The sequence below is a fragment of the Lethenteron reissneri genome, chromosome 53, assembly GCF_015708825.2.
Source record: "Lethenteron reissneri isolate LAM-NWPU_2019-01 chromosome 53, ASM1570882v1, whole genome shotgun sequence".
Taxonomy (NCBI): domain Eukaryota; kingdom Metazoa; phylum Chordata; class Hyperoartia; order Petromyzontiformes; family Petromyzontidae; genus Lethenteron; species Lethenteron reissneri.
In genome coordinates this window covers 5107972-5229420 of record NC_083831.1, presented here as the reverse complement: position 1 = coordinate 5229420, position 121449 = coordinate 5107972, and the positions used below count along the sequence as shown (strand labels likewise).

At 53.2% G+C, this 121449-nt stretch overlaps 1 protein-coding gene across 3 annotated transcripts; it reads left to right on the top strand.

The window, feature by feature from the left end:
• The first annotated feature begins 9821 nt into the window (after nucleotides 1–9821).
• LOC133356306 (coiled-coil domain-containing protein 85C-A-like) lies at nucleotides 9822–85530 on the top strand. 3 transcript variants are annotated; one of them, XM_061573755.1, is made up of 6 exons: nucleotides 9822–12446; nucleotides 58890–58966; nucleotides 65806–65919; nucleotides 75792–75914; nucleotides 79332–79427; nucleotides 82911–85530. In XM_061573755.1, the coding sequence occupies exons 1-6, from the start codon at nucleotides 11576–11578 to the stop codon at nucleotides 82992–82994; spliced, it is 1365 nt and encodes a 454-aa protein (XP_061429739.1). In that variant the 5' UTR covers nucleotides 9822–11575; the 3' UTR covers nucleotides 82995–85530. The 3 variants fall into 3 exon arrangements, with proteins under 3 accessions (XP_061429739.1, XP_061429740.1, XP_061429741.1); XM_061573756.1 differs by having other exon boundaries at nucleotides 75792–75927; XM_061573757.1 differs by lacking the exon at nucleotides 75792–75914.
• Nucleotides 85531–121449: the final 35919 nt, after the last annotated feature.

Genomic DNA, 121449 nt, shown 5'->3' with positions numbered 1-121449 from the left:
GTGTTCATGTCGAGTCCACCGAGGAGTGGACCACGCACCCACTCACCCACTCACTCACCCGCTCACTCACCCGCTCACTCGTCCATCAGCCCACTCACCTGCTCACTCACCTGCTCACTCACTCACCGACTCACTCATTCAACTACCCACTCACTCACCCACTCACTCACTCACTCACCTGCTCACTCACTCACTCACCGACTCACTCATTCAACTACCCACTCACTCACCCACCTCTGTCTGTGCGTGTGTCTGTGCGTGTGTCTGTGTGTCTGTCTATGCGTGTGTCTGTCTGTGCGTGTGTCTGTGCATGTGTCTGTACGTGTGTCTGTGCATGTGTCTGTGCGTGTGTCTGTGTGTCTGTGCGTGTGTCTGTGCGTGTATCTGTGCGTGTGTCTCTCTGTGTGCAGCCTGTGCGTGTGCCCCAGCGAGCTGCCCGCGTGCACGGACCTGCCCTACTCGGTGCGCTACAAGTTCATGGACATCGCGGGCGGGCGCCGCGTCCCGCAGACATCTTCTACCTGCAGTCGCGCGTCCACTACCAGGGCGCCTACAACTCCTTCCAGATCCGCGCCGGCAACGAGGCCAAGGAATTCGTGCTCAGGGTGAGAGGGGTCACCCCCAGCGGCAGGTCGCGGTTGTCAACCTGATGCCCGCCTGCCCGCTCGCCAGCCCACCTGCCCAAACGCCCACCCACACATCCACACGTCCTCTCGCTTACCCAGCCACCATCCACTCGCCCGCCCGCCCACCTGCTCGCCCACCCACTCGCTCGCCCACCCACCCGCTCGCCCGCCCACCCACTCACTCGAACCACCCGCCCACCCACCCACCCACTCGCCCACCCGCCCACTCACTCGCCCACCCACCCACCTACCCACCTACCCTCTCGCCCACCCACCCACCCTCTCGCCCACCCACCCACCCTCTCGCCCACCCACCCATCCCCTCGCCACCCACCCATCCTCTCGCCCCCCACCCCTCCGGCCAACGTTCCGCCCACCCTCCTCCCGCAGCAACTGAACGAGCACACGGCGATGCTGGCGCTGATCCGTGCGGTGCGAGGGCCTCGCGACATCCCCCTGGAGCTGGAGGTGGTCACGGTGCACCCGCTGCTGGGCCTGCACACATCCTCGCTGCTACGCCTGCACATCTTCGTGACGAGCCAGCCGTTCGGCAACCGCTGAGTCCCAGCGTCGTCATCGTGACCCCCCCACCCACTAACCCCCCCCCCACTAACCCCCCCACTAACCCCCCCCCTCACTAACCCCCACACACAGCGCAGAGCCGCCAGGGCGGACGTTCCGGATGGCCCCCGCCCCACCGCATGGAGTCGTCGCCACGCTCGAATCGTAGCGACGCAGGGGGTGCACGCAGTGACGTCGGCAGCCCGCCCGCTCTCCTAACCTCACCGAACCCCTCTCACCCCCCTCCCATCTCCACCCGGGCCCCCACCCTCCCTCCTCCCCCCAGCGTCTCCGCGGGCCGAAGTCGCTTCTCCGCGTGCTGCATCCGTGGGGGTTGCGCGGCGGCGGTGGCGGCAGCAGCAGGAGCGGCGCTGCACCGGCAGCACCCAGCCCCCTGCGGGCCGCCGCCTCCTCCTCCTCGCTCCGGCAGCCGCTCGCGTCGTTCTGCGTGCGCGGTGTGCCGCTCTCGTTCTGCGTGCGCGGTTTGCCGCTCTCGTTCTGCGTACGCGGCGTGCCGCTCTCGTTCTGCGTGCGCGGTTTGCCGCTCTCTTTCTGCGTGCGCGGCAGCCGCTCGCGTCGTTCTGCGTGCGCGGTGTGCCGCTCTCGTTCTGCGTGCGCGGTTTGCCGCCCGTCCAGACACTGAGCAGCCTCAACGCCTACTTAGCTTCCCAGATCTGCCTGGATCCGGACCGAGTGCATTCTGCGTGACCTGGCCGCATAGCCTGTGTATATATATAAACTCATTCGACGGAGACTTTCTATACTTTATATTTTAAGCTTGTCCCGCCCCCCCCGCTTTGCCCAAAATGTTTTATATTTGTATCGTTCTGACATCGGATGTGTGGGTTCGGCCACGGCAATGATCCCGGCCAAATCTGCGTTGTTGAGAACCCCTCCACCACCCGGCAGCAAACGGAATCGTCGAGCGAGCGAACGAGCGAGCGAACGAGCAACAGGCCAAGTTTGACAAGAAACCTCTCTCTCGTCTGAGCCGCCCGAATCTCATTCCATGCAATCGCAGCAATCGGTCTCGTTGCTAAACCCGGCCACGAGAAGTGGTTGCTCTCCGGCGAGTTTAATAACAATCGGCGCATTGTGAAACGGGTGTCACGGTGGCTAGGAGATGTTAACTACCTCGCCTGGTGTACAGGAGGTCGTGGGTTCGATCTCCACCCTGACGCTCGCTGCTGTATATGTGGAGTTTGCGTCTCTCTCCCCGTGGTCGCGTGGATGTTTCTCCAGCTCCCTCCGGGTTTTCCCTCCACGTCTAGAATCGACATCACGTGTCAAGAGAAGCCACTTCGTCCAGCTCGCGGTTGTGATGGGCAGGTCGCTTCTGAAAACAAAAATAGCGATGGAGCTCAGTGGGGCCTTACCTCCTAAAAAAATACCAAAATATTTTCGTAAAATAAGTTTTAGCACGACGACAACAACAACAACGACAACAACAACAACGGCGACGCGCGAGCGGTGACGCAGCTGGCGCGCGCGTCACAACTTCGGTGCGTTTGGGTCCCGTCGGGTGGCGGAGGGTTCTTACACGGCGACGATTTTGGCCGTCGTCGTCAGCTCGCTGAACCGCGATGTTTAAACTCTCGCCCTCCTCGCGTCGTCAAAACCCCGCTCTTCTGCGTTCGTGGCGGTGACGCTGCCCTTTTGCCTCTTGATTATTACGGATTTGTTGATGCATTCGTTGTTTTTTATATTCCTTCTAAGGTTATATCCCTGTGTTGACCGATGGCGCGCGCGTGTGTGCGTGCGTGCACGCGTGTGTGTGTGTGCGTGTGTGTGTGCGTGCCCCGCGCGTGTGTGTGTGCGTGCACGTGTGTGTGCGTGCACGTGTGTGTGGCGTGTGTGTGGTGTGTGCGCTGTGTGCGTGTGTGCGTGTGTGTGCGTGTGTGTGCGCGTGCACGCGTGTGTGTATGTGTGTGTGTGCGTGTGCGCGCGTGCGTGGTGTGTGCGTGTGCGTGTGTGTGCGTGTGTGTGCGTGCACGTGTGTGTGCGCGTGTGCGTGTTGTGCGTGCGTGTGTGCGTGTGTGTGTGTGTGCGCGTGTGCGCGTGTGCGTGCGTGTGCGTGTGTGTGTGTGCGTGTGTGTGCGCGTGCACGCGTGTGTGTATGTGTGTGTGCGTGTGCGCGCGCGTGCGTGTGTGTGCGTGTGCTCGCGGGAGCGAGCGGTGGCGCAACGGTCAGCGCGCTCCGTGCTCGCGTCGCCCGGCGGTCCCGAGTTCGATCGCCGCTCGCGATCGCCAGCGATCGTCGAACATCGGAACCGGACCTGGGGCCGTCGCCTAGATCGACTCGGCTTAAACTGGGATAACCCAGGCGCCGTGTGTAAACATGAGCACAGCGTGGTCTCTGGGCGCAGCACCGCGACTTGTTGTTCGTGCACGAGGGCTCCCTTCATGAGCGTGCGCTCACAGCACTTGTTGTGATTATTTTTTTTTTAAACCCATAGAATATATACATGAGTAGTGTTAACCCTCGCTCTAATTAACATCCTGTCGTCATGAAACGTGCCATCACACACACCGTGACAACCACACACCCCGTGACAACCACACACACCGTGACAACCACACACACACCGTGACAACCACACACACCGTGATAACCACACACACCGTGACAACCACCACACACCGTGACCACACACACACCGTGACAACCACACACACACCGTGACAACACCACCACACACCGTGACAACCACACACACGTGACAACCACACACCTCCAGACAACCACACACACACCGTGACAACCACACACACACCGTGACAACCACACACACACCGTGACAACCACACACACCGTGACAACCACACACACCGTGACAACCACACACACACCGTGACAACCACACACACACCGTGACAACCACACACACCGTGATAACCAACACACACACACCGTGATAACCACACACACACACCGTGACAACCACACACACACCGTGACAACCACACACACCGTGACAACCACACACACACCGTGACAACCACACACACCGTGACAACCACACACACCGTGACAACCACACCACACCGTGACAACCACACACACAGTGATAACCACACACACCGTGACAACCACACACACACCGTGACAACCACACACACACCGTGACAACCACACACACCGTGACAACCACACACACACCGTGACAACCACACACACACCGTGACAACCCACACACACCGTGACAACCACACACACACGTGACAACCACACACACACCGTGACAACCACACACACACCGTGACAACCACACACACACCGTGACAACCACACACACCGTGACAAACACACACACCGTGACAACCACACACACCGTGAAACCACACACACACCGTGACAACCACACACACACCGTGACAACCACACACACACCGTGACAACCACACACACCGTGACAACCACACACAACGTGATAACCACACACACACACCGTGACAACCACACACACACACCGTGACAACCACACACACACCGTGACAACCACACACACACACCGTGACAACCACACACACACCGTGACAACCACACACACCGTGACAACCACACACACCGTGACAACCACACACACCGTGATAACCACACACACACCGTGACAACCACACACACCGTGACAACCACAACACATCGTGACAACCACACACACCGTGACAACCACACACACACCGTGACAACCACACACACCGTGACAACCACACACACACCGTGACAACCACACACACACCGTGACAACCACACACACACCGTGACAACCACACACACCGTGATAACCACACACACACCGTGATAACCACACACACACCGTGACAACCACACACCACCGTGACAACCACCCCACACACTCGTGACAACCCACACACACACCGTGACAACCACAACACCACACCGTGAAATCCAACAACCGTTGACAACCACACACACACCGTGACAACCACAACACATCGGACAAACCACACACACCCCGTGACAACCACACACACCGTGACAACCACACACACACCGTGACAACCACACACACAACCGTGACAACCACACACACACCGTTGATAACCACACACACACCGTGACAACCACACACACACCGTGACAACCACACACACATCGTGACAACCACACACACACCGTGACAACCACACACACCGTGACAACCACACACATCGTGACAACCACACACACCCGTGACAACCACACACACACCGTGACAACCACACACACACCGTGACAACCACACACACACACGTGACAACCACACACCGTGACAACCCACACACACACCGTGACAACCACACACCACACCGTGACAACCACCACACACCGTGACAACCACACATAGAGATACAGAGAGATACCTATGAACCCAGGGAGACACATCGAGATACACAGTTTATTTTGTTAACCGGCTGTGAGAACTCAGGAGGTCGTGGGTTCGATCACGAGCCTGACGATGCCTGCTGCTGGAGTTTGAGTCTGCGTGTCTCTCCCCGTGGTCGCGTGGATTTTTCTCCGGCTCCTCTGGGTTTCCCTCCATACAGAGCACCGTTGGTGTTACCTGGTACAACAAAAACAAGTTTAAGTTTTAAATAGTTTAGTTTACAAGTTACAAGTCAGGCCACGTGATGTGAAGCCGTGCAAGTCGTGCCTTGCCCACAGGGCTGGATGTCGTCGGCCTTGCTCACTGCTCACGGTAAATTCACCTTCTCGTTACCGTCTCTAGTGGGCATACCACATTATTTTAAGGTTATAGTAAGTGTATATTTTTTAAACGTGATGTACCTTGATAATGTTCATAATTAATATATACCCAAGTCAAACACAATATCACGGTACAAGTTTTATAGAAGTGCCTGTAATTCTCTGCTGAGCTGGTAATTATTAAGTTCAATAAACATTAATTTCTTATCAGTGTTGACTGCAAGTCACTTGAAAGACGTATCCGTAGTGTAATCAAGATAAGCAAACAATATCATATTAACATAGTTTCAATTGGTAACACACTGCAAAATATCTGTTCTCTCTCTAAGAGAGAGGACGACTCAGAGAGAGAGAACGACTCAGAGAGAGAGAGAGAGAGGATGACTCAGAGAGAGAGAGGACGACTCAGAGAGAGAGAGGACGACTCTGAGAGAGAGGACGACTCAGAGAGAGAGAGGACGACTCAGAGAGAGAGGACGACTCCGAGGCGCCAGGAGGAAGCACCACAGACGAGGAGTGGGAAGGCAGCAGCAGCAGGAGCAGCAGCAGCAGGAGCAGCAGCTGCAGGAGTAGCAGCATGAGTAGCAGGAGGAGCAGCAGCAGCTGCAGGAGGAGCAGCAGCAGCCGCCGCAGCAGCAGCAGCAAGAGCAGCAGCAGCAGCCACGCGGTGAGGATCCGGCGCTACCAACAATCGCCCGAGCTCTGCTGTCCTCTACTCATGGAGGTGGCATCGGCCCAATTCATGTGTTTAGACACGTGGGGGGAACCCGGAGAAACCCCCACGCGTGCGAGCGAGGCAGCAGCACTCTGCCCCCCCTCCCCCCCGTACAGAAGGGAGCACACACACACAAGGCCCCCCTCGCTGAACCCCCCTTGGGCACACACACACAAGGCCCCCCCCCTCGCTGAACCCCAGTGGCTCGCCCCCTCGCTGTCGCCTCAAAAGTGCGGGGTCACAGGCGGCCACGTCCATCTGCCTCTCCACGGCAATGACATGAAGTCACATTTGTACACAATCCATCGGCCCACGACGTTCTTGGAATGCATCATTTCAGCGGCATTGATTCAGGACGAGGAAAGATACTCCGAGTAGCACGGTTGGCTACGTACGGTGCGAAAGAAGTTCAACATACGTACACATGTGCATACATACAGACCCATATCTTCACGAGAGGGTCCTTGCCTGTAACATCTGCAGTTCGCCAGCATTGTTTCAAGGGAGCCTGCTACTGCTGATGAGACAGACGGTGGTATTGATGATGGTGGTGGTGGAAATGGTGGTTATGGTGGTGATGGTGGTGGTGGTGATGATGTTGGTGATGGTGGTGATGGTGAAGGTGGTGGTGATGATGCTGTTGGTGATGGTAATGGTGGTGATGGTAATGGTGGTGATGGTGGTGGTAATGGTGGTGATGGTAATGGTGGTAATGGTGGTGGTGATGTTGGTGATGGTAATGGTGGTGATGGTGGAGGTGGTGGTGATGGTGGTGATGATGATGGTGGTGGTGATGTTGGTGATGGTAATGGTGATGATGATGATGTTGGTGATGGTGGAGGTGGTGGTGATGGTAATGGTGGTGATGTTGGTGATGGTAATGGTGGTGATGGTGGTGGTGATGTTGGTGATGGTAATGGTGGTGATGGTAATGGTGGTGATGGTGGTGGTAATGATGGTGATGGTAATGGTGGTGATGGTAATGGTGGTGATGGTAATGCTGATGATGGTAATGGTGGTGATGGTAATGGTGATGATGATGGTGGTGGTGATGGTAATGGTGATGGTGGAGGTGGTGATGATGGTAATGGTGGTGATGGTGGTGGTGATGTTGGTGATGGTAATGGTGGTGATGGTAATGGTGGTGATGGTGGTGGTAATGGTGGTGATGGTAATGGTGGTGATGGTAATGGTGGTGATGGTAATGCTGATGATGGTAATGGTGGTGATGGTAATGGTGATGATGATGGTGGTGGTGATGGTAATGGTGATGGTAATGGTGATGGTGGAGGTGGTGATGATGGTAATGGTGGTGATGGTGATGATGATGGTGGAGGTGGTGGTGATGGTGGTGATGATGGTGGTGATGTTGGTGATGGTGATGATGGTGATGGTGGAGGTGGTGGTGATGATGATGATGATGGTGGAGGTGGTGATGATGGTAATGGTGGTGATGGTGATGATGGTGGTGGTGGTGATGATGGTGGTGATGGTGATGATGGTGATGGTGGAGGTGGTGGTGATGATGATGGTGGAGGTGGTGGTGATGGTGGAGGTGGTGGTGTTGGTAATGATGATGGTGGAGGTGGTGGTGATTGTGGCGATGGTGGTGGTGGTGGTGATGATGATGGTGGTGGTGGTGGTGATGATGGTGGTGGTGATGGTGATGGTGGTGGTAATGGTGATGATGATGATGGTGGTGGTGATGTTGGTGATGGTGATGGTGGTGATGGTAATGGTGGTGATGGTAATGGTAGTGATGGTGGAGGTGGTGGTAATGGTGATGGTAATGGTGATGATGGTGGAGGTGATGGTAATGGTGATGGTGGAGGTGGTGGTGATGGTGATGAGGCTGTTGGTGATGGTGATGGTAATGATGATTATGATGGAGGTGGTGATGTTGGTGATGAGGCTGTTGGTGATGGTGATGGTAATGGTGGTTGATGGTGGAGGTGGTGGTGAATGTGATGATGGTGGTGATGTTGGTGATGAGGCTGTTGGTGATGTTGGTGATGATGATGGTGTAGGTGGTGGTGATGTTGGTGATGAGGCTGCGTGCTTGGTCCATGAAGGACGTGTTGGCTGCATTCGCTTCGGAGTCCGTCAGCACTGTCTCAGGGGCGACTTGCGTGTGAGCGGGTCGAGTCCACGTGTGTCACTGGCTCCACCTCTCTGGCATCTAAAAACTATCTCTTTTGTATCTTACCAGGTAAGGCCCCACGGATCTGTGTAGCTTCGGTGAGCGATCACAAATGATAGCTCAACGAAGTGTCTTATCATCATCATCACGGTGTAGAAATGTATCGCAGCCAAATACACTAAACGCGTGATGTCAATTATACATGTGGAGGGGAAACCCGGAGGACTCGGATGAAAACCCACGCGACCACAGAGAAAGAGAGAGAGACGCAAACTCAAAATAAACAACAGCGGCAGCAGCAGGCGTCAGGGTTGGGATCGAACTCACGACCTCCTGCGTACCAGGCGAGGTAGTTAACAGCTCCCAGACACCGTGGACCGAAACGTCGCCTATCATACGCCACTGGGGGGCGCTACCCCATTGGGGGGCTACCCCACTAGGGGGCGCTACGCCACCTCTTGCCGGCTGTCTGTGCAGTGAGTCAGACGCAGAGGGAGACGCGCACTCTGGGACCCTGGGGGATTGAGCCCAAGTCCCCTTGACCCCTGTGAAGACCCCTGTCACCTGTGTGGTGGACTGCCTCTGGGGGGCGCTACGAGTTGAATGGAACAATCGACGCACGTGGTCATGTCGAGGCTCAGTATTGTCGAGGGGATAAGTGGAGTGAATACGGGGGGGCGGTGATTGTGGGAGGGGCGTGGTTTATGGGGAAGAGGCGGGGCTTAGGTGCAAAGGGGGGAGGGGCTTATGTCGTGGAATGGCCCTTCTTTATATACTGCACTACACCATGAATAAGGGCCATTGTCCGAAACGTTTCTTACGAGGTATCGGTGCCACAGTGTTATCGAATCATTCGGCTTAGGGGTGGGACTGGAGCTCAGGGGCGGGGCTCGGGCTATGAGGGGCGGGGCTCGGGCTATGAGGGGCGGGGCTCGGGCTATGAGGGGCGGGGCTCGGGCTATGAGGGGCGGGGCTCGGGCTATGAGGGGCGGGGCTTGGCCTGTGCGACGGTTGGTGGGGGGGGGCCTCGCGCCGGAAGTGACGTAACGCGCGGGAAAGGCCGCGGGGCTCGCGCGCGCGGCGCCTCAGAGCGCGGACTCGGCTCGCCTCAGAGCCGCCAAACACCGCCGATCGCGGGATAATCGCTCTCGTCCGCTCAATAAACATCGCGGGTCAAACACAACACTATTTTTTTTATTCTAACAGTATTCTATATGTTTGTAATAATGATTTTTAAAAAATTATGAAGTACAATTTACCTCAGCGCTGCCTGCTTGCCACCATTGGAATGAATGGGATGGGAGGTGACTTGAGGGCGGATTGAGGAGTTTGTAGAGACGACGACGACGAGGAGAAGGGGAAGAGCAGGAGAAGAGGAGGAGAAGGGGAAGAGGAGGAGAAGGAGACGAGGAGGAGGTGGGGGGAGCACCGCCAGGAGAAAGACGCCGGCTGCTGTGGAGACGTCATTGGACCTCGCTTTGAGCAGAGACTTAAACCGGCCAACCTCACCCACCACCATTCCATCACAACACACACACGCAGTGGTTTCATTATTGTTGACGTCTTCATTTTACCATTCTGGGATTTAATCATTCGGGGTATATCTATCGACCAGCGTTTTGGTTTTCCTGTACAATACAGTATATGTATACTGTCGTGATTTACTGTATGCCGTACGCTGCGTTACAGTACACATTTACAACAATTAGTTTGTGTATCGTTTTAAGTAGTGAGTAATCAAACTACGTTATTCTAGGTTTCAACACAGTGTACAAATGCATTCCGTCTAATGTTGGTCTATAATATAGTGACGTGAAATTATACTGTAGCATTGCATATGCAATGCAGTAAAGACTACTGTACGCGCTTTGGACATACTGGAGGATTGTTAATTCATTATGGAGTGTAAACAGTTTTTGCTCACTTCTGTGTATATTGTAACACAACACTCTTAATAGTACTGTATGCAGTAATCAGACGAGTATATACTGTTACCAGCCGAGGCAGATACCTATATCTGCACATTGTATGCAGGAGAGAGAATGTGCAGTCTATATATCTTTACAATATACATAGACGGATTTATTTTAGTGGCCTCTACTGAATAAATCGCCCATTTGACACCGGGCTCTTGACAGGCAGTTCCTTCTCTTGTAACTGCGTGAATATTATCACGATTTAATGTTATCTGTTTACTAGGCTAGATAGAACGCGAAATGATAAAATACTTCGAAGGCTAATTCCGTGTATAGTGTATATTTTGTATTACTTTTGCTAATACAGAGCCCATTTGATGCAAGTCTTAGATCTATTAGTTTACTGTTCTTTACCTAAGTGGGATCTCATTGGTGGTGTGTAAGGGTTGTGTGTATATAATGTCTGAATATGTATTAGATTGGAGTAGCCGTTTCCAATAGAAATCCTATTGATACAAGACTTGCAAGAGCGTTCTCGTAACTAGTGTACATCTTTATTCGTTTACTATCCTTTACTTGTAGAGAGCCCATTCACATAAGTATTTTGAACGGGTGATAAGTGTATATATCTCATAGTTTATTCTCATTTACTAGGTGAGCGTAAATCGACACTAAGATATTGGAAGGGGGGAGACCTACCTACATATTTTACGAAGTAGAATACACCTCAGCATACACCCCCATCACAGTGCACGCATCATACTCATCACTTCAGCATCTCAGCAGCAGCCGCTGTCGCATCGAGCCACACCGAGAAGACATCCAGAGACACCGAGCCCGTCTTGCGAAGTGGCCGGGAGGACCATAGGCCCCGGCGCACCCCACCGATCGCACTCGACGGTGACCGTCATGGCGAAGAGCGGCGAGGACGCCAAGGAGAACCTGTCAAAGCTGCCCGACGAGGAGCTGCTGCGCTGGAGCAAGGAGGAGCTGGTGCGGCGCTTGCGCAAGTCCGAGGCCGACAAGATGTCGCTGATGATGGACCACGGCAACCTGATGAAGGAGGTGAACCGCCGCCTGCAGACTCACCTGCACGAGATCCGCGGCCTCAAGGACGTCAACCAGCGGCTGCAGGACGACGCGCAAGAGCTGCGCGACCTCTGCTGCTTTTTGGACGACGACCGGCAGAAGGCAAAGAAGCTGGCATGGGAGTGGCAGCGCTTCGGGCGCTACACAGCCGCCGTGCTGCGCAAGGAGGTGGCGGCGCAGCAGCGGCGCCTGCGCGAGCTGGAGGTGCGCCAGGACGCGCTCGTGCGCGAGAACTCCGACCTCAAGGAGCTCTGCCTCATGCTGGACGAGGAGCGTAACGGTGGCGCCGCAGGCAGCCGCGGCTCCGTGGGCAGCCAGACAAGCCTCACGGGCGCCACCGGCGCCGTCGCCCCCACGGGTGGCGTCGGTGCACCCGCCGGCGTAGTCGTCGCTGCGGCAGCGGCCGTGGCAGCGCCTTCGCCGGGCGCGGGGACCCCGGCTGGCGGGGCGATCGTGCGAGACGGAGGCGACGGCAGTAGCAGCAGCTCGTCCAGCAGCGGCAGCACCAGCAGCCCGGATCACCAGCACAAGGCGGCGGCGGCAGCGGCGGCGGTGGCGGCACAAGGAGGTGCCAACGCTGTTGCCCGGGAGGCTCAGCTGAGGGCGTCTGCAGAGGACCTTGTGGATGCTCAGCAGCAGCAGCAGCACCAGCAGCAGATCCGTGGGCTCGGCTACCCCAACGGAGTGAGCGGTACGAGAACCGCACCTCGTACGCGCCGGTAGCTTCGGAGCTTCCCAAACTCCAGCTCCCCTGCGTGCGGCCACGCGGTTGTCTCTCCCTCCAGAGTCTTACACGTGGAGGAAGATTTACCCCGTCCATAGGATGGGCTGCCATCTAGTCTACATTATAAAAAAAAAGATTTTCTCGTCTGTTGTGAGTCCGTCTGCCAGTCACAGCACTTGTAGGCGAGTGAAGGCTCATTCTGACCGGAAATAACCAGGGACCGATGGTATTGACACTGAGCTACGTGTGACCTAAGACCTTTCAACTTGATCAAAAAAGCTACGGATGAAAAATGTCATCCTATGGTAAACTTACATAGTTTTAGACATTTCCGAACTTTCTTCGTGTTCCTATGGGAATAGTTTCGTAAATTCTGAGTAATGTCACTCACTGACAATGTATGCAGCTTTGTTGGATCAACGGTTTTGAGGTCACTCGTGACCGGGTGGTCGAGGGAGGAGTGTAGTTTAGAAATATTTAAGGTTTCACCCCGTTCTGTGAGGGAGGGCTTATTCTTCATGATTTTGTAGATGACCCTTGCTATATGCGGTGCTGTGGCAGACTGCCTGACTCACAATCCAGAGTTCACAAGGTCAAAGTCAGGGGCCAATTGAGCCCATTGTTATCAAAATCGTCGTTGTCATCTCTCCAGGCTCAATAAGCAAGTGGGAGGTACCACTTTGTGGGAAGTCAACGGTGAGATTGGTCCCACCGTAGGGATGTGGATTCTTCATGGCTCGTTCAGGACTGTCAATGGCGATAAGTGTAAGCCGCCATTGCTCATTTGATCAGCAGGACGCTTCTATAGGAAACGACGAGTGTGTTGAGTGTGCACTGAGGTGCAGACTGGGATGTTGTAAAATATAAAGATAAATCTTAGCCCACATGTCACATCTCACTCATTGAACTCTCCACCCATGTTGAGGACTTGGTCTACCAGACTGACTCTCGTGCCTCATCGACACAGTGTTCAACCAACACACTGCAGGTCACGACAACTCACCTGCTCACCACACTGCAGGTCACAACAACACGCTCACCAAATTACCTACCACACTGCAGGTCACAACACTTCTCGCTCTGCTTCTTCCCTCGCACCGCTGCATTTGAGAATTTTCTCTCATTGTCTCTTATAACCTTGCTGAATTCAAGAAACGTGTTACTCTTATCTATCACATCTTTAATAGCGCGATCTGTCGCTGCCTGCTTGACATGTTGAGTATTTGGGCCTGAGCTAAGAAGCGGCATTCAAAAAAGTGGAGGTGTTGCTGCTGTCGACGTGGAGCAGTTCGAAGACGTGAGGGACTGGCATTTTGGAAGCTCCAGACATACATCAATCAACAGGTGGTCACTAGGGCCGGATTTTAATTCCTTGTCCCTCACACTAGAACAGACAAGACCACCCCTTCTCCTGACATGTAAATACACAAAACCCCAATCTATTGCGGTACACACTCCAATGAAGATAGTATTGTTTATATTGTTCATATTAAAAGGATAATATGAATAAACAGTCCTAATTTTGTTCAGAAAAAAATCTTTACTTTGTGGGACCTTATTCAGAGTTGTACCCTGGACAAATGTCATCTTCCCCCCTCCCCACCTCCCAAAAATCCGGCCCTGGTTTTCCCTTACACAAGAAGCTGTCACAACTGCACAAGCACCAGCACCTTCACCCTTCACTTTCGTTTCTCAACCAATTCTCTTACATGCAAGCGTGCGATGTGCGTGTGTGTAGTCTCACACTGAAAAATGCACAGGTGCGAGGTTTTTAAATCGATGGTACCCTATTTGAAAACTGCAGCCAATGTTGGTCGATAGATTTCTGTGAATACAAATGGGTGCTGCTGCCTTTGGCCCCCTGCACCAAAAACAAGATTGTTTTGCTTCCGTGTTTTTGTCTCTGGCAAGCGCTCTGCGTTGGGCGAGCAGCCTGCTGCATGAGTAGTGGTCTTTTTTGTTTGTTTTGTTTGTTGTTTTGGTATCAATAGCCAAGGCTGTTTGCCCTGACACCCATGTCTGTCTAGTGAAATAAGAGTAAATGCATTGCGTTGGGAGGAGGACGCCACCACCGCAGTGGTGTTGTAATGGTTAGTACTCTCGACTTGCAATCCAGAGGTTGCAGGTTTGATTCCATCTCCTGGCGCGGCAGTTTTGATCAAGTTCCTTAAAAATCCCCCCGGCTCCCACCTCTGTTCACCCGGCAGTATACATGGGAATGCCACAGTTAGATCACGTGTGGTCAGATAAAATGTGGGTGCTCCACCTTTTCCGAGATGTCTGGCCGGTGCGAAATAGTCGGACAAATACCCTCTAGATGGGAGCTCAGGACCTCCCTCGAGTGAAGGCCCTTTCACCAGCAGTGGTGGTGAGCAAGCAATCGCAGGGCTGCGCCTTTATCTGGTACGCGTTATATTTTTGCACCATAAGTGCACCGTAAGTGTCGTGGTATTTATCAATTCACACGTGATTATTTAAAATCGATTCTTTACGCTCGTGAAACATGCGTCGATATGCGCGTGCGAGAATCGATTATTAAGTATTTGTGTGTGATGTATGTAATCTGTTCCTGTAAACCCCTGTAATCACTGCAGACTCTGTTCACCATCGTGACAAAAAAATGATCGATTATTAAATTTAATTGGGACCCCTTCCACCCCCTCCAGATCTTTACTATTCATAGAATCAGAGTGTTTTTTTTTGTTTGAATTCTCACCACAAGCATTGTGGTTAATGCAGACATGATTCCTTGTAAAAGATTTCAGTTTGGTGTTACATCTTAACACCTGTTTTGTTGCCAGAAAAAAGGGGAAAACCCTATTATCAGATTCATAGAATTGCAAAGGTGGTGATGAGTCGCTGTCCACTGTTATGTTTGGGATGAATTCTTCTGTGGGCTGCTTTATGTTTTTGGCTTCAAGCTTCGATGTTCCATTATAATTGTTAAGAGTTCACTGTTAATTCCTGAGCCACACACAATGGTCAACTACCTAAGTCACCACTCGGATTCTTCACGTTTATTGTTAATACCCAACGTCGACAGAGTTTGACTCAGGTAGCATTGAAGATCGTTCAGGATGAATGTCATCACAGCGCCTGAGGTTTGCAGAGCCTGACTAAAGCATCTTAAGGCATCCCTTGGAAGATAAGTAGTCCATTAAAGTTGACACTTTCCTCTGTCATCGAGGCCACACCGAAGCACCCTTAGGAACATTGGGGTTCATTCTTCACCTCCGATTAGCACGGTTGGCTGCGTACGGTGCGAAATAACTTCACCATACACACATTCTGAATGCCCGAGGCTTGTAGAGCCAGATTAAGGTTATTGGAACTCAATGGTTAATGCCTGTTTCTCATTCAGCCAGACTAGAGCACCATTTCCTTTCTTGAGGGATCATTCCAAAGGCTCTGAGACCCCACACAGAGGCACTCCGCGTGATTCTTGAGGCGTTCCCAACGACTGCTGCTTGACAAGTCGAGACTTAAGGGTGCGTGGAGTTGGGTGCTAACGCTTGCATTTTCCGTGCCTTTGCTTTCTCCTTGCTCGTGACACCTCCGTGTTTTTTTTGCGCCGTCAACAATTAAGTTAAGTCGGTGCACGCGGCTGTATTCCAAAGTCTCCGCGGGTGGTGCAGTTATTATTATTCGCTTTCATCATTGGTCTTTCGTTTCATTGGAATTTGGAGAGCAGTCAATATTGTTGTGATCAGCTTTCTATTTCGCTTAGATTTGATTTATATTTGTGAGTGTAGTTTACGTGTATGCACAGCGCTTTGAGATGTACATCAATATGAAAGGCGCTTTTTCAAACGGAGGAGATGATTACTGTTATTACCACCTCGCCGTTAGGTTGCGGCGTGTGCTACCCACAGACGTCACACCCCCCTGTCTTGTCGTGCGGGCGTGAGCTTGTTTAGATGGGGGCCGAAACAAAAGTCTTGGGGGGAGGTGGCGGGGTGGCCACAACACAAGTCGGCGTTAGACAAACTTTAAACACATTTTCAACAAACGACAGAATGAGTATTGTACGGTCTGCTCCTGTCCAGCGTGTATCCTCCCGCTCGAGCTCTCACCGTCGCCATGTTTAGGATGGTCCAAATGTCTTGTGATCTCCCAATGAATCGAACCCGAACATTTTTTTGGGGGAAATTAATTACATTACACACACATTGGTATATAAAACAAATGTTAAGTTTTATAGAATTTAATGAGGTTTACAAGACATCTGAACCAACCTGTACAGGACGGAAGTCTGCTATGCCCAACGTGTATTGGCTTGATCACCGATACATTTTTTTTACCAGCCCCTGACACTGGGGTGGGGGGCTGTGTGTCGCACCCCTAGTGGGGCGAATGAGCCATTTCCCCCATGTCCATTACCTGAGTGCCGGCCCCTCGGAGCTCGGCATTAAATGAAGTGAGGCTGCTGTGTATGTATGTTGAACGTCTTTCGAACCGTATGTAGCAAACCGCGCTAATCGGAGGTGCCGGGGGGAGGTGACAAAAAACTAAACGCAAAAAGCAGCTCTAAGGAAATGAGTTTTCAACAAAGTCTCCGTTGAAGTAAACGGGGGCAAATGTTGGCCTTGAAGTAGGCATGTAACGAGAGGCGCATGCGGTTCTCACGCTTGGGGGCAGCTGAACAGATCGTACCCTGACGATCGATTGTTAAGTAACGATGCAAATTGAGGTGTGGCATCTGGAACTTCTGGAATTTCTTCTTCAGAGCAATGTTGTGGGTTCCTGGTTGGATATATATGGAGAGAGATCTGCATAATATTTCTCCTCTAGTTTGAAGATTCGATCTCTTATCACGTGTAATGGTTACATCCTTCTCTCCAAGGGCTTCAATTTGCTAATTATACCTTCGGGCTAATGGACAGACAATAAAACCGAGTCACGCAGAACATACGAAAGGGTACAAACCGTACTGAACGGGGATAGTGCAAGCCAGAACAAATGAAAGGGGCGGAACAAACCCCGATGGTATGAGACGGTACACTCCAGAGTGCAAACAAGATGCAAATTAAAGTGACGCGCGTGTGTATGTGTGTGTACGTGTGTGTGTGCTGGACAGGAATGCTGCCGCAGTGCAATGGTTAGCACACTGGGCTTGCAATGCAAAGGCCACCCCGTTCGATCTCCCGGCGTGGCGGTTGAGACAGTGACGCACGTATCTTGAATCTTCCCCCACCCACCTCTGTCTTCCAGCCAGAAGTATACATTGGTACTGTACACCACAGTCAATCGGTGGCTTGCATGTGGTGTGGTGAGGTAAAGTGTGGGGACTTCGACCTCTTTCAAGAATTTCGATTTAAAGCTTTCGTGACTGCAGGGATTCATCTTCTTGGTTCTTTCGGTAAAGTCACGTAGAAGGGAAGTAATAAAATAATACAAATAAAACGTAATAATTGTATTTTATTATGTTTTATTTTCATTATTTTATTACTTCCCTTTTACGTGACTTTACCGAAAGAACCAAGAAGACTCTTTCAAGAAGTTTAGTCAGTGTGGAAGAGTAGGCCAACAATGCTCTCTTAGGTGGTGGTTCCCCAACCTTTTTAGACATTCGGACCACTTTCAACCGTTATTTTTTTGACACACCACCACTCAGCAATGTTTTTATTTTAATAAGCCGACTAAATCGTCGTATCTGCCTCCATTCCACGGACCAATTCCAAAAGCCTTGCAGACCAGTGGTGAACCACAGGTTGGAAACTACATGATTGGTCTTCTGCCAGCAGTGGAGTGTAGCAAGATATTGCAGGGCTGCACTTGTACCTTGTTTTAATATACAAGACAGGAGACCAACATCAGAGGTTGGACGGCACAAATGAGGCAGTGGGAAAATGGCATTTTTAATATAAATATTTCATAAACTCAACTCTTGATGGACACGTGGTGTGCGCCCGTCCACTCCACTGTCAATCGTCGCCCTCTTTGCTCGGCAGCTCATGGCGACCTGCTGATGGTTTCCGCGCGCTCGGACAGCGAGATTCGAGCCACGCAGCTTTGGAGGTCAGCAGACCATCGGCCTGGAACTCGCTGCTTTGATATGGTTCGAGGCTCCTCACAGGCAGTTCACCAGTTCAGTAGAAAATGAAAGTCATAACTGTTCAATAGAGCTTACAGTGTATGAATATTGCACACACGTGATAACCTAGGTTTGTAAGGGTTGCGCGTTGATAAATATCATTACTCTTGAATCAATCCATGAGCACGAATTGTGACAATTCCTTGTGGCAATTCATCATTACATGCCTAGGATACAGTGTGTGCGAGTGTCGCGGAGCCACGCAGGAGAGCTACATCTTGCTCTGGGTGCTGCAGAGCAATCGTGCAAAATCACTCCTGCACTACTTTCCTTCCTCTCAACCTCCCCCTGGAATAACGCTGCACTGAACAAGGCGCTCTGTGGAAGACAGTGCAGTGCAAATGTCTGGCGTGCGTGAATTTGATTGTAATTTATTGAAAAGAAATTATCTACGCCAGACATGTTTTGCTGCATCTGTGATCATTTTTTTGCTTCATCTTGGTGTTGGTTATTGGAGTTCGGTGCGGGACAGTGGAGTAATTCTAAGTGTGAATTAATTGTCGGTTATGCGTAATGAAGCAGAGTGCGAACACAAACAAAAACTGTGAAGTCTCTTGTTAGAATTTTTTAGATATCTGGGAGAGCCTTTTTTTTGTTAGTCTAAGGAATATTTTTCAGAAGGGTCCAGCAATGTAATATTTGGTTAGTTCCATGTTGTATTGTCCGTAAAAATGGAAGGAACCGGAAACAGAGGAAGACCTGACAGAAAATGACTTGACGACATAAGAGATCGGTGCCAAAAAGATGTGGCACTACTTGAGCATATTGGCACAAGACAGTGGAAAGTGGAAACAGATGACGAAATGTGCAGTGGATACCGGTGGGATATCTGCCCATGGATCGTGAAGAGGATGACCTCAAGAGGTGTTTTGTATCATGTGTCATGAAAAACCAGATTAATAATAAATATAATTTACAGACATTTGTCAATTCACTTTGGCTACGCACACTGTGTTGGTGAGGCTGGGTTGTTTGACCATACTTCACCTCACTGGTTCGTGCGGCTTCGTGAAGGTAGTAGGGGAAGGCCCCAGGACCAGTTCATATATCACTTGCCACATGGTAGCCGTGGCTCGGGATGAAACTTTGGTTGCCGGGTTCATAGTTCCTGATGCCAACCACTGCACCACCGCTTGACCCCAGAATACCGAGAGAAAATTGGCCATAGATTCGAGGGTGGTTAATGTTCAAAGTTCCACACTTATGGGTTCATCGACCCTGTTGCTGTACTGTCATCTCCTGACGCCCTTTTGTGGCCCAGCAGTCAGGTTTGGGCAGGATTGGGAGTTTCACGCATATCTCTACCGCGTACTTGAGCCACCAATCACACCCGCCCATTCCCTTAACGGCAACCCACATCCTAGGTGTGGTCCTGAGCAGTGGCGTGCCCACTGTGTGAGTTGGCAGTGTCACTGCACTGGGGCCTATGGCCCGGAGGAGACCCAGGTGCTGGGCTATGATGAAGGGGGGGTAGGCGTGAAATTGGACAGGGGGTGCCCCAATTTTATTTCTGGTGCCAGGGCCCATGCCAAACGCATTACTCGACTGGTCCTATCATACATGATAGATGGAAAAATAAATCTAGATTGAAATCTCATTTCTTTAAAACTGGTTCTTGTGTTTAGTTTGTTGTCCTTCACCCGCACCCTCCGCTTAGCGTGGTTGGCTACGTACGGTGCGAAAGAAGTCCAACGTACATATATCCATACATTTCTGAGGTTTTTATTTGTTGCCATGTGACGGCTGAGGGGAAGCCAAGAGGGCCATGGCTGAATACGGTGCGCGTGTGTACGCACGCACACACACGTACATACGGTACTCGCTCAATGCCGTGCGCGTTCACTTGTAGACGTGGAAGCGTGTAAATATAGTAAAACAATGGGTTTTTCTAAACACTAAACTAACTTTCTATTTTACCACGTAAGACCCACTGAGCTGTATGTATAACTCTTTTCAGAAGCGACTTGGCCACAAATTATATCTCAATGAAGCGGCCTATCATGTGGAAATTTTAAAGCAGCCAAATACTCGTGTGATGTTGATTCTAAATGTGGAGGAAAAAAACTAAAACTGGAGGACCTGGAGAAAAATCCACACGACCACAGGGGGAGAGAACATACAAACTCCAAATATACAGGCGTCAGGGTCGGGATCGAACCCACGACCTCTATACCAGGCGAGGTAGTTCACATCTCTCCACCGTGGCGCCACCCTCTGCTGACAACGCAGACCCGCAGCAGCCTATAGCAACCTGTTTCACACACGGTGATCCCCCATCTGTCGAGATCGGGCACTCTCCTTGTGATTTGGTCAAAGGTGGTGTTCCAACGGCTACGCATGCATGCCTTAATGTACGAGGTGTGCGTGTGTTTATGTTGGACTTTGTCACTGGTGGACGTGCTTGAAATTCCTCACCTTGTTTTTACTGTGTACACTCCACGTAAATCACCGAGGCCATTCCTGCATGTGCTTTCAATGTAGCTTTGTGTTGAATATTAATACAAAAAAGTTTCATTTCGACGTCCCGTACACCTGCAGCATGAAAGTCGTTCATTCAGCCCTTAATAAGCATTCATTGTTTTCATTACGATTTGGCGGCGAGGTTAATCTTTCTCCCGGCGAGGAACGCGTGTTTTGCTGCTGCTGTGGCCACCATTATGCACTATTATCCAGTACACACAATACCACCATGTGTTTTGGTGGTTGGGCCTGGGTACGATTCCTGACTTGGCTACCTTACCATTGTGTAGTTTGTACGCTCTCCCCCTGTTCTGTCCTCCGGTTTTCATAGCTAAAAAAAAACATACGTTGTATGGGCCGCAACGGTGACGCGATATTAACTACCTCGCATGGTATGCAGGAGGTCATGGGTTCGATCCCGACCATGATACTTCAATATATGGAGTTTGTGTGTCTGTCCCCTTGGTTGCGTGGATTTGTCTCCGGGTCTTCTGGTTTTTCTTTCCACATGTAATCAGCATCATGTGTTAAGAATATTTGGCTGTTATACATTTACACATGATAAGCCACTTCGTTGAGCTATCATTTGTGGCCAGGGAACTTGAAAAAGAGCTACATATCTCAGTGGGCCTTACCTACTAAAATAAAAAAAATAGTTTTAATTGATTTTTTACTTACATTGACTAAATATCCCAATGCCGGAAAATGTCCTGCAAATTGTTCAGTTGCGATTACATATTGCAACATTGCCCCTGGCTGCAAAGACTCGGCAGGAACCTCTTGAAAGAACCTTAAGACTCAGCGAGGCTTTACTCGGTAAACGTGCGTAGCAGTAATTATGAAGCGCCACACAGTGTAATGCAACGGCCCCCTGCAGAGATATTTAATCATCTCGATCTTATATAATAAGACGCTTGTTTGTAACGCTGGCCGGGTGGGGATTGGGGGGGCTTTATGACGCCACGCTAGTGAGGTGGAGGGGAGGGGCTGATGACCTGATAGACACTGGGCTGTTGTGGAAGAGCAGTCTCGATGTCACGCAAGATTTGGGGTGATAGGAGGTGGGGGCTGTTCATGACATCACGGGACGTAGAAGGTTGTGAGGAGCCAGGAGGAGTGATGACGTCACGCGACACTGGTGAGTTGCAGCAGAGGGATGATGAGGTCACGCTAAATTGGGGTGCGTTGGTGAGAAGGTTGACGTCACGCGAGATGGGTGAGGTGGACGACAGAATTATGACGTCAAGGGAGTGGTGAGGGGGGGTTATAACATCATGCGACATTTGTGAGGTCCAGGAGAGGCAGTGGTGATAAAACGTACAAATTCGCCATCCTTTTACCACAAGTTCCGCGGGTTCCTGCTCGGGGCATCATGCTGGTGTTATGATTGCGTGTTCTAGCCTTAACCTCTGGGTAGATGACTCAACAGACCAATGTAGAAAAATATATGCTCCTATCAGTAAATGCGTTGGTGATTTTGGGGATATTTTTTTTTCCCAGCACTGCAGCAATTGTCGAGTTATTCATGGTCCCTGTCGGTATGAGCCAATTTCAAGTCACTGCTGGACGAAGGCCTCCCCAGGCACGCAGATTGGTCATGCCCCAATCCATCTCGCTTCTGCAGATGAACAGCGATCACCTCCGTTCATTAATTGACCAAATTAATTAAGAGAATTTCCCACACCGGAGCTCAAAAGGACCCACCTCTGTGTCCCAGCCCTGCCTGGCAAGGCACTCCCTGGTGGGCAGGGCCACTAGCCGAGTCCCTGCTATCTCACCGTGCCCTACGGACATGCTGCTTCCTGCACTCCGAGCGAGAGATGGCGACCGTTAGTTTCGCAAATTGGCGATAAACGCACCTCCGATTCACACGGTTGGCTACGTACGGTGAGAAACACGTTCAACATATTCTTTGGGTCTTTCGGTAAAGTCACGTAGATAGGTACAAATGTATACAAATAATAAACATTAAATAAACAAAAAACTACGACGTTCGATCACACCACAAGCGATCGTCAGGACGTAGTTTTTTGTTTATTTTATATTTATTATTTGTATACATTTGTATTTATCTACGTGACTTTACCGAAAGACCCAAAGAATAAGAATTGCTGCAGTCACGAAAGCTATAAGTCAAGTCCAACATGCATAATACTCCCCAGAACAAACGCATGTTGGAAAGCGTTACGGACACATGCGTGTGCGTGATTCTTCTTACTTGGTTCGTCTTGTTTGTACAGTTTTGTCCTTTCCATGAGCCTCCATGGAAAATCGGTTTCCCATCGTCACAAATCATAAATAATCGATTCGCATGCAATCCGTTTGTTGCACGTATTGTGAGCCTCGGTATAATGAATGCTAGTCGGTGAATCAATGCTGCCGTGGGTGTAACGTTCGCACGCTGGACTTGAAATCCGGAGGCCACTGGTTCGAATTGATATTCAGGCGCGGCAGTCAGTGACAGTGATCACGTTATTTATTCCCTCACCCAGCCGCGGTCCATCAAGTTGTATAAATGGGTACACCACAGTCGCATCGGCAGGTCATGTGGCGCGGTCTAAGTGTGATACTCCAAGAGCCAGTTTGGAAATGTAGGCCAACATATCCGCTGGAGGGGCTGACTCGCAGTGGCATGAGCAAGTAATTACAGGGCTGTACTTTTACTATACTAAACTATAAACTTTTTTATTTTACCAGCTAAGGCTCACTGAGCTGTGAAGCTCTTTTTCAGAAATGACCTGGCTATCACAAATGATGGCGCAACAAAGTGGCTTATCGTGTCAAAATTTATAGCAGCCAAAATACTCGAATAGCATGTTGATTCTAAATGTGGAGGGGAAAATCGGAGGACCCCGAGAAAAATCCACGCCACCACGGGGAGAACATGCAAGACTCCAAATATACAACAGGCGTCAGGGTCGTGATCAAACCCACGACCTGTATACCAGGCGAGGTAGTTAACATCTCGCCATCGTGGTGCTCCTTTACCATTCCAGCCTCCCGCTGGTGCAAGCGATTTCCACACGACCTTGTTCATTCCAAGCTGTCTGTTCGCACGCCCCCGTGATCGATGCCCAGAGACGTTGCGGTTGCTGTGCTGCACTTATAGACGAGTCGCGTGAGCACTGAAGCCCTCCTCCACCTCCCACTAAACACTCGGACTTTCTAAAGATTAAATACCACCCTTGCTTTCGTTTCCACACCCTCATCTGCCCCACCGTCACGGGGAAGTTCACGATAAAAAAACACACCGGGGGCATCCAAGAGGCAACTGTCCGTAGCCACGTGTTTGCGTGAGACTGTTGTGCTGCTATTATTATTATTAACGTTTCTGTATTTTTGTTGTTATTTTTATTAATTACTCAAGTCCTGCATTGGGATGTTTGGCCATTTTTTTGGCCAATTTAAAGAAAGCAGTGGTTTGATTCTTGTGGGAGATAACCGGGGTGCCCGGAGAAACCCCGCTATTTATTTCGCCCAGTGACCAAAGTAGAAGTAAGAAAAAGGTTGCACATAGAAGGCCTAATGCAGGCAGTGATGAGAAGGAAACTGACACTGTTTGGACACATGTAGGATGGACAACAACAGGAAAATAAAAAAATGTGTTGTTCGTAAAAATATGAGACCTAACAGAGAATGTTTTGACGACGCCGCCGCCAGAAGAGATTGGTGCCAGGAAGATGTTGCACTACTTGAGCATATTGGCGCAGGAGACAGAGGAATGTGGACACCTCGCTCTGCCCATGGAATCGTGGTGATGATGATGATGGAAAATTATCCCCCACTGCTGCTCGTGTACCCCTATCCAATGAACTCTTTTAATCTAAAAAATTAGCGGTTGTAAAAACCATCGCACGCTCGGCTTCACAGGTTCACGCCACCTCGTGCCTCGCGTAAGGGTGCCACCGTGGCGAGACGTGAACCACCTCACCTGGTATACAGAAGGTCTTCGATTCCGACCCTGACGCCTGTTGTATATTTAGACTTTGCATGTCTCTCTCCCCGTGGTCGTGTGAATTGTTACTCCAGATCCTTCTGTTTTCCCTCCATTTATAATCAATGTGCATTTAGAGTATTTGAATGCTCGTAATTTCCACATGACAAGCCACTTCGTTGAGCAATCGTTTGTGATAACCAGGTCACTTAATGGCGATGGTTTGGGAAGGCCTTTATCCAACAAAGAAAAATCACGGCTGATGATCATGATTTGAATGCAGTCAGCCAATCAGAATCCCTGCAGCTTCTGTGGATTTGAGGTTGAGTTTGTTTCCTGGCTATAACATCAGTGGCGAATAGTTTAGTTAAAATAGAATGCCTGCTCGTGTTGACCTATCCCTTAGAGGTAGCAGGCCTTGGTTCAGTGTTTAGACGCCCCACCTGATAAAACACGCCTTGTGATCTTGTCACACCATCCATCCCCCCCTCCCAGCTACAGCGATAAAGTTGCCTCCGTGGTTTTGGCACGCAGACCCCGACTTGGCCGTGCACGCCAGTATGAAAAAGATCCTGGCGTGGGCGGACAGGTCTGAATGTTATTTGAAATATGTTATCTCCCTCTTGTGCGCTCTGGTTAGAATGGGGCGGTGACATGCCCCAGCGGAGGCGCGTTTGCCGCTTTCCAATCAGGCCGCCCCGCCCCGCTTACTACTGCAGGTGTATTCACCAGGGAAACCTCTTGGCTTGAACTTCACTTTTCCAATCATTTTCCACTCCAGACCAATGAAAGCCATTTATGCACGGAAACATATATGACGGGGTTTTTGTTTTAACTATGACCATTGCCCACAACTAAATCGTCTGGAATGCACCCAGATCTCGTCGTATCTCAGATGCCAAGCCGGTTTGAGCCTGGCTAGTGCTTTCACGTGTACCCACAATTCCCACAAACAGGATGCTGCGGCACCCAATTGTGGGCAGCAGAGGGCAGTGCAGAACATTCCATTGTTGTACTGTGCTGTGTGCTTCTATGCTCCCGTGCTTCCACGTCTTACTCCCTGCATTCACCGACTCGCACTGACCAGCGTGGTGAAGTATTTTGTGGTCAAATAACCCCTGAAACGTGCACGGTATGAGAAAGCCTTTGTCTCGTAGTGCATTTCTTTAACAAAAAGGTTTGTTAATTATTTTTAAAACAAATTATATGTTTCAAAACATCACTCTGTGGGTGACTATGTAGTCCAACGATTTGGAGGCACGGGTTGACGGATCACGTGGAGATCTGTGAAACTCAAGAGAGATGGCCGGTAATGCAAGTAGGTTCGTGAGTCTATCTGTGCGGAGCATGTGCAGCTGTATCCACTGAGACCAACCTTTCTCATTGGTGCATTGGGTCACCGCCTGTTGAGTTACAGAAAAAATTGGACCTCTGATGGGAAAAAGAATCGCGCACAATACCAACAAAACGGGGGGGAACTTCATGTACATGCATTGTCTTGAGTGGTGGATTTTTACTCGGACTATAAAAACCGTGGCTTTTAATATCCCAGGAAGATTGCATATTTCCCAGGACGGCTTGCTTCCTCCCCAAGAGGATGGTTCCTGGGAAAACCAGATAATCATGTAGCGTCGTCGTGAAGGATATAAGTAATAAAATAAATAAGCAGATGATGCTCTGCCTTCACATGCTCCTCCATATAATAAATATGTGAGTGTTATTGTACAGATCCCATCAGCCGCACGGCCTTCTGGGAGCGCATAATTTCAGCAGCATTGGATCAACACCAGCAAACTCTGCGCCGGTTTCGACATTAAGTGACGCATCAGCATAGTCAGGCTTGTTTGAACCAAAGTTGGTGAACTGCCAGATGTTTATAGGCAAGGACACTCCCTGTTACATAGGGGTCTTTGTTCTATGGAAAACTATACCTGCAATACCCAACAAAAAAATAATCATTCGTGTCATTGAGAATATAACAAAATTGAAAAGCAGGCAACACTCCATGAATCTGTCCCACCACGTAAATAAATGTATAACCAGCTGAGAGGGCAACCAAACCTGTTGGCCAAAGTCGACCGCGGTGGTGAGGTGTTAAATCTCTCGCCGTGTATGCAGGATGTCTGGGTTCGATCCCGACCCTGACGCCTGCTGCTGTATATTTGGAGTTTGTATGTTCTCCCCCTGGTAACATGGACTTTTCTCTGGGTCCTCCGGTTTTCCCCTCCAGATTTAGAAACGTGTGTGAAGGGTATTTGGCTGCTAGAAATGTCCACCCGATGATAAGCAAGTTACTTCGTTGAGCTATCATTTGTGGCCAGGTCGCTTCTTAAAAAGACCCATATAACGACGCAGTGGGCCTTACCTGGTAAAAAAAATAAAAAAAAGTATATAGTTTAGTTTAGACCTGTAAGGTGTGTTCCAAACCAGCGCGCGGGGCCGCGCGGATTTGCGTTCGCGAAGTGAGAGGAATGCTTGGCCGCTCCACCGCCAGGCTCGCTCGGGCCAGGCGAGGCGGGTCGCAGCCTGCCCCCCCCGCCGCCGCCGAGCATTCCTATCACGGCGTGCCAAGGCACCACGCCCCCCCCCTGCGTGGGCGGTGGGGAGCGGTGGGGAGCGGTGACATGGCCCCGGTGGTGGCCACTTTCGCCGCTTTTGACTTCGAAGGCGGACAGGCCTCCCCTGGTGATTACAGTCTGTTCTGTAACATCACGTGTTTTCATAACACGAATTGGGCATAACGCGATGAATGTAGTAGGGAACACATTTTTTCATAACGCGGATGTGAATTGGATATGACGCGATCAAGCGACGGAACAATGGGCGGTCGTACGGCTGCCTCTGCGCGGGATAAGGACAACAAACTAAACACTAAACGCAGTTTTAAGCAAAGCAGTTGGAAATAAATCAGTTTTCAATCTAGATTATTTAAAAGTGCAAAGCTCCAATGGCTTCTTAATATCGGAAGGAACCGCATTCCAGACGGCCGCAGAAGCGCATCTGAACACGCCACGATGCATTGGCCACCTTTTTTCGATTGGCCATCGCTGCAAGTGCAGACTGGTGGTGGAGGATTGGGGGTGGCAGTGAGCTTGTGTGTGCACCTGTGTATATATGTGTGCGCGCACACGGAATGTAGCGGGGCCTGTTTGGTTGGACCTGGTCACCGCAACCTCTCACGCTTGCCTCGAAGACGGCGAAGATGAGGGGTGCCATGTGGGGGGGGGGGGGGCAGGCGTTTAGCCCTGAGGTGGTCGCGACAAAGTCTCGCGCAGAATGCGCTGGGTGCTCTGCTCCAACTCGACTCCAGTGCCCCGTGGGGGTGGGGGAGCGACGGCTGCCAAAACGCAGCGGTGCGTGCGTTGCGTTCAGAATGTCTCGTAACCGTGCGGCACGCATCCACGCATCCACGTGCACCATTGCTGCCCTGAAATTGTGCACCCCATCGTCGGACGAGACATCGGAAAAAAGCGGTGCTCGTTTTTTATCGGCCGCGGATGAGTGAAGATGATGGGCTGAGTTGACAACCCCCTCTCACCCCACACCGTCACTAACCTGGACTTGAACTCATACCGTCCGATTTTCAGTCAAGCCGTGTCTGACCACGTTGACAAGTGCACGTCCAGACTTTTTGTCAATCCACTGCTGGATGCGAGCCTCCTCCCACACCGGTGCAGGTTTGCGTCAGGAATCTCACCGTACTTTACCGCGTTGGTCAGTGCTCGTTGGTGAAGGTGGGAAACATGGACGTTGTAGCATAGATGTATAGCACAACCATGGATTTTGCCGCACTACCCTCTGCTGATAGTACCACAGCCGCCTAGAGCATCTGCTTGGTGCGTGACTGTAGTCCGGCCATGCACTATCCAGGCTCAAAGCTGACTTGGCTTTGGAAATCTGCCGAGATCGGGCACATTCCGGGTGATTTCGTGATAGATGAAATAACGTTGCCAAACATTTTGTATATGACGTGTATCTGATGTAGCAGAGAGACACAGATTCTCTCAGGGTAGGTGATGTTAGTGAATACCTGTTAAGGCCGGCACAGCGCAGAAATTGCTGGTTTGACCAGCACCCCACCGTTTGTCTCGCTGTTGTTGATGTTTACACACCGCACCGGGTTCTCATTTTAAACTGAGTCGACCTAGGAGAGTCGAACACAAGTTTGCTTACGTATGTATGTTGAACATCCTTTGCACCATACGTAACCAACCATACTAATCGGAGGTGTGGGGGAAGGACAACAAACAGAACACAAAAGGCAGTTCTAAGTACATGAGTTTTCATTCTAAATTTAAAAGTGCATAGTTCCAGTGGCTTCCTAATATCAGAAGAGCTTTCCAGAAGCTCATCTCATGGCGCGCGATGCAGTGACCGTCTGTGTTCGATGAGAAGCCAAATATTACCTCGCCTGGACGTGGTCCAAATCCTGTCGTGTGCCACCAGTGATCATTGTGACAGAGGCCCCCCCAACTGTTCCAGCATCGGATTTAACCAGCTGTTGTTCAAGGCCGTGACTGGAACAACAACCGACATTCGCCACTAACTGGCGGTTGACGTCACCACGACGCTTGTGACTGGAACAACAACAACAACAACAACCGACATTCGCCACTAAGTGGCGGTTGACGTCACCACGACGCTTGTGACTGGAACCCACACACACACACGGTTTCTTAATTGTTTTTGTAATTACAATCGATTCCTGCACTCCACGGTTCGTGATTTGAATCGTGCTCGTGAGAATTGATGATTTGATTCACGTGCGTTGAACCTGATCTGGTTTATTAAAATTATTCGGGCACAATGGATTGCACATCCTGCAACGTTGATGGTAAACAAATAATAACATTGATTGGTGATTGTGAACCGTGACCGTCGTAAACGCCGGCGGCACAATTTTAGCCGGTGGTGGAATTCTAGAAAAAAATGGCTAAAGTCAAAACCTTTGTGTTTTTATTTAAAGTCACAGAGTGGAAAGAAAATCCGCTTTCTTTGCCTCTGAGCTGAGAACCAGCACTCTGGTGGCCTGCCATCAGAACCCTGCCATCCCAACGCTGCCATCAGAACCCTGCCATCCCAACCCTGCCATCAGAACCCTGCCATCCCAACCCTGCCATCAGAACCCTGCCATCCCAACCCTGCCATCAGAACCCTGCCATCCCAACCCTGCCATCAGAACCCTGCCATCAGAACGCTGCCATCAGAACCCTGCCATCCCAACGCTGCCATCAGAACCCTGCCATCAGAACCCTGCCATCAGAACCCTGCCATCAGAACCCTGCCATCAGAACGCTGCCATCAGAACCCTGCCATCCCAACGCTGCCATCCCAACGCTGCCATCAGAACCCTGCCATCAGAACCCTGCCATCAGAACCCTGCCATCAGAACCCTGCCATCCCAACCCTGCCATCCCAACCCTGCCATCAGAACCCTGCCATCCCAATCCTGCCATCAGAACCCTGCCATCAGAACCCTGCCATCAGAACCCTGCCATCAGAACCCTGCCATCAGAACCCTGCCATCAGAACCCTGCCATCAGAACGCTGCCATCAGAACCCTGCCATCAGAACCCTGCCATCCCAACGCTGCCATCAGAACCCTGCCATCCAACGCTACCCTCGCCCTTTTGCCGTGCACTCGAGTGTGAGGCGACCTCGTCACGGGGTTCCGCGACCGTGTGTGGCGCCTCCTCGCCACTAACAACAGGAATCCAGGCGACCCTTTGCCATCGATCCACTGCTGGATGATGGCCACCCTCATGCCTTTTAAAGTTCTTATTGGTTTATTATTTGTGTTACTCTCGTTTTCCCAGGAAGCTGTCACTGAGTCTCAAGATTCTTTTCAGGAGGGTTCCGCCACATTTTCACAGTCGGGCGCGATGTTGCTTTTTCATCAGTGGGATGTTTGGCCAATAGCAGCTGCATTTCACGTGGGTTTTTTTTTTGCTATAGAAGGAAACCAGAGAACCGGGAAGAAACCTGTGCAGAACAGGGGGTAGAACATACCAACCGGACACAGAAAGGTACCTAATTTGGGAATAGAACCCAGGCTCATGTTGCTGTGAGGCGTGTTAGTGTTACCATTGTGCCACCCCACCGCAGCCCAGCCTTGTCGATAATCGCAATTGCTTGGCCATGCGGCCATGCATCAGGATCCTGGTCAGTGCGGGCAGGTGAAGGTCGGGGGCTGGTTATTGCCAAGACTCGTTTGGACCTATCATGCGCCACTGATGTCAGAGCCAGGAATCAGACTCAACCACAAGGCCACAGAAGCTGATTGGCTTATTTAATGCAAATAATTCCATCAGTCGTGGTTTCTCCCTGCTGGAAGATGAAGGCCTTCCAAAGTTATCACAATTTAAAGTGTATTTTTACCACTGAGCTATATAGCTCGTTTTAAGAAGTGACCTCGGTATTACAAATGACAGCTCAACGAAGTGCAGGCGTCAGGGTCGGGGTTGAACCCACGGCCTCCTGCATACCAGGCGAGGTAGTTAACGTCTCGCTAATGCTAATGTTCACAGTCCTCAGATGGCATGAGGAACGAAACGTAGTAAGGGAGTCGGAGAGTAGGCGGGCTTGACTAAATGGTGTCACTGGAAGGGATGGTGACGAGCGTTAGAAACGCTTGGATCAGAACTTCCGTCGGTTGTGGACAGTCGGTGGGTTTTACTAAATGGTGTCACTCGAAGGGATGGTGACGAGCGTTAGAATCTGATGACGGAGTGGCAGCCAAAGGGCGGAACATGCCAGCGAGGACCTCCACCGTGGAGACGGAGCGACAAGATCAGCTCGCGTGCAGCAGCGAGATGGACAGTGGCATCGCAAGACCACGAGCCCGTGGCGAGGGCTTGAGGAAGCCTTCATCCAGCAGTGGGACTGATCATGGCTGATTATGGTGATTGGTCAAACTGCTCAATGTAGGACCCTACTGAAAAAAAATGTCTGCTTTCATCTCACGAATAATAGATGCTTTTGGCAAATTTATCTCAACAATCCGTCTCGCGCTTGCACGTGAGCCGATTTCGTTGCTCCATTTCCGCCTTTGAGGCCCTCTCGGCCGCGTTCCCTCCTTTGACTGCCACTCGGTTGTTTTCCCGCCCACCGGCCGTCTCGTCACGACGCGTCCTGCCCCAGCCCATTCACTTTTCTTAAAGAGTTTGAATGTTGACTTTTAACCTTCCTGTGTCTAAACCGCGTGTTCCTCTGTGCCTGACAGTGTAATTTCGAGCACGCACCTCCCCCACGCTTTTTTGCCATGGTGGCGAGATGTTAACTACCTCGTCTGTTATACAGGAGGCCGTGGGTTCGATCCCGACCCTGATGCCTATATATTGCAGTTTGCATTTCTCTCTCTCTCCCCTTGGTCGCGTGCATTTTGCTCTGGTTTTTCCCTCAACATTTTCAAACTTGCATTTAGAGTATTTGACTGCTATACATTTCCACACGATAAGCCACCTCCTTGAGCTATCATTTGTGGCCAGGGCGCTTCTGAAAAAGACCCATATAGCTCAGTTGGCCCTACCTGGTAAAATAAAAAAATATTTTAATAGTTTAACTTATGGATATGAATTAAAAACATGGACATTTTTATTGCAGTAAGTTGCTGCAGATGCTTAATCAGTTAACGAATTCGCCGCTTGGTGCGTAGTCTCACAGCTGCAATCTACTGGGGGTGTATTCACCACGATTTGCAAGGCCGTCGTGTGTCGTGGCATAAAACTTGCCAACATGCCACTATAATGAGCCAAGAATGTGTCCTGCACGTGACGTCACTCCACATGAGCCCCCCCCACCCCGTGTGACGTAACTCCACGTGAGGCCCCCCGCCCTCATTAATATTCATGAGTGGGTGGATTTTTACACCAACGCAGAGGAAGGTCGAGCTGAATTAAATAATTTATTACGCAAAGTCGCTTCAAACATGACTTTTCTTTACAGAAAGTGACGGTAAAAAATTAATCTAAGCGGCACAGTGCTACATCCGTGCGTGACTTCACTGAAAAAGAGCCCCCCCCCCCCTTCATTAATATTCATGCGCGCGTGGAAATTTACACGAACGCACAAGGCCGCGGAATCCACATTCCGCATCCCTGCCCTCATTAATAATCATGAGCGGGTGACGTCACTCCACATGCCGCACCCCTCCACAATAACCATTAACGGGTGACGTCACTCCACATGGGGAACCCCCCCCCCCTCCCTCCCCTCATTAATAATCATGAGCTGAACAATTTTTCTATTGAATATTTCAGATTTACTGCAATCTACACCCGTCCCTGGACGGGCAAAAAAGCGAGTAAAACAATTACCCAGCAAATATCTCCGTTGGTTTAACACGTGATGGTAGGCTTTCGTGACCAATATTATCAATAATCGATTTTTTGGGGTTAGATCGCTTAATTCAAAATGTGTCGTTAAACCCGCCACCACCCGACACAGCTAATTAGTAAGGTTTGTCACGTAAACAGAACATACCATTTAGTTACTAGTTAAGAACGCCAGTGTGTTGGAGAGTAAACCCACAACGTTTACAATTCGAGTACCAACCATGACGTTTATCCAGTGGTTACAATTTAGTTTACACCCAGCGACATTGCCCCCTCCTGTAAAATGATTGTCTGTGAGACGCAGCAGCAGCAGCGCCTTCCTTCACGACAGCAGGCCGTGCGCTACGTGAGAACGGCAGCGCGAATACCAAACAGCGCTCCGCTGTTATTTGTAGGAAACTCCAGGCTGCGCGAGCGTGGCTGATTACACGGAGTGCGCCGGGGCATTATCTCCCGTGTAAACTCACGGTGACCTCGGCACTTGTGGGGGTGGAGCCCGGATTGATGAATGGGGATTGCAGAATTCCAGGCCCTGACCTCCACGAGTGTACTACGCAGGCAGCCGCAAGCCAGCTTTGAGGGCGTCGATTAACTGCTTCTATTTTGCTTTTTTTTACACTAAAGCGCATCACCATTTCGTTGTGCAGCAATTGCGAAAGTGGCAATTATGCATGCCCCTGTCTGGCCAAGGGATACAAATTTCGGCCAAGGGATTAAAATTTCGTCCACGGGGGAGATGGAGCGATGGAATTGGCGAATGTGTGGCACCACGAGGCGGATTGTTGCATCACAGGTTTGTGAAGGATGGTGATGGCATGTGGAGGTCTTTATCCTGCAGATCATAGCCAATGATGGTGATGATGATATTGGTGTCATAATATTCGTTATCAGTCATTGTCTATCCACTGCTGGAAGAAGGCCTCCCCACGGCCAGTGGGATTGTTTGACCATTCTTCACCATGTTGGTTCAATCATGCTTGGCTTCCGATATCAGACAAAATCACACGTGTTTTGGTTCCTTGATCACGGGCTCACAAATTAACAATGAACAACACATTAACGGTAAACACCGATGCCGCATGAATTTCAAAACACGCAACCGAATTTCCAGTGAGCTAAAACGTTGGCTGCGGAATTGGGGCTGTAGTTCAAAAGCAATTACGTTTTTGCGGTCGTTGAGTGCGCGGAAATTGCTTTGACCCCATCGATGACATCGGTGCGTCGTTCCGGCGTCCGCGCTGGCTGCTAACAATCGCCGCCGCGTGTGGAGCGGAAAAATCAGAGAGCGCTGGCGGTTTGACCGCGAGGCCTCGGTGATGCCCTCCGAATTCACGCTGCGACTTCTCGCACGGTCGCCGTTCCATTCCAGTGTTCATCACTCCGCAAACCACAGAAGCTGCACATTTTTCAAATGTAATTTTTTTTTAAACACAATTGCTAGGCGCAGGCCCTAATAGCCCAAAGTGTCGAGCAGCGAGCAACAGACAACATTGTAAATGTTGAAAGGGAAAATCATTTGTACATTTTCTTGAATTGAGCAAGATTATTATAATTGGGAAAAGAGGCAATTGAAAGGGACTTGCAGAGTGAAGCGGTGCAAGGGAAGAAGTATAAAGTGTTGTGACCTGCAGTGCGGTGGGTGAGTTAGTGAGTGGGAGGGTGGTTGAGTCGGTACGTGAGTGAATAAGTGGGTGCGTGTGTTTTGGTGTGACCTGCGGTATGGGATTTGACCACAGTATGGATGAGATGAATCGCTCAGTCTGGTTGACACTCCCCAAATGTATCTCGAAACTAAACTATAAACAATTAAAATGTTTCCAGGTAACGCCCACTGAGCTTCGTAGCTCTTTTTCAGAAGCAACCTGTCCACAAATGATAGCTCAACGAAGTGGCTCATCATCATGTGGAAATTAAATAGCAGCCAAATACTCTAAACGCGTGTTTATAAATGTGGAGAGAAGACCCGGGGAAAAATCCATGGGGAGAGAGACTTGCAAACTCCAAATATAGAACAGGCGTCTGGGTCGGGATTGAACCCACATCCTCCTGCATACCAGACGACGTAGTTAACATCTCACCACCGCCGGAGTATCAAGAGTGACATGCCAGATATTTACCTCGGAAAGTATCACTAAGGCTGAAGACTTTTTTTCAGGAGGGTCCTGCCATCATCAGCCGTGATCAGTCCCTTGCTGGATGAAGGCTTCCCCAAGCCCTCGCCACGGGCTCGTGGTCTTGCGATGCCACTGTCCGTCTCGCTGCTGCACGCAAGCTGATCTTGTCGCTCCGTCTCCACGGAGGAAGTCCTCGCTGGCGTGTTCCACCCTTTGGCTGCCACTCCATCATCAGTCTCTCACAACCATCACCATCCCTTCGAGTGACACCATTTAGTAAAACCCACCGACTCTCCACAACCGACGGAAGTTCTGATCCAAGTGTTTCTTTTCCGGTTCCAAGCACGTGCCTCTCCATGCTTCTTTGTGCACTTTTCACGTTTTTTTTTTTTGCTCGATGTCTCTTGTCGGATGTCCACGTCAGTGATCCCGTTCCTGCTGTGACATGTGCGTCAGAAGCGTGGCGTCTTCTAAACGTGACTTTACATCACCCGAACAAACAAAACATGGTCCGCTTTTGTGCACTGCCCTGAGGGATTATTTACCACACGCCTTGACCTGTAAAAGATTGTCATTTCTCAAGTGTAATGACACTTGCAGTGATCCGTAGCGCTCCGTGTCTGAGCTGTGTCATATATATTTGTTTTATATCTGGCTGGGTGTTGCTGTCATCTATGACTGAGTCGCCCCCAAGAATATATTTATTCGATTCATTCAATCCCAATTGAGTAATTTGCTGGTAATTTTCCAGCATCTGCAAATGCTTCGGTCAATACCAGTTACATTGTATGTTTTTAACTGTGGGAGGAAACTGTAGAACCCGGAGGAAACGCATGCAGAACAAGGGTAGCCCCTACAGACTCCACAGAAAAAGGCATGCGAGTCGGGAATAGAACCCAGGCCCTTCTTGCTGCGAGGCGGAGTGCCACTGATGCACCACCCTGCCTCCCAAAATGTGCCTGACGTGGTCACATCTCGAGCTAAGCAGCGTTAACTCTGGATCGTGTTTGGATGGGCAACAGCGTTTACGTCAGGTTGCCACAGGTAGGCAGCGTGGCTACGTGCTGGGCAGCAGAGGGCGGTGTGTGACAAAATCCATTGTACTGTACTTCTATGCTTAGCAGACTATGAACGGTTCCTGAACTGGCCCTGGCCCCTTGCCCGCCACCTTCAACAAACCCGCACTGTGACCAGCGTGGTAAAGCGATTACTATTAACTAGTTTTTATTTTACCAGGTAAGGCCCACTGAGCTATTTTGCTCTTTTTTAGAAGCGACGTGGCTGTCACTAATGATAGCTCAACGATGTGGCTTATCCACAATAGAGGGGTTTTTGTTGTTAGATCTCGTGAATATTTACGTGAATATTTACACGATCTAAATATTTACGCGATCTCACACAAAAAACCTCTATAATACAGGTTGGTCGTGAAAGCCTACGTGTTAAACTGAAGTGGCTTATCGCGTGGAAATTTATAGCAGTCAAATACTCTGAACACAAGATTCTAAATGTGGAGGGAAAACCCGAAGGACCTGGAGAAAAATCCACTCGACCACGGGGAGAACATGCAAATTCCAAAAATAAAGGCGTCAGGGTTGGGATCAAACCCACAACCTCCTGTAACCACAGGTCAGACCCACAGGCCCGATAGACAAAGCGGCTAGCAGCAAACAACACCATCAGTGTTATCGTGGAATAAGAGTTCACACGACTACTTCCTTCCTATGGCTGATGTAGATGCAGAGCAACAACAACAATTTAACATTCAGACATCAGGAGCAGTGGAGTGTATCATCGCTGTGATGTCTCCTTCGTATCTGTGGATCGGATGTCACATCGTTACACGTTGTACCGTCTGTTCTGGATGACCACAGTTGCACACTACTACTACTAGAGAGTTTTTAATTTGTCCATTCGTGCATCAGGTACCATCCGCATCTGCTGCTGCCATGGTTTGTGCTGTGGATACGATTTAGGGTGGACCATGAGCTTCGTGAAAGATCAAACCGAGTGATCGTCTGCGTTGACTCTTTCACGAGGTGTTTGTGAGTTCTTTTGAACTCCATTCAGCTCTCCAAGTTTCGTCTTGTTGAAGATTCAGCGCATGGGTCCATAGCACGGTTGGTTACGTACGGTGTGAAAGAAGTGCAACACATACTGTACATGAACACTGACCATAACTATATAGAAACCCAGCTACGAGTACTAACTCTAACCCTCTAGCCACTCGGTCACAAGCACGAACCCTTCCAACTTGCTCCTCACCCAGCCCAACCTCAAAGCCCATCATCTCTGCATTGCTTTTCCAGGCGGTCCCGCTCTTCGTTGTTGGCTCGCCTTTCAGTTGTGGCATTAACAGCGGCCCGTGTCACAGCCGGCGTGTGTCTGGCTGACTGCCCTCTCGCCCACTCGCTCTCTCGCCCACTCGCCCACTCGCCCGCCCGTCCGCCCGCCCGCTCGTCCGCCCGCCCGCCCGTCCGCCCGCCCGCCCGTCCGCCCGCCCGTGTTCTCGTACGGTACACCGATGCATTGGAATCAGAATATTTATACTGGAGGAATCCGATGAGCTGTAAAGCTCTTTTTCACCAATGTCCAGTATCAATCAATGTTTATTTTACGTGCCAATATCGCCCTCAATAAAGTAGGCATCGGTGCACATTACAACGGTAGGGGCGGTTCAGAAAGTTACAACAACAAACAATACAAAAACACGATAGGAGTAAAAAGTAAATGAAAATAAATCACAACTTTAAAAAACTTTTGATTTTACCAGGTAAAGCCCACTTAAGCTATTAGCTTATTTTTCACAAGCGACCTGGCCACAAATGATACCTCAACAAAGTGGCTAATCATCATATGGAAATTTACAGCAACCCAAATAATCCCGATGCACGTTGGTTCTAAACGCGGAGGGGAAACATCGTGAGGACCCGGCAGTTTGTAACAAGCGACGTCCCACTGCGGGAGAGAAGAGAGAGACGAGCGGTGGCGTGTGTCACGATCGCCAGATTAAGGTGGCCTGGCTGCTTCCCACGAGCCACCGCGTGCGGAAGCCCTGGCTTAGTGTAGATCTCGCGACGCTAAGCACCACGCTGCTCTCGTCGCCGGCAGCGTGGCACCGTGCTTAGCGGTGTCACCGTGATTCACTCTCTCGCGTTCAGCCCGTTGCGGGCGGCACGGATTTGCCAGCGGTGAGAGAGCGCGTGGGGTTTTTTTTTTCTGGCGAGCGGTTGCGGTGGTTGCGGAGTTAGCTCGTTGCATTTAGGGATGAAGGGACTTCTACTTAGTCGTACGGATGATGTAGACAGAGCAACAGCTACGTAGCCAACCGTGCTAGTCGGAGGTGCAGGGGAAAGGCAACAAACTAAACACAAAAATGAGTTCTAAAGAAATGAGTTTGTCAATCTAGATATATTTAAATGTGCATAGCTCCGGTGGCTTCCTATTATCGCAAGAGCATTCCAGACGGCCGCAGAAGCACAAAATGCTCTGAAGGTCGCTTGCCAGAGCCCGAGGGGAAGTCGGCCTAAATGACTTGTCGTTACCAGTGAATGTGCGCCTCTTTAGCTGAAGGTCGCAGGGTCAATTATCCTTAATGTGTGTAAACAAAAGGGAAAGTTTTGCAGCTCGTTTGTGGAGTTACTCATTACATATCTGGCAGTTCACCAGCATTGGTTATTATAATAATAATGTGTTTACCAAGTGAAGACTAAGACTCCTTTTTCAGGGGGGTGGGGGGGGGGGTCTTGCCAAGTTGTCTCAGTGGGGCGTGACGTTGCTGACTTGTGTGATCTTTATCGAGCAGTTTGTAGGCAACTCTTCAGTGTTCGGCCGTGTGTGCTCAATGCCATTTAACATTGTGTTCGTTTTAGGATGCGATTCCTCCGGGAAACGCATCCTCCCAGTGGCTTTTGACTGACCATCGAACAAATGCGGCCACCGCATCGCGCACTTTCAAATGCGCTTTTGCGGCCGTCTGGAACGCTCTTCCTTCTGATATTAGGAAACCACTCGAGCTATGAACTTTTAAATCATCCAGATTGTTACCTCGAATTTATTTCAACTGATTTTTGTGTTTAGTTTGTTGTCCTACCTCTGCACCTCCGATTAACACGGTTGGCTACGTACGGTGCGAAAGAAGCTCAATATACATACAATAGGCAGAGAACATACAAACTCCATGCAGGAAGATGCCCGAGTTAGGGTTTGAACCCAGGGACTTCATGCTGTGAGGCACGTGTGTTGCCACTGCACCACCACCCTGTCGCCCATACGAGACGATGTTGAAAGTGGTCCAGAGTTTGATTTTACTGAGCCAACGATGTGAAATGATGCACTCGCAGAATGCTCTGTGTGTGCATGGCTGACGTGCTGCCTACATTTATATTTTTTACTTTACGTGATCGGACAGATATGCGGAGGAGCGTATGACTGGAATCGCTCATGCAAAGCCTGGTCACTCTGAAGCCAGATAGGGGTAGCTCATGTGATTAAAAGAGCAGCCCAAATTCCTCGACACACTGGCAAAGATTCTCGCAGTTTGGCAACAGAAACGCCAATTAGCACGAGCACCACTTTTATATTAAATAAAGCGGCTTTCAGCTTCTGCCAAACACTTAAACGTGCAATGAGGGACTTTTATGTTTCACGAATGCAATATCAACAAAACGCTCGCACGAGAACAATAATAATAATACGCAGCGATTAGTTGACACCACCCACCCACACTGCTAAGGGAAGTAAGTGGGCTTGGGGCAGGACACGTCGCTAGAAGGGATAATGGACGATAATCAGGAATGATCGTGGAGTGGCGGCCAAGGAACGGAGTGCCTGGTCTCGCGTGACGGCCCATAGACTCGCGTAGAGACCCGCAGACTCGCATAAAGTTCAGAGTGGTTCATTACTGTATGGTCTCACACAGAGACCCAGAGACTCGCATTGAGTGAACAGTGGCTCATTGCTGTGTGGACTCGTACAGAGACCGACTGACTCGCGTAGAGTTCACAGTGGCTCATTACTGTATGGACTCGCATAGTGACTCATTGACTGGCACAGAGACCCACTTAGAGTTCAGAGTGGTTTACTACCGTGGGGTCGATAGTCTGGTCGGTTGTTTCCACAATGGCATGCCGCCGGGTGCTTTTTGACTTTGCAGTAGTGAAGCTCGGGGCGGTGAGGTGTGCGCGGATTCAATTTAATGCAGGCCAATGGTGTGGACGAGCATCGATTTTCGAGGTTGAGTTTAAATCCCGGAGGTTGTCCATCGGAGGGATCGGCGAGTGCGGTGCTCATTCGGGATATTGGTTTTAACCAAAAGCTGTAGCCAACATCACCGAGGCACCACTGTCCAAGTCTACAAGGCCTCAGGGGGGCCTGTGGCTCCTGTGGCTCAAGAACGACAGCGTTGCCGCTCGCGGTGGTTCAGTAGATTCCGTGCATTTTGGGGTATCGCCACGGTGGCTAGGAGATGTTAACTACCTCGCCTGGTCTACAGGAGGTCGTGGGTTCGATCCCAACTCTGACGGCTGTATATTTGGAGTTTGCATGCCTCACCCTGTGGTCGCTTAGATTTTTCTCTGGTTCCTCCAGTTTTTCCCTCCACATTTAGAAACATGCGATGAGAGTATTTGGCTGCAATAATCTTCCGCGTGATGATGAGCACTTCGTTGAGCTATAATTTTTGGCCACGACGACGCGCGAGATCGCGCCACGTGAGAGCGGGGGGGGGGTGTTGTGACAGAGACCCCAACGGCGTTACGAACGCCCTCTGGGGCGCTCAGAGCGTCTGTCCGCGGCAGATGGCCTCGCCCATCGCGTGCGGGACGTCTCTCTTGTCCGCTCACGTCTACCAAAGCCCGGGCCGCACCGCAGGCTGGATGGGAGGCACGCGCCAGTCAGCCGTTGGAACGCCATGAGAACGCAGTGACGTGGATATCGAGTGCGCAGGCGGTGCAACTGCAACTGGAGCCCACAGACCGGTTTTAATCACAGGTGGCTGCCTGGATTTGATCCCGTGACCTCGGCGGCACCAGCTCAATGCCCTGGCATCTGAGCCATCCGGGCCACCTCTGGCTGTTCATTTCTACAGCCGGGAGATGTGTCCGTCTGTGTTACCATCCCACTGAGGACGTCCGTTTGTGTATTTATAAGCGGACACTCGTTCTCTTCGTACGCTCAAACCTCCTCGCGAGGATGGAGGCTCCCTCGCTGCTCTGGCTTTGGCAGCTTGCGTCCCATTGAGCCGCTCGTCGCTCACCCGCGCTCTCCCTTCTCGGTAGATGGGCGGACAGACGCGAGCCCCCCCCCCCCCACACCCCCTCCATCAAGAGGCCCAGCTTTGACACCCCCTGCGACCCTGTCATCTGCGGCCAAAGCTTTTGCCTGAATAATTTAAGCGTCCGTTAAATTAACGTTGGTCCCAGTCCGCGTGTTTACACGACGGGAGGAAAGCGCTGGGGTCCGCTGAGAGCTCACGGCCAGCGAGTGGAGCGTCGGTGCGCGTCGGGCCCTAGTGGATAATAGGTCAGAGCCTCTTTGGTAGATGCCATACGCAGTGGCGGAATAGAGCTGGGGGATACCACTGTACGCATTCATTACACACAAAGCGTTCTCCACAAACGAACCGCAATACCTTGCTGATCTCGTCAAGGATCATAAACCATCACGCAGACTCCGGTCATCCTCGCAGCGGTTTTTGGCTGACCATTGAACAAAAATGATTGCAAAATCGCACGCTTTCAGATGCGCTTCTGTGGCCGTCTGGAATGCGCTTCCTTCTGATATTCGGAAGCCACTGGAGCTTTGAACTTTTAAATATAAATTGAAAATTCATTTCTTGAGAACTGCTTTCTGTGTTTAGTTTGTTGTCCTTCCCCCGCACCTGCGATTAGCACGGTTGGCTACGTACGGCGCGACAGAAGTTCAACGTACACACCGGCACTTCTCAGAATCCCAAACACGTAGTATGGGAATAGATCGGTTCCTATTCCTGTACAGCGATGTTTCCGCAGCGGTGTTTCCGCAGCGGGGAACGGCAGTGAGCAGGCGCCGCAGGATGAATAGGTTTCATTTTGACCGCTGCTGCCCATGAGGGAATGTAAATTGGTTCCACCGGATAATAAGTGGTCCCCAAGTAATATAATATATTTTATTTGGTATTTGCACCGTTCTTACAGCGCGAGGCTATCGCAGAGGCGCGGCGTTCCATCGACATAGTCTGCAGAAGCGTCACAGTAAGGGGGCGATGTCGCTACGCGGGCACCCCCAATTGAGTCGTTTGCAGGTAATTGTCCAAATTTGGCAAACCGTGGCCGACTCTTTGCCAATGCCGTCACGGGTTCTTTAACATCCACTGCCAAGTAGATGGCGCGTATTATATTACGTTTAACGCACCGGTAGTAATGACCGGGGCGGCCTGCCGAATTCGAGCCGCAAGCCTCTGCAACAAGTGGCGAACGTGCTACCCCTGGGCTGTCTCGTCCCGAATAATTATATGATAATGATATGATAATGATATGATAATGATATGCAAACAAACCCAAAACACCCTCGCCCAGCCTCCCCTCCCGCCGCCTCCTCTCGAATTGATTTGTCTCCTGTGCCCCATAAATTAAATTGTGCAATGAATTGCTTTAGAGGATGGGATGAGCAGCATGCACTCACGACGAAGAGCTTGTGTTGCGTTCGAAACGTCGTGATTTATTTTAATTTGATTTGTGATTTATTTTATTTGTGATTTATTTTAATTTATTTTATTTCTACATACGTGACTTTAGCGAAATAACCAATGAGTATAGTGATTTCTGTAGTCACGAAAGCTTCAATTCTGGATAAATAAATGTCGATTGCACGATAGCGCCGGTGGTGGTGATGGTGGCGGTGGAGGGGGGGCGATGGGTTCTGGTGATGGGAGTCGCTTCCTCTAAACCATGGGGTCCATCGCGGGGTCACTCGCTCGCTCGCTCGGCGACGGCGATCATCGACGCTCGCTTGCTCGCACGCACGCTGCCTATCCACTGCTGCATGAGGGCTTCTTTGCACCGTGTGCGTCGGCGGGGGTTGGGGGGGCGGCAGGGTGGAGTAACACTTTTAGACAACTACAACTATTTTTTCTTTTACCAGGTAATGCCCACTGAGCTATACAGCTCGTTTTTTTCAGAAGCGAAATGACCACAAATGACAGCTCAACAAAAGTGGCTTATCATCACGTGAACATTTACAGGAGCCAAATTCTCTAAATGCGGAGGGGACAACCGGAGGACCGGGAGAAAAATCGACATTAACCACGGGGAGAGAGAGAGAGAGAGACATGCACACGGCAACTATACAGCAGCAGTCGGGGTCTGGATCGAACCCACGACCTCCTGGGAACCAGGCGAGGTATTTAACATGTTGCCAAGCGTGGTTACACATTGGTCGTACTTCACCGTGCGGGTTGGTGAGAGCGAGGGACGTGGGCTACAGCAATGGACTGTCCTGCCCTCTGCTGACGGTGTCGCCCACATAAGCCGACAACGCCTGCGTTAGCCGGTGTGGTGTTCACACAAACAAGCACTATCCAGAGCTCAGGCCTGCCTAGCCTCTGATGACATCACCTGAATAGAAATATATATGGAAGGCTTCATCGAGAGATTGATATTTTTTGGGTTAGATCGCGTAAATATAAATGTGTCGTTAACCTACCAACCCTCGACACGGCCAATTAGTAAAAAAAAAACCTTTAATAACATGAATAATATTGATCATGAAAGCCTACGTGTTAAATATTCATCGAGATTTTGTTATACATAATGTGAAAACACATCATTTTAAATGACGACTTGTGAACGAACAGTGATCGGGCCTGTGGATAAACCGGCTCCTGCCATGGCAATGTGGAGTTTTCGCCACCGCCTTTGGCGGCGCCGTCGGCCAGAGGAGATGGGCTGTCGTTCATTTGAGCAGGCGGGACTCTTTGACTTTGACTCCAGTTGACTAGCCGGCGAAACGATGACTAAACGCAAGATGCCGCCGTGTGTTTGGGGAGAGGAGCTATTTTGAGCTCTCACTACCCCCCCCCCCCCCCGGGGAGTGATAAGCCCCCTCCCCATCCACCCCCCACCCCTCCTGCCCCCCGCCTCTCTCCCCTTCACTTCACCTCGCTGTGCGTCCATCCCCCCCGTGTAGAGAGGCGTTGTCTACGGACTGCATGTTGAACTTCTTTCGCACCGTACGTAGTCGACCGTGCTCATCAGAGGTGCGGGGGGATAAACACAAATTAAAAATAAAAATCAGACGGTCACCGCATCGCGCGCTTTCGGATGCGCTTTTGCGGCCGTCTGGAACGCTCTTCCGATATTATACAGCCGCTGGAGCTGTGCACTTTTAAATCATCGTCTAGTTTGAAAACTCGTTTCTTTAGGACTGCTTTTTGTGTTTAGCTTGTTGTCCTTCCCCCGCACCTCCTATTAGCGCGGCTGGTTACGTGCGGTGCGAAAGAAGCTCAATATACATACAATAGGCAGAGAACATACAAACTCCATGCAAGAAGATGCCCGAGTTAGGGTTTGAACCCAGGGACTTCATGCTGTGAGGCACGTGTGTTGCCAATGCACCACCACCCTGTCGCCCATACGAGACGATGTTGAAAGTGGTCCAGAGTTTGATTTTACTGAGCCAACGATGTGAAATGATGCACTCGCAGAATGCTCTGTGTGTTTAGCTTGTTGTCCTTCCCCCGCACCTCCGATTAGCGCGGCTGGTTACGTGCGGTGCGAAAGAAGTTCAACATACGTAGGTACATGACATTTGTGTTCAGCAAGGCCACCCGTGGATTGTGGAAATTCACAGTACTCTCATTTAAATGAGAAATTGAAATGGAACTCCCGTGATACAGATCGCCTTCGCAATAACAGCCCCGTAACCCACAGCAAGGCAATTTGAAGTCATTATTTTGACTTGGCCTGTTTTGACTTTTAGCACAGCGTTTAAAATAATGATCCCATCGGGAGGTGATGTCAATGAAAGGTTTTTGTGACAAACAACCTTTCACAGGCAAGAACTGACACGGTCCCCAGTTAGCGAGAGTGTTTGTCATGGTCGTTTAATTGCCTGCAATCAAACAGCGGCGTCGTTCAACAGTTCCCATTGCACCGGTGACCGTCCTTACAATCGATTACCGCTTACCAAAGCCGGGAACAGGTAAACATAGCCACCTTGATTGAAATGCGTGCTGCGTTTTTCTCCGGGTTCCTCCGGTTGTCTTGCGGCACGGAATTTGAGAAAACAACCCACTGCAGAAGAATCGTTCGGAACAAATAAATCTGTAGACTTAGTGGGACTTTCTTGGGGTAAAGGGCATGGCTGTAATCATTGCGATTGCCTCTGTGTGGCGGGCGCTGTCTTAATTTGCACTGGTACCACGTCTTGTTGTGCTCTGTGAGCCAATGCGTCGCCGTTGTCTTTGGTTATTATTTGCGATGGTTTCTCCAGGCCGTGTGCAAGACCGTACAATGTTGATTTACTGCCAGCAGTGGATATATTAATGCAGAATTGCGCGTGTGAAACCTATTAGTCACGCAGCCCCGTCCTCTTGAGACACGCGCTCACTCACTCACTCACAACAACAACAGGCGTCATTCACAACTAAGTGGCGGTGACGTCACCACAGGCTCCCGTGCCAGGCTAGGTGCACTTTGCGGCCATCGTATGCAAGTGTGGAAAGCTCGCTGCTGGCATGAAGCCGTGTGACAGGAGGAGTGACCGAGTGTTGCTGAAACAAGATTGAAACCCGCCGTTGTTGCCAGATGGATAATGTTTCCCTCTCGTACCTGATCAGTGCAGCGGAAAATCGCATTCAGAGTGTTTATTTCTACTGCAGGAGGAATCCGATGAGCTAAAAAGCTCGCTTTTACAGATGTCCAGTCGGGGCACGGGGTCAGAAACGGTGCTCGTGACCGTGTCGTTTGAGGGCCCTTTCCAAGTGGCGAGAGCCGCCGTCCGCACGAAGTGAAACCGCGGGCCCTGGTTTCTCCCCTCCTCACCTCTCGAGACGTGTGGACAAATGTGTGTTCCTTGTGTGCGGTGTGCGGTGTCGGCTCTCGTGCGGTGCAAACTGCGGCGGCTTCGCGTGTTGTCCCAGAGCGGCTCTGTAACACGACCTCATCCACCCGCATGGAGCGGCGGGGTGGGTGGCAGCGCGCTAGAGACGCGACGCTCGCTCTGCCTCGCGGCGGCAAGACGAGCCCTGGGTTCGATATTCACGACTCTGCCGCCTCTCTCTCTCTCTGTGTACCGAGTCTCTCTCCCTCTGCGTGTACCGAGTCTGTGTGCTCATTTCGCCCGGTTCGGCGTTGGTTTCCTCTGGGTTCTCCTCTTTCCTCCCGTAGCTTAAAACAAAAACTAAAATCCCAAATAAATCACTGGTATTGGCCAATCTTCCGAATGCTGCAAAAATCACCCTCAAATTACTCAATTTGAATCACAAACAAAGCAACATCGCCCCCTCTACTGCGAACGCTTGGCAGGACCCTCCTGAAAACATATTATTGAGACTCATCAAGGCTCTCCTGCGTAAACAATCTTAATAATCTGGCCGCGGGGGCGAAATCTTACCTACCTCGTCGGGTATGCAGGAGGTCGTGGGGTTGATCCTGGCCCTGACGTTGCTTGTTGTCTATTTGGAGTTTGCGTGTCTCTCTCTCTCTCTCTGTGGTCACGAGGATTTTTATCTGGGTCCTCCAGCTTTCCCTGCACATTGAGAATGAACACGCATTTAAAGTATTTGGCTGCTGCTATACATTTCCACGTGATGATAAACCACTTCGGCGAGCTTTCATTTGTGATAGCCAGATCACTTCTGGAAGAGCTATATAGCTCAGTGAGCCTTACCTGTTTAATAAAAGTCTAATAGTGTTAATATATATATCTAGAGTTACACTATGCCGTAGTGCAGTCCTGCTCTTGTCTATCCCGGCCTAACCCAAAACCCTTTATTATGAATAATATTGGTCACAAAAGCCTACGCATTACATCGTGGCTTCTTATTCATTCGGTGTTTATCTACATTTAATAAAAACAACGCATTCATTATTCGAAGCAGACTTTTCTTTGCGCCTGAAGTCCACACACGATTCATTATCACTGCACAGCTCCAGGGCAGAGTTCGTGAAGGCCTCGGCAAGTCTCAACCCTCGTCTTCAGGAGGAGTCTCACGCTCCGTTGGGATGTTTGGCCAAATTCCTTTCTGTTTAAATCATGAGCGTTTAGCTTTTCGCTTCGGAGTAAACCAACGAGAGGGCTTAAGCAGAGAGAGTTGATAATTGTTTTTTTACCCTTCTGCAACAGAACTGACACATTTTTACAAGGAGTCATGTTGGCATAGACCACAATACCTGCAGTCATAATGCAAACAAAAAACAACCTATGTGAGACTAGGCTCTAAGGAAAGCTGTCTCGGGTGTGGACCAATCAACTTCAAGGACAGTGCACATTATCAGAGTTTTGTTTTTTGTTTGCATTATGACTGCAGGTATTGTGGTCTATGCAAACATGACTCCTTGTAAAAAGGTGTCAGTTTTGTTGCCAGATAGAAGGGTAAAAAAACTATTATATTTTTACTGGCAAATGAGGTTCCCATAGCAGAGAGAGTTGGTGTCGTGTTGATCTTCCTCCCCTTTTAAAGGAGCGCAGACAGTTTGAGTTCCATGGCCACAGTCACACTGCTGTGGATTTTGTCTTGAATGAGCCATTCATGAAGTAGATGTGTTTCATCGGCCTGCTGTTCATGTTCTGAAGTGCCACGGTGTTAACTACCTCGCCTGGTATACAGGAGGTCGTGGGTTCGATCCCGACCCTGACGCCTGCTGTATATTTCGAGTTTGAACGTTCTCCCAGTGGTTGCGTAGATTTTTCTCCGGGTCCTCTGGTTTTTCCCTCGACTTTAGGAAACATGCGTTTATGGTATTTGGCTGCTATAAATTTCCAAACGATGAGCCACTTTGTTGAGCTATCGTTTGTGACAGCCACGTCGCTTCTGAAAAATAGCAACATCGCTCAGTGGGCCTTGCCTGGTAAAATACCAAATTGTTCGTGAATAGTTTAAAGCGTTTGATGGTTCCGCCAAGTGTCTTCGAGGGAGAGGAGGAGGGAGGAGGCGGAATGTCAAAGCGAGGAGGTGCGATGTTTTGTATTATTTACCTTTTAAGGCCACAATGTTTTTGATCAATGGGTCGAGTTTTTGTTCTTTGCGCTCACGCACCTTCGATTAGCATCGTCGGCTACGTAAGATGCAAAAAAAGTTTAGCAACAACCACCATTCACCACTTAGCGGCGGTGACGTTACCACGGCGCTTGTACCAGGCTACGTGCACTTTGAGGCCACATGAGGTGTTGATCGCCCCCTCCTGGCAGGAGGTTACGGAACAGACTCAGGTGCCAAGAAGTTCAACGTACACACATCCATGACGCATCAAACACTAAACACTTAAACACCTTTTTTATTTTACCAGGCAAGGCCCACCGAGCTATGCAGCTCTTTTTCAGAAGCAATAGCTCGACGAAGTGGCTCATCAGGTAGAAATTTACGGCAGCCAAATACTCCGAACACATTTTTCTAAATGTGGAGGGAAAAACCGGAGGACCCGGAGAAAAATGCACGTGACAGGGAGAGAAACACGCAAACTCCTGATATACAGCAGCAAGTGTTAGGATCGGGATCAACCCCACGACCTCCTGCACACCAGGCGAGGTAGTTAACATCTCCTAGCCACCGTGTTGGCTATGGCAGCATCGCCGCTAGCGCAGGCGGCGGCGTCACCGAATGACCGATCGATTGACTGAGAGATGGCGCAAGAGGCCGAGTCGTAACAACACCCTTTGGCGGAGAGTGGGGGGCTCCCAAGGTGATGCCACTCCTCGGCACCGCTGCTGGGCCCTCACAATTAATTGCCTTTCAAACTCATTTAATCAGTCAATTAAAACGCATTACGGCAATTAAATAAATATCACTTTCGATAATTGCCACCCGTCCCCCCAGACGGCGAGATAGTGTGGCCAGGAGCGACGCGCTTGGTGGTTGTCCTGAGGGCAGACGGGCAGATCGGACAGATTGGCGAAACTAGAGACAAGACTCACAAGCAGCTGATGGATATGCAGACAAAAAATTGACTGGCTGATCGAGCAGTACGTTTTGTGTTTAGTTTGTTGTCCTTCCCTCGTACCTCCGATTAATTGCTGCGGTTGGCTATGTATGGTGCAAAAGAAATTCAACGGACAGACGTATGTTTAACACGTCGGCTTTCGCGACCAATATCAACCTCTATTATGGATACAGACGTATGTGAATAGGCAGAGTGTCTGAATATAAATGGACGTCTCGACAGGTGACAGTTTCTTGACAGGTGAATAGACATTACAGAGGAAATAGAGAGGCAAACACGCGACCAATATCAACCTCTATTATGGATACAGACGTATGTGAATAGGCAGAGTGTCTGAATATAAATGGACGTCTCGACAGGTGACAGATTGATAATTGGTTCTTTACCCTTCTATCTGGCAACAAAACTGACACCTTTTTGCAAGGAGTCATGTTTGCATAGACCGCAATACCTGCAGTCATAATACAAACAAAAGAACATAACTCTGATAATGTGCACTGTCCTTGAAGTTGATTGGTCCACACCCGAGACAGCTTTCCTTCGAGCCTAGTCTCATATGGGTTGGACCAGATGACGCCAAAAGGCGCACAACTCAAGGACAATGCACCATCAGAGTATGAGAGCTCGGGGCAAGCATCTACACTATGGGGACCTCATTTGCCAGTAAAAATATGATAAAAATATTGCCAGATAGAAGGGTAAAGAACCAATATAAAAATATTGCCAGATAGAAGGGTAAAGAACCAATTATCATATTTTTACTGGCAAATGAGGTCCCCATAGTGAAGGTGACAGATTCTTGACAGGTGAATAGACATTACAGAGGAAATAGAGGCAGACACGCAAGCAATATCAACCTCTATTATGGATACAGACGTATGTGAATAGGCAGAGTGTCTGAATATAAATGGACGTCTCGACAGGTGACAGATTCTTGACAGGTGAATAGACATTACAGAGGAAATAGAGAGGCAGACACGCGACCAATATCAACCTCTATTATGGATACAGACGTATGTGAATAGGCAGAGTGTCTGAATATAAATGGACGTCTCGACAGGTGACAGATTCTTGACAGGTGAATAGACATTACAGAGGAAATAGAGAGGCAGACACGCGACCAATATCAACCTCTATTATGGATACAGACGTATGTGAATAGGCAGAGTGTCTGAATATAAATGGACGTCTCGACAGGTGACAGATTCTTGACAGGTGAATAGACATTACAGAGGAAATAGAGAGGCAGACACGCAAGCGGGCGACGCTGAGATGCTAACTCATCGGCTGGTACACAGGAGGTCGTGGGTTCCATCCCGAGCCTGACGCCTGCTGCTGTATATTTGGAGTTTGCACGTTCTCCCCGTGGTCGCATGGATTTTACTCCGTTTCCTCCGGTTTTTCCCTCCACATTTAGAATCAACATGCTTTTAGAGTATTTGGCTTATATAAATGTCCACGTGATAAGCCACTTCGTTGAGCTATCATTTGTGGCCAGGCTGCTTCTGAAAAAGAGCTACATAGATAGCTCAGTGGGCCTTACCTGGTAAAATAAAAAATAGTTTTTTTTGTTTAACATGTGTACGCGAACAGACATAATGTCAGAAAACCAGATCTTCCTGAAACACACACAGACAGAACACGTTTGAGGAGATTAGGGAGTTTATCAGATGGAAAAAAAGTCATGAGTTTGAAGAGACAGACAGACTTAATTCAAACAGACAGACACATGAACAGATAACTATGCATGAGTTTCAGAAGGTCTGGCAGACAGACATATCAGAATCAGAATATATATTTTTTCAGAATCAAAATACGTATTTATACTGGAGAAATTCTATGAGCTCTAAAGCTATTTTTCACATCTACAAAATATCAGATCAGAAGTGTGACAGACGAACATTCAGGATCTTGCTGACGCGGACGCTCAGGCAGACAAATTGTCAGAAAATTTTGAGTCTGGCAGACAAGGGGTCAGAGACAGACACAACATCAGACAAGCGGTCAGAGACCGACACAACATCAGACTCGGACAGGAGCTCGGAGACGGACACAACAACAGGATGCCAGGAGAGTGTGGCAGATACATTCAACCGCATCGTGCGCATCTCTTCCTAGCGTCAGTCCTAGGCGACGGAGTGGAGCCGACGTGTCCATAAAGCGATGTGAAATGCGCTGGCTGGCCAGCACGGCACTGCTAATGTGTAGTCAGCACATTTCATCAGGACTCCTTCCAGGCGCGCAGACACGCAGATTAATTCACAGCGTACTGGTCAGCTTTTTCAAAATATAAAACATAAGCCAAAGCGATAACAAATTCGACGACCCTGGGATTAAGGGATCCCGCTGATGAATGCTCAGTATAGACGTGTGAGCTGCCCTCTGTACTGTGTGAGCTGCCCTCTGTACTGCGTGAGCTGCCCTCTGTACTGTGTGTGAGCTTCCCTCTGTACTGTGTGTGAGCTTCCCTCTGTACTGTGCGTGAGCTGCCCTCTGTACCGTGTGTGGGCTGCCCTCTGTACTGTGTGTGAGCTTCCCTCTGTACTGTGCGTGAGCTGCTCTCGATACTGTGTGTGAGCTGCCCTCTGTACTGCGTGTGAGCTTCCCTCTATAGCACCCAGAGGTCGGTGACGAAGAGGGGGAACCTAAGGCCAGATGGTGGCCATGGTGGTTTCAACTTTACAACAACTAGGATGTAGCAGGAGGCAGCAAACGATGGCAGAGTGTGGGTGGCATCGGTGGCTCTTGATCTCGTGGTGTATCTGCAAGATGAGAGCCGTTGGTGGCTATACACATCTGGCCGTTCACCGGCATTCGGTGACGCAGGCCTGACTCTGCTAATGAGACACTGAAATGTCAAAACTGGTCCCGAGTTTCCTTGCGTCAAACCAATGCTGCCGGCCGGATGCGTTCCCCACAAGGCCGTGCGTTTGACGGGATGTGTGCGTGTGTGTAATGTAGCGGTTAGCGCGCTGCGCTATGAACCCGGCGACGCAAGTTCGATTCCTACTCACGGCCACCACCAGTGACGATTATCTGAACCGGTCTTAGGCCTCCCCTAGGTCGATTCGGCCTTAAATTAGTACCTGGTGCGGTGTGCAAACATAACCACTCAGGAGACAAAGGCGTGGTGCTGGCCACCCACCCCCTCGTGTGCCGTGACGGCCTTCATAGGTGCTCTTCAACAGCACTTGCCCCTGCAGTCTGTTAAGGCTATACGTGGGGGGGGGGGTCTTTGTCTTTGTTGTGCACGTGTGTGTGTTTGTCTTTGTGTGATAAACAAAGCTACTTTAGTGTGTGTGCGGTACGTGGAGAGACGACCGTGGGAAGAAGGGGCGAGGCGTGTGTCGTGCGCTCGTTCGGGATCTGGCGAACGCGCGACGCGCACTGACCCCCACGGCCTGTCCCGTCGTCGCGAGCGGCGGGGGCACTGCGGGGTACTGATTGGCTGTCAGCCTTCGTTAGGGACAAGCGCACGCATTTACATTGAGCGACCTTGAGGTCCCACTGCTCTGTCTGTCGGCTCCTCTCTGGCTCACGCACGCACCCAGCCACGCACACGCGCGTGGCTGGGTGCGTGCGGGGTCTGCTTCTCTGTGTGTGCGACTTGAAGTCAGAAGCGATTGTTTTTCCTTAAATGAGCATTTCCAAAAGCAGTGGTGGAAATTCCACAATCTTATGGTGGGAGCGAGCCCATGCGTAGAACAACCCACGTTGATGGAGTGGTACTCGTAGTGGTACTCGTTTTATCGCCACGGAGGGATGATGGGCTGAGTGTTGGGCATGTACATTTTTTTATTTTTTATTAGGTAAGGCCCACTGAGCTATATAGCGCCTTTTCAAAAAGTGTCCTGGCTACAAATGATAGCTCAACGTAGTTGCTTATCGTGTGGAAATGTATAGCAGCCAAATACTCTAAAAGCGTGATGTTGATTCTAAATGTTGAAGGAAAACCCGGAGGACTCAGAGAAAAATCCACGTGATCACAGGGAGAGAGAGAGAGACGAGCAACCTCCAAGGATACAGCAGCAGGCGTCAGGGTTCGGATCGAACCCACGAACTCCTGTATACCAGGCGAGGTGGTCAACATCTCGCCACCTCAGCCCCGTAATTCACCTCCCTCCCAGGCAAACCACCTCTGCCATGCAAAGAGTCATCACAATTCAGGGGCGGGCAGATCGTCATGACTGGCTCAAGAGTTGATTTGGGCGTTGGTCTCATTGGTGCGGTCTCGTTAGTCCATGCGTTCCTAAAAGTGCCGCGTTAAGCGAAAGCAATTTTACCATAAATAATGTAACGCTAAAGTGTGGCGGGATGTTGTGCACGACTACTCGCACCACACCGTGAGATGGCGGGACGAATAACTGAGGGTAGGCTGCCGCCTTACTGTATCACTCTGTAACGTAGCCACGGAGCTCAAGAAAGTAGTTCATCGTTGACCGCTCAGAAGCTGCGTTATAACGACACACATTCCGTGTGATAACGCCACGCGTTCTGCGTTATAACGGTGCCCGTTGTGCGAAGTGTTCCCAAATGTAAGAACCGCGTTATGGCGAAAACACGTCCACCTTGTACTACAGGCTGCACTCATCTTGGTCATCCTCACAGGTGTTATCGTGACTCTACATTACGGACGGACGGACTTACGCGACCAAGCGAACGGATAACAACTGGCAACCTTATATGGAAAGCGTGGAGAAGAGGCATACGAGTTGATGTTAGAACGTCGTCCACAATCATAACGTGCTGGCCGGGTGAACGCCCGGTTGCCGCCGCGTACGTTGGCTTGCCAGGAATCGGGATATTTTTCATCGTTTGCAAAAAAGCGTTTCCAGTGAAATGTAAAATAGCGAGGGGTCGCCATCGTTCAGCCCCGCCAGGCGCCGTTTGTTTTGCCGCCGACATCAATTGCGGTGACACGTGGTGCGGGTTCGTGCGGTGATGCGTGGTGTGGGTTCGTGTGCCGTTACACAACGAGCTATTTTGCGCGTGACGCAAAAAAAAAAACGACAATTATGTCTGCAGCTTGCGGAAGAATGGCACACGCCGGGAGATGACATAACACGCTTGTTGCCTACACTGCACGTACAGATGAAACAAAAACAACAATAACATCAAACGTTCAACGTAAAATTATCTGGGCCAACCATCCCAGTGCTGAAATAATTATGAATTGCGATTAGTTTAACACGTAGTAATATTCGGCTTTCGCGACCAATATTATCCATAATCGAGGTTGTTGGGTTAGATCGCCACCACCCGATACAGCCAATTAGTAAGGTTTGTCACGTAAGAAAGACAATGAGTTACTAGTTCAGCACACCGGTGTGTTGAAGAGTAACCCACAATATTTACAATTCAAGTACTGGGCCGTTCCACCAGTCATTACAACCAGCCCCATCAGGCGACAGCCAGAGTTGTGGAGAAATCCTGTTCCAGTCTTATATCGCGACTACACAACACGGTAACATTGTCCCCCCGCCCCTACTGCGAAAATGTTGGCAGGACCCTCGTGAACAGCGCACCTTGAGGCTCATCGAGGCTTTCCCGAGTAAACCGGCGGAATGCGGTCGTAATATTACAGCCATTCTGCCGCTGCAAACGTAATTCACGCGTGCATGTAAACTCGTGACTGGCACCAGACGGGGCCTCGGTGAGACACGTAGCCTCGGTGAGACACGAGACCTCGGTTAGACGCGGAGCCTTGGTGAGACGCGGGTTCTCGATTAGTCATAGGGTCTCGATACGACACACTCTGTCGATTAGACACAGGGTGGCAATTAGACACGGGGCTCCTGATTAAACAGAGTCGTGATTCGACTCGCAGTTCAATTAGTCACACGCTCTCCATTACCACGCGCAGTCTCTGTCAGACAACTTAGAGGCTCGTCAGCTGCCTGCCAAGTCCCGAAGCAACCCCTTCTGCATGCATACTCTACAACACAAAGGCGGGCTACGCTCATTTTGCTGACGTATTTTAGCGTGAGCGACAAGGCGAGTTGTTTTGTAAATTGCCGCGTTTGGACAAAGTCGGTGAGCCAGACGAGGGAAAGGCATTCCGCTACATGGCTAAGCCCTGTGCTGTAATGCAATGGCTCACAGGCAGTCTAGCTGCACAATAGCCTGTGTGCAAGTAGCGCCCTCAGCCTCGTCTTTAACTCCGCTGACCCGGGCGGCGCGTGGTCTTGAGTGCAACTTATTAAGTGCTCTCTGGCAGCACGTGGCGTGTCGTGGCAGGGAGACAACAATCCGGACACAGACTCCAACACTAACCCTCACATAGACCCTCACATAGACTCAACACTAACCCTGCCATAGACCCAACACTCACCCTGTCACTAACCCTGTCACTAACCCTGTCACTAACCCTGACATAGACTCAACACTAACCCTCACATAGACCCTCACATAGACTCAACACTAACCCTGACATAGACCCAACACTCACCCTGACACTCACCCTCTCACTAACCCTGTCACTAACCCTGTCACTAACCCTGTCACTAACCCTGACATAGACTCAACACTAACCTTCACATAGACTCAACACTAACCCTGACATAGACCCAACACTCACCCTGACACTCACCCTCTCACTAACCCTGTCACTAACCCTGTCACTAACCCTGACATAGACTCAACACTAACCCTGACACAGACCCTAACACTAACCCTGACACTAACCCTGACACTCACCCTGACAACAACCCTGACACTAACCCTGACATAGACTCAATACTAACCCTAACATAGACCCAACACTAGGCCTGACACCAACCCTGACAACAACCCTGACACAGACTCAACACTAACCCTGACATAGACCCAACACTAACCCTGACACAGACTCAACACTAAACCTGACACTAACCCTGACACAGACCCCACCAATGCTGTCTGTATGTGGAGTCTCCCTCCATCTCCCTCCTCCTCCCTCCTCCTCCTCTCCACCACTGCGCTCTAATCACACTCGCACCTCGTTAGCGTGTGAGAGGCCCTGAGGCGATCATCTCAGAGCCGGCGTGGCCGCGCGTTTAATGAAGTGGCTCTTCACCGAGTTTTCGGCAAGGTTTGCTTGTGGCTTGGTTGTGGCTTGGTTGTGGTTTGGTTGTGGCTTGGTTGTGGTTTGGTTGTAGCTTGGTTGTGGCTTGGTTGTGGCTTGGTTGGGGCTTGGTTGTGGCTTGGTTGTAGCTTGGTTGTAGCTTGTTTGTGGCTTGGTTGTAGCTTGGTTGTGGCTTGGTTGTGGCTTGGTTATGGTTTGGTTGTGGCTTGGTTGTGGCTTGGTTGTGGCTTGGTTGTGGCTTGGTTGTGGTTTGGTTGTGGCTTGATTGTGGCTTGGTTGTGGCTTGGTTGTGGCTGCATTGTGGCTTGGTTGTAGCTTGGTTGTGGCTTGGTTGTGGCTTGGTTGTGGCTTGGTTGTGGTTTGGTTGTGGTTTGGTTGTGGCTTGGTTGTGGCTGCGTTGTGGCTTGTTTGTGGCTTGGTTGTGGCTTGGTTGTGGCTTGGTTGTGGCTTGGTTGTGGTTTGGTTGTGGCTTGGTTGTGGCTTGGTTGTGGCTTGGTTGTAGCTTGGTTGTGGCTTGGTTGTAGCTTGGTTGTGGCTTGGTTGTGGCTTGGTTGTGGCTTGGTTGTGGCTTGGTTGTAGCTTGGTTGTAGGTTGGTTGTGGCTTGGTTTTGGCTTGGTTGTGGCTTGGTTGTGGCTTGGTTTTGGCTTGGTTGTGGCTTGGTTGTGGCTTGGTTGTGGTTTGGTTGTGGCTTGGTTGTGGCTTGGTTGTGGTTTGGTTGTGGCTTGGTTGTAGCTTGGTTGTGGCTTGGTTGTAGGTTGGTTGTGGCTTGGTTGTGGCTTGGTTGTGGCTTGGTTTTGGCTTGGTTGTGGCTTGGTTGTGGCTTGGTTGTGGTTTGGTTGTGGCTTGGTTGTGGCTTGGTTGTGGCTTGGTTGTGGTTTGGTTGTAGCTCGGTTGTGGCTTTGTTGTGGCTTGGTTGTGGCTTGGTTGTAGCTTGGTTGTGGCTTGGTTGTGGCTTGGTTGTAGCTTGGTTGTGGCTTGGTTGTAGCTTGGTTGTAGCTTGGTTGTGGTTTGGTTGTAGCTTGGTTGTGGTTTGGTTGTAGCTTGGTTGTGGCTTGGTTGTGGCTTGGTTGTGGCTTGGTTGTAGCTTGGTTGTGGCTTGGTTGTGGTTTGGTTGTAGGTTGGTTGTGGTTTGGTTGTAGCTTGGTTGTGGCTTGGTTGTAGCTTGGTTGTAGCTTGGTTGTGGCTTGGTTGTAGCTTGGTTGTGGTTTGGTTGTGGTTTGGTTGTAGCTTGGTTGTGGCTTTGTTGTGGCTTGGTTGTGGCTTGGTTGTGGCTTGGTTGTAGCTTGGTTGTGGTTTGGTTGTAGCTTGGTTGTGGCTTGGTTGTGGCTTGGTTGTGGTTTGGTTGTGGCTTGGTTGTAGCTTGGTTGTGGTTTGGTTGTGGCTTGGTTGTGGCTTGGTTGTGGTTTGGTTGTGGCTTGGTTGTAGCTTGGTTGTAGCTTGGTTGTGGTTTGGTTGTGATTTGGTTGTGGCTTGGTTGTAGGTTGGTTGTGGCTTGGTTGTGGCTTGGTTGTAGCTTGGTTGTGGTTTGGTTGTGGCTTGGTTGTGGCTTGGTTGTGGCTTGGTTGTAGCTTGGTTGTGGCTTGGTTGTAGGTTGGTTGTGGCTTGGTTGTGGCTTGGTTGTAGCTTTGTTGTGGTTTGGTTGTGGCTTGGTTGTGGTTTGGTTGTGGCTTGGTTGTAGCTTGGTTGTGGTTTGGTTGTGGCTTGGTTGTGACTTGGTTGTGGCTTGGTTGTGGCTTGGTTGTAGCTTGGTTGTGGCTTGGTTGTGGCTTGGTTGTGGTTTGGTTGTGGTTTGGTTGTGGCTTGGTTGTGGTTTGGTTGTGGCTTGGTTGTAGCTTGGTTGTGGTTTGGTTGTAGCTTGGTTGTGGCTTGGTTGTGGCTTGGTTGTGGCTTGGTTGTAGCTTGGTTGTGGTTTGGTTGTGGCTTGGTTGTGGCTTGGTTGTGGCTTGGTTGTAGCTTGGTTGTGGCTTGGTTGTGGCTTGGTTGTAGCTTGGTTGTGGTTTGGTTGTGGCTTGGTTGTGGCTAGGGCTGTGCCGTGCGTTCTACCGATTGCTGGCCGTGGTGCCTCCTCCCCGTTGGGTTCCGCTTCTTTGCGCGCCGCTGACATTCTACTGGCGCTCGCTTTCCCCACTCGTGCCGGGAGATCATCAAACGCGGTTTCCTTTATCAAAATAATTGTCCGTCATTTTGTCGATTGCGTTGAACGCGGAAGTGGAAGTCGTTGTTGTTGTTGTTATGATGATGACTCACGTCTGTGCGTCTGTGTCCCGCCGTAGATGACCCAGCAATGTACATCCAGCATCTGGAGGCGAGGGTGCGGCAGCTGGAGGATGAAACCCACAACTTGCTGCAGGTACACCACCACCACAACAACCGCTACCACAACCAACACCGCTACTACAACCACCGCCACAACCACAGCCACCGCCACAATCAAAACCACCACCATCTTGTCACCGTCCGATGTTAGTTTTATTTGACGAAAGACGGGACAAGCAATTCCTGCGATGTCGCCGCTGCATTGGGCGTACCACAAGTTGTTAATTTCTCCACGTCTCATGCGTCTACCCTTCTCTAGAGTCTCAGATTTCACATTAACATCACCACCCTCGCACATTCATCGCGTTATACACAATTCGCGTCGTGAAAACACGCAGCGTTACAGAAGAAGAGGCCGCATGGTCAAACAGACCCCCCCCTCCCCCCCGTGATGAGCTTAGCATGGGGGGGGATGCCTTTATCCAGCGGTGAAGTGCTGTCACGGAAAAAAAAAATCCAAAAGGAGGGACGGTTGATTGAATAGCAGCAGCGACACGTTTCACCTCAACTAGAAAATGTAGTAAATAAGTAAATAAATTCCCGTACTAATATTCTATTTTCCCCGGCCGGCCGGAGTCGCTCGTCACGACATCGCTGGTTTCCGTGGCAAGTGTGGAAGGGAGAGGCCCCTCTGTGACTTTGTTGGCATCGTCTCCAGCCTGCCGACGTGACGGCACTCACACGCGCACCGGGAGCCCGCTGCGTGTCCTACGGATCAGGATCTTTATCGATGCTGGAGGAATCCGATGAGCTGTGAAGTTGTTATTTTCTTCTCACAGACGTCCGCTGGTAGCGGCGTGGTGACGGTCGCGTGCCAAGCGACGCTCCCAAAGTCGGGGACAAAATACTGGAGTCTGTGTGTCTAGACAGGAGTCTGTGTGTCTAGACAGGCGTCTGTGTGTCTAGACTGGAATCTGTGTGTCTAGACTGGAGTCGGTGTGTCTAGACAGGAGTCTGTGTGTCTAGACTGGAGTCTGTGTGTCTAGACAGTGTCTGTGTGTCTAGACAGGAGTCTGTGTGTCTAGACAGGAGTCTGTGTGTCTAGACTGGAGTCTGTGTGTCTAGACTGGAGTCTGTGTGTCTAGACAGGAGTCTGTGTGTCTAGACTGGAGTCTGTGTGTCTAGACTGGAGTCTGTGTGTCTAGACAGGAGTCTGTGTGTCTAGACTGGAGCTTGTGTGTCTAGACAGGAGTCTGTATGTCTAGACTGAAGTCTGTGTGTCTAGACTGGAGTCTGTGTGTCTAGACTGGAGTCTGTGTGTCTAGACAGGAGTCTGTGTGTCTAGACTGGAGCTTGTGTGTCTAGACAGGAGTCTGTATGTCTAGACTGAAGTCTGTGTGTCTAGACTGGAGTCTGTGTGTCTAGACTTGAGTCTGTGTGTCTAGACTGGAGTATGTGTGTCTAGACATCTGTGTGTCGAGACAGGTGTGTGTAGATACTATGTATATACCGAGTTGTGACGATGTATCCGTCTGTCTGCTTGGTTATCATGAGGTCTAAACCTTTTTTCGTATAAATATTTGTGCATTCAGACGGAACTTTGCATCTTTATTAATGCATTCCTTCACATCTGCACGAGTGTCTAGACACCTGTTTCACTTCTCTGTCTTTGTGGCCACATCTCTTCCATGTTCTGATGGTCTGTCGGCGTTTCCCCCACAATCCCGTCGTCGTTGGCGGCGCGTCGTGGGACTGGTATCCGGCCCGCGGCTCGGCCCAGCGGGAGCCCGATTGCCACCCGTTGCGGCGGTTCATGGCTTCCGAATCCGGCAGGCCGCCCTGGTCAATGCTGCGGCCGCATCGAACCGTCAAACGACGCGTCAAAGAAGACTCCCCATGGCAGACGTTGGAAAATAACGGCTTTTGAGAGATTTTAAAATGACACTGCGAGTGGCTCAATGGGGATCACAGCAGCAGCAGCAGCTACATCAGCAGCAGCTACAGTGTCTCGTACGGTGATCCTACTGCAGGCTGTTGTCTGTGAAACGTCACGCCTTGCTCTTTGTGTGTATGTGTGTTGAACTTCTTTCGCACCGTGCATAGCCAACCGTGCTAATCGGAGGTGCGGGGGAAAGACAGCGAACTAAACACAAGCGAATGCTTTGTAAGAACGTCACAAAAAAAGAAACTCCAAAATCGTCGTCATTATTATTGTTACTACGTCTAGACTGCTGTCCACCCATGCCGCTCTACAAAGGCACTCCACAGACATTTAAGCTCCAACTCGAGTTTCCTGCATCGAACACTGACTCTGGCCGATGATTATTTGCAAAGGAAAGACCAGCCGTGCGTAGGCGGCGATAATTAAGAAGATAAAAACCCGCAAAATATAAATACTCATACACGCGAAGGCATTCGCAAAACAAACATCCACAATGCAACGAGCCGACGGAAGGCTGGAGCGTGGTGGTGGGTGACGTGAGCGCGAACGGAGAGAGAAAGACGTCTCGCGGGATAGAAGCGGAGACAAAAGCGCCGCCTCGGCGCTCAACAAAGGGTGGCGGCGAGATCCGCGGCGGCGGCTCAGCGGGGACCACCGCCGGCTGCCGCCTTGTCCAATTCCGTGCCGGACGCGGGCGCTTCCAACTCCCCCTCCTCCCCTCCTGCGGTACGAAGTTTCCTCCCATCCCTACCGCCACCTCTGCCACCGAGTCCTCCCAGCTTGTTAGTCTGCCGGTTCGTTAGTCAGACGGCTCCTGAGCCAGCCGGCTAGTGAGTTGACAAGCTCGGTAGTCGCCTGGCTCGTTAGACGGCCGGCTCATTAGCCGACCGGCTCGTTAGTTGGCCGGCTGGTGAGTTGGCAAGTTAGGTAGTCGGCTGGCTCCTTAGCCGGCCGGCTCGTGAGTGGGCCGGCTAATTAATTAGCGAGTTGGTTGCTTAGTTGACCGGCTCATTAGCGGGCTGGCTTTTTCGTGGGCTGGTTCGTCAGCGGGCCGCCTCGTCAGCGGGCCGCCTCGTTGACGGCGTGAGATGAAAGGGCCGCGTTGTTTTGTGTTGACGCGCCGTGCGGGGTTCCTCTCTGCGGGTTTGTCTGCGACGGATGAAAGATGAATTAACGGATTTAATCACCGGAGACTTCAGTGCTTTTAACGCGATCGCCCACATTAATCCCTCTAATAACGCGCAGCATGAATAATGCACGCAAGCCTTCGCAATTTCACATGCGGCTCATGAAAAGTTAAACAACCGGCTTTGGTTGAGACGCCAAGGCCGCTGTTAACGACGAAACGGTTAATCGCTTGGAATCAATTGGCGTCTCGTGAAAAAACGTATTTTGTTGCCATTCTTAACCCGGTTGAGCAATGGGCGTCGCGTCTTCACCAGACGAAGAATAATTTCGGATCTCTCGCAAAGCAACGGCAGCAGCGTGACCCCTGCTGTGTGGGAGAGCGGCCCGCGGAAGCGAATAATGCAGAGCTACCTCCGAGATCCCCTCGTCGAGTGGGCCTCCATTCCACGCCGCGTTGGGGGGCAGCACTTCCCCCACTCGGCCTGCCTGCCGCTGAGAGTTTGCCTCGATGTCGAGTTTGATTTTCACCACCAGCGGGGCTCTTGAATAATTTAATGTGGTCACCGTGAGCCTGCGCTCATGAGGAGTGAAAACAAGGAGTCACTTTGTCTTTGTAACACACGGTAATACAGTATAATCCCGCCAGGGGAAAAAGATGCTTGGATCGGTTTAAATCGCTGGGTTTCCACCGCACCGTCCCATTGATATGTATGTGATGGCAAGATGTCGTCTACCTCGCTTGATGTACAGGAGATGGTTGGGAGTTTGCATGTCTCTCCCCCCGTGGTCTTGCGTGGATTTTTGTCCGGTTCCTGCGGTGTTTCCCTCCAAATTTAGAAGCATGCGTTTAGATTATTTGGCTGCTGTAAATTTCCACGTGATAAGCCACTTGGTTGAGCTATCATTTGTGATAGCCAGGTGAAATACAAAAAGGTTTTGTTTATTAGTTTAGACTTGAGAGTGTTTTTGGAAAATCAATGGATGAGTTTGAGGTTAGTTTATTTATTTTAACCATTTTAGTTTGTTTAGTTTAACCAGGTTAGTCAATTTAGTTTAACCAGGTTAGTTTGTTTAGTTTAACCAGGTTAGTTTATTTAGTTTAACCAGGTTAGTTTGTTTAGTTGAACCATTTTAGTTTGTTTAGTTTAACCAGCTTAGTTTGTTTAGTTTAACCATTTTAGTTTGTTTAGTTTAACCAGGTTAGTTTGTTTAGTTTAACCAGGTTAGTCTATTTAGTTTAACCAGGTTAGTTCATTTAGTTTAACCATTTTAGTTTGTTTAGTTTAACCAGGTTAGTTTGTTTAGTTTAACCAGGTTAGTCTATTTAGTTTAACCAGGTTAGTTCATTTAGTTTAACCAGGTTATTCTGTTTAGTTTAACCAGGTTAGTTTGTTTAGTTTAACCAGGTTAGTTTGTTTAGTTTAACCAGGTTAGTTTGTTTAGTTTAACCAGGTTAGTTTGTTTAGTTTAGCCAGGTTAGTTTATTTAGTTTAACCAGCTTAGTTTATTTAGTTTAACCAGGTTAGTTCATTTAGTTTAACCAGGTTATTCTGTTTAGTTTAACCAGGTTAGTTTGTTTAGTTTAACCAGGTTAGTCTATTTAGTTTAACCATTTTAGTTTGTTTAGTTTAACCATTTTAGTTTATTTAGTTTAACCAGGTTAGTTTGTTTAGTTTAACCAGGTTAGTTTGTTTAGTTTAGCCAAGTTAGTTTATTTAGTTTAACCAGGTTAGTTTGTTTAGTTTAACCAGGTTAGTTTGTTTAGTTTAACCAGGTTAGTTTATTTAGTTTAACCAGGTTAGTTTATTTAGTTTAACCAGCTTAGTTTATTTAGTTTAACCAGCTTAATTTATTTAGTTTAACCAGCTTAGTTTATTTAGTTTAACCAAGTTAGTCTATTTAGTTTAACCATTTTAGTTTGTTTAGTTTAACCAGGTTAGTCTATTTAGTTTAACCATTTTAGTTTGTTTAGTTTAACCAGGTTAGTCTATTTAGTTTAACCAGGTTAGTTTGTTTAGTTTAACCAGGTTAGTTTATTTAGTTTAACCATTTTAGTTTGTTTAGTTTAACCAGGTTAGTCTATTTAGTTTAACCAGGTTAGTTTGTTTAGTTTAACCAGGTTAGTTTGTTTAGTTTAACCAGCTTAGTTTATTTAGTTTAACCAGGTTAGTTTGTTTAGTTTAACCAGGTTAGTTTGTTTAGTTTAACCAGGTTAGTTTGTTTAGTTTAACCAGGTTAGTTTGTTTAGTTTAACCAGGTTAGTTTATTTAGTTTAACCAGCTTAGTTTATTTAGTTTAACCAGGTTAGTTTGTTTAGTTTAGCCAGGTTAGTTTGTTTAGTTTAACCAGGTTAGTTTGTTTAGTTTAACCAGCTTAGGGTTGGAGAGGCCAGGGTAGGTCTAACTTGCAAGAGTGACGTGGGCTGGGTTCGCCAAAATAACAAAAGTTTAGAGAAGTAGGAACAATGAAGTGATGAACTATCGGAGCAAAAATCTACCAAATAGGAATTATAAAACAGTGCAAATTATAAAGGAATTTTAAACAAAACACATTTCCCAAAACACATTAAAAGTAAACAAAGTTGCAAAAACATCAAAATGAATACAGGATGAAGTGTGCACGAGTATACAGGTTATATATATATATGTACAGTATATACATATGTTGGCTGGATAAAACTAAATTTCGATTTAAAGCTTTCGTGACTGCAGGGATTCATCTTCTTGGTTCTTTCGGTAAAGTCACGTAGAAGGGAAGTAATAAAATAATAAAAATAAAACATAATAAAACAATTCTCACGACGTTTCGGCCACAACGCAAGCAGCCGTCCTCAGGTGAAAACCAGGTCCGTCGAGGCGACAGAGTCTGAATGGAACAGCACACGAGCTTGGAGCATATATATAAGCTGGGCGCTTATATATATGCTCCAAGCTCGTGTGCTGTTCCATTCAGACTCGGTCGCCTCGACGGACCTGGTTTTCACCTGAGGACGGCTGCTTGCGTTGTGGCCGAAACGTCGTGAGAATTGTTTTATTATGTTTTATTTTTATTATTTTATTACTTCCCTTCTACGTGACTTTACCGAAAGAACCAAGAAGATGGATAAAACTAACTTTGTATTGCCAGAGTTGACGAGTCGTGGCGTCGTTGTGGTCATATCACCAGAGTCGTAGTTGTGTCACCAGAGTTGTGGTGCGGTTATGGTTGTGTCACCAGAGTCGTGGTTGTGGTTGTGTCACCAGAGTCGTGGTTGTGGTTGTGTCACCAGAGTTGTGGTTGTGTCACCAGAGTTGTGGTGCGGTTATGGTTGTGTCACCAGAGTCGTGGTTGTGGTTGTGTCACCAGAGTCGTAGTTGTGTCACCAGAGTTGTGGTTGTGTCACCAGAGTTGTGGTGCGGTTATGGTTGTGTCACCAGAGTCGTGGTTGTGGTTGTGTCACCAGAGTTGTGGTTGTGTCACCAGAGTTGTGGTGCGGTTATGGTTGTGTCACCAGAGTCGTGGTTGTGGTTGTGTCACCAGAGTTGTGGTTGTGTCACCAGAGTTGTGGTGCGGTTATGGTTGTGTCACCAGAGTCGTGGTTGTGGTTGTGTCACCAGAGTTGTGGTTATGTCACCAGAGTTGTGGTGCGGTTATGGTTGTGTCACCAGAGTCGTGGTTGTGGTTGTGTCACCAGAGTCGTGGTTGTGGTTGTGTCACCAGAGTTGTGGTTGTGTCACCAGAGTCGTGGTGCGGTTATGGTTGTGTCACCAGAGTCGTGGTTGTGGTTGTGTCACCAGCTTCATGGTGCTGTTGTGGTTCCCGTGTTGCAGCCGGCTCCCATGACCCCGCGGTGCCCCCCCCCCCCCCCCCCCGCTCTCCCACAGAGGCCGTCGGCGCTGGAGGCCGCGCGGCTCGACAAGAAGGGGCCGGGAGGCCCGAGGCCGGTGGACTCGCCGCGGCCTTCACCTCCCACACAGCACCGCGAACTCGGCCAGCCTGTGAGCTCTCAGACACACACACACACAGACACACACACACACAGACACAGACAACAACAACAACCGCCATTCGCCACTAAGTGGCGGTGACGTCACCACGACGCTTGTGCCAGGCCAAGTGCACCTTGAGGCCACGTGAAGTGTCGAACGCCCGCTGGCAGGAGGTCACGGGGCAGACCCAGGTGCCACGGGTCGACTGACCGAGATGACCGAGACGACTGGCTGATGCACCACCTGTGCCCCCTACTGTGCCAACTTGCTGTGCTTTAGCCACCCGGCGCTCCGCTCGTTGTTGTGAGCGTCGCTCCTCCACCCTCCGTTGTTGTTGGAGGGCGACTGCCTCCAACTGCCCAGTAGCGTCCTTCACGAGCCTCCTCCACTGAGGCCGATCTTGACACCGCTGGTACCAGTCATCGGCAAGTCCACTCAGCTCCACGTCCTCCTGTACCACATCACTCTATCTCTTCTCTAGCCCGTGCCGCGCCCGTTTAGCCCCCTCGATCCGGCCGAACAAAAGCTGTTTAGGCATGCGGTGGCTGGGCACACACACACACAGACACACACACACACACAGACACACACACAGACACACACACAGACCAGCAGAAACACAGACGAACCACATTAACACAGGCACACGGACACAATGCAGAGATTCTGCACCACTGCACTCGCCGCGCCCTGAGCTTTGCTCGGAGCGCAGCCTGCATCACAAGCCGCTCGTGTCAGATCCACTTAATTGTGAACGGCTGTCCGTGTGTGAGCAGCAGTGCGAGTGTGTGAACGGCTGTCTGCGTGTGTGAACGGATGTCTGTGTGTGCACGGCTGTCTGTGTGTGTGAACGGCTGTCTGTGTGTGAACGGCTGTCTGTGTGTGTTACCGGCCGGTCAGGTCAGTTGTGCCACCACCGGTGATTGCCGTGGGTTTATGACTGCCGAGGTAAGTGACCATAATCGATTGTTGTTTGCAGTGGGCGACGGTGGTGATGGTTGTGGTCCTGGTGGTGGTGTGGCTAACAGCAGTGACGATTATCTGAACTGGTCATGGGCCTCCCCTAGGTCAACGCAGCCTCAAATGAGTACCTGGTGCGGTGTAAACATCGCCACTTAAGGAGACAAAGGCGGCCGGGCGTGGTGCTGGCCACTCCCCACCCCCTCGTGTGCCGTGCCGACCTTCATAGGTGCTGCTCGCTAACAGCAGTTGCCCCAGCAGTCTCTTAAGGCTACACGGGGGACATTTTTCTTTGGTGGAGGTGGTTGGGAGAGTGAGCAAGGGGTGAAGAAGAAGGGCGGGTGGTGAAGATGGATAACAGCGAAATTGCCGTGACCGACCCGGGGTCAAAGAGAGAAGCGCCGCTCCCACGCGTCTCCCCCCCCCCCCCAGCGTCTCCCCCCCACACCCCTCCCCGGGATTAACGAGCTCGTCGTTAAGCACCGATGAGGACACGGCTTAATGAGCTCGCTAACATCTATCCGCTCGCCCGATCGAAATCGATCCTCGCTCTCACGGCACAGCCAGCGCATGTTTTGCGTTCGGGGCGGGTCGACGCGACGGTTCGTCATCACGTGCACAGTCCTCGCCAATCCACTGCTGGATGAGGGCCTCCCCCACCCCACCTATTTCCGTGCCAAAAACTCCCCAATGTGGAAATGACAGCGGATGTGCTGCCACGCTCCTTGGAGCCGCCACTCGTCGGCGCCGCCAGGCTCACTACCCCAGCTCCCCGTTGTGGGCGATGCTTGAGGGTGACAAAGTAGAGCAGCACTCGCCGCTTGTAGCAGAGGTTCGAGTCGGGCGCTAATCGATGGTGTTGGGTGATGGACAACAAACTAAACACACAAAGCCGTTTTAAAGAAATTAGTTTTCCACACTGCGGTGTGTATGAACCGCGAAAAGCCGCCGGTTATTTTACCAGGCCCACTGAGCTATGAGCTCTTTTTCCAGAAGCAACCTGGCCACAAATGATAGCACAACGAAGTGGCTTGTCACGTGGAGAAGTACAGCAGCAGCCAATTAATCTAAGCGCGACCATGGGGAGAGAGCGAGAGAGACACGCAAACTCCAAATATACAGCAGCAGCAGCAGGCTTCGTCAGGGTCATGATTCTAGATTTTAAGCTTTCGTGACTGCAAGGATTCATATTCTTAGGTTTTTTTCGGTAAAGTCACGTAGGTAAAACATTAAAATTAATAAAAGGAAAATAAAATAAAAATCACGACGTTTCGGAGGCAACACAAGCTTCCGTCTTCAGGTGGAACCGTCACAGCCACGACAGCTGTATCAAGTAAATGAGAGATTGCAAGAGCTAATAGGGTCATGATTGACTACCATGCGCCGTCCGCTTGCCAGTGGACGTTGAAGATGCCATGACGCCATTCGAAAAGAGGAGGGAAATGATGCCGCAAGTCACTCGATTTAGATTAAACATCATTCAGACACTGTCTTTCCGACAGCCCTGTTCTTCACCTGAGGACGGCTGCTTGCGTTGTGGCCGAAACGTCGTGAGAATTGTATTTTATTATGTTTTATTTTTATTATTTTATTATTTCCCTTCTACGTGACTTTACGGAAAAAAACCAAGAAGGTGAATCCCTGCAGTCACGAAAGCTTTAAATCGTGTTTTAAGATTACACATCGCAACGTCGCCCCCCACTTACGGGCAGACTCACGCCCGATTATTTATGAAAGTGTTTTTCCCGGTTTGAGTTCACTCTGGGTCGGCAGGGGGGGGGTGCGGCAGGGAGGGGGGCGGCGCGGTGAGTAACGACTGTGCCACAAGAAGCACCCGGGTTCTGTTCCCAACTCTGGCTTACCTGGTAAAATAAAAAAAATTGTTCAGTTTTATTTGTATAATTTTAAGTGATTCACTTACCTTTCCTATACTTTGCACTCCGAACATGTTTGTTGTTGGAACGTTCTGACCCTGTGCCCTAGCTGGGCATCTGTGAAAACGCACTTCACAGCTCATCAGATTCCTCCGATATGAATACTCTGAAAGTGTAAGAACCAAGAATATGAATACTCTGATTGTGATCTCCCTGTACGTTCTCCCCATGTTCTGCATTGGGCATCCTCCGGGTTTCTCAGTTTCCTCCTCCCATAGCCAAGAGACAGCAGAGGAGGAGGAGAGATTGCCAGACTTCCCCCGCACCTCCGATTAGCACTGGTGTCTACGTGCGGTGCGAAATAAGTTCAACATACAGACACGCATCCAGATGCCCCGAGGGTGGTTTCAGACAGAGTCACGCAATTCTACGCACACCTGCCTGCCCCGATGATGTTCAGAGCGTGTCTCTGATGGCAAAGTCAGATAGCGTGCGGGCGGGCGGAATAATTGCGTTACTCGCCTGGCTCTCGTCACCGCGCGCGCTTGTGGCTTGCGATGACGTCCTCGCTGCTGCAGAGTTTCGTTTATATTCGTGCTGGCAGAGTCACCGATGGAGCCCCCCCCCCCTGCACCCCCTTCCCCCCGCGAGCCTTCGCGTCGAGGTTGGTGGTCCAGATGTCATATGAAGCCCCAATTAATGGACCCCAAACATTTTTTTTCTCCTTTGCTTATTCATTTCTGTTTTTTATAAAACTTATTTATTTCAGGTGGCCAATACCAGTTCCGTCTGCTGTTGAAGATGTTCGAAAGGAGTTTTGTGAAAGATTGAACAATAATGATGATATTTCATCAAGTTATATCACTTACATTACATTACACACCCCATTGGGTACACAAATATTGTAGTTTTAGATAATTAAATGGGTGCCACAAGACATCTGGACCGCCCTGTACATTGCAGCCCCGAGACGCTGTGCCTGGGTGTCTGCCCCCCTCTCTCCTGCACACACATGGGCCCTGGTTATCCGCTGCTGGATGAGGGCCTATCCAAGCCGTACATGGGCCGTGAGCGGTGTTTGACCATACTTCACTGCGCGGGCCGCCTGTCTTTCTGTGCGTGGCGGTTAACGTGTTCAATCGCTAGCCTGGTCCGCCTGTCTTTCTGTGCGTGGCAGTCACCGTGTCCAAGCGCTAGCCTGGTCCGCCTGTCTTCCTGGGCATGGCAGTCACCGTGTCCAAGCGCTAGCCTGGTCCGCCTGTCTTTCTGTGCGTGGCGGTGACCGTGTTCAAGCGCTAGCCTGGTCCGCCTGTCTTTCTGTGCATGGCGGTCATCGTGTCCAAGCGCTAGCCTGGTCCGCCTGTCTTTCTATGCGTGGCGGTCATCGTGTACAAGCGCTAGCCTGGTACGCCTGTCTTTCTGTGTGTGGCGGTCACCGTGTACAAGCGCTAGCCTGGTCCGCCTGTCTTTCTGTGCGTGGCAGTCACCGTGTCCAAGCGCTAGCCTGGTCCGCCTGTCTTTCTGTGATTGGCAGCCACCGTGTTCAAGCGCTAGCCTGGTCCGCCTGTCTTTCTGTGCGTGGCGGTCACCGTGTTCAAGCGCTAGCCTGGTCCGCCTGTCTTTCTGTGCGTGGCGGTCGCTGTTCAAGCGCTGTCCAGGCTCAGCTGCGCTCAGCTTCCGAGATGTGATGAGGACAGAGGCTTTCGATGAGATTTGGTACAAGGCTGTGCGTGTTTCTCACAGGGGCGGTTCGCGTGGCCGTGTGATCTAAAGCGCGACAAAAGGATAGAGGTCCCTGTTTTTTTCTTTTAAAGCTTTTTGTTGTTGTGGTTGTAACGGTGCTATCAGCATCGGTATCCATTTGTAAGTCTCTCCGAGCAGTGCAGCTGTTTGCGTGAGCGAGCGGGCCTGCTGCGGGAGTGGACATCACAGAGCTTCCTCTGAGATGCCCCTTCTTCAAGTGACCTCTGAACCACACACCAGCCAGGGGGTAGGGGGGGGGGGGAGGTCAGCACTCTCTCTCTCTCCCGCCTGCCCGGCCCCCGAGAGCGAGGCTCCTCGCACGTCGATGACAAACTATTCTCAACGTAACGTGATGGGTTTGTCCGTGCAGTCGTTCGTGTGACCAGGCTGAGACCATTGACTCATTAGATAGACTTGAGAATCTCACTACAGGGGGTTGCCTGGATTCGAACCCAGGATCTCAGTGGTGCCAGCTCATCCCACTGACCTCTGTGCCATCCTCCGGCCACCTGAAGGAGGAGACAGCTTCACTCTCCGTGACCTTTCGAGGCATCTGGCAAAAGAGAGGCGGGCGATGGCCACGGCGTCGGTCGGTGTCGGTCAGCTCCTGAGGCTTTGTCTCAGCGCTAGGATCAGGGTAGCGGGGTAGCGATCCTAGCGTGCTAGGATCGCTACCCCCTCGTGCGTGTGGGGGTTTCTCCGCTCGACTCTGCTTCACGCAAAGCGATCAACCGATTTTTTTTTATTTTTCTCTAAAACTGAAAACCAAACTATTTATTTTATTTCACCCGGTAAGGCCCACGCTGAGCTTTGTGGATCTTTTTCAGAAGCGACCTGACGATCACAAATGACAGTAACTTATCATCGTGTGGAAATTCATGGCAGCCAACATCCTCTAAATGCGCGATGTCAATTCCAAATAGCGGAGGGAAAAACCGGAGGACCCGGAGAAAAATCCACACGGGGAGAGAGACACGCAAACTCCAAATATAGAGCAGGTGTCAGGGTTGGAATCAAACCAACGACCTCCTGCGTGCCAGGCGAGGTAGTTAACATCTCCTAGCCACAGTGGTGCTCTCCTGCAAAAAAAACCTTTGAAAAAGTATGCACTGTTTTTTTATTTTCAATAAAAACCAAGACCATGAAAAAATCTCGAAAACAAATATTACGAGCTAAAGGAGTGGTTGGAAACGCCTTGGGGAAGTCACGGCTTTTCAAAAACATCCCCCGAGTCATTGTGTGACATGAAGGCGCGCGAGAGTGGCAATCAGACGGAAAACTGTTACTGCGGTTGTGTCGCTTCACCCCAGATTACGATGCACCGCCCCCCCCCCCCTCACAGCGGACGTTAACGTCGCCCCTGCGGCATCGTCAGCGAGAGGCAGCCCGTCGCGTGCCGGTGCCACGGGTCCAGAATTATCCAAATTAGGAAGTCGCCCGCAAGGCGCACGTCGTGCGCTTCTGCAGTCCCCTGGAACTCTTCCTCCCAACATTAGGAAGCCACTGGATCTTTTTAAAGAATCTAGATTATTTAATCTAAAAATGAGAACTAATTTCTTGAGAACTGCTTTTTGCGTTTAGTTTGTTGTCCCCCCTCCCCCCCCGCACCTCCGATTAGCACGTTTGGGTTGATACGCTGCAAAAGAGGTTCAACATACAAGTTTCACGTTTCACGTTTAATGTATTAGGTAGAGCCCTGTGAGCCATGCGGCTCTTGAGTCGGGTGCAACCGCAACAAACACAATATGAACGGAGAACATCTTAAAGCGATGACGCGCAATAGAAACATCCTGGGATAAACCAGCAAATCTTCCAGAAAAAACAAACACCGTATTACAACGCTGTGTGCAAAAATCCCAGTGTGATGCAAGTCAAACAATAACAACCATAAGACAATTTAGATTCAAGTTATCAGTCCAACTCCGCACTTCCGCAAGAAACGTGGCTTAACCATATGTTTTCGAAATCACCAAAAAATAGCTATAAAATACAATGTAACAACAGTAATCATAGGAACTTTGATTCAAATGTAACAATAAACGATATCCACAACGTAGTCATCATCACCATCATCCCCTACAGGCCGCCTGACGCCTGCGTCGCAGGCCTGGTGCCGAGTCAGCGCGTGCCGAACAGCATCACGCTCCAAGTTTTACTAATTAGTAAATTAGACCGAAAATTACTCAACTTGGGTGACTACCAAATGGGCTTTGTTATTTATGATTAAAGTTTGGGTTGCCGCGGTATAATGTTTCGCCATGAGACGATCCGATATCAAAATCTCAACGCGGCCGTCATCGCCGTATAGTGCCAATGACGTCAGTTACTCCGTAAAACATCAACAGAGCATTAACATAACGGGTAACAGCTGTGTGTGTGTTTATGGAGATCTTCTTTCAGAAGCGAGCTGCCTATCACAAATGATAGCTCAACGAAGTGGCTTATCACGTGGAAATGTATAGCAGACAAACACTCTTAACGCGTCTTTCTAAATGTGGAGAGAAAACCCGGAGGAGCCGGAGAAGAATCCACGTGACCGCGGGGAGAGAGACACGCAAACTCCAAATATACAATCGTTAGGGTCAAGATCGAACCCACAACCTCCTGCATACCAGGCGTGGGAGTTAACATCTCCTAGCCACCGTAGCGCACCAATTATTTCATAAGGGGAAAAAAGAGCTGATACAAATGCTACAAGAAAGCGAATCGCTGCGTGACGACATGATTGTGCATCGTACAACGTGTCTCAGGAGTGGCCGTGTCACAGCAAGCCGAGATCACAACCACGCATCTCCCTGCGCATCTCCACTGGGATGCTGAGCAGCCAGTGGTGGAAATTCCACATTCTCATGGCAGGACATAGAAATTAAATTGTACCGAAGCCAGTACAGTCATCTCAATTATCTGCCGCAATGAGGTGGGAGTTAACGGTGGCCCTGATAAAAAAAGAGACAGATAATTAATTAATGCAAGACATTTCAGTTAGGATAGAAATTAGCAGCAGAGGAAGCACGTGCATGTGGCCAGGGTAGCAGCGGAGAGAGCAAGTGAACACGGGCAGGGTAGCAGCGGAGAGAGCAAGTGAACACGGGCAGGGTAGCAGTGGAGAAAGCACGTACACATGGGCAGGGCAGCAGCGGAGAGAGCACGTACACACGGGGAGTGTCGGCATTGGATGCGCCGTCTGTGTGTTTGTTTCGCTTCCTGGATGAACGCGTTCACTCGCCCGACCCGTGGGGAGCCACGCGGGTCGCTCACTCCGCCGACCCTCGACGAGTGAGGAGCAGTGGGTGTAGCCAGGCACCCGGTGCCACTCTCGTCTGTGACCCCCCCCCCCGCCCACGGTGCAGATGCACCGCCAACGCACTCAGCTGCTACGCCGCTGCAGCCAGCTCCGCGTCTAATCGGCGCTCGGTGTGAGCCACCCACGGTCCGCCTGCAAGGCGGACTTCACGCATGCCCCAGAATCCTGCTTTCATCCTCCGGCCCAGGGAGGGTGGGAGGTGTGATGGGGGAAGGGGGGGGAGGGGTCCATCGTGTGCAGTGAGCCAGGCTACAGGAATCCACCACACATCCACTTGTACACACACACACGCGCGTGTGTGTGTGTGTGTGTACATTGCACTCCTTTCGCGGCGTACTTGGCCAGCCCTGCTAATCGGGGGGTGTGTGGAGTCTGTTTGTTCTCCCCACTGTTGAGGTGCATGGGGTTTCCTTCAGGGTCCTCCGGTTTCCATAGCTGAACAGAACATCCAAGTTTGAGTGGCATTAACTGAAACTACGACACGATGTGTACTTACCAGGTGAGGCCCACTGAGCTGCAGCTCTTCTTTCAGGAGGGACCTGGCCACAAACGATAGCTCAGTCAGTCCCAGAAGGCCGTGGGGCCGATGGGATGTGTAAAACGAATACTTAAATGTTAGAAATGTTGGGAGACAAATCTGGGAAGGAGGTATTTCGTCTGCGTATGTATTATGCAAGGGAGGATTGGGGTTAATGTAAAAGCAGTGCCGGTTCTGTGGACGAATAAGTGTCGATGGATGGATGCATGGGCAGATAGAAACACATCAGGGGGGGGGGCTGTGTTGACAGCGAGGCACTGGCACTCAAAAGCGCACGCGCCACATCCGTCAGGAACGCTGCCCTGCCACGGGAGGTGAGTGCACAGCGCTATAAATCCTTTCACCTGAGACGGTTCCAGCGAGACAGGTAATAGGAACAAGACAACATAAAGCATTCTTGCATCGAATCGTGACGACTTATCGTATCGGCGGGTGTAAGGGGAGTGATGTTATTACTACTATCTCACTACCTTTTTGTATTGTACCAGCTGTGTAGCTCTTTTTCAGAATCGACCTGGCCACACAAATGATCGCTCAACGACGTGGATTATCACCATGTGGAAATCTATAGCAGCAAAATACTCGAAATGCACGTTGATTCTAAATGTGGAGGGAAAAACCGAAGGACCCGGAGAAAAATCCACATGACCACCGGGAGAATATGCAAACTCCCAATACACAGCAGGCTTCAGGATCAGAATAAAACCCACGACCTCCTGTATACCAGAAGAGGTAATTAACATCTCCTGGCCACCGTGGCTAGGAGATGTTAACTACCTCGCCTGGCATACAGGAGATCGTTCGATCCCGACTCGGACGCCTGCTGCTGTATATTTGGAGTTTGCGTGTCTCTCTCTCTCTCTCCCCGTGGTCACGTGCCTTTTTCTCCTGGTCTTCTGGTTTTTCCCTCCATATTTAGAATGAATGTGCATTTTTTGCTGCTATAAATTTCCACGTGATAAGCCACTTCGTTGAGCTATCATTTCTGATAGCTCAGTGGGCCTTACCTGGTAAAATAAAAAAATAGTTTGGTATTATTTATATATATATTTTAAAGATTTATTTAACTTTCCTATACTTTGCACTCGTATCGTTGTTTTTGTACTGTTTGTTGTTGGAATGTTCTGACCCCGTGCTCCTACTGGACATCTTTGAAAAAAAGAGCTGCATAGCTCACCGGATTCCTCCAGTCGAGTATTTGGTTGCTGCTATAAATGTCCACGTGACGATGAGCCACTTGCTGGAGCTATTATTTGTGATAGCCAGGTCACTTCTGATAACTCGCTGGGCCTGAGCTGGGAAAATAAATGAAGTGGTTTTAGTTGTAACCATTGGCCCCTCCAGCGGCGGCTCGGCAGTGCGGGCACGGCCCCCACCGTAGGCCCCAAGGCCCGCACTCTCGATGTCTCCTGCCTCTGTGTTACTCACTCTCAGCCTGCTGCTGCTGCTCGTGCCGTTGCAGAGCGGCGTGTGGGCGCTGTGCGACGGCGGAGGTGGCGGTGGAGAAGGAAGCGTCACGGCCAGGCAGCCGAGTCCGCCCTCTTACCCGGGCCAGAAGCCGGAAGCGGTGGTGCATGCCATGAAGGTACCCGCGGACGGTACATAGCCCCACCACGACCTACCTGCCTTCTATACTTGTACACGAGTTTTGCCACGAGAGAGAGAGAAAGTAACAAAAACGAACAATTGAGTGTGTGCGTGTGTGTACACGTGTGCGTACGAGTGTGCGTGTATGTACGAGTGTGTGAGCGTGTACATGAGCGTGCGTGAGTACGAGAGTGTGTACACACGCGTGACTGCGTGAGTGTGCGTGTGTGTACATGTGTGTCGGCGTGTACGCGAGTGCGTGCGTGACTACGGCTGTGTGTACAAGTACACAAGCAGGTGCATGCGAAGGTTTGCGGTGCACGGGGCCGACACAAGGGTACGAGGATGCCATGGCATGGTGTGACACTCTGGAATGGTGTGGCTGGTGGCACGGTGCCACGGTGCGGCATGGTGATGTGGTGGCACGGTGGCACGGTGGTGCGATATGGCACCGTGTGGCGTGGCTTGCCGCGTGGTGCGGCAACGTGTGGTGTGTTGTGGAGTGCCGCAGAGTGGCGTGTTGTGTTGTCGCGCGGTGTGGCTTGTCGCGTGTTGCGTTATGACGTGGCACGAAGCGTTGTGGCTTCACGTGGCATGGCGCGTTACGATTTGTCGTGATGTGCCGTGGTATCGTAGGTTCAATCCCGACCCTGATGCCTGCTGTATATTTGCAGTTTCCATGTCTCTCTACCCCTGTGGTCGTGTGGATTTTTCTCCGGATCCTCCAGTTTTTCCCTCCACATTTAGAAACACGCGTTTCAAGTCTTTGGCTGCTGTAAATGTCCACATGATGACAAGCCACTTCGTTGAGCTTCATTTGTGGCTGGCCCACTCACCGGTCTACAAAGAGCGACAGAGCTCAGTGGGGTTTACCTGGGAAATAAATAAATAATAGTGCCGTTCCGGTATAAGGTGGGGTGGTGTGTTGCGGTGTGACTTTGCAGTGAGACGTGGAGTGTTGCGGTTTGACGTGGAGTGGCATCACGCTTGGCGTGGGCCTGCTGTGTTGTGGGCCTGCTGTGTTGTGGGCCTGCTGTGTTGTGGGCCTGCTGTGTTGTGGGCCTGCTGTGTTGGGTGCAGCCCGTTCTCCTCTAACGCCACGTGTTGTTTTCACAACGCGAATTGGATACAACGCGATGAATGTACTAGGGAACACATTTTTACAACGCGAATGTGACTTTGATATAACGCGATCGAGTGAACGGAACTACGTCGCAGCGTGAGTAGGAATCAGCGGTCGTACGACGGCCTCGGCGCCGCATCATCGCACGAGGCAGTGGGATGCTGCTGGATACTTCTAGACGCTACCCACGCACCTCGGTGTTTGTTCGGCCTGCGTAGGCATCTCACGTGTTATCGCGGACCGTGCTTTACCCCTACATTGTGTATTATTTATTATGACGCGATTTTTACTTAAAATAAAAGCAGAGCGCGATGGAATCACCGATGCCTGCCGTTATTGGCCAATCAAAGGAAGGTTGGCCTGGAACACGACGAACTCCATCTAAACATTGATTGCCAATCAATCGCCATTCTCAAGATGGCTGCCCCTATCAACTCTGAGCGACTGCAGGATCTATGGAGCAGAATCGATACGATTGACCTCGATTAATGATCCACAATACCTTGCATGCGGGCAAGGACACGCCGGCCCACCTCTTGTATGGGGGGGGGGAGGCAAATCTTCGACCGGTCATTTAGTGGGCTGTCCGATTGCATCGCTCTGTCAGAGCGCCGCCGCTACACGGCGCGCCTCCTCTGTCCCGTGGTTACAACTCGTTGTGATTGCCGCAGGCAGCTGCTGCTTGTGAGGGCACGGCGTGACTCACAGACACGCTCGTTTACCGTCGCTACATGGGCGCCCGCTTCCCCTAGACAAACATAAAATTAGCGCTGCAGTCAAACCTCTTACACCTCTGGCGGTAAGTAATTCCGCTAAACAGATATTTAAAGCGCCGACGAAGCATGCGATGATGTGGTAATTGCCTCTTTTCACACGTTAATTTGTTTTTGCGTGGTTGCTTGCATTAGAGTCAACGCCGCGTACCATATGAGTGGTGATAATAATAACAATAGCACGATAGCACTTCCAGTACATTTAATTTTGGTATTCGTGCAATTCTCATGGCTCAGGGCTGTCGTGAAGGTGCCGGTGTTTCACAGCTGGATGGTTGCTCCGTGGAATCCCGCTTGAGTCGTCTGCGGTGACGTTTTTCTAATGTGACAAATTTGGGCACACAAGGGTCTCACTCGCTTGGAATGATCGTCACGAGATCTTTAGTGTCACGGGATCAATGATCATCACGAGATCTTTAGTGTCACGTGATCTTTAGCGTCACAGGAACTTTAGCGTCATGGGATTTTTAGCATCACGTGATCTTTAGCGTCACGGGATCTTTAAATGCCGATGGCGCGTCGTCATTTACGGCTAACACAAAGACACTGCATCATTAACCGGGGCGGCCTGCCGGAGCCGCACCAGCTGAGCGCGCGTCGTGTTCCACGGCCAATGGTTGGCGTGTCGGCCACCGCCAACGTCATCACCACTGCGCCTGGCACCCAGGAACTTTGCGATTATATTTTAGTTGGTTTGATACGTACGAGCCAGGACTCACTCTTCCTACATTCCACTCTCAATTACTAGAAACTATTAAACTGAACTACATTTTTATTTGACCAAGTAAGGCCCACTGGGCTGAAGAGCTCTCTTTCAAAAGCGACCTGGCTATCACAAATGATTGCCCAATGAAGTGGCTCATCGTGTGGAAATCTGTCGAAGCCAAATGCTCCAAGCGTATGGTGATGTTGATTCTAAATGTGGAGGGAAAAACTGGAGGTCCCGGAAAAAAACCAACGCTAAGACAGGGAGAACATGCAAACTCCAAATATACAGCAGCAGGCGTCAAGGTTGGGATCGAACCCACGACCTCCTGTATACCAGGCGGAATAGTTAACATCTCCCGGCCACCGTGGCCCCCATTACCCCCATTACCACGATTACTCGGGGTAATGGGGCGCAGGGGGCAGGGGGAGGACAGGGTGTGGGCCCCAAAAAAACACGAAAAAAACTAAACCGATAACGCAAAACTTGTCTAGATTCGGGTCTGAAACAAACCAGCAGGGCGTGCCGGCTCCTCACCGCACCCATGATGACGTGACCGCCCGTGACCACGTGACCACGTGCCCCCCGTGACCACGTGCCCCCCTTGCCCCCCGTGAGCACGTGCCGCCCGTGACCACGTGCCCCCCGTGACCACGTGCCCCCCTTGCCCCCCGTGAGCACGTGCCGCCCGTGACCACGTGCCCCCCGTGACCACGTGCCCCCCTTGCCCCCCGTGAGCACGTGCCGCCCGTGACCACGTGCCCCCCGTGACCACGTGCCGCCCGTGACCACGTGACCGCGTGCCGCCCACAGGTGCTGGAGGTGCACGAGAAGCTGGAGAGGCGGGCGCAGGCGCGGGAGCGAGACATGAGCGAGAAGGAGAAGGCCATCGTGCGCGAGATGTGTAACGTACGTCGCCCCCCCACACCCCCTGCCACCCCCCCCACACCCCCCTGCCACCCCGCCCCCCACACCCCCTTGACACCCCCCACCCTGACCCCCCAGACCCCCCTCCCCACATGGAGACGCGGGGAGAGGCAACGAGGTGCCATAGGGAGACAGTCGGATACTGGGACATGAGAATCTGTATGTATACTCCAGTAGGGACGGGTCAGAACGCTGCGTGTGTCCACGCCGTGTCTGTGTGTGTCCACGTCGTGTCTGCGTGTGTCCACGCCGTGTCTGTGTCTCCACCAGTGGCGGCTGGTGATATTTATTTTTGGGGGGGCGCATTTTTTTATTTTATTGAGGGGGGGAAATAAATATAAAGCAGTACCAAAAACCATTTTGACTACTTGAATATAAATTTTGATGATCTTTATTTACATTTCAGACCAAAAGAAGTACCAAAAAGCATGTTTCCTACTTGAACATAAATGTTTCTCTTTTATATACATTTCAGACCAAAGTACCAAAAAGCATGTTTCCTACTTGAACATAAAAACGTTAGTTTCATGCTATTATCAATATGGCTGCGGCTACTTTCATGACGTTTGCATTTGTCAGAGAGATGTTTGAGGTCTCTTACCCCCGTCGTTGTCCACAAAACTTCAGTGCCGACACTTTGAAATAAAAGACAGGGAAAACAAAAAAGAGAATTGCTAACATCACATCCAGCCAGCCACCTCCGTTTCTCATAACAAGCGCGGGTGAAGCTTCGTGTGTAGCTTCGTCCTCTGTCACTGGCCTGCTGCTGGATTTGTAAATCGGGTTGGTCCGGTCCGAGATCCTTTATCTTTTTTATTTCTTCCAGCGAAAGCCTTGTGAAAGGGTTTTTTTGTAAATAAATTACAGAATTTGGATGAACTGCTGCCATTGTTTACACAAAAAATTTGATCAGCCTAGCAAGTGTCAAAGTGGTGTCGCCTGCGCACTCGCAGTAGTGGCCCAGAGCGTAAATTTGAATGACAGGTGACGAGAACCAATCAGATTGGATAAAATAACATGTATCCAATTCTGATTGGCCAGGGACGCAACGACTTGCGCCCCGAGGAGAATCTTTAAGAAACCAATTAGAGACCAGCTTCAGGTCACATGCTGTCCGAAAATTTAAAGTCTCACATAGACATCCATTTGTCCGGCGCCCCGCATGAAACACATTGAAAAACATAGAAAATAGTTGACCGATTAAAGCCAGTTTTTATTAAATGCTGATGCTTTTCTTACTACCAGCCGGCACATCGTATGAAAAAAATATTTTATTTATGTATTTTTATATAAATTTTGCATATGTATATTTCTTGAATATTGATGGGGGCAGCGCCCCTGCGCCCTCTATTGACGAGCCGCCACTGGTCTCCACGCCGTGTCTGTGTCCACGTCGTGTCTGTGTGTGTCCACGCCGTGTCTGTGTGTGTCCACGTCGTGTCTGTGTGTGTCCACGCCGTGTCTGTGTGTGTCCAAGCCGTGTCTGTGTGTGTCCACGTCGTGTCTGTGTGTGTCTGTGTGTGTCCACGCCGTGTCTGTGTGTGTCCACGCCGTGCCTGTGTGTGTCCACGCCGTGTCTGTGTGTGCCACGCCGTGTCTGTGTGTGCCACGTGGTGTCTGTGTCTCCACGCCGTGTCTGTGTCTCCACACCGTGTCTGTGTCCACGCCGTGTCTGTGTCCACGCCGTGTCTGTGTCCACGCCGTGTCTGCGTGTGTCTACGCGTGTCTGTGTGTGTCCACGTCGTGTCTGCGTGTGTCTGTGTGTGTCCACGCCGTGTCTGCGTGTGTCTGCGTGTGTCTACGCGTGTCTGTGTGTGTCCACGTCGTGTCTGCGTGTGTCTGTGTGTGTCCACGCCGTGTCTGCGTGTGTCTACGCGTGTCTGTGTGTGTCCACGTCATGTCTGTGTCCACGCCGTGTCTGCGTGTGTCCACGCCGTGTCTGTGTGTGCCACGCCGTGTCTGTGTGTGCCACGTGGTGTCTGTGTCTCCACGCCGTGTCTGTGTCTCCACACCGTGTCTGTGTCCACGCCGTGTCTGTGTCCACGCCGTGTCTGCGTGTGTCTACGCGTGTCTGTGTGTGTCCACGTCGTGTCTGCGTGTGTCTGTGTGTGTCCACGCCGTGTCTGCGTGTGTCTGCGTGTGTCTACGCGTGTCTGTGTGTGTCCACGTCGTGTCTGCGTGTGTCTGTGTGTATCCACGCCGTGTCTGCGTGTGTCTACGCGTGTCTGTGTGTGTCCACGTCGTGTCTGTGTCCACGCCGTGTCTGCGTGTGTCCACGCCGTGTCTGTGTGTGTCCACGCCGTGTCTGTGTGTGTCCACGCCGCGAGGGGGAAGGACGACAAACTGAACACAAGAAGCAGTTGTAGAGGAATGAGTTTTGAATCTACGTGCTCAACGTGTTGGGGATTCACGACATGCCAATGTAGAAAGTGAGTTTTGGATCCACGCGGTTCTAAAGTGCCGAGCTCCAAGGGGACCTTGGTCGGGGCGGCCTCTCGCCCACCCACCACTCGGTGGAGGCGCCGTCCACATCCCGCAGAGAGTCGTGGGTTCGAGCCGGTGCCGTTTGACGATCGGATTAATCGACGTCCCTGGTGAGGGGGGTGGGGGGGGGTACGTGAGAGGGCATTTAGGGCGGAGGCGGCTAGTGGGGGGGGTGGGTGCTGAGTGGCTTAAACGCCACGGGGGGTATGGGGGGGGGAGGGGGGGTTCACAGTCAATGACAAACCCCCTTGTCCGTGGGCCACGAGACGGGGGTGTGGGGTGCGTGCGTGTGTGCGCGTGTGTGTGTGCGTGTGTGCGTGCGTGTGTGCGTGCGTGTGCGATCCGAAGGGCGAATCTTGGTGCTACCCACTCGCTCGCCCACTCACAGGACTACAAAGACAAAGATCCCCCGTGTAGCCCCTAACAGACAGTCGGGGAAAGTGCTGTTAGCGAGCACCAATGAAGGCCGGCACGGCACACGAGGGGGCCGGTGGCCAGCACCGCGCCCGGCCGCCTTTGTCTTCCCAGTGGCGATGTTTACACACCGCACCTGGTCATTTGAGACTGAATCGACCAATGGGAGGCCCAGAACCGGTTCAGATAATCGTCACTGGTGTTGACCGTGAGCGGGAATCGAATCCGGGTCGGCAGGTTCAGTGCGCTAACCGCTACACTACCGCTCCCCACACACGCACACACACGCACACTCACGCACACACACGCACACTCACGCACACTCACGCACTCACGCACACACACGCACTCACGCACACACACGCACACACTCACGCACACACACGCACACACTCACGCACACACTCACGCACACACTCACGCACACACACGCACTCACGCACACACACGCACACACTCACGCACACACACGCACTCACACACACACGCACACACGCACTCACGTGCACACACACACACGCACACACCACGACCGCCCCCCTTCCTCTGTCTCCTCTCCTCCGCCAGGTGGTTTGGCGGAAACTGGGGGACACCTCGGGCCCCCCACCACCGGCGCGGCCGCCCCCACCGCACTACCCGGGCCCCGTGTGAAGCCGTGGGGGTACCCCCCCACCCCACCCCCACCAGCAGCAGCAGCAGCCTGGAAGCGTCACCTCGCGTCAATGGGGGGGTGGGGCACCAGGGCTGGGAGTCGAGCTTGGGATGGGGACCTTGAGGGGGGGGTGCGCGGAGGGCAAAGACGTCGTCGTGTTTAGAGTCTCGTGGGGGACGAGGCTCCTGCTACATTTTCGTTTGAACAGAGTCGCCGAGCGGTCAGCAACAAGGAGCACTGCCACTGTAGTAATCGCGAGGAGTTGGGAACGCGCTCCTTGAACCGAGCGAGGAGGTCGTTGTTGTGAGAGATGAGTGGGGGACGGAGAAGAGACGATGGTGGTGGGTGGAGGAGGGAACTCTACACAGTGGAGCAGTACGAGAGGACACGCAGACAGAAGTGAGGTGACCTGCAGTGTGGGGAGTGAGAGGGTGGGTGAGCGAGTGGGTGGGTGAGTGCATAGGCGAGTGTGTGTGTTGTTGTGACCTGCAGCAGGGTGGTATTGAATGAACGTGCGATGTGGACGCAGTGAAACGAGGCAGCCAGCGAGGTCCACGGGAGCAAGAACCGCGTAGTCGTAGCAGCGATAGAAGAGTGATCAGGAAGCGACCTGCGAGCGAGCGAGCCCCGGATCGCCGCAACTGCTTCTTCACGACGGCCTGCGAGGTCGGAACTGGGCCCGAGCGCCCGAGGGGTGACACGTGGGGACGCGTTGGACGAATGTTAGACACGGCGCGCATGTTCGCGTCACGCGGGAGAGAGAGAGCGGAGTATCCAGAGAAAACCAACGAGGGGGAGGTCATGCTGGACAGCTGGACAGCTGGACAGCCTTGCTGCCTGGAGGGGTGTCCGGACGGGTGCTCCGACCCGCCTGCTGGACTGCCACCTCGTGGCCACCTCTTCCACGGCCCCGCGGCTCGTTGGGGAGTTCGGCAAAATCTCGTGGCGTTCGGCCCGCGTCGTCGCGGGCGGTGCCGCCACGGGGTCCCGGCCAGCGGAGAGAGCGGAGCGACGAGGTGGAGGTGGCGTCCAGTGCTTTTAGAGGAAGACTAAAGACAAAGATCCCCCGTGTAGCCTTAACACACTGTTGGGGCAAGTGCGGTTAGCGAGTAGCGCCTACGGAGGCCGTCACGGCACACGAGGGGGGGGGAGGGGGCATCACGCCCGGCCGCCTTTGTCTCCCAACGACGATGTTTACGCATTGCACCGGGTACTCGTGTTGAGGCTGAGTCGACCTAGGGGAGATACTGGTCACCGGTGTTGGTTGCCGTGAGCGGGAATCGACTTGGAGGGAGACTGGCCCGCCTGCCCAGGCGAGCGGCTCTGCACGCGAGGCTGCTGGCGCCACGGGAGCCGCCACCGATGATGCCGCAGCAGCCGGACAGACGGACAGACAGCGCCCGGCGCAATTCCGCAGTCGCCACTCGGCATCGTGTCATCGCCGGCACCGGCAACTGCGATAGAGCGCAGCTCAACACGATTGCGGCAGCAGCTATCGGCACAAATCGATTCCTGTCACCCGAGCACGGACGCCAATACCGACCCGGGCAGGTGGCAACCCTCGTGTGTAAGTGAGCGACTTGGCAAATTAATGTGAGTATTAATAGGTGAGCGGGTGGGTGAGTTACCGAGTGACTTGGAAAATGAATGGGTGCTTTAATGAATGAGTGGGTGGGTGAGTGGCCGGGTGGTATGGTTGCCACGTGTTCCACAGTCGTCCAAACCCGGGCGTATTTATCGGTTAGCATGAGAGGTCGATGATCCAACCTGTACCGTCAACCGCAATTCAGTAACAGTCCGGCACGATTCGGGTACCAGATCTTGGCACGAATAAAAGTCCCACCCGAACCCAGACAGGTGGCCGTGTGGCCGTGTGGCCACCCTCTGCGGGACATCGCTGAGACTCTCACCGCCCGCGTGTGGCGTAGCGACAAGAGAAGAGCCCTGGGGGGGTGGGGGGGGCAGGGCCGTCCATAGAAGGGGGGCTGCGGGGCCCGGGGCAAACCCCACACCGCGTGGGCCCCCTGACGCCTTCCCACTAAGCCGGAAGTATTACATCTGGCACCGTGACGTTAAAGCGCCCCCCCCCCCCATGCACGGGGCCCGGGGCGGTCTCCCCGACTCGCCGTGTGCCCCGGGCACGGCTCTTGTGTGCGCCCGTTGGGATGCGCTTGCAGTCGGGGGCTTGAGCAATCTGTTGCCCGCGCGTGTTTTAATTATCTGCGTTGTGCTAATTGCCTGTCCACGCTAATTGATGAGGTCATGATGATGATGATCCATGCATGAGCCGACAACTCCCGTCTCTACCAAAAACCTCACCTGTTCCCGCCCGCGGTTATGTAAATATTGACACGCGCGCACACATTACACAACAACAACAACCGCCATTCACCACATAGCGATGGTGGCATCACCACGGCACTTGTGCCAGTCTCGCTGCCGGCAGCAAGAAGTCACGGGACGAGCCTCGGGTGCCGCAGGTTCACCGGACGAGTCGACTGGCACGCACAAGCGTGCCCCCCCCCCCACCAGCGTGCCCCCCACCAGCGTGCCCCCCCCCCACCAGCGTGCCCCCCCCCCCCACCAGCGTGCCCCCCCCCCCCAATTCGCCCTGTGTGTGCTGAGCCGCCCGACCGCTCGTTGTGTGCGAGCCTCTCTTCTTACACCCCTCGGGTGCGTCCTTTACGAATCATCGCGAGCAGCGGCGAAGATGGTGGTGGCGGTAAAGGCGATGATAGTGGAGGCGATGGTGGTGGTGGAGGCGATGGTGGTGGTGGAGGCGATGGTGGTGGTGGAGGCGATGGCGGTGGTGGTGGTGGAGGCGGCGGCGGTGGTGGTGGAGGTGGTGGTGGAGGCGGTGGTGGTGGTGGAGGCGATGGCGGTGGTGGTGGTGGAGGCGGCGGTGGTGGTGGAGGCGGCGGTGGTGGTGGAGGCGGCGGTGGTGGTGGAGGCGACGGTGGTGGTGGAGGCGGCGGTGGAGGTGGTGGTGGAGGCGATGGTGGTGGTTGAGGCGGTGGTGGAGGCGGCGGTGGTGGTGGAGGCGGCGCTGGTGGTGGAGGCGATGGTGGTGGTGGAGGCGGCGGTGGTGGTGGAGGCGGCGGTGGTTGTGGAGGCGGCGGTGGTGGTGGAGGCGGCGGTGGTGGTGGAGGCGGCGGTGGTGGTGGAGGCGATGGTGGTGGTGGTGGAGGCGATGGTGGTGGTGGTGGAGGCGATGGTGGTGGTGGAGGCGGCGGTGGTGGTGGAGGCGGCGGTGGTGGTGGAGGCGGCGGTGGTGGTGGAGGCGGCGGTGGTGGTGGAGGCGGCGGTGGTGGTGGAGCGGCGGTGGTGGTGGAGGCGGCGGTGGTGGTGGAGGCGATGGTGGTGGAGGCGGTGCTGGTGGTGGTGGTGGAGGCAGTGGTGGTGGAGGCGGTGCTGGTGGTGGAGGCGGCGGTGGTGGTGGAGGCGATGGTGGTGGTGGTGGTGGAGGCGGTGGTGGTGGTGGAGGCGGTGGTGGTGGAGGCGGTGGTGGTGGTGGAGGCGGTGGTGGTGGAGGCGATGGCGGTGGTGGTGGAGGCGGCGGTGGTGGTGGAGGCGGCGGCGGTGGTGGTGGAGGCGATGGCGGTGGTGGTGGAGGCGATGGCGGTGGTGGTGGAGGCGGCGCTGGTGGTGGTGGAGGCGATGGTGGTGGAGGCGATGGCGGTGGTGGTGGAGGCGGCGGTGGTGGTGGAGGCGGCGGTGGTGGTGGAGGCGATGGCGGTGGTGGTGGAGGCGGTGGTGGTGGTGGAGGCGATGGTGGTGGAGGCGATGGTGGAGGCGGCGGTGGTGGTGGTGGTGGTGGAGGCGATGGAGGCGGTGGTGGTGGTGGTGGCTGAGAGTGGAGGAGCTCCATTCTCTGGGTCGTGTTGCTCATTATCCAGCTCCGGTTTGACGGTGGGGGGGCATCAGCCGAGCGACGTTTTCTTTTCGCGCCTTCGATTTGCACGGGTGGCTGCGTACGGTGCGAAAGAAGTTCATGCATCTTTGCATTTCCCGTTTGGATGTTGTCTGGCCTGTCTATTCACTCACAATTACGTTAATTCACATCACACACGCATAGATACACACACACACGCATAGATACACACGCACACGCATAGATACACACACACATAGATACACACACACGCATAGATACACACATACACGCATATATACACACACAAATACACAAATACAAACACAAAAGAACACCCCGTATAGCCGACACAGACTCCATGCCGGGGTGGGTGGCCAGCACCACGCCCGACCGCCTTTGTCTCCCTGGTGACGATGTTTTACACCCCGCACCGGGTACCCATTCGAGGCTGAGTCGACCTAGGAGATGCCCAGTACCGGCTCAGATAATCATCACTGATTGTCGGTGCTGGCTGCGAGTCGGAATCGCGAACTCAGGTCGCTGGGTTCGTCGCCCGGTGTGCTAACCGTTGCGCCACCGCTCCCCGCAACAACAACCACCGCCCTTCGCCACTAAGCGGCGGTGACGTCACCACAGTGATTGTGCCAGGCTAGGTGCACACACGCATCGTGCACATATGCAAGTACACACGTAACAAGGACAAAGATCCCCCGTTTAGCCTGCACAGACTGTTGGGGCAAGTGGTGTTAGCGAGCGCCTATGAAGGCCGGCACGGTGCACAAGGGGGTAGGGTGGCCAACACCACGGCCGGCCGCCTTGTCTCCCTGTAGTGGCGATGTTTACACACCGCACCAGGTCCTCATTTGAGGCTGAGTTGACCCTAGGGGATACTCAGACACGTAACGTACACATCCTGACACACAGCTGTACAATGTGTTTTTTTTTATTAAGTGGCATGAAATGATCTATCAGTGCGCCTCCGGGAACATCCAGTCACAACACAGGGTCTGTTTGAATCGCAAACTGAGAACACGGAACACAGTGAGTGCTTCTGTGTTTACCTGGGAAGAGCCTCGCAAAATCTCGGGGCTGACTTCAAAAAAGGACACTCGCATGGGATGTTTGTTCAATTCCTCGGTGCGGCGTCAAATCTATTTATTATTTCTCGTCGAAAGGACTTGGAAGTGACAGGAGGTAATCCCACCGCGTACGACGAGAGGAGGGGGCGAACAACACCGAACTCACGTGGCGTGGGGGAACCCGTTCGCTCTGCTGCCTCTCGCCGGGCATTCAGTGGCGGGTCAGCCCACGCCGATTTGTGACCACGTGGAGCGACGACCAACCACGTGAGCGTGACGTCACTGCAGGGGCAGTCTGAACTTTTTGACCCCGACCCGACCTGACGGGTAACGAGCTGACCAGACCTTGCAACTCGCCCTCACGCGGTTTCATTTGACCTCCAACCCGACCTCATCCAGTATAAGTTGATCCACAAACCCACCTCACCCGGTTACATTTGACCTCCAACTCGACCTGACCCGGTTTAATTTGACCTCCATCCGGACCAGAACCCACAGGCCAATAGTTGGCGTCTGTGCGGGGACGCTTTGTTGTGTTGGCAGTGTTCAAAGCACTCAACCCAGGAGGTGCCTGCGCCCACAGCGCCACTTTCCGTAAAACATTTCACCGCCCAACGACGACCACGGGTGGGGCTCGGTCATTGTGAGCCCCGGTTCGAACCAAATCCCGCGTGGACACTGAGGAGCGGAGCCTGCGGATGGCGTGGAATGACAAAGTGTGACCGCTTGATTTGACAAGAGGAGAAGAATGTGATGATGATGATGGTGATAGTGATGCATCGAAACTCCGTTAAATAAAGGATATAGAATTTTGTACAACCACGTGACCAAGCGTGTGTCCATGACCCCCACGACTGCGCAGGGGACGAGGTTTGGGTCGGGCTTTGGCGTGAACTGCAAATGTGGGGAGCAAGCGGCGGATCGGTGCCAGGAAGTTGCGGGTGGTGCTCGCGTGAGGGTCGGATTGGAGAGTGTAGTTAGGGGTAGGAAGGGCAGTGTGTGTGGTGGTGTAGTTAGGAGTAGGAAGGGCAGTGTGTGTGGTGGTGTAATTAGGGGCCGTCCATAAATGACGTCACGCAATTTTGGACGATTTTTTTACCCCCCCCCCCCCCTTCGTCACACGGCGTCACAAAAAGTCAGACCCCCCCCCTCAAATATGACGTCACAAAGCTCTGCCCTCCCCCCCCCAAAATAAACCATACTTCAAATCGCTTTAAACTATTGTCATTGTAGTGCGTATTTAATGTGGCGCTGCACTCTGATGTTGTAGGAGAAAACATTTATTAAAAAGTATATTTAATTAAGTAGAACGTGTTGTCTATATTTATTTAAAGTTGCGCATTTTGATGTGACGTCACATTTCTCACCCCACCCCCCCCCCCCCCTCGTCACACATCGTCACAAATGTCTGCCCCCCCCCCCCCCACCAGGTGCGTGACGTCATTTATGTACGGCCCTTAGGGATACGGCTCGTGTTTGATGAGTGTGGTGAGGTGGAGGGCGACTGTCTGTGGCGAGTGTGGTGAGAGGCACAAAGCCTTGTCAACATTCGCTCTGCACGTGCCCCCCCCAGCTGCTGCTGCTGCTGCTGTCAGCGGTCCAGAGCGCCCCCTGGTGGTGACGCGCCAGCGGAGTCGACGCGGTAGTGCCCCCACCCACCCACCGTGCCCCCCACCCACTCACCGTGCCCCCCACTCACCGTGCCCCCCACCCACCCACCGTGCCCCCACCCACTCACCGTGCCCCCCACTCACCGTGCCCCCCCACCCACCCACCGTGCCCCCCACCCACCCACCGTGCCCCCCACCCACTCACCGTGCCCCCCACCCACCCACCGTGCCCCCCACCCACCCACCGTGCCCCCCACCCACTCACCGTGCCCCCCACCCACCCACCGTGCCTCCCACCCACTCACCGTGCCCCCCACCCACCGTGCCCCCTACCCACTCACCGTGCCCCCCACCCACCCACCGTGCCCCCACCCCACCCCCGTGCCTCCCAACCACCCACCTTGCCACCCCACCCACAGTGCACCCCCCCACCCCACCACACCGTGCCCCCCACCCACCGTGCCCCCCCACCACCGTGCCCACCCACCCACTCACCGTGCCCCCCACCCATCCACCGTGCCTCCCACCCACTCACCGTTGCCCCCCACCACCGTGCCCCCTACCACTCACCGTGCCCCCCACCCACCCACCGTGCCTCCCACCCACCCACCGTGCCACCCCACCCACCCACCGTGCCCCCCACCCACTCACCGGGCCCCCCACCGTGCCCCCCCACCCACCCACCGTGCCCCCACCCACTCACCGTGCCCCCCACCCACCCACCGTGCCCCCCACCCACTCACCGTGCCCCCCCACCCACCGTGACCACCCACCCACCGTGCCCCCACCAATCCACCGTACACCCACCCACCCACCGTGCCCCCCACCCACCGCGCCCCCCACCCACTCAACCGTGCCCCCCACCCACCCCACCGTGCCCCCCATCCACTCACCGTGCCCCCCACACCACCGTGCCCCCCACCCACCCGTGCCCCCCACCCACCGTGCCCCCACTCACCCACCGCGCCCCCCCCCACCCACCGTGCCCCCCACCCACCGTGCCCCCACCTCACCCACCGTGCCCCCCACCCACTCACTGGGCCCCCCACCCACCGTGCCCCCCACCCTCCGAGCCCCCCACCCACCCACCATGCCTCCCCCACCTCACCACCGTGCCACCCACCCACCGTGCCCCCCACCCACCCACCGTGCCCCCCACCCACCCACCGTGCCCCCACCCACTCAACCGTGTCCCCCACCCACCGTGCCCCCCACCCACCGTGCCCCCACCCACTCACCGTGCCCCCCACCCACCCACCGTGCCTCCACCCACTCACCGTGCCCCCCACCCACTCACACGTGCCCCCCACCCACCCACCGTGCCCCCCACCCACTCACCGTGCCCCCCCACCCACCGTGCCCCCCACCCACCCACGTGCCTCCCACCCACCCACCGTGCCCCCACCCACCCCCGTGCCCCCCACCCATCCCGTGCCCCCCACCCACCGTGCCCCCCACCACCGTGCCCCCCACCCACCCACCGTGCCCCCACACACCCACCGTGCCCCCCACACACCCCCGTGCCCCCCCCACCCACCGTGCCCCCCACCCACTCACCGTGCCCCCCACCCACCCACCGTGCCCCCCACCCACTCACCGTGCCCCCCACCCACCCACCGTGCCCCCCACCCACCCACCGTGCCCCCCACCCACTCACCGTGCCCCCCCACCCCCGTGCCCCCCACCCACTCACCGTGCCCCCCACCCACCGTGACCCCCACCCACCGTGCCCCCCACCCATCCACCGTACCCCCACCCACCCACCGTGCCCCCCACCCACTGCGCCCCCCACCCACCCACCGTGCCCCCACCCACCCACCGTGCCCCCCATCCACTCACCGTGCCCCCACCCACCGTGCCCCCCACCCACCGTGCCCCCCACCCCCGTGCCCCCACTCACCCACCGCGCCCCCACCCACCCACCGTGCCCCCCCACCCACCGTGCCCCCACTCACCCACCGTGCCCCCCACCCACTCACTGTGCCCCCCACCCACCGTGCCCCCCACCCTCCGAGCCCCCACCCACCCACCATGCCCCCCCACCCACTCACCGTGCCACCCACCCACCGTGCCCCCACCCACCCACCCGTGCCCCCCACCCACCCACCGTGCCCCTCACCCACTCACCGTGCCCCCACCCACCGTGCCCCCCACCCACCGTGCCCCCCCACCCACTCACCGTGCCCCCCACCCACCCACCGTGCCTCCCACCCACTCACCGTGCCCCCCACCCACTCACCGTGCCCCCCACCCACCCACCGTGCCCCCCCACCCACTCACCGTGCCCCCCACCCACCGTGCCCCCCACCCACCGTGCCCCCCACCCACCCACCGTGCCTCCCACCCACCCACCGTGCCCCCCACCCCACCCACTGTGCCCCCCACCCACTCACCGTGCCCCCCACCCACCGTGCCCCCCACTCACCGTGCCCCCCCCCACCCACCGTGCCCCCCACACACCCACCGTGCCCCCCACCCACCCACCGTGCCCCCCACCCACCCACCGTGCCCCCCACCCACTCACCGTGCCCCCCACCCACCCACCGTGCCCCCACCCACTCACCGTGCCCCCCACCCACCCACCATGCCCCCCACCCACCCACCGTGCCCCCACCCACCGTGCCCCACCCACCCACCGTGCCCCCCACCCACTCACCGTGCCCCCCACCCACCCACCGTGCCCCCCACCCACTCACTGTGCCCCCCACCCACCGTGCCCCCCACCACCCACCCACCGTGCCCCCCACCCACTCACCGTGCCCCCCACCCACCCACCGTGCCCCTTACCCACTCACCGTGCCCCCCACCCACCCACCGTGCCCCCCACCCACCCACCGTGCCCCCCACCCACCCACCGTGCCCCCTACCCACTCACCGTGCCCCCCACCCACCGTGCCCCCTACCCACTCACCGTGCCCCCCACCCACCCACCGTGCCCCCCACCCACCGTGCCCCCCACCCACCCACCGTGCCCCCAACCCACCGTGCCCCCCACCCACCGTACCCCCCACCCACCCACCGTGCCCCCCACCCACTCACCGTGCCCCCCACCCACCGTGCCCCCCCACCCACCGTGCCCCCCACCCACCGTGCCTCCCACCCACCCACCGTGCCCCCACCCACCCACCGTGCCCCCACCCACCGTGCCCTCCACCCACCGTGCCCCCCACCCACCGTGCCTCCCACCCACCCACTGTGCCCCCCACACACCCACCGTGCCCCCCACCCACCGTGCCTCCCACCCACCGTGCCCCCCCACCCACCGTGCCCCCCACCCACCCACCGTGCCCCCCCACCCACTCACCGTGCCCCCCACCCACCCAACCGTGCCCCCCACCCACCATGCCCCCACCCACCGTGCCCCCCACCCACCCCACCGTGCCCCCCCACCCACTCACCGTGCCCCCCACCCCACCCACCGTGCCCCCCACCCACCCACCGTGCCCCCCCCACCCACTCACCGTGCCCCCCACCCACCCACCGTGCCCCCACCCACCATGCCCCCACCCACCGTGCCCCCCACCCACCCACCGTGCCCCCCACCCACCGTGCCCCCACCCACCCCACCGTGCCCCCTCACCCCCACTCACCGTGCCCCCCACCCACCCACCGTGCCCCCCACCCACCATGCCCCCACCCACCGTGCCCCCCACCTACCACCGTGCCCCCCACCCACTCACCGTGCCCCCCACCCACCCACCGTGCCCCCCCACCCACCCACCGTGCCCCCCACCCACCATGCCCCCACCCACCGTGCCCCCCCACCCACCCACCGTGCCCCCCACCCACTCACCGTGCCCCCCACCCACCCACCGTGCCCCCCACCCACCCACCGTTGCCCCCCACCCACCGTGCCCCCTCCCCACTCACCGTGCCCCCCACTCACCGTGCCCCCCACCCACCCACTGTGCCCCCAACCCACCGTGCCCCCCACCCACCCACCGTGCCCCCCCATCACCGTGCCTCCCACCCACCGTGCCCCCCACCCACTCACCGTGCCCCCCCACCCACCGTGCCCCCCACCCACCGTGCCCCCCACCCACCCACCGTGCCCCACCGCCGTTTGGCTCCATGGGCTGATGATCAGATATCGATGTGACAGTCCTCGCCTCCGCCCCACCCGCACGTGGGGTCGCCACGCGCGGTGCGTAGGTCTCACCAGGGGCGCCACGGTGGCTGGGAGATGTTCACCACCTCGCCTGGTACACAGGAGATGTTCACCACCTCGCCTGGTACACAGGAGATGTTCACCACCTCGCCTGGTACACAGGAGATGTTCACCACCTCGCCTGGTACACAGGAGATGTTAACCACCTCGCCTGGTACACAGGAGATGTTCACCACCTCGCCTGGTACACAGGAGATGTTAACTGCCTCGGCAAGTGCTGTGAGCTTGAGGGGCAAGTGATGTGAGCTTGAGGGGCAAGTGCTGTGAGCTTGTGGGGCAAGTGCTGTGAACTTGAGGGTCAAGTGCTGTGAGCTTGGTGTTAGTGAGTCGCGCCTATGAGGGCCGGCACGGCACACGAGGGGGTGGGTGGCCAGAACCACGCTGGGCCGTCTTTGTCTTCCCCGTGGTGAATATTTAAAGACCACACCAGCCACTCATTTAAGGCCGAGTCAACCTTGAGAACAGGTTCAGGTGTTTTCCACCGCTGTTTGGCCGTGGCCGGGAATCGCACCCGGCTCGCCTGCTGAGTAGCGCGGTGCGCTAACCATTACGCCACCGCTCTCCCAACCTCTCCCAATGACAAAAGCCCCCGGTGTAGCCTTAGCAGACTGTTGGGTAAAGTGGTGTTAGCGACTCGCACCGATGAAAGCCGGCACGGGGGTGGGCGGACACACAAAGACAGAGATCGCACAGAGACACACACACACACGCACACATGCACACACATGCACACACACATGCACACACACACGCACACACACACACGCACACACGCACACACGCGCATACACACACACGCGCACACACGCGCACACACACGCGCACACGCACACACACACACCTTGTGCAAGCACGGACACACACGCGCGCGCACCTGCGTTCCTCCGCAGGTGCGCGCGTGGCACGCGCGCGGCAGGTGGGGGCCGAGGGAGGGGTGGGGGGTTGGAGGGGGGAAGGGGAGGGAGGGGGAGGGAGGGAGGGGGAGGGGAGAGGGGAGGGGTGGGGGGTTGGAGGGGGGAAGGGGAGGGAGGGGGGAGGGAGGGGGAGGGGAGAGGGGAGGGGTGGGGGGTTGGAGAGGGGTGGGAGTGAGGGGGGTTGAGTCACGGGGTCTCGCACCTGCGAGCCGTCCCCGCTGCACAGCTGCCGCCATCACCTCCCCCACCCCCCACCCCCCGCCCCCCATCCCCCCACCCCCTCCCAGCCCCCGCGGCGGTGAGGGAGGAGGTGATGGGGGTGGTGGTGATGGTGGTGATGGGGGTGACGGGGGGAGGGGACTGGGCAGATGGGGGCGCGTGGCGGGCCTCACTCCGTCGACATCGCGGGGCTCATGGATGTGTGTTGTGTGTGTACTGTGTGTACTGTGTACTGTGTGTACTGTGTGTAGTGTGTGTACTGTGTGTACTGTGTGTAGTGTGTGTACTGTGTGTACTGTGTGTGTACTGTGTGTACTGTGTACTGTGTGTACTGTGTGTACTGTGTGTTGTGTGTGTACTGTGTGTACTGTGTACTGTGTGTACTGTGTGTACTGTGTGTTGTGTGTGTACTGTGTGTTGTGTGTGTACTGTGTGTACTGTGTACTGTGTGTACTGTGTGTAGTGTGTGTACTGTGTGTACTGTGTGTAGTGTGTGTACTGTGTGTACTGTGTGTGTGCTGTGTGTATTGTGTGTACTGTGTGTGTACTGTGTTGTGTGTGTCCTGTACTGTGTGTGTACTGCGTGTTGTGTGTGTACTGTGTACTGTGTGTGTACTGTGTGTACTGTGTGTGTGCTGTGTGTACTGTGTGTACTGTGTGTACTGTGTGTAGTGTGTGTACTGTGTGTACTGTGTGTGTGCTGTGTGTATTGTGTGTACTGTGTGTGTACTGTGTTGTGTGTGTACTGTGTAGTGTGTGTACTGTGTAGTGTGTGTGTACTGTGTAGTGTGTGTGTACTGTGTAGTGTGTGTGTACTGTGTGTTGTGTGTGTACTGTGTGTATTGTGTGTGTAATGTGTGTACTGTGTGTATTGTGTGTGTAGTGTGTGTGTACTGTGTGTATTGTGTGTGTAGTGTGTGTGTACTGTGTGTTGTGTGTGTACTGTGTGTACTGTGTGTATTGTGTGTGTAATGTGTGCGTACTGTGTGTTGTGTGTGTACTGTGTGTACTGTGTGTATTGTGTGTGTAATGTGTGTGTACTGTGTGTTGTGTGTGTACTGTGTGTATTGTGTGTGTAATGTGTGTGTACTGTGTGTAATGTGTGTGTAATGTGTGTTGTGTGTGTACTGTGTGTATTGTGTGTGTAATGTGTGTGTACTGTGTGTTGTGTGTGTACTGTGTGCTGTGTGCATCGTGTTCTGGGTGTAACAACTAAACCCGAACCTCACCTCGAACCCATTCATTCTTCGGCCAACTCTATCCCCAACTCCAACACTCCCCCTGTCGCCGTCTGTAGTATTACGACTCCCGTTTAGCCAGCAAAGCCTCACCGAGTCTCATCACCTCTTTACCAAGTACTATTGTCTATTGCCTATTGAAAACAATAGAAACTGGCAGGTAAGGCCCACTGAGCTATGTAGCTGATTTATATAAGTGACCGGCCCATTACAAATGAAAGCTCAAGGAAGTTGCGTGTCGTGTGGGAATTAATGTCAGCCGAATCCTGTGGACGTGTGGTGCTGATATCGACATGTGAGCGGAGAAAGCGGAGGACCCGGAGTAAAATCCACGCGACCACGGGGAGAGAGAGAGGCACGCAAACTCCACATGCACAGCAGCAGCAGCAGCAGGCGTCAGGGTCGGGATCGAACCCACGACCTCCTGTGTACCAGGCGAGGGAGTTAACATCTCCTGTATACCAGGCGAGGTAGTTAACATCTCCTGTGTGCCAGGCGAGGTAGTTAACATCTCCTGTACACCAGGCGAGGGAGTTAACATCTCCTGTGTACCAGGCGAGGGAGTTAACATCTCCTGTGTGCCAGGCGAGGTAGTTAACATCTCCTGTACACCAGGCGAGGTAGTTAACATCTCCTGTGTACCAGGCGAGGTAGTTAACATCTCCTAGCCACCAGGCGAGGGAGTTAACATTCTCCTGTGTACCAGGCGAGGTAGTTAACATCTCCTGTGTGCCAGGCGAGGTAGTTCACATCTCCTGTGTACCAGGCGAGGTAGTTAACATCTCCTGTGTGCCAGGCGAGGTAGTTCACATCTCCTGTGTACCAGGCGAGGTAGTTAACATCTCCTGTGTGCCAGGCGAGGTAGTTCACATCTCCTGTGTACCAGGCGAGGTAGTTAACATCTCCTGTGTGCCAGGCGAGGTAGTTCACATCTCCTGTGTACCAGGCGAGGTAGTTAACATCTCCTGTGTACCAGGCGAGAGAGTTAACATCTCCTGTGTACCAGGCGAGGTAGTTAACATATCCTGTACACCAGGCGAGAGAGTTAACATCTCCTGTACCAGGCGAGGGAGTTAACATCTCCTGTGTGCCAGGCGAGGTAGTTACATCTCCTGTGTACCAGGCGAGGTAGTTAACATCTCCTGTACCACAGGCGAGAGAGTTAACATCTCCTGTACACAGGCGAGAGTTAACATCTCCTGTGTACCAGCGAGGGAGTTAACATCTCCTGTGTACCAGCGAGGTAGTTAACATATCCTGTACCACCAGGCGAGGAGTTAACATCTCCTGTGTACCAGGCGAGGGAGTTAACATCTCCTGTGTCCAGGCGAGGTAGTTAACATCCTGTGTACCAGGCGAGGGAGTTAACATCTCCTGTGTACCAGGCGAGGGAGTTAACATCTCCTGTGTGCCAGGCGAGGTAGTTAACATCTCCTGTGACCAGGCGAGGTAGTTAACATCTCCTGTGTACCAGGCGAGGTAGTTAACATCTCCTGTAGTACCAGGCGAGGTAGTTAACATCTCCTGTACCAGGCGAGGTAGTTAACATCTCCTGTGTACCAGGCGAGGTAGTTAACATCTCCTGTGTACCAGGCGAGGTAGTTAACATCTCCTGTGTACCAGGCGAGGTAGTTAACATCTCCTGTGTACCAGGCGAGGTAGTTAACATCTCCTGTGTACCAGGCGAGGTAGTTAACATCTCCTGTAGACCAGGCGAGGTAGTTAACATCTCCTGTGTACCAGGCGAGGTAGTTAACATCTCCTGTAGACCAGGCGAGGTAGTTAACATCTCCTGTGTACCAGGCGAGGTAGTTAACATCTCCTGTGTACCAGGCGAGGTAGTTAACATCTCCTGTGTACCAGGCGAGGTAGTTAACATCTCCTGTGTACCAGGCGAGGGAGTTAACATTCTCCTGTGTACCAGGCGAGGTAGTTAACATCTCCTGTGTACCAGGCGAGGTAGTTAACATTCTCCTGTGTACCAGGCGAGGTAGTTAACATCTCCTGTGTACCAGGCGAGGTAGTTAACATCTCCTGTGTACCAGGCGAGGTAGTTAACATCTCCTGTGTACCAGGCGAGGTAGTTACATCTCCTGTGTACCAGGCGAGGTAGTTAACATCTCCTGTGTACCAGGCGAGGTAGTTAACATCTCCTGTGTACCAGGCGAGGTAGTTAACATCTCCTGTGTACCAGGCGAGGTAGTTAACATCTCCTGTGTACCAGGCGAGGTAGTTAACATCTCCTGTGTACCAGGCGAGGTAGTAACATCTCCTGTGTACCAGGCGAGGGAGTCAACATCTCCTGTGTACCAGGCGAGGTAGTTAACATCTCCTGTAGACCAGGCGAGGTAGTTAACATCTCCTGTGTACCAGGCGAGGTAGTTAACATCTCCTGTGTACCAGGCGAGGGAGTTAACATCTCCTGTGTACCAGGCGAGCGAGTTAACATCTCCTAGCCACCAGGCGAGGGAGTTAACGTCAGGATTTCGCGATGTGTGTGGTCCGTTGAACGTCTTTCGCACCGTACTCGGCCAGCCGTGATGATTATACAGAAATGAGTTGTCAATCGCGATGATGATGATGATTGTAAAGTGCGCCTTGGTTCCGATGGGCAGCCAAGACCTGCTGCTGCTGCAAAGATGACCGGAGGAGTTTGCGTGGTGATGGGTTTTTAAATCCTCCTTGACGACATCTGCCATGTGGCTGCTGCTGCTGCTGTGTGATCCCAGCTGGGTGAATTGCAGACAATGTGTGTGAATGTTGAACTTCGTTCGCACCGTACGTAGCCAACTGTGCTAATCGGACGCTTTAATCAACGGGAGGTGCCGGTCAAGCCGAGCGGCATTGTGCGACTTGGCTTGGCTGTGGTGACGAGCAACGGGCTGACACCTCGAGCCACGCAGACGTCTCAGGGCCTGTCTCTCGTCGCCGTCAAGGTCCTCCATGCTCGTGAGCAGAGCGTCAGGGGCCACGAAAGCACAAAGATTATCACAAATCACAGGCCTCTTGATGATGTTGTGGGCCTTGGTCAGGTCAATGAAGCAGAGCTTTAGGTCCTATTGAAATGCCCTAAGCCCTCTGCTGAAATGTCTTATTATTATTGATGGCGATGGTATCCATCTCATTGATCTGCTTACAACAAGGGATAGACCACGGATGATGATGATGATGATGCTGTTGATGCTGTTAATGCTGATAGTGGACATCTCATTGATCTGCTTACAACGACGGATAGACCACGGATGATGATGATGTTGATGCTGATAGTGGACATCACATTGATCTGCTTACAACAACGGATAGACCACGGATGATGATGCTGTTGATGCTGATAGTGGACATCACATTGATCTGCTTACAACAACGGATAGACCACGGATGATGATGCTGTTGATGCTGATAGTGGACATCACATTGATCTGCTTACAACAACGGATAGACCACGGATGATGATGCTGTTGATGCTGATAGTGGACATCACATTGATCTGCTTACAACAACGGATAGACCACGGATGATGATGCTGTTGATGCTGTTAATGCTGATAGTGGACATCTCATTGATCTGCTTACAACAACGGATAGACCACGGATGATGATGATGTTGATGCTGATAGTGGACATCACATTGATCTGCTTACAACAACGGATAGACCACGGATGATGATGCTGTTGATGCTGATAGTGGACATCACATTGATCTGCTTACAACAACGGATAGACCACGGATGATGATGCTGTTGATGCTGATAGTGGACATCACATTGATCTGCTTACAACAACGGATAGACCACGGATGATGATGCTGTTGATGCTGATAGTGGACATCACATTGATCTGCTTACAACAACGGATAGACCACGGATGATGATGCTGTTGATGCTGATAGTGGACATCACATTGATCTGCTTACAACAAGGGATAGACCACGGATGATGATGCTGCTGTTGATGCTGATAGTGGACATCTCATTGATCTGCTTACAACAACGGATAGACCACGGATGATGATGATGCTGATGATGCTGATAGTGGACATCTCATTGATCTGCTTACAACAACGGATAGACCACGGATGATGATGATGCTGATGATGCTGATAGTGGACATCTCATTGATCTGCTTACAACAACGGATAGACCACGGATGATGATGCTGCTGTTGATGCTGATAGTGGACATCTCATTGATCTGCTTACAACAACGGATAGACCACGGATGATGATGATGCTGCTGTTGATGCTGATAGTGGACATCTCATTGATCTGCTTACAACAACGGATAGACCACGGATGATGATGATGATGATGCTGTTGATGTTGATGCTGATAGTGAACATCTCATTGATCTGCTTACGACAACGGATAGACCACGGATGATGATGATGATGCTGTTGATGCTGTTAATGCTGATAGTGGACATCTCATTGATCTGCTTACAACAACGGATAGACCACGGATGATGATGATGCTGTTGATGCTGATAGTGGACATCTCATTGATCTGCTTACAACAACGGATAGACCACGGATGATGATGATGCTGTTGATGCTGATAGTGGACATCTCATTGATCTGCTTACAACAACGGATAGACCACGGGTGATGATGATGCTGTTGATGCTGATAGTGGACATCTCATTGATCTGCTTACAACAACGGATAGACCACGGATGATGATGATGATGCTGTTGATGCTGATAGTGAACATCTCATTGATCTGCTTACGACAACGGATAGACCACGGATGATGATGATGATGCTGTTGATGCTGTTAATGCTGATAGTGGACATCTCATTGATCTGCTTACAACAACGGATAGACCACGGATGATGATGATGCTGTTGATGCTGATAGTGGACATCTCATTGATCTGCTTACAACAAAGGATCGACCACGGGTGATGATGATGCTGTTGATGCTGATAGTGGACATCTCATTGATCTGCTTACAACAGCGGATAGACCACGGATGATGATGATGATGCTGTTGATGCTGATAGTGAACATCTCATTGATCTGCTTACGACAACGGATAGACCACGGATGATGATGATGCTGTTGATGCTGTTAATGCTGATAGTGGACATCTCATTGATCTGCTTACAACAACGGATAGACCACGGATGATGATGATGCTGTTGATGCTGATAGTGGACATCTCATTGATCTGCTTACAACAAAGGATCGACCACGGGTGATGATGGTGCTGTTGATGCTGATAGTGGACATCTCATTGATCTGCTTACAACAACGGATAGACCACGGGTGATGATGATGCTGTTGATGCTGATAGTGGACATCTCATTGATCTGCTTACAACAACGGATAGACCACGGATGATGATGATGCTGTTGATGCTGATAGTGAACATCTCATTGATCTGCTTACAACAAAGGATCGACCACGGATGATGATGCTGTTGATGCTGATAGTGGACATCTCATTGATCTGCTTACAACAACGGATAGATCACGGCTAATGAGTGATGCTGCTGCTGGTGGAGATGGTGCGTGGGGGTGATGGTGGAGAGAGCGAGGAGTGTGTGAGTGGTGAGGAGTGTGTGAGTGGTGAGGAGTGTGTGAGTGAGTGTGTGAGTGAGTGGTGAGGAGTGTGTGAGTGAGTGTGTGAGTGGTGAGGAGTGTGTGAGTGGTGAGGAGTGTGTGAGTGGTGAGGAGTGTGTGAGTGGTGAGGAGTGTGTGAGTGGTGAGGAGTGTGTGAGTGGTGAGGAGTGACTGGTGAGGAGTGTGTGAGTGAGTGTGTGAGTGAGTGTGGAGTGAGTGAGTGAGGAGTGAATGAGTGAGTGAGGAGTGAGTGAGGAGTGAATGAGTGAGTGAGGAGTGAGGAGTGAATGAGTGAGAGAGGAGTGAGTGAGGAGTGAATGAGTGAGTGAGTGAGGAGTGAATGAGTGAGGAGTGAGAGAGGAGTGAGTGAGTCAGTGAGGGAGTGAGGAGGGAGTGAGGAGTGAATGAGTGAGGAGTGAATGAGTGAGGAGTGAGAGAGGAGATAGGAGTGAGTAAGGAGCATTGAAAGAGAAGTGAATGAGTGAGGAGTGAGTGAGAAGTGAAGAGTGAGAGAGGAGTGAATGAGTGAGGGGTGAGTGAGAAGTGAGAGGAGTGGATGAGTGAGGAGTGAGAGAGAAGATAGGAGTGAGTGAGGAGTAGTGAGAGAGGAGTGAATGAGTGAGGAGTGAATGAGTGAGAGAGGAGTGAGTGAGTGAGTGAGGAGTGAATGAGTGAGGAGTGAATGAGTGAGTGATGAGATGCGAATTGACGGAGCCGGTGCCTGTGAGCGATTTCAAGGATCAGGTTTTTATAATTTAATAAATTAAAAGTGAACCCAAGATCGGGCCCCACGTGTCGACAACCCTGAGCATCACGACGCACTCGTAGCCACGGCGATGTCCACCCATCAAGCATGCACCGTGTGAAGACATCACCATTAACATCATCATCATCGATAGTCAAACAGCCGCCACCACCACCACCATGTCTAGCCAGCCTCATGCAGAACGATCGTCATCACCGTCAACATCAGTCATCATAATCCATAACAATCACCATCAATAACAATCATCTTCCTAATCCATAACAATATACAGCTTCACTCCTACATCCATCAATAGTCATCATCACTCCTCCCACATATTCCACAACAATCATCGTTATTCACCACCACCACCAGCAGCTTGTGTACCCATCATCACCAACATCAACAGCCAGGGCACATAGCTAAGATAGGGTCCTCGCCTATAACGTCTGGCATTCTCCCTTGACACGACAATCCCACGTGTGTGGAGTCCCTGGCAGTGCCATCCCGACACTGCTGATGAGACACTGAATTTCAAAACCGTCCCGGAGCTTGGCTCGCACTCGAGTGTCCAAGCCTCGCCGCTGTCGACAAGACGCACTCCCAGAGGGAGGGATGCGACCGCGTGTGGCTCACGGGATGCGCTAAACGGGCGACGACGACGACTATTGTCTAGACCAGGGGTCGGCAACCTACGGCTCCGGAGCCGCATGCGGCTCTTTACGGGCTGCTTCTTGACGATGAGTACGTATGTACTCAGATGCATTGCAGCTCTTGAAATACTGAATTTTGTACCGAATTGGAAAGAAATGGCTCTTCTTGTTATTGTGGTTGCCGACCCCTGGTCTAGACGAGAGGAGGAGCATCGTCCCACAACTGGTGCCGTGAGCAGAGCCTCTTCTGCGGCGCGAGGCTCGCCGTTCTCTGCGCGTCAGCGCCGCGGGGGGGGGGGGGTCGCCGCGGGGGGGGGGGGGGGGCTGTCTCCGCGGGGGGGGGGGCTGTCTCCGCGGGGGGGGGGGGGGGCGGCGGTCTCCGCGGGCGCCCCCCGTCAAGCGCTCGTGATCACGGCCACCCGGGACGAGGCCACGGGTGGCCGCTTCCAGCTGCCGCGACGCCGCGGAGCCTCGGCGGCGTCCCCGCGGAGCCTCGAGGTGGGGCACGAGGGGGGGCACGAGGGGGGGCACGGGGAGGCGCGCGGCTCTCGGCGGACGCGGTGCCAGCGGCGGTGCGAGGCGAGGTTGGCGGGGCAGGCGAACTTCTTCCCGCACTCGGGGCAGGGCAGCTGCTGCTCCTCGAGCGCCAGGCGCGAGCAGCGGTGCCGGGCCAGGGCCACGGCGGCCGGGAACGGGCAGTGGCACAGCTGGCACACGAAGCCGCCACACGCACTCGCGCTGCTGCTGATGATGACGCTGATGCTGGGGCTGATGGGGCTGCTGCTGCTGCTGCTGCTGGGGCTGATGAGAGCCTCCGGTGGCGAGGCGGAGCCGGGCAGCAGCAGCGGTAGCTGACCACCTCCACCACCTCCACCACTTCCACCACCACCACCACCTCCACCACTTCTACCACCATCACCACCGCTGTTGCGCGCCAGCTCGCTCGTGCTCCCCGCCGTGGCGTCTCCACCTTCGTTCGCTTCTCCACGGATCCCACCGCCAGTCTCGCTCTGCTCCTGCGTGGAATGGCGTCTCTTGAGTTGAGCGCGTTGGCGCGGCGATGCTGTCGACGAGACCATCACTCCTCCTGGCGGTGCTGATGATGATGATGATGCGACTGGGGACAATGATAAGGAGGCTAATGATGCCGCTGCTCCAGCTGTCACTCCTGCTGCTGATGATGCTGCTGCTGCTGATGGCGCTGCTGATGATGATGATGGTGCTGATGTTGTCGGCTGCCTCGCTCTGTCCGTCGCGATGATGGCGAGCAGTGTGAGGCGGCAGAGCCCCGCGAACTCTGCCGGGAACTCCTCCCGCTGCTCCCCGCTCCCCGCCGCCCACCCCCCCTCCTCGTAGCCCTCGTCGTCGTCCGCGGGGAGGCGGCTCCCCTGCGGCCGCGCGGGGCTGAGGCTGCCCGGCCTCGCGGGGCTGAGCCCGGGCCCCCCAGTGGGGGGCGCGTGGGGGTGGCGACTCCACGCGGAGCACGCGAGGAGGCGCTTGTCCCGCTTCACCAGGAAGCCCCGCGGCATGGCGACTCGCACCTCGCCACGTGACACTCGAGGGCTGATGCTCCTGCTGCTGCTCCTGCTGCCGCTGCCGCTGCTCCTGCTGCTCCTGCTGCTGCTCCTGCTCCTGCTGCCGCTCCTGCCGCTGCCGCTGCTGCTCCTGCCGCTGCCGCTGCTGCTCCTGCTGCTGCCGCTGCTGCTCCTGCTGCCGCTGCTGCTGCCGCTGCTGCTCCTGCTGCTGCCGCTGCTGCTCCTGCTGCCGCTGCTGCTGCCGCTGATGCTCCTGCTGCTGCCGCTCCTGCCGCTGCCGCTGCTGCTACTGCTGCTGCCGCTCTCTGCCGGGCGCCGGGACTCGCCAAGTCTCTGCCCGCGTGCTCCGCGTCTCTGCAGCGGCGTGCGCGGGGCGAGGAGGAGGCGGGAGGAGGGGGCAGCACGTGGAGTGAGCCCTGGGCACGCGCCACCGCTGCTTTTGAAGGCGGCGGGGCGCGAGGGGCGGGGGGAGGGGGCAGAGGGGAGGGGGGTGGGGGGCAGAGGGGAGGGGGCGGCCGCGCCAATCAGAGCGCGAGGAGCAGCGAGCAGATGTCGGGGTCTGGGTGAAGCCCCCGGGGGCACGAGACGACGACACCAAACACTGACGAGTACATACACACATACACACACACTCACATACACACACATTCATACACACACACACATACACATTCATACACACACATACACACATTCATACACACACACTCACACACACACACTCACATACACACACACTCACATACACACACACTCACATACACACACATTCATACACACACTCACACATACACACACATACACACTCACTGACTCACACATACACACACTCACATACATACACACATACACACACACTCACACACATACACACATTCATACACACACATACACACACACTCATACACACTCACACATACACACATACACATACACACTCTCACACACACACACTCTCACACACACACTCACACATACACCCACATACAAAGATCCCCGGTGTAGCCTTCACAGACTGTAGGGGCAAGTGCTGTTAGCGAGCACCTATGAAGGCCCGAACGGCACACGAGGGGGTGGGTGGCCAGTGCCACGCCCGGCCGCCTTTGTCTACCCAGTGGCAAAGTTTTACACACCTCACCAGGCACTCATTTGAGGCTGAGCCGACCTAGGGGAGACACCTGGACTGATGTTGGTGGCCGTGAGCGAAAGTTGAACTCCTCCACCCCACCACTTCCAGCAGATACAGACATGCAGATACATGTGTGTGTACATACATGTAGATACATGTGTGTGTATACATACACATGCAGATACATGTGTGTATACATACACATGCAGATACATGTGTGTGTATACATACACATGCAGATACATGTGTGTGTATACATACACATGCAGATACATGTGTGTGTATACATACACATGCAGATACATGTGTGTGTATACATACACATGCAGATACATGTGTGTGTATGCATACACATGTAGATACATGTGTGTGTATACATACGCTAACATGTTATGCTGTTAACGATAAACTACTAAGACCACCACGGCCCACATTTGTCTCCTCGGTGCTAATAATGACACATTTGAGGCTGAGTCGACCTATGAGAATCCCAGGAACTGGTTCCAATATTCGTCACTGATGTTTGCCGTGAGCGAGAATCAAACTCGAGTCGTCGTTGTGTCGGCCTTGCTAACAGCACTTATCCCAAAAGTCCTTTGAAGGCTATACGGGGGATCTTTGTCTTTGTGTGTGAGAGTGATGGAGCGAGAGGGAGGCGATGTCTTTGTCTCGTCGTGTGGAGCAGGTGGCAAATGAGACGAGCACACACACACACTTACATACACACACTTACATACACACACACTTACATACACACACACTTACATACACACACACTTACATACACACACACACTTACATACACACATACTTACATACACACACACTTACATACACACACACTTACATACACACACACACTTACATACACACATTCTTACATACACACACACACTTACATACACACACACTTACATACACACACACTCTTACATACACACATACATACACACACTCTTACATACACACACACTTACATACACACACTCTTACATACACACATTCTTACATACACACACACACTTACATACACACACACTTACATACACACACACTTACATACACACACATACTTACATACACATATACTTACATACACACACATACACACACATACTTACATACACACACACATTTACATACACACATTCTTACATACACACACATACACACACACACTTACATACACACACACATTTACATACACACATTCTTACATACACACACTCTAAACGGGCGCGGCACGGGCTAGAGAAGAGATGGAGTGATGTGGTACAGGAGGACGTGGAGCTGAGCGGACTTGCCGATGACTGGTACCAGCGGTGTCAAGATCGGCCTCTGTGGAGGAGGCTCGTGAAGGACGCTACTGGGCAGTTGGAGGCAGTCGCCCTCCAACAACAACGGAGGGCAGAAGAGCAACGCTCACAACAACGAGCGGAGCGCCCGGCGGATAAAGCGTAGCAAGTTGGCTCAGCAGGGGGCACAGGTGGTGCATCAGCCACTCATCTCAGTCAACCCATGGCACCTGCTGGGTCTGTCCCGTGACCTCCTGCCCCCTGCCACGGAGGGTCTTCCACACTTCACGTGGCGGCTTCAAGGTGCACCTAGCCTGGCACAGGCGCCGTGGTGACGTCACCGCCGCTTCGTGGCGACTGGCGGCTGTTGCTTCAGTGTGTGCGGTGTGGTGGTGGTCTTTGTGTGAACGCTGTGTCGAGGGTGCGGCTGTGTTTGGGTACCCTCCCCCACTTCCCCCCCCCTCACCCCCCCCCTCACCCCCTCCCCTCACCCCCCTCACCCCCACCCGTCCTCTCCCGCACGCGCCGCGCACGCGCCTCCTCACCTGCGCCTCCAACCCCCGCCCCTACCGCCCCGCCCCTACCGCCCCTACCGCCCCGCCCCTCGCCTCCATCTCTTGTTTATACAAAGACAAAGACCCTCCCCCACCCGTGTCGCTTTCACAGACTGTTGGGGCAAGTGCTGTTAGCGAGTAGCAGCACCTGTGAAAGCCGGCACGGCACACGAGGGGGTGGGTGGCGAGCACCACGCCCGCCCTCCTTTGTCTCCCCAGTGGCGATATTTACACACCGCACCAGGTACTCATTTGAGGCTGAGTCGACCTAGAGGAGGTCCAGAACCGGTGTTGGCCGTGAGCGAGAATCGAACTCGGGTCGCGGGGTTCGTAACGCTGCGTGTGTGTGAGTGTTCGTTGTGGAGGAGGCTCGTGAAGGACGCTACTGGGCAGTTGGAGGCAGTCGCCCTCCAGCAACAACGGAGGGCGGAGGAGCGACGCTCACAACAACGAGCGGAGCGCCGGGTGTCTAAAGCACAGCGAGTTGGCACAGTAGGGGGCACAGGTGGTGCATCAGCCAGTCATCTCGGTCATCTCAGTCAGTCGACCCGTGGCACCTGCTGGGTCTGCCCCGCGACCTCCTGGCAGCAGCGGGCCTTCGACGACACTTCACGTGGCCTCAAAGTGCACCTAGCCTGGCACAAGCGCCGTGGTGACGTTACCGCCACTTTGCGGTGAACGGCGGTTGTTGTTGTTCGTGTATGGTGTGCGTGTGTGGTATGCGTGTGTGGTGTGTGTGGTGTGCGTGTGTGGGTGTGCGGTGTGTGGTGTTTGTGGTGTGTGGTGTGTGTGTACCGTTTTGTGTGTGGTGTTTGTGTGTGTGTGGTATGTGTGTGGTGTGTGTGTGGTGTGTGTGGTGTGTGTGTACCGTTTTGTGTGTGGTGTTTGTGTGTGTGTGGTGTGTGTGTGGTGTGTGTGTGTGGAGTGTGTGTGTGGTGTGTGTGTGGTGTGTGTGTGTATGTGGTGTATGTGTGTGGTGTGTGTGTGTGTACCGTTGTGTGTGTGCACGTACGCGTCTTTTGTGTTGGTATGTGTCCCCTGCTGGGGGAGACAAAGGCGGCCGGGCGTGGGTCTGCCCACCCGCCGCTCGTGCGCCACTTCACAGGCGCGCTGCTCGCGACAGCGCCACTTGCCCCGGCAGTCTGTGACGGCTACTCGGGGGACCTTTGTCGTTGTGTAAGAGAATGCGAGGGGAGCAAACAATGCCCCTTCACAGCTGCCCCCCCCCCTGCTGGCCCCTCCCCTCGCTCCGCGCCCATTGTCTCGAGCGGACCCGGCGCGGGGGAGCAGAGGGGGGGGCGAGCTAATTAACATACAGCTGGGGGGTGGGGGGGGGGCGTACACACAAAGACAAAGAGCCCCCGTGTAGCCGTCACAGACTGTCGGGGCAAGTGCTGATAGCGAGTAGCAGCGCCTATGAAGGCCGCCACGACGCACGAGGGCGTGTGGATGGCCAGCGCCACGCCCGGCCGCCTTTGTCTCCCCAGTGGTGATGTTTACACACCGCGCCAGGCGACTCATTTAAGGCCGAGTCGATCTGGAGGACAAGGTGTGGGCTAGTACCACGCCCGACCGCCTTTGTCTCCCCAGTGGTGATGTTTATACCCCCGTCGGGTGTTCATTTCCAGGCTGTGCGTAGACCTCAACATCAGAATCTGTATTGATGTCCTGGAGGAATCCGATAAGCTATCAAGCGCTTTGTCACGGATGTCCCGACCTCTGTACGGGAGGCCCAGGACCGGTTCCGAAATTCTGTCTCTGCCTCGTTGGCCGTGAGCTGGAGTCGAACTCGGGCGGCCGAGTTCCGCGAACAGAGCGAGACCCCCTCAGTGAAGACTCAGAGTTTGTGCATGGAACAGCCGACGTTTCGGGAAATGGTCCGTGTTCATGAGCACAATCTACGAATAATTCGTAGACTGATACTTGGCTAAGCGAATTAGTTTGTGAATGGTGGAGAGAGTGAATGAATGAGGAGGTTGACAGGGGTAGAACTCACAGACGAGCCGTGAACGAATGTTTAAGGAATGAATTGACGGGTGAATGAACGAATGAAGGACTGCGTAAGGGAACAGGTGAATGAAGGGCCCCGGTGAATGAATGAAGACGTGAATGAATGAATAGGGCCAACTAAAACGCATGGGGAAATAAATGGATCGGTGATGGAATGAATGAACGATTAATGAACGAATGAACCGAGTGCTGAATGAAATAGAGTGAGTGAAGGAATTAACGAATGGTGACTGAGAGAATGCACAGTTATGTAAATGAGTGAATTAATGAATGAATTAGTGAATGAATGGGCGACTGGCGCAGGGCAACAGACGGGGCGCGCGTGACAGCTGGCGCCGCGTCACCCCCCTCAGCCCCGCCCCTCGGGGTCACGACCTCCCGCGTCACCTGCGGCCTGAGGCGAGGGGCGGGAGGGGGGTGAATGGGGGGAGTTGACTGGCGGCACGTGACCCCCCCCACTCCCACCACTCACCACCACTCACCACACTCACTACCCACCACCACTCACCACCCACAACACTCACCCCACTCACCACCACTCACCACCCACAACACTCACCCCACTCACCACCACTCACCACCACTCACCACCCACAACACTCACCCCACTCACCACCACTCACCACCACTCACCACCCACAACACTCACCACACTCACCACCACTCACCACACTCACCACTCACCACCACTCTCGCTTACCGTACTCACCATACCCACCACCACCCACAACACTCACCACACTCACTACCCACCACCACCCACCACACTCACCACACTCACCCCCACTCACCACACTCACTACCCACCACCACTCACCACCCTCACCACCACTCACCACACTCACCACCACTCACCACACTCACCACACTCACCACCATTCACCACACTCACCACCACTCACCTCCACTCACCACACTTACCCCCACTCACCACACTCACCCCCACTCACCACACTCACTACCCACCACCACTCACCACCCTCACCACCACTCACCACACTCACCACCACTCACCACACTCACCACACTCACCCCCACTCACCACACTCACCACACTCACCACACTCACCCCCACTCACCACACTCACCCCCACTCACCTCCACTCACCACACTCACCACACTCACCACCACTCACCACACTCACCACACTCACCACCACTCACCACACTCACCACCACTCACCACACTCACCACACTCACCCCCACTCACCACACTCACCCCCACTCACCACACTCACCACCACTCACCACACTCACCACACTCACCCCCACTCACCACACTCACCCCCACTCACCTCCACTCACCACACTCACCACACTCACCACCACTCACCACACTCACCACACTCACCACCACTCACCACACTCACCACCACTCACCACACTCACCACCACTCACCACCACTCACCACCACTCACCACACTCACCTCCACTCACCACACTCACCACACTCACCCCCACTCACCCCCACTCACCACACTCACCACACTCACCCCCACTCACCCCCACTCACCACACTCACCACACTCACCACCACTCACCACACTCACCACACTCACCCCCACTCACCACACTCACCCCCACTCACCCCCACTCACCACACTCACCACCACTCACCACACTCACCACACTCACCCCCACTCACCACACTCACCCCCACTCACCACACTCACCACCACTCACCACACTCACCACACTCACCCCCACTCACCACCACTCACCACACTCACCACACTCACCACCACTCACCCCCACTCACCACACTCACCACACTCACCACCACTCACCACACTCACCACACTCACCCCCACTCACCACACTCACCCCCACTCACCCCCACTCACCACACTCACCACACTCACCACCACTCACCACACTCACCACACTCACCCCCACTCACCACACTCACCCCCACTCACCACACTCACCACCACTCACCACACTCACCACACTCACCCCCACTCACCCCCACTCACCACACTCACCACACTCACCCCCACTCACCACCACTCACCACACTCACCACACTCACCACCACTCACTACACTCACCACACTCACCCCCACTCACCACACTCACCCCCACTCACCACACTCACCACACTCACCCCCCACTCACCAGACTCACCACACTCCCACTCACCCCCACTCACCACACTCACCCCCACTCACCACACTCACCACACTCACCACCACACCCCACACTCACCACCACTCACCACAATCACCCCCACTCACCCCCACTCACACACTCACCACACTCACCCCCACTCACCCCCACTCACCACACTCACCCCCACTCACCACACTCACCACCACTCACCACCACTCACCCCACACTCACCACCACTCACCACCACTCACCATACCCACCACCACTCACCACACTCACCCCACACTCAACACCACTCACCACCACTCACCACCACCCACCACACTCACCACACTCACCCCCACTCACCACACTCACAACACTCACCATTCACCCCCACTCACCACCACTCACCCCACACTCACCACCACTCACCATACCCACCACCACTCACCACCACACTCACCACACCCACCACCACTCACCACCACATTCACCACACTCACCACCACTCACCACACTCACCACCACTCACCACCACACTCACCACTCACCACCACTCACCACCACACTCACCACACTCACCACCACTCACCACCACACTCACCACACTCACCACCACTCACCACAACTCACCACCACTCACCACAACTCACCACCACACTCACCACACCCACCACCACTCACCCCCACTCACCCCACTCACCACACTCACCACCACTCACCACCACACTCACCACACTCACCACCACTCACCATCACTCACCACACTCACCACCATTCACCACCACTCACCACCACTCACCACCACACTCACCACCACTCACCACATTCACCACCACTCACCACACTCACCACCCACCACACTCACCACCACTCACCACCACTCACCATTCACCCCCACTCACCACCACTCACCACACTCACCACCACTCACCACACTCACCACACTCACCACACTCACCACTCACCACACTCACTACCACTCACCACACTGACCACCACTCACCACACTCACCACTCACCACACTCACCACACTCACCACCACACTCACCACACCCACCACTCACCATCACTCACCACTCACCAATCTAAACCACTCACCACCACTCACCACACTCACCACCACTCACCACACTCACCACTCACCACCACTCACCACATTCACCACTATTCACCACACTCACCACTCACCACGCTCACCACACTCACCACACTCACCACCACTCACCACACTCACCACTAACCACACTCACCACACACACCACTCACCACACTCACAACCACTCACCACACTCACCACCACTCACCACACTTACCACTCACCACCACTTACCACCACCCACCACACTCACCACCACTCACCACCACTCACCACTCTTGTTTACCGTACTCACCATACCCACCACCACTGACCACCACCCACCACTCACCACACTCACCACCACACTCACCACACCTCCATTCCTCACCTATGGTGGCCAACATGGCACACGAGGGGGTGGGGTGGCTAGCACCACGCCCGGCCGCCTTTGTCTCCCCAGTGGCGATGTTTGCACACCGCACCAGGTAATCATTTGAGGCTGAGTCGACCTAGGAGACGCCCAGGACCGGTGCAGATAATAGCCAGTTGCGCCGTGAGCGGGAATCGAACTTCACCCCCCCGATCACCCCCCCATCACCCACCCATCACCCTCCCCATCACCCACCCCATCACCCCACCATCACCCTACCATCACCCCCCCCATCACCCCCCCATCACCCCCCCCCCCATCACCCACCCCCCATCACCCCCCCCATCACCCCCCCCCATCACCCTCCTCCCATCACCCCCCCCATCACCCCCCCCATCACCCCCCCCCATCACCCCCCCCCATCACCCCCCCCCCCCATCACCCCCCCCATCACCCCCCCCCATCACCCCCACCATCACCCCCCATCACCTCGACCCGGTCACTTGAGCCCATGCGGAGAGGGAAGGGCGAGGTGAGGCTTTGAGCGCGGGCGCCTTCAGCATCAAGGGGAGGTCGCGACTTTGATATCAGCGGAGTGGGTTACAGACCCACCCACTCACAACCACTCACGACAACACTCACAACCACTCACAACCACTCACAACAACAACAACAACCGCCATTCGCCACTAAGTGGCGGTGACGTCACCACGACGCTTGTGCCAGGCCATGTGCACCTTGAGGCCACCTGAAGTGTCGAACGCCCGCCGGCAGGAGGTCACGGGGCAGACCCAGCAGGTGCCACAGGTCGACTGACTGAGATGGCCGAGATGACTGGCTGATGCACCACCTGTGCCCCCTACTGTGCCAACTTGCTGTGCTTTAGACACCCGGTGCTCCGCTCGTTGTTATGAGCGTCGCTCCTCCGCCCTCCGTTGTTGTTGGAGGGCGACTGCCTCCAACTGCCCAGTAGCAGCGTCCTTCACGAGCCTCCTCCACAGAGGCCGATCTTGACACCGCTGGTACCAGTCATCGGCAAGTCCACTCAGCTCCACGTCCTCCTGTAACACATCACTCCATCTCTTCTCTAGCCCGTGCCGCGCCCGTTTAGCCCCCTCGATCCGGCCGAACAAAAGCTGTTTAGGCATGCGGTGGCTGGGCATGCGGGCTACATGACCCAGCCAACGCAGCCTTGCCTGCCGGAGGAGTTCGCCCAGATCTTTCAAGGATTTGTGAGCTCCTCACACAATCCAGCCTGCTGGTTAAACCGAGGATGGATCGTAGGCAGGCCAGCCTAAATGTTTCTCACCTGCGAAGATGTTCCATTAGGGGGGGTCCACGTTTCGAAAGCGTAGAGAAAGGAGGGAATGACCGTGGCCGAGAAGACCTGAAGCTTCGTGCGGATCACCAGACCAGGTAGCTTCCACACAGCGTTACGCAACCGATGAAAATATATTGCCACTCGACTGATTCGGAGTGAGACCTCTGCTGTCAAACCGGAGCCGGTCATGAGCACACTGCCCAGGTATGGGAAAACTCTCCACTCTCCCCACTACTGCCCCATCACCGATTGGGAGTTGTGGGGGTGGAGTGTCCGATGGTACAAATTACCCAGGCAGGTGCTTAGTTTTGGTGGGGCTGATGGTAAGGCACGCCGCCACCTGGTGGCGCTGGTATTTTCAGTGAAGGCCCAACAGGGGGCAATAGTGAGTCCGACTGTGATGATGTCATGTAGGGCAGCTTGTGCACAGACTGTTGTTATGATATCATGTAGGGCTGTGATGATGTCATGTCGGGCATCCTCTGCACAGACTGCTGTGATGATGTCATGTAGGGCAGCTTGTGCACAGACTGTTGTTATGATATCATGTAGGGCTGTGATGATGTCATGTCGGGCAGCCTCTGCACAGACTGCTGTGATGATGTCATGTCGGGCAGCCTGTGCACAGACTGTTGTTATGATGTCATGTAGGGCTGTGATGATGTCATGTCGGGCAGCCTCTGCACAGACTGCTGTGATGATGTCATGTCGGGCAGCCTGTGCACAGACTGTTGTTATGATGTCATGTCGGGCAGCTTGTGTACAGACTGCTGTGATGATGTCATGTAGGGCAGCCTGTGCACAGACTGTTGTTATGATGTCATGTAGGTCAGCTTGTGCATAGACTGTTGTTATGATGTCATGTAGGGCTGTGATGATGTCATGTAGGGCAACTTGTGCATAGACTGTTGTTATGATGTCATGTAGGGCTGTGATGATGTCATGTAGGGCAGCTTGTGCATAGACTGTTGTTATGATGTCATGTAGGGCTGTGATGATGTCATGTAGGGCAACTTGTGCATAGACTGTTGTTATGATGTCATGTAGGGCTGTGATGATGTCATGTAGGGCAGCTTGTGCACAGACTGTTGTTATGATGTCATGTAGGGCTGTGATGATGTCATGTAGGGCAGCTTGTGCACAGACTGTTGTTATGATGTCATGTAGGGCTGTGATGATGTCATGTAGGGCAGCTTGTGCATAGACTGTTGTTATGATGTCATGTAGGGCTGTGATGATGTCATGTCGGGCAGCCTCTGCACAGACTGCTGTGATGATGTCATGTCGGGCAGCCTGTGCACAGACTGTTGTGATGATGTCATGTCGGGCAGCCTGTGCACAGACTGTTGTTATGATGTCATGTAGGGCTGTGATGATGTCATGTAGGGCAGCTTGTGCACAGACTGTTGTTATGATGTCATGTAGGGCTGTGATGATGTCATGTAGGGCAGCTTGTGCATAGACTGTTGTTATGATGTCATGTAGGGCTGTGATGATGTCATGTTGGCCAGCTTGTACACAGACTGTTGTGATGATGTCATGTCGGGCAGCCTGTGCACAGACTGCTGTGATGATGTCATGTAGGGCAGCCTGTGCACAGACTGTTGTTATGATGTCATGTAGGGCAGCTTGTGCACAGACTGTTGTTATGATGTCATGTAGGGCTGTGATGGCGTCATATAGGGCAGTCTGTACACAGACTGCTGTTATGATGTCATGTAGGGCAGCCTGTGCACAGACTGCTGTGATGATGTCATATAGGGCAGCCTGTGCACAGACTGTTGTGATGATGTCATGTAGCGCAGTCTGTGCACAGACTGCTGTTATGACGTCATGTAGCGCAGCCTGTGCACAGACTGCTGTGATGATCGCGACATGGCAGGGTCATCCAGCAGTGGATCGACCACGACCCGTGACGATGATGGGAGGCCTGAAGTGGAGATCCGAATCTTTCTTTCTCCTGGGGGAATCCGATGAGCTATGAAGCTCTCTCTCACACAGTCGGGCTCACATCTTCTCAAGTTTATTCTTTTCAGCTTCTCTGTCTCGGCCTCTCTGCATTCTGATTCTTAAATGCGCCTTGACACACGAGTGGAAGGCGCCTCACAAATAAATGTAAATTAATAACGACAAACAAAACCAGAAATCACGACGGGAGTGCAAACAGATGCCAGGGAAGCGAGTGTGGAGTGCAGAGTTCTGAGCGGTCTGTCATCGGACTGCGAGTGCAGAGACACGACACGAATAACCTCAACGATATCGCGATGTCAGATGTATCGCGATATCGTTGACTATTCCATATCGCGGTCAGTCTCATCAACATCGCCCACCGCGCAGCCGCCGCCACGAGAGGGCGCGATTGCCCCAGAGACCGCACGGCACCCACTGATTTCATCTCCGTCGCGATCAGCACAACCAGTCACTGGAGCGGCTTCCACTGTCAGGGTCTCATCAGCACAACCATCCACTGGAGCGGCTTCCACTGTCAGTGTCTCATCAGCACAACCAGCCACTGGAGCGGCTTCCACTCTCAGGGTCTCATCAGCACAACCAGCCACTGGAGGAGCGGCTTCCACTGTCAGTGTCTCATCAGCACAACCAGCCACTGGAGCGGCTTCCACTCTCAGGGTCTCATCAGCACAACCAGCCACTGGAGCGGCTTCCACTCTCAGGGTCTCATCAGCACAACCAGCCACTGGAGCGGCTTCCACTGTCAGTGTCTCATCAGCACAACCAGCCACTGGAGCGGCTTCCACTGTCAGTGTCTCATCAGCACAACCAGCCACTGGAGAGGCTTCCACTGTCAGTGTCTCATCAGCACAACCAGCCACTGGAGCGGCTTCCACTGTCAGTGTCTCATCAGCACAACCAGCCACTGGAGCGGCTTCCACTCTCAGGGTCTCATCAGCACAACCAGCCACTGGAGCGGCTTCCACTCTCAGGGTCTCATCAGCACAACCAGCCACTGGAGCGGCTTCCACTGTCAGTGTCTCATCAGCACAACCAGCCACTGGAGCGGCTTCCACTGTCAGTGTCTCATCAGCACAACCAGCCACTGGAGAGGCTTCCACTGTCAGTGTCTCATCAGCACAACCAGCCACTGGAGCGGCTTCCACTGTCAGTGTCTCATCAGCACAACCAGCCACTGGAGCGGCTTCCACTCTCAGGGTCTCATCAGCACAACCAGCCACTGGAGCGGCTTCCACTCTCAGGGTCTCATCAGCACAACCAGCCACTGGAGGAGCGGCTTCCACTGTCAGTGTCTCATCAGCACAACCAGCCACTGGAGCGGCTTCCACTCTCAGTGTCTCATCAGCACAACCAGCCACTGGAGCGGCTTCCACTCTCAGTGTCTCATCAGCACAACCAGCCACTGGAGCGGCTTCCACTCTTAGTGTCTCATCAGCACAACCAGCCACTGGAGCGGCTTCCACTGTCAGGGTCTCATCAGCACAACCAGCCACTGGAGGAGCGGCTTCCACTCTCAGGGTCTCATCAGCACAACCAGCCACTGGAGGAGCGGCTTCCACTCTCAGGGTCTCATCAGCACAACCAGCCACTGGAGCGGCTTCCACTGTCAGTGTCTCATCAGCACAACCAGCCACTGGAGCGGCTTCCACTCTCAGTGTCTCATCAGCACAACCAGCCACTGGAGCGGCTTCCACTCTCAGTGTCTCATCAGCACAACCAGCCACTGGAGCGGCTTCCACTCTCAGTGTCTCATCAGCACAACCAGCCACTGGAGCGGCTTCCACTGTCAGTGTCTCATCAGCACAACCAGCCACTGGAGCGGCTTCCACTCTCAGTGTCTCATCAGCACAACCAGCCACTGGAGCGGCTTCCACTGTCAGTGTCTCATCAGCACAAGCAGCCACTGGAGGAGCGGCTTCCACTGTCAGTGTCTCATCAGCACAACCAGCCACTGGAGCGGCTTCCACTCTCAGTGTCTCATCAGCACAACCAGCCACTGGAGCGGCTTCCACTCTCAGTGTCTCATCAGCACAACCAGCCACTGGAGCGGCTTCCACTCTTAGTGTCTCATCAGCACAACCAGCCACTGGAGCGGCTTCCACTGTCAGGGTCTCATCAGCACAACCAGCCACTGGAGGAGCGGCTTCCACTCTCAGGGTCTCATCAGCACAACCAGCCACTGGAGGAGCGGCTTCCACTCTCAGGGTCTCATCAGCACAACCAGCCACTGGAGCGGCTTCCACTGTCAGTGTCTCATCAGCACAACCAGCCACTGGAGCGGCTTCCACTCTCAGTGTCTCATCAGCACAACCAGCCACTGGAGCGGCTTCCACTCTCAGTGTCTCATCAGCACAACCAGCCACTGGAGCGGCTTCCACTCTCAGTGTCTCATCAGCACAACCAGCCACTGGAGCGGCTTCCACTGTCAGTGTCTCATCAGCACAACCAGCCACTGGAGCGGCTTCCACTCTCAGTGTCTCATCAGCACAACCAGCCACTGGAGCGGCTTCCACTGTCAGTGTCTCATCAGCACAAGCAGCCACTGGAGGAGCGGCTTCCACTGTCAGTGTCTCATCAGCACAACCAGCCACTGGAGCGGCTTCCACTGTTAGTGTCTCATCAGCACAACCAGCCACTGGAGGAGCGGCTTCCACTGTCAGTGTCTCATCAGCACAACCAGCCACTGGAGCGGCTTCCACTCTCAGGGTCTCATCAGCACAACCAGCCACTGGAGCGGCTTCCACTCTCAGGGTCTCATCAGCACAACCAGCCACTGGAGCGGCTTCCACTGTCAGTGTCTCATCAGCACAACCAGCCACTGGAGGAGCGGCTTCCACTCTCAGGGTCTCATCAGCACAACCAGTCACTGGAGCGGCTTCCACTGTCAGTGTCTCATCAGCACAACCAGCCACTGGAGCGGCTTCCACTCTTAGTGTCTCATCAGCACAACCAGCCACTGGAGGAGCGGCTTCCACTCTCAGTGTCTCATCAGCACAACCAGCCACTGGAGCGGCTTCCACTCTCAGTGTCTCATCAGCACAACCAGCCACTGGAGCGGCTTCCACTCTCAGTGTCTCATCAGCACAACCAGCCACTGGAGCGGCTTCCACTCTCAGGGTCTCATCAGCACAACCAGCCACTGGAGGAGCGGCTTCCACTCTCAGTGTCTCATCAGCACAACCAGCCACTGGAGCGGCTTCCACTGTCAGGGTCTCATCAGCACAACCAGCCACTGGAGCGGCTTCCACTGTCAGTGTCTCATCAGCACAACCAGCCACTGGAGGAGCGGCTTCCACTGTCAGTGTCTCATCAGCACAACCAGCCACTGGAGGAGCGGCTTCCACTCTCAGTGTCTCATCAGCACAACCAGCCACTGGAGCGGCTTCCACTCTCAGGGTCTCATCAGCACAACCAGCCACTGGAGCGGCTTCCACTCTCAGTGTCTCATCAGCACAACCAGCCACTGGAGCGGCTTCCACTGTGAGAGTCTCATCAGCACAACCAGCCACTGGAGCGGCTTCCACTCTCAGGGTCTCATCAGCACAACCAGCCACTGGAGGAGCGGCTTCCACTGTCAGTGTCTCATCAGCACAACCAGCCACTGGAGCGGCTTCCACTCTCAGGGTCTCATCAGCACAACCAGCCACTGGAGCGGCTTCCACTCTCAGTGTCTCATCAGCACAACCAGCCACTGGAGGAGCGGCTTCCACTGTCAGGGTCTCATCAGCACAACCAGCCACTGGAGGAGCGGCTTCCACTGTCAGTGTCTCATCAGCACAACCAGCCACTGGAGCGGCTTCCACTGTCAGTGTCTCATCAGCACAACCAGCCACTGAAGAGGCTTCCACTGTCAGTGTCTCATCAGCACAACCAGCCACTGGAGCGGCTTCCACTGTCAGTGTCTCATCAGCACAACCAGCCACTGGAGCGGCTTCCACTGTCAGTGTCTCATCAGCACAACCAGCCACTGGAGGAGCGGCTTCCACTCTCAGTGTCTCATCAGCACAACCAGCCACTGGAGCGGCTTCCACTCTCAGGGTCTCATCAGCACAACCAGCCACTGGAGCGGCTTCCACTGTCAGTGTCTCATCAGCACAACCAGCCACTGGAGGAGCGGCTTCCACTCTCAGAGTCTCATCAGCACAACCAGCCACTGGAGGAGCGGCTTCCACTCTCAGGGTCTCATCAGCACAACCAGCCACTGGAGGAGCGGCTTCCACTGTCAGAGTCTCATCAGCACAACCAGCCACTGGAGGAGCGGCTTCCACTCTCAGGGTCTCATCAGCACAACCAGCCACTGGAGGAGCGGCTTCCACTCTCAGGGTCTCATCAGCACAACCAGCCACTGGAGGAGCGGCTTCGACTGTCAGGGTCTCATCAGCAGCAGCGTCAGGCTCGACTAGCACAGCGCTGCTGCCGCTGTGTGTCGGCAAGGGCTCCTCTCTCTCTCACGCTGCGAGGTGCGCGTCTGAGTAAGAACTGACGTCACAACAAGAACTGGAGTCACAACCGGAACTGACGTCACAACAAGAACTGACGTCACAACAAGAACTGGCGTCACAACAAGAATTGGAGTCGCAACAAGAACTGACGTCACAACAAGAACTGGAGTCATAACAGGAACTGACGTCACAACAAGAACTGACGTCACAACAGGAACTGGAGTCACAACAAGAACTGACGTCACAACAAGAACTGACGTCACAACAAGAACTTGACGTCACACCAAGAACTGACGTCACAACAAGAATTGGAGTCACAACAAGAACTGACGTCACAACAAGAACTGACGTCACAACAAGAACTGACGTCACAACAAGAACTGACGTCACAACAAGAACTGACGTCACAACAAGAATGCATGAACAGCATTTTTCATTTCTCTTCGTGTGGAAGGATGGAGGGGTGGAGGGAGGGGTGGAGGGGAGGGGGTGGAGGGGTGGAGGGAGGGTGGAGGTGGAGGAGGAGGGAGGGAGGGGTAAGGGAGGGGTGGAGTTGGAGGGAGGGAGGGAGGGAGGAGGGGTGGAGGGGT

Bases quoted from the DNA above. Each gene is read 5' to 3' on its own strand.
- LOC133356306 (XM_061573755.1), top strand. From the start codon at position 11,576: ATGGCGAAGAGCGGCGAGGACGCCAAGGAGAACCTGTCAAAGCTGCCC. The intron at 12,447-58,889 runs GTACGAGAACCG...GTCCCGCCGTAG, and splicing joins CTACCCCAACGGAGTGAGCG to ATGACCCAGCAATGTACATC. The intron at 65,920-75,791 runs GTGAGCTCTCAG...GTGCCGTTGCAG, and splicing joins ACCGCGAACTCGGCCAGCCT to AGCGGCGTGTGGGCGCTGTG.